The sequence below is a fragment of the Emydura macquarii genome, unplaced genomic scaffold, assembly GCF_026122565.2.
Source record: "Emydura macquarii macquarii isolate MOO-44397 ecotype Brisbane River unplaced genomic scaffold, CSIRO-AGI_Emac_v2 contig_691, whole genome shotgun sequence".
In the NCBI taxonomy this organism is placed as follows: Eukaryota; Metazoa; Chordata; order Testudines; family Chelidae; genus Emydura; species Emydura macquarii.
In genome coordinates, this window is record NW_027130828.1 from 10,954,662 (window position 1) to 11,096,294 (window position 141,633).

The 141,633-nt window shown below is 49.1% G+C and overlaps 3 protein-coding genes and 3 long non-coding RNA genes across 11 annotated transcripts in view; 3 read left to right on the forward strand and 3 right to left on the reverse strand.

Moving 5' to 3' along the window:
- LOC137148699 (uncharacterized) overlaps positions 1-1,487 on the forward strand; it is a 6,284-nt gene extending 4,797 nt beyond the window's left edge. The window contains exon 2 of the long non-coding RNA XR_010918555.1: positions 1-1,487. This exon is cut by the window's left edge and continues 250 nt beyond it. This is a non-coding gene — a long non-coding RNA (uncharacterized lncRNA).
- Positions 1,488-5,419: 3,932 nt separating this feature from the next.
- Positions 5,420-65,722, reverse strand: PRRX2 (paired related homeobox 2). The gene is made up of 4 exons (XM_067541619.1): positions 65,479-65,722; positions 10,683-10,867; positions 10,149-10,327; positions 5,420-6,380 (listed from the first exon to the last, which is right to left on the reverse strand). Exons 1-4 carry the CDS (start codon positions 65,720-65,722, stop codon positions 6,245-6,247), a joined length of 744 nt encoding a protein of 247 aa, XP_067397720.1. The 3' UTR covers positions 5,420-6,244.
- On the forward strand, positions 34,456-37,834 carry LOC137148701 (uncharacterized). Of its 2 annotated transcripts, none has more exons than XR_010918556.1 (3): positions 34,456-34,517; positions 36,837-36,974; positions 37,686-37,834. It is a non-coding gene; the product is annotated as an uncharacterized lncRNA (long non-coding RNA). The 2 variants fall into 2 exon arrangements; XR_010918557.1 differs by lacking the exon at positions 34,456-34,517 and adding an exon at positions 35,986-36,082.
- A 22,149-nt stretch (positions 65,723-87,871) lies between the features above and the next one.
- ASB6 (ankyrin repeat and SOCS box containing 6) lies at positions 87,872-99,942 on the forward strand. The gene is made up of 7 exons (XM_067541999.1): positions 87,872-87,913; positions 91,040-91,224; positions 92,471-92,652; positions 94,200-94,306; positions 94,847-94,955; positions 95,782-95,868; positions 97,215-99,942. Exons 2-7 carry the CDS (start codon positions 91,112-91,114, stop codon positions 97,886-97,888), a joined length of 1,272 nt encoding a protein of 423 aa, XP_067398100.1. The 5' UTR covers positions 87,872-87,913; positions 91,040-91,111; the 3' UTR covers positions 97,889-99,942.
- A 452-nt stretch (positions 99,943-100,394) lies between these two features.
- Positions 100,395-112,293, reverse strand: NTMT1 (N-terminal Xaa-Pro-Lys N-methyltransferase 1). Of its 5 annotated transcripts, none has more exons than XM_067542003.1 (5): positions 112,277-112,293; positions 106,187-106,253; positions 104,259-104,453; positions 103,271-103,523; positions 100,395-102,886 (listed from the first exon to the last, which is right to left on the reverse strand). In XM_067542003.1, the coding sequence occupies exons 3-5, from the start codon at positions 104,418-104,420 to the stop codon at positions 102,630-102,632; spliced, it is 672 nt and encodes a 223-aa protein (XP_067398104.1). In that variant the 5' UTR covers positions 104,421-104,453; positions 106,187-106,253; positions 112,277-112,293; the 3' UTR covers positions 100,395-102,629. The 5 variants fall into 5 exon arrangements, with proteins under 5 accessions (XP_067398104.1, XP_067398103.1, XP_067398102.1 ...); XM_067542002.1 differs by having other exon boundaries at positions 104,259-104,478; positions 112,277-112,291; XM_067542001.1 differs by lacking the exon at positions 112,277-112,293 and adding an exon at positions 112,033-112,200.
- Positions 112,294-133,201: 20,908 nt separating this feature from the next.
- On the reverse strand, positions 133,202-133,935 carry LOC137148703 (uncharacterized). Its single transcript, XR_010918558.1, has 2 exons — positions 133,796-133,935; positions 133,202-133,487 (listed from the first exon to the last, which is right to left on the reverse strand). It is a non-coding gene; the product is annotated as an uncharacterized lncRNA (long non-coding RNA).
- Positions 133,936-141,633: the final 7,698 nt, after the last annotated feature.

Consider the following 141,633-nt stretch of genomic DNA (forward strand, 5'->3'; position numbering starts at 1 on the left):
CGTTGATTTCCCAAGCAGCTACAGCAGAACGACGCATCTCCCCCGACATGCCCCAAGACTGAGCAGGAATTGTCACTGCAAGATGAGACTCCAGGGGCCTCCCCACTGTGATTGCCAGCTAGCGCCGATTGTGGGGGTGGGTGTGTAGAGTGTTGTAACACGGACACTCCTCCACTGAGCCCATTAAGCTTCCACCATCTGTTCATAACCTCTATCCCGATTCCTGGCGGATCTAGGATTTGAACTGGTGATTTAGCAGTAAAGAAAAAAAGCTCTGCAGCCTCTTACTGACTCCCTGAACCATCTGGTTGCCATAGGAACTTTGTGGCCTGGTGTGAAATGCAGGAAGTGTGAGAGAGCTTTTTAAACCTGTTTTCTCTTCATGGAGAGAGATGGTCGCAGTCCCGCCTCCCTGCACCCAGACTGCCCCCGGCGCTGGGATACTCAGGATCTGGCCCTGGGTATCGTGGCTTGAGTCCTCCTCTGCTGTTGGGCGTAGCTCAGAAAAGGGGAAAGGAAGGGAGGTGACATGAAAGCAAGCATCAGGTCTGTGTCTCCTGGGCCTGCCCAACGGAGCAGCGTGAAGCCAGACGTCCATGGGCTCCCTGTGCGCTAGAACCACGTTAGCACGACGCGGCTGTGACCTGCTACACAGGAGCCACCGAGGGCGAGCAAGGGCCGGGGTGAGAGGCTGTTGCCCTGGCAATGGGAGAGGAGCAGTAACCGTACGGGGGGTGGGCAGTTATGGGTGTCCCTCCCTCCCCCCTTCACACAGTATTAAGGTAGCCATGGTCTTGACTGCAGTGAACAATCCTATTAGCTCTGACAATACTCGGGACCTTCAGCCAACAACCAGCACTTACTGCCCCGTGAAATGTGACGAAATCACCAGGCTTTGGCACAGCCTGCAATTAACTGCAATGCCGGGGCCTTCGTTAGAGCTGTTTTCTGTACCCCTGGATGTAAGGTTCCATCCCCTCTGGACCTCAGCTGTGCCGGGCCTCCAAAGCCGCTTGGCTTGAAGAATGCCAATAAACTAATTGCAGGACGGTTGCGGCTCCTTTCACGCCCACTCGACTGTGGCCGAGACCGTGGTGGGTTAATGGAGGCCACGGGCAGCTCCCAGTCTCCGCCATGTGCTTTTGTTCCCTTGAAACGCGCCTCGCAGGGAGCCTCGCCGACTCCTGGCTATTACAAGGTGGCCTAGCAGACATTCAGGGCACATCTACACTGCATCGTGGAGCAAGCCTCCCTGCTGGCAGGTGCAGACCTGCGTTGGCGGGGGTCGTGACTGGCGCTGGTGCACTGAAAACAGCCGTGCAGCCAGCGCTGCCACATGGTGGCATGGGCTGTAATGCCTACACAGCTGCTTTGAGTGCGCTAGTTCAAGGCTGGCCGGCACAAGTCTGTGGATGTCGGCTGGGAGGCTCGGTCCCCGATGAAGTGTAGACACATCCTCAACGCTGCAGCGCAGGCCTCCAAACTGACGCGCAGTAAGGCCCAGGGATTGGAAACTAGGCTGACGGGATAGAAGGGGCCAAGCCCCAACTGGAACCACCACATCCATGAAGTTAACTAAGCACCCCTGGAAAAGACCCAGGGGCCCCTCTAGCATGGAATTAACCAAGCACCAATGGCCGGGGAACCATTCCCCCTCGAAACCCAGGGCATCTAGGGGTTAGGGCAGGATTTGCAAGATCTGCACCCTTGCTGCATCAGCCTTGCTGTTCTGAGCATCTGTTTCTCGAGTTATTGGATGGCGATTGTAATACAACCCCCACCTTTATAAAACACTGAGAGATCCTCCAATGGAAGGAAAGACGGGAGCTTTCGACAGCCATGGTGCGATAGTAAAATAAACCCTTGATGGCGCTTGAACAGACGAGCGCTCACTCAACAGAAAGGGGGTGGACGCAGCCATCATATGCTACTCAACGGCCCTGTTTGTGTTCTTCATCTCATTACTCTTCCCTGCCTGAGAAGTCCAAAGTGCCCAGCCCCACCATGCTCCCGGGCAATGCCGTCTCCAGTTCAGCGGGGGGCTGGGCATCGTTCCAGAATCAGCTGTGACAGGGACGGAACGGTTGGATCCTCATTCATACAGCTAGACGCTGAACTACTCTGTAAAATATTTATTTCTCAATTATTGCATGAGTTGTTTTTACAAAAATTACTCCCACCCCCAAAGAAGAACCAACAAATACCCCCCAAATACCAAACCAAAAACCCCAAACCCTACACAGACATGCAAACACCCCAACAACCCCCCCCCCAACCGTAGATCCTGTTACAAGTAATTGATATGTACAAATAAAAAGGGAGAGGGCACGCTTAGATTAGGATGATCTCTAGTTGCTGATATCACTTCATTGGGGCAATTTGTATCTTGTCTCGATAATGCTTTAACATCAGCTGACAATCTTGGAGGAAGCTGCCAAGGTAGCTGGGCAAGTGAAGCGGCTATAAAATTAAGAGCAAATGTTTTTGAATATGTAGTGTGCAAAGAAATATTTATTCCCTCTTTTTTTTTTTTTTTTAACGTGTAGAGAAACAGCATCTGCAAGCTATTAAACCAGTTTATTTTCGTTAATGCTCTCAGAAAGGGAGTGACATTTATATCTCTGTGGTTTCATCTTATACAACAGGAAAAAGACTGGCATTTTCCATGGGAATAAAAACTTCAGGATTTTCCCTTTTCCCACCCCCAAGCAAAGTTTCTCACGATAGAACTCCCATCTTCAGCGAATCCATTGCTTCATGTCTTGACTTTGAAAGGTTTCCTCCATTGTACGCTGCTTCTTTCATCACCACTTGGGGCTCTTTATTTTGCACCAGTCAAACACTGGTGCTGGAAATGTGGAATTCACTGGTTCACGGCTTTTCTCACTGGGGGAAATAGGAAGGTTCAGTCATCCTTGTTCCTCCTGCGCTATTTGGTGCTGTGTGAGTGCCACCCGGTGTTAACCTGCAACCAGTGCAGCCAGAGCTTTGCTCACACCAATGGTCTCCTTTTCCTGCCTCCTCTCTGCACTCGAGCTCGTTCCGATGCAAATGTTTTCTACACTCGCAGTCTTGGTTCAGGCTAACGGGCCTCAGCCCCGCTTTGATGACGCTTGCCACCCGTTTTGCGGGAAGCGTCACAACTGTTTCCTAGGTGCTTGAAATGATTTTGTTCCGAGTGTTCGAAACTGTGCGCTAGTGAGATAGTCTTCAAGCTGCTGTGTTCAACAGGATGCTGGAGGGTGTTTGCCAGCCTAGAGGCTCCCCTTGAGTTATATAATAAGGCCCCATACAGTCACCGCAATATGTGTGGGGGGGCAATCCTACCTTGGCAGGGGAGTGGGGTACCTGATCTGATAAGCGTATTTGGTCTCATGGAGACAGATTTTTTTCCCTAATAGCTCAGGACCAGACTGTCAAGTGTCCATCACCCATACTGGGGCCATACTTCCAAAGAGTTCAGTGCCCCAAATGGTGGCCAGTTTGGAAAACCTGGAATTATTTTTCAGAAGATGGTAGGTCAGGAGTTGAGCTGCTAGCTTGAAGACTTAGGGACCAAGATTCACTTCCCTGCTGCACCACAGACTTTCTGCGTGAACTTGGCAATTCTCTTAGGGCTTGTCTATGCACAAAAATAGCACTGCTTTAATGATACTATTGGTACACCTGAAGCGGTATTCTCCCTCCCATTTTCCTGTGCCTCGACTCCAAGGGAGCTAAGAACGCTTCCCTAGCTCACAGCAGAGTTGGGAGGATAAATGCATTAAAGATTGGGAGGGGTTCAGGTACCACAGCAATGGGAATTGATTGCTGGAATTTATCAGCTGGAGCGGCCAAGGCAGCAGCAGCAGAGCTCCCCCCCTTGCTGTGATTCACATCCATACTGAGCCGTGGGGTGAACGTCTCGGGCACAGCACCTGGGCAAATGGGGTGGGTGCTATTTGCTGGTCACTGTGACCATGATCTTGGCTTCGGTTGTGCTGGCTTCTTTCAGCCATTTGCGTCCCCTCATCAGGTTAAGCTAAACACACGCAAGGTCTCACCCCCTTGATTTTGGAAACATCTTTCATCTGTTGGAGAAGCGGGTGGGAAGGTAAGTCTGGCAGGATCCTCCCCAGTGGACTCCCAGATCTTGACAACAGCCGCAAAGGGTCAAGTAGGGGCTAGAGAACTGCTCAATAGGATCTGATCCTATCCTGGCTACAACAGGCACAAACCCTGCTACTGTTACCTAGCTCGAGGGGGGTGCTTTTGTCCTGGAGCCCTTTCAGCATTTGTAACTACTGCCTGGGAAGGCTGTTATGTCTTTTAATGCAGCTTTGCAAGATGCATGGCTTTTCAGCCTCCGAAGTACTGGTTACACCAAAACTCCTGTGCGTCCCGTAGAGCGCTGTCTAGAGGACATCTCCGGAGTAGCCATCTTTGTTCTTAAAAAGACCAGTAAGTTCATTATTCGTTTCTAAATTCCTAGCAAGACAAAGGCCTTAAAGAGAGGGGGACTGAATGGCTTGGGGGGATTGGTACTGGGCCATGATGCCTTTTACTTCTAAGTCACGAGTTCAAATCCAGGGCAAGTCAGTAGCCCAAAAGTCATCTTCAGCTGGTGCCTGTTTGGTGACCTACGTGAAACGAACGAGCAGTTTCAGCCCAGTTTCCAGTGGATACTTTGTCCACATCATAAAATCAGCACCATGCCAGCCACTGCTTGCCCCTGTTGTTGACGGGCTCAGCACTGACGCCAGGGCTTGAATGGAGCATGGAAACTGAGCACCCTTCTCCTCTCTGGCTGGGAGCCCCATTAGAGCAGGGTTGAGGCTCAGGGGTGTAGCAGTACCGAGGGAAACCTGTACTGCCCATGATCTACCTATACCGTGGATACATAAGGGAAGCTGTCTCCAGGGCCTGGCTGCATGTCCAGCCCCCTCCTCCAGCACTGTTAATTAAAGCCTCACCCAACATAGTTCAGATCAGGCCCTGGCTGAGCGAGACCCCCGAGGCCTCCAGTTGAGGTTCTGCTTGTTCTCATCTTACACTGTAACTGAAAGCCCTGCTTATGGGTTTCAGCTATTGCGTAGGGAAGAGATTGCTAAGAGGGTGGGTGATGGGGAAAGCCAACCACTTTTCGTTGACGAGCCCAGGCCATCAACCACATCCAGGGGACCGGAGCTCCACAAGTGAGGCATTGTTTCCGAAGGAGGCAGCCTGCCTGGCCATTTGCATAGAGCTTTGACAACCATGCACTCAGCTAAAGCCCACAGACTGTTTTCCCCCAGGACAGTTCAATGACCCAAGCCCCTTCAGACTAGCTTGTGAATTCAATGACTTAACCACAAAGTGCAGAGCAAACATCAACGTTTGGAAAGCTGCAAAGTCCCACCAGCTATCTGAGGAGCTCATTAGCATGGAGCGAGTTCTCCTGGATACTCAAACCACCATCATCGCCTTTGGTTAATGGTTTAAAAAAAAGTTGATAGTGTATATCTTACATCAGCGTGGGCAGCTCGCTACTCCTACATGTACAAAGCACAAGGCAGGGTTAGAGTAATGAATATATACAGCAGGGGGGGCAGTCTGACTTGCAAACGTCTTTCTCTCTCTCAAGCATTGCAGTCTGGTGACATAAAAATATAGGAGCAAATTTGTCAGCCTTGGACGGGCTGTTGTACAATGTGAGTCGGCTACATGCTCAACTGCTGAACAGTCATGTGTGAGTGACCACCAAAGAAAAAGGGACTATATAATTGACATAATGCGATCTAGTGATCCTCCCAGCAAAGACCAGTGTCTCTGCGGTTGGAGGATACTCAGTTGCTCTTTGGCTGTCCAGTCAAGGTACCCAAACTGGGCAAATCCTGTAGTCCAAGATTCTTCTCTGTTTGGAAGCATATTCATGTTAGCTTGGCGAGTCTGTTTATCCTTGAAGTGTGTGTGTGTGTGTGTGTGTGTGTGTGTGTATGTATTTTATTATAGAGTGTGTGGGGAAAGCAACTTTCTTACCAAGTTCACTCCGTATGTGGCTACAATTACACACCATTTTCCAAAGGTGATTGTTACTTGCTCTGCTTTCAAAAGGGACACGAAGAAGAAGGAAATGCTGGTGATGTAATCGGCATTGGTTGAGTGTCACTAGGGTTTTGGTTTAGACTGGGACAGGAGCTGCACGCTGGCATCTTGTGATCGAGAAGATGCTCCCCCACCTAGAGCAGGCACATTGGTATTTTGTCCCGGGTCTGGGGATGTGCAGTCAGTTCACAGTGGGCACCTGGTTCTGATGCAGGCTGAACTCTTTGGCTTTGAGGCGTAGGCTGGCGATGCTGTTTGCCATGTTCACCCCCTGGGCAGGCGGTGCGGTGCCGCTTGAGCTGTAGGATGGCACGGTGCTGCAGGGGTGGGAGGAAGGAAGAGGAGCAAGTGAAAGGAAAATAGTTACGAGACTCAGGCACAGCCCCGGGAAAGCCTTAGCCGCTGCTGTAAGAGCGTAGGTAGAACAGCAGCTCTCTTTTTGAGTAATTTGATTTCTAGTTGTCAGGCAGTTGGTTCCTTTCACCAGCTTCTCAGAACCAATCAGCTGATGCCAATAGTAAACTTCTCCCACAAACAATAACAGGCAGTTTTTATGGCAGGCAGTTTGTGGAAATCAATTTTAAATGAGATTAAAGTCCCTGCCCCTCGCTTGTAAACTGACTACGTTTGAGATGGACCCAGGGTAAAAACCTAGACCTTCTCTAGGTTCCCCTTCTCTACCCACTCTGGACATTATAGGGGAAGTTCGCTCCAGACTGTGTATCTGATCTCTAGGGTCGACAATGACTGAGTCAAAAACCCAGAGAGAAACACGTCCTGAGCCTTGCAGTGCAGGGAAAACCCACTATCTGAGCATCAGCCAAGCACTCACTGACAAGAGGAGAGTGATGCCTGTCACTCAAAGGCTGACGGAGCAAGAATGAAATCAGACAGGGATTATACTGGAGAAAACACTTGTCTCCATACTGATATTTTGCCCTTGTGGCTCTTAGATACTGAAATGACAGGTGCTTTTTGCACAGAACTTCATTCAAGGCCTCACAGCACTTGGGGAAAGGGAAAGGAGTTCCTTGCTGCAACTATCTCGAGCGAAGTTTGTTCAAACTACCCTTGGATCGACTAGAGAACCCCAGACTGAGTTGGCTGCTGTTCCCCCGCACCCATTACAATTTCTCAGCTCCACAATCTGTACAGAAGAGTGAAACTTTTAAGGATGGACACTTCCAGTGGAGTTTTTATGACTCTCTGGTTATAGGGTTCACAGATGTGTGTGAATTTGCAATCCCCTTCTTCCCTGTAATGGCTTTTCCAAAGGAAATTCTCTTTAAAAGTGAAAAGAAGCTTTTCCTGGCTGAAGTGAAGCCTGTGCCGTGTATTATGGGTAGAAGACTCCCTGGGCCTGAAACCAGGTGGTAGGAGAGGCTATCTTGCACCCACACCTATTTATTCATTAGGATTTCTTCCCTCCTCATCTCTTCCTCTCTCCGTGTGGCTCTTTCTTTTGAAGTCTCTCCCAGGCAGAACGCAAGCTTGATAACATTTGAGTTTGCATTTCAAATCCATGATGCTCATGTGGGTTCTGGATTAGATAAAACAGGCCAAATTCATCCCTGGTGCAATTCTACTGACTTTGCTGGAGTTTACCCTGGAAAGGAATTTGACCCCGTTGAGTTTGCCTGGTCCTAGTTTACAGGTTTCCTAAGCCACTGAAAAACCCTCTCTTGTAAAGCTTTCTGGGCTGGGCTTTTTTCCTCTTGGGGGTGTCATCAATAGTCAGGCTGCTAAAAAGCTCTGTTTTGGCTTCACATGCCTCCAACGCTTAGGGCTTGCCTTCACAGATAGAGCTGCCCCACCACAGCGCATCTGGGGAAGACCCTCTATGCTGATGGAAGAGAGCTCTTCCATCGGCATAATAAAACCACCTCCGCAAATGGCAGCAGCTATGTCGGCAGGAGAAGCTCTCCTGCCGACATAGCGCTGTCCACTCTGGCGCTTACGTTGGTGTAACTTATGTCATTCGAGGGTGGTTTATTCACACTCCGAGCATTATAAATTATGCTGACATAAGCTGTCGTGTAGACGTAGCCTTGGAATATTAACTTTCCTAACATCATTTTCACTCTTATAAATATTTAAAACTCAACATTAGAAGACAAGATGGGTGAGGTGATATCTGTTATTGGACCAACTTCTGACGGTGAGAGAGACAAGCTTTCGAGCCACACTGAGCTCTTTTTCAGGTCTGGGAAAGGCATTCACCAGAGACCAATGTCATAGATAAATACAAGTTATGAGTTAAATACACGTTATGAATTTCAGCTCTCAGGCTCGCCTTTTGAAAGACTTGCGCAGAATTCCTTTGAGGATGAGGACTGATCCAAGGTCTTACACATGCCTATCACAACATGTGGTGTACCTCTTCCTGTGCACTAAATGACCTAGTAACAACTATATGTGTGAAACCAGACAATCACTATCAACTCTCCCTGGAAAATGATAAAAGACAAAAATACCATATTTCATAGGTCAGAAGGGACCATCATGATCATCTAGTCTGACCTCCTGTACATTTCAGGCCCAGAACCTCACCCACCCACTCCTGTAATAGACCCTTAGCCTCTGGCTGAGTTACTGATGTCCTCAAATCATGGTTTAAAGACTTCAAGTTACAGAGCCCTGGTCTACACTTACCTGGCGATACGTTGACTGCTGTGCTTCCCTTCTGAGCGCCATCTTCACTGCACTGCGCCGACGGGTACTGTGTTCCCGTCAACGCAGGGCTATGCCACTTGAGGGGGTGGTTTACTAACATCGACTTCCCAATCGATTGAGCAGGTCTACACTGACTGTTCAATCGATCCAGAAAGATCGTTCTGACGGCGGCGACTTTGCTGCCGTCAGTATAGACATACCCAGAGAGTCACTGGTGGGTGAACGCTTTTCACAAAGTGAGCACTCTCTCTCTGATCTAGCAGTCCTCATCCTCAAAGGAAACCTGTAGAACACTTTCAAAAGACGAGCCTGGGAGCTGAAATCCATAATTTTGCAAGATACTAAAAATCACGGTCTCATTAAAGACACTGGATTTGTGGCTTATTTCAGCAATCTGTGACCACTAACTCCCCTTTTTGTCCTAAGACTACAGGGGTGTCAATGAGCCACTTCACTTCGAATGGTCCCTTAGAATATGAGTTAACTACTTAAGCTAAACTAGCTGTTCAACCTTGTGTTTAGCTGTGACACTCTGAGTCCCTTTCCCAGAGCTGAAGAAAAGCTCTGTGTATCTTAGTGTGTTCTGGGAAATACAGCTGAAGGCCCCCCCCAGCTTAAGGGAAGGAGCTACTGAACCCAGGATGCAGCTAATTACAGGGGACAACTAATGAAAAAACAGGAACAGGTGTGGAAGTCAGAGGGTCAAACGCAGGAAACCTGAAGGGGACACGGAGCAGAGAACCCTGGACAGTGCCCACTGCTCCTCAAAGATGTCTAGGGAGCCAGCAGACACGGCCCAGAGGAACTCCGCCCGGATACGTGAACGGAGGGAGGAGCGGAAATAGGCCTCACAGTCCCAGAGCACCCTGTGTAGCTCAAAGCTTGTCTCTCTCACCAACAAAACTTGATCCAGTAACAGATATTACCTCACCCACCTTGTCTCCTAATATCCCGGGGCTACAACAACGCTGCACTCAACTCAACACGTCATTGCCTCCACCCCATATGCTGGCTGTGTTTGTCCTAGTAGCAGGGCGACATCTTGGGACCAAGGGGCCTGCAGTTTGTTCAATTCTAACTCCTCCTTCCTACCTGGGGCCTTAGGGCCTGTTCCAGCTCCCGACAAAGCCAAAGGAAAGATTCCCTGTGACTTCAGTGGGAACTGCATTGTGGCCTTGATCAGTCTGCTTTTCCCCTGCTTGTTTAATTCTCTCTCTTGGAAGGGGAGCCGTTTTCTAGAGGACACAAAGAATTGGCCTCACAGCCACCCGCCCTTCACAGTCTTTCCTACCACTGATGACCGGCACGGCAGGCTGGCCTTGGCTGGCTCCCCAGCACCTTCCTAAAGGCATCCGTGATAACTCCGTTTGGGAATTGATGGGAAGGATAATGGTGAGGCTGCCTGGACTTACCTGTATGGGGAGGTGGTGGTCCAGGAGAGATACTCTGGACTCAAGGCAGTTGGCCTGGGGGCCATGGGCTGTTCAATGGCTGCTTCTTGGCTGTAGGATTTGAGGAGCGATGCGGATCGGTTGGCTAGCATCGCCCTCTCGTTGCGGCGGAACTTGGCCCTTCGGTTCTGGAACCACACCTGGTGGGAGGAGAGGCAGCCCTGCTAAGCTGAGCCCCGTGTAACGCAGCTAAGGCAGGTGGAAGGGATGGGGGAGCTGCCCCGCTCCCTCGACATGCCATAGTGCAGCAGGGTGATTGCACTGAGCAGGGGGCCAAGTGAACTCTGGCAGATCTCAGGCTGGCAGCCCGGCGGTGATGTCTCTGCCTGCCGTGACGCGGTGGGTGAGGGTGAGCTGTGATGCCCCTGGAAGGCGCACTGCCCTGGTCGCTCTGAACTCTATGAAGGCATGAGTTCTAGCTGGCCAAAGGGAAGGGGAAAGCCAGCATCCTTGCTAGGAGGCAGAGGCCTAGGTTCTCCCCACACCTTTGCTCACCTGGACCCTGGCCTCACTGAGGTTCACCCTCCGCGCTAGCTCCTCTCGCACAAAAGCATCAGGGTAATGCGTCCTCTCGAAGACTCTCTCCAGAGCCTGGAGCTGGCTGCTGTTGAATGTGGTGCGGTTCCTCCTCTGCTTCTTCTTCCTCTTGGCGGCACTGCGGCTTGGACTCAGACTCTCACCTGTGGGCAGCACAAAGGAGACAATCCCAGGGCGGCTGGGTACAAATTACACTTCCATGGCACCTGCCCACCTCTCCCCTGCCTGTTAGACAGACACACACACACTGGTCTGGTGCGTGTGGCGTGGCGTGGCGGCTGCCGCAGGGGCAGTGTCCTGCATCTCTATTCAAGGGGTGAATGAGGTCTGTGATTGACCCTTCTTAGAGAGGATGTCATTGCTGTGCTTGGGAGGTGACATTGCTCAGTGCAAATGTCTGTAATTCAGCAGAGGAACATAGACTGCCCTTCGGGGCAAGCCCTACAGCCACGCTTGGCAGAATTCAATTGATTTATCATTTTGATGGATAACATCAATGTTTATTTTAAAGCATTTTTTTTTCTATCAATATCAGTTTAAATGTTCACAGTTATGCGAAATTATGGGGGAGGGGTTAGACAATGATTATTTGATGCTGGGATTCAAAAAGTTAAAGCTTTATAACCACTAAAACACAAATTGTCAGCCTCACGTCTCAAAATATACAAGTAAACAGCTTTAAATCAGACTGCAATAAGTTCTCACGCAGCATTTGTCTTACTTTGCCTGTCGGTAAATTTCGATTATCATTGATGGAAATGTTTTTCTTCAGTTTGTGCGCGTACGGTGAAATCAATGTTTACCCACATTTACCGATAAAAATCTAACCCCTCTAAGCCTACCTAGAGAAGAAGTACCATAGTCCACTGGACTCTTCAGGGGAAGAGGAAGCAGAAGTTCTTGAGTTCCAGTCTTAGCTCTGCCACTGACTGTGTCTCATGGCACGTGGGACGTGTCTCATCCCTTCTCTGTGCCTCAGTTTTTCTCATGGGAGAAACAGGGATAATACTCACCTCACGGGGGATGTAGCGGGTAAGAATTGAACTAGTTAATGTTTGCAAAGTGCTATGTAAGTATGAAGCTTAACATTTCTGAAAGGGGCGACTGATTTCAGATGCTTAAAGTTTTGGGAGCCCCACGTCAGATCCTTGGGGGGCCTGGTTTTCAGAGGTGATGAGTGCTAGCAAGTCCTGTTGAAGTCCATGGCAGCTGTGGGAGCTCAGCACCTTAGAAAATCAGGCCCCAGGCTGTCTCAAGTTGGGCACCCAAAAATGGAAGCGCCCAAAATCAGTGGCCACGTTTGCAAATGTGGGTCTTGGTCTCTAGCTCCAACCAATAGGGGCACTGGAACTAGTGGTGTTGGGGATGCAGTAGTACCCTCCCGGCTTGAAGTGATAATAGCAATGAATATTATACAGTTTTGTTCAGTGGCTTTCAGCACCCTCACTACAAAAATGGTTCCAGCTCCCCTGCCATCAGTTCCTGAAAAATCAGCAGCTACATCTGTGTGTGATGTGGGAGGAAACAGGACTGGAATTAGAATGACATGATCTGTAAAGCCAGCTATCTCGTAGTCAGCCAGTGCTAGAAACAAATGTTACCAAGCCTCTGAGATTTCTATTCACACAAAACATTTATTTCTATCTTCGTGGCTCATGAAATTTGGAACCTTAAGCCTGTCACTGGTCCCTCTATTTGGCAATGCTTTTTTGGCCCAGATCCAGGTCTGAGTATGATGCATCTTGGGCCTTCATCCAGGGTAACTTTCATCCTCTCCTTGTTGCTAGCATCACATGAGATGGGGCAAGCTGATGGTGACTGGCTTTGGAGGACACAGTCAGTTGCCTGCAGAGGCCCAGGGGGGGGAAGCACGTTGTTGTTTTTAATTCTTTCATGAAATATTGTTCGGTTATTCTTTCCATTAGCAAAGCATCTGGATTCAATTTGTACCTAATGGCGGGAAAGTATTTTTGAATTGTTTGAAATGTTAATAGTTTTCTGACATCCCATTGATTTACAGCAGAGTTGTATTGGATTTCTCTGTTCTATATCAAAGTTAGAGGCTGTGATGTGGGGAATTATTGCCTCCCTGGATATGCTGAAGAATTGCTCGCTAAAAGGCAACTTTGCAAAATTGTCATGAGATGGAACCAGCCCGAGCACAAAATCTCCTGGAAGGACTTTAAACCCTCCTGCTTCTGCACTTAAGCCACCCTCTAATATTGAGGGATAGGAGAAAACGTGTGTGCCTTACTCCATGGTTTCTTGCACCTTTCTCTGAAACATCTGGTCCTGGCCATTGTCAGTAACAGGATATTGGAGCAGATGCACTTTGACTCTGATCCAATGTGGCAACGTGATCCAGTGTGATCTGATTCCTACTTGCCCTCCTTTTACCATGATGACGAAAAACAAAAGATAATTTAGATGCCCATCTTAAAAAAAAACCCCAAACCTAAACCCAGGCGAATGGGGCTGTAGAAATGTAGCAGTTATCATAATAGTTCGCAGGGCAACAGCATTTCAAAGCACTTCACAAAGGTAGGCATTGTCCCTGTGTTCCAGACAGGTGAAGTGAAGCACACGAAGGTGACATGAGTTGGTCACCTGGAGAGTTGGGACTGAACCGGAGAGCCTGTCTACACTGCAGAAAAAGACCCGCAGCAGAGTCTCAGAGCCCGGGTCAACTGGCTCAGCGTTTGGACTTGGGCTGGAGCCTTGGCTCTGAGACCCTCCCGCCTTGCCAGGTTTCCAAGCCCAGGCTCCAGCCCCAGCCCAAACATACACACTGCTATTTTTAGCCCCACAGTTGACCCAGGCTCTGGGACTCGCTGCCATGGCCTTGTTTATTTTTTTCCTGCTGTGTAGATGTATCTCAAGACTCCTGACCCCTTGTCCTGATTACTGGGCTGGGCTGTCTGCTTTATCGGTTAAGGGAACGGAGTGCAGGCAGCTGTGGGGCTGATATTTGGGGAGGACTTTTGTGGGACTGTGTATTTGAGAGACTCTCGCTGAAGCCTGGAGCATCACGGATCTTTAAATATGGTTGGACAGAGACTTAGACTGAGTTGAGGCTACTTCAGCGATGCTCGGCCTGTGGCTATCCAGCAGGGGCAGACGTTGCCTCCCAGTTCAATGGGTGCCTCCTCCTCAGCCCGCCGAGGCGGCACCGATCACCTGCAGGAGCACCTCTGCCCCAGCACCACAACCCTAATCCTGGCCTGGTGTGGAGGGAAGGCTCCAGGGGTGGGCGGGAAAGGGGATGGGGAGTGAGCCCTGTCCCACACTCACTCAGCAGTTGGGACTCTTGTCCCGCGGGGCTAGGCCCAGCTCCCCGCTATGGGTGTTGTGACTTGGCGCATAGGGCCGCAACACCGCCCAGGAATGCAGCCAGGCCAAACCTCCAAGGGGGGTCCTGTGCAAGCGCACCCATTACACGCCGATTAATCGGGGCCCAGTTTTGGTGGGTGCACGCCACTGCCGCCGGCACGGCTATTGGGGCGAGGGTTCCCAATTTTGGTTGGCCGTATTCCTGGAGGTTCCATCACAGGACATAATCTTTCATTAAAGATTAATCTTTAATTCCTGCAGGCTTCAGGACGATCCTGGAGGGTTGGCCACCCTCGTTTCGGTCATAATGCCGGAGGCAGCTCTCCCGAGACTGAGTCAGGAAACCTAACAATGGTGCAGGCTGTTACCCTGGGGGAAGTGGCAACTGGAATCAAAGAGAACGAGGAGGTTACGGTTGTGGCTAGTGCTGACAATGGACTAATGTAAGCTGAGGCTTTGGTGCTTTCTTTACAATGCGCATTGATGCCTGGGAGCCCTGGGCGCCTTCCATCAATTAAAAACCAGGCCACACGACGGGCCTGGTCCTCCTGTGATGAGAATGCTCTGCCCCCTGTAGGAATGGCCTCTAACAATCCACAGAACAGGTTCAAAACACAGCGCTCAGCCTATTCCCCATTTTTAGGGCAGCTCTCCCGCAAGCTTGACTCAATAGCTCTTGCTCTGTGACAGGATATACTCATGACTCTGGCTCAGCCCAAACAGGTAGGTGTCCGGGAAATAGCGGAGGGGAGGTGTCCATTGAGACCACCCTTCACACGACTGGCTGGTGAGATGGGAACTCCCTTGATGGGCTGGAGAAAGAAAGGTGAGCTCAGCTACCATGGGCCCGAGCTTTAATTGTCTGAATGGAGGCGGGAGCGCCTGACGTACTGCCACTTTCTGATCATTTAGTTACACCTATCTTTGCATTCCAGGCAAGTTTCATCCTTTGTTTGCCTCTGCAAGCCCGTTTGAGGACAGAGGGACCCTGGGGCTCAGAGCATTTGGGAAGCTGTAGTACGGGGGGAGGGAGAATGTTCTGAAAGGTGACACGTGTTTGGTTTCATCTGAAATAAATACAAAAGCCGAGTCCAAAAGCCGAGAGAGAAAGACGCTCTTTGCCCCGCCCAGGAGACCACAGTCTGGGCTCCACTGAGCTTCGCATCACAAATAAAATTCCGAGAATTCCCTCCAGCCCTTGGTTCTGTTGAGAGCCTTCAAATTTGCTGCCAATCTCTATTTTACAGTGGCCCCTTTTAGTTTAACTCCTTTTTTGGTTTTGTTTTCCTTCAGCAAGTGAATGAGTCTCTGGATTAAAAAAATATGGCAGGTCACTGGTGTCCCAGCTTCCTCCCAGAACCTGGGATCGACACGGACCAGCATGCAGGAACCAGCACAAAAGCCCTACAGAGTTTAATAGAGAGCAATAACCTCCTTATAGGATTTATGAACCACCCTATAGAGTTTTATGGACAAGTTATAGAATAGATTGTATTGAAAGAGGAACTCATTCTCTATTAAATCGTATAGGTTTTTATAGTGATTGCTATAGAACCCAGCTGGGTTCTTCCCTATTCAAATCTGCTTTTAGGACTTTTCCATGAGAGAGAGCTTCCTTCACCCACTCCAGTTTGTTCTGCCAAAAAGAAAAAAAGAGGGAGCAGAACCTATAGATTTAACTCTTAAAATGGCATGAGGAGAATGTGCTCTCAACAGCACCCACGCTGCCTGCCCTCTTTTCATCCTAGCAAAGCAGGGCGCCTGCCTTGCTCCCATTGAAATCAACAGAAAACCTCACATGGAAGTCAATGGAAGTGGCTCTACCACAGCCCCACAGGGTAAAATGCTTTCCATGCAGCATTTGCATCTGAGATGGGCTCAAGCGGCAAGATTCCGATATGGATTATACCCCCCTGCCATGTTTGGAAGGGGACAGATCGTTTTGTGTCTGGGCCTTTTGACAGCTGTGAAGTCCAGGGGTGCACAGGTCCAGTTTTTATGTTCAGGCCCCTTCGCTACTTTAAATAAGTCCCTAACCCATGTACAAGTAAGATCTTCCCCTGAGCCACAAAACCATGCAGGACATTTTAGACAAACTCTTAAAAACTATTGTTAGCTAGTGAAAGCCTTTCCCCACCTAATCAAATGTTCCTTTGAAAGATAGCTGCCTGCATCCCAGTACGGCTCAAAGGGTATCATTGTTCCTGAACTCTACATAGGTCCTTTCGCTTCCAGATGAATTCTCCATTATGTGATATTTTTCCCTCCCTTTAAAAAAAAAAAATCTCATCCGTTGATTGCACACGAGTCTGCTCATGGTCCAAGTGTACCTGATTCCTGCAATTAGCCCAGAGACAGGGTTCTCCTGCTCCGTAATGAATCAACATCTTTTCTCAATTAGCTCATGCTTTGGAGCCCTGCCCATACACCAGAACTGTAGGACCAGATAAATGCCACCCTAATTCCTGATGGCATGCGTCTGACAGGTTTATGGTGTGCGAGGTTGGGAGCGATCACCCATTCTATAAGCTGAAATCAACATTAAAAAATGAATGTCATTAAATGTTCCATATTTGTGCCTTTAGCAGAGTGGGGTACGGGCATAAACCTAATAGACCCCATTCCCAAGTCTATTTCCATCTGCAGGCACAAATAAAATAATGTACATAAAATCTACAGCGAACTTTTGCCATCAAGCCATTCCTTTTTTCAGGCCAAAAGCCGATGTGCCATAAGATAACCCCATTAACTTTTGAGCTTTAGACGCACAGGAAGAAAAGTTACTTAACTGGCTTCTCTGTGATTTTCACCAAGGAATTAGAACGTGTTTTCCCATCCTGACGCTCTTCCAAGAATAAGATTCGGTAATTATGGAAAGGCAGAAATAGCTCGGCACAGTATTTCTTTCCCCTCCTTTGCAGGCCTCATTTTGGGGGGCAAAGCGGGACTGAAATTATGGAGAAAATTTGCAAGTTTGTGTTTGTCATTTTTTGGTTACCGTGCGGCTCGCTTGGAGACACTGGAGACATTGGCCAAACTGGAGGTCAAAGGGGAGTTGTGAATGTTCCCCCTCCCCCCTGCCACCTTTTTTATGACGTATTTATCTTCTGCTGATTACAATTTCCTCCAAGGGGGAAAAAATAAAGAAGGGGGCAAAAGGGATAACATTACTGACTAATGAAAGATGACATTGCAAGGCAAAAAAGGGAAAGAGAGACTGCGCGATAACTATGAGCTGAAAAACATATTCACCAAGGGAAATTGGAGTTAAACGGAACATACGAGACGTGGAGTTCAGCTGTAGTTTGGTAACAAGTTTGTGTGTCAGTCTCAGCCATTGTACAAACCGGAGCCTTGTTTTCTCATTAACACTAAATCTATCCCACTCATCCCTGGGGTATCTTTGTGATAAAGGGTGGCATTTCCAAAAGCGCCCAATGGATATTGGCTTTCAGTGGAACTTGTGCTCCTGAATCACTTAGGGGCTTTTGAAAATCTCAGCCAAATAGTAAATATTCCAAAGGAATTTAGCTGGGGTTTTCAAGCTTGTTAGATAAAATGGGATAAAATGGCCAATGTCACCCATGTGATTTAGGAGCCTAAGTCCCATTTTCACAAAGGGACTTAGAAACCCACGTCTCATTGGAAAGTCAGCGAGACTTAGCTTCCCCAGTGCCTCAACCAGGTTTTGATGTCTCTTAGGGTCTGTCAACATTGCAAGTGAAGGTGTGATTGTAGCACAGGTAGACACGCTTACAAGCTAATGTTAATTTAGCTAGCCCGGGTACCAGTAGCAGTGTAGGACATGGTGAAACAGGCTTCAGTACAGGTTAGCAACCAGGCGATGTCCCCAGGCTCCCTGGCAGGCTTGTACTCTGGTTGCTAGATTGTGCTGAATCCAGTGCCACCATGTCTACACTGCTATTGGTACCCTTCCTAGCTAGATTAAAGCTAGAATGGCTGCGCCTACCCACACTACAATATGCAGTGTAGACATCAGGTGCTTTTGAACATTTTACTCCGGCGCTTAACTCCCTAAGACTTCTTTGAAAATCACAGCCCTTGTGGTCTCCTTCTTAAATCAATGTTGATAGCCTCATCTGATAGCATCACGTTTCTCCTTTGCCCGTTCTTCTGCATTTCTACTTGTCCCTGCCAGTCTTTCCGTAACGTTGCAATTGTATTAGGCAACTCAGTAAAAGCATTTGAGACAATCTGATCCTTGTTCCACTGACATCTATGCAAGTTTTAGTTAGCGTCTGTGAGAGTAGGTTCAAGCCTGTGGCTTTTAGGAAAACTGCTCTGTCAAAATAAAGGCATGATCCTGCATTCCTTACTCAGGTAACATGCCTGTTTGAAGTCACTGAGCCTGCAGGATCAGGCCCTAAGGAGGTGTTGCGGTGTTTGTTCATTTGCTAAGCCAGCCTGCTGAGTTTGTACCTCTCATCCATGCAAAGTTCTAGCAGTTTTCTTTAATAATTATTTGCTGAGTTTAGACTCAAGGAAACCAGGTATTATATCAAATCTGGGTCCTGGCTGTACATATCAAGTGAGGGATTCTAACGGGTCAGCCTTGAACTCCTTCTAGGCTACTAGTAATTGAAAGTTGTACCACACGCCATTAGAAAGGGAATTTTCCCTACATTTCCACCAAGGTTTTAGCACTGATTTATGAGCTCTGTTCATGGGGGATTAATGAACTCAGTGCAGCTATGATACAGGCAATCAGAATTTATTATTTTTATTATTTATTTAGATTTGCATTAGAATTACATCCATTCACATGTTGGAACTACGCAAGTGGAATGTCTCGATTTCTAAATGTGATGTAGCTATATTGAATTTCCCTGTTCCGGGGGAGAGAAGCTCCCGTTTTCAGGGAGAGGTGACAATTCCCTTCATTCAGGCGGGTGCACTCTTCCTGTAGGTGTTACCCTTGTGGGAAGGGGAGTTTTTTGTTGCGGAATTTACAACCTTGGGTGCTTTTCTGCAGCTTCCAAGTGGAAACTCTGCCTCCCCCTCGTTTTTGCTTTGAGATGAATCTAAGCGGGAATGGCATGGTTTCTCAGATGCTGAGCTACCTACAGCCAGAGGGGCATGCACCTCTGAAAACGAGGCCATCAATGCTTGTTTAGGGCCTAATCCTGCCACTCAGCGACTCAGGCAAAGCCCTGAATGCAGGGGTTCAAATCACTGTATTCTGCTAAGCTCAGGTCCATGGCATGGTTCTATGGCTGTGGGATATGGACAGAAATGGGTTAAAATAAAGCAGAGTGGAGGGAGCTCAGCTCACAGCTGGAGTGCACCCCTCTTCCCTGGCTTTGGGGAGCAGTGCGAGAGACATTGGCTAGTGCAAAGAGCTTCCTGAGTTTCTATTTCAGTCTCAGTTCCACTTAGGGTGCAGGTGCTTGGTGGTATTGGTGGCCTGAGATATACAGGAGGTCAGACTTAGATGGTTGGGTGGTCCCGTCTGGCCACATACTCTGACTCCTTCAATCACACGTCCCCTTCCTCACCATGTGCAGCCCATTCACTGTTCAGCAGCTTCGGCCCTTAAGCCATTCTGACTTGGTACTGAATACATCCAACTCCTCGTGCACCTCTGACCTTGTTGGGACGGACAGGGAATTTCAGAGCCACGTCTCTCAAAGCTAAACTTACCTCTCGCCCTGTTGCATGGCAATGTAAAAACCCAGAGCGGAGCACGGTTTTCTGCCGTTAAATTATTTCACACGTTCCATTTCTATGTGGAGAGTTTGCCAAAGGCCTTTTAAGCTTTATTTTTTTTTCACCCAGCCAAATGATCGAATCTTCTTTACAGTCAGTTCTCCTCCCGCTCTTCCTCTCAGTTTGCTCCCTCCCATCCCGGCCATTTTTTTTCCTGATTCAGTATAATTTAAAGTTTTAAATAGCCCAGAGGGAATTAACTGTAAATTCTTCCTAAGACAAATAAATTCAGCTCTCTAATTTTCTGCCTTTTTCAAACTGTTGAGAGACGTTTTTGGTTTGTTTTGTTTGAAATAATGATCACGGCATATATGACCCCATGGCTGCGGCTGGCTCTAACCAAACAAATAGCTTTTATTAATTAACGTTTATCCTTAACAAATAAAACCCCAATTTGATCTCAGCCGGCTGAATTAGCAAAAATAAACAACTGGTTCTCCGGGCACTTGATGTGGATTTAACAAATTAACACTGGGCCTTAATCAGGGAAGCTGCAGGGCGGCAGAGGGCTTTTACAGCCAAGAAATCCTTTGGAAAAACAATGTCTTTCATTTCTCCCATGGTCTTTCTCAGTACACATGTGGACTCCCATTATATGCTCCAGGGAAACCAAAAGAGCTATAGCGATGACGTCCACGTAGATTTCATGTGCAATTGTTTAACTTGTTCCTTAAATCATGAAATCTATTTTAAATGTTTCCCTTTGGATTAATCTGTAGAGTAAATGATCCAGGGACTTGCAGTTATTTTTCCATGTCCTTTTTTCTCCCCTTGAACAATAATAATTTGCTTATTTGCCAGCACCTTTCATCTGAGGAACTCAAAGCACTTTACACATATTAATTCATCATAATTCCTCCCCAGGAAGGAGGCAAATGAGGGATCTGAGCACAGAGAGGTAAGGTGATTTACTGCAAGCCATATTTCAAATCAGCTGGGAACAGAATCTAGAGTTCTGACTGTTAGTCACCTGCTCTAACCACTAGGCAACCCTAATTTTTCTAAATATTATCTTTCCCACTTTAGATTCTGGTTCAGGAAAGTATTCCTAATCAGGACAGCACTTAAGCACTTGATTAGCTTTAAACTTGCTATTCTTAAAATTAAACACATTCTATGGTGCTCTCTTAAATAGGGATGGACTTAACTCATGTGCTTTCTTGATTTGGGTCCTAAAGATGGGGGGGAAATTGAGGCAGAGAGAGATTTGGTGAAGGTCACATCATGAGTCATATGGGAATAGGATCTAGGCATCCTGATGCTCTATTCTCTGGCCTAACCACAGACTGCATTGAATTTCCCATTTGACAGTTATAGAAATGGTAGGAGTCAAATAGTCTACAATAAATATTTAATCTCTAAAAATTATGTCATAAAGGCTGTTATGCTTGAGAGGTAATTAGGAGCCCTGACTTTTGAAAGTGTTTGCTTGCTCCTGCAGTGTTGTTTTCAATTATTCCTTTTATTGAATTTGGCCTGCGTTACACAATACAAATACAGATTACAAAAGTATATGCAGGCTGACACCCGAACGCAGCGTCTGTGGAATATGCCGGCGTCTGTGCTTTGAACTGTCTGCTAGTTTGGAAAGCTGGCTGCAGTTGTATAACTATTTGTTTGGGGACCTGCTTTCCATCTTATAGACTAAAAAATACAATTGAAGAAATATCTGTCCTGGGTGCAGCGTGGGCTTTTTTCCCCCCCACTTTATGCTCAGCAAGCCTGGGACTGCGCAACTGTCTGCCACAGAAAGGTTTGGTGATGGGTGGGAAGCAATTAAGATGCATCACTTTACTGACACCGGGTCTGATCCTGGAAGGTGCTGAGTGCTTTCTGTGCACTCGCCACTCTCACTGATGTCACTGACCACCTTGCAGGATGAGGTCCAAACCTGTTCCATGCAGGTCAAAGACAATAGTGTCGGTGACTTCAGTGGGAACAGAAGCAGGCCCAGTGAGTGAGATGTTTTAACTGAGATCAGGGCCCCGTTGTGCCAGGCACTGTACGTAGGCATAGTGAGCAACAGTCCTTACAAGACAGATAGGTATGCTCAACATCACACAGCTGGTCAGTGGCAGGGCTGGGAATAGAACACACATCTGCTGGGTCCCAGACCAGTGCGTTAGCCACTAGGTCACGCTACCTCCCCTAAGTGAAAGAATAAAATTACCTTTTCTATGGAAACCAGCTGCCACTTTTTGTTTTGGCGTGGGGTTTTAAGGAACGTTGCGATCCCGGAATTGAAGGAGCTTTCTCAGCGTGACATGAACTGACCCCAGCAATGTTCACTGAGGTCTGCTGGGTTTTAGGACACACTGCACTGTATTATACTGGTGAAAGGTTATGCACCAAGTTTTCAAACAAGGGAACAGAGCTTGATCCAAAGCCCACTCAAGTGGATGGGAGTCATTCCACTGACTGCAACGGTTGTGGGTCAGGACTGGAGCAGGTGCATTACGGAGCTTGCATTTTGCCCAAGCAAGCTGCCCTGGGCAACTAGGGCTTGATCTTGGGCTCGCTGGCACCATTGCAAAGCTCCTATTAACGTCAGTGCTGCAGGGTTGCGCCCATAACTGGCAACTCCAAAGATGGATAGACACTTATTTAATAAATTATAGGGCATTTCCTCAGCAATACTAACCTCCTCCAGGTAAGCCTCTACCCTCCCAGAGAAGGAAGGGCATGATTCAATCTGGACCCCTTGGGCAATGAGCCAAAAGCTCTGGTGGCTGAGAAAGAAGGGAGCGGTGGGCCATCCACGAAAGCAAGAACCCCCTCTTCCCCCCCACTGCCACTGTCTTGAGTCCTCGTTAAGGCTCCAAACTAAAGACTACCAACAGGAGCAACTCAGCTGTCACAATGGAGAGAGCCACCTTTAATGTAGCCAGGTCCAGTGTAGGACTTTGTAGGGCGATGCCGACCCCTTGGGCCGTGCCTGGAAGCGGGCACCCATTTGGCCTGCATCAGTAGGGCAAGGTTCGCTTTTGTGACTGTGCCAGGGGTGCAGGTGGAGTTTTATAGGCGACCCACTGACGCTGCCTCTAACAATTACGCTCCTGGGGACATTTATGAAGTAAGATGTGGCTCTCCCACGCCTATTACAACGAACCCTGTTTTAATGAAGTGAATGAAATGCTCCACGTTCCCCAGGAACCATCTGCCGCTGGAAGGATGTTCTCTGCTTCTATGTATCAGATCACACGGAAAATATGCTGGAGCTGGAGGTGTGATTTGCAGCTTGGGCAGACATACCCTTGCTAGCTTCGATTGAGCTAATGCGCTAAAAATAGCAATGTAGCCACAGCTGCATGGGTGGGAACGTAAGCTCACTGCCCCAGTACGTTCCTCGGTTTTCAGATGGGATTGTACTTGGGGCAGCTAGCCCGTCCCACTGCCCATGCAGCTGTGGCTACACCAGCTTGACTGCAGCTGGCCCAGGTAGGTCTACCTGAGCCGGGAATCACAACTCCAGCTCCAGCATAGACCTACCCTATGTAGGAAGTTCTCTTCTGTGCATGTAGAAGAAGCAGCGAGAAAACTAAACCCTCAGCCGATGGTGTCGTCATGCAAGCGCAGGAATTGCACCCTCCACCTTTCTGCTGCAGAGACTTGGCTTTAGACCTCGCCCGAGGCGGAGGGCAGGGGGAAAAAAAAGTTGAGCTATCGCATGAATGCTTATCCTTGCTGCTTCTCCACCCTGCCTGCCAAATCCCCAATCAGCCCGGTCCCTCATGGGCTCCTTTGTCTTCAGAAATGCATTGGAGGATTAAGAGAAGAGCTTTCGTAGCAGTGATTACTGGGCTGTTTGCATAAATCATACGTGGAATACTTTGGCTGATTGCATCCTGCAAGGATCAAGTGTGCACAGTGCTCCTCAGCATTGCCAAGCCACAAATACCGGCTCTGGAGCTCCGTGCCTGGATGCAATGGGTCACTTGCCCTTGCTATCACATGGGATGGGGGGGAAGTGATCATTCCAATACGGGGTACACTTGGCACTGACAGTCAACACCTAGTAGGGAGACGCTTTGGCCATCAACTGTGGCATCCAGTTGAAGGCATGTGATGCTGTCAGACATGGAGCAAATTCACCCGACAGGAGGAAATATGCACGAAGCCCTGAGACTTGGCTCCCATATCAATAACCAGCCCACTTGCCGCTAGGCCTTTTTCCACTCTGTGGTGAGGTTTCGAACAAAGAGCAATGCACAAGCTCATTGTGGAAGGAACCAGGCTCAGGTTGGAACCAAGTGCGTGTGGAAGTGGGAGAGTCTGAAGAATTGCTGAATCCTATGGAAACTTCTCCGGTGCACATGCAGTACATGAAAAATTTAAGAGGGGGACAGGTCTCGGCTACTGTAGCAACGTTACAGCCGAATATTTCCAAGGATGTTTCACCTCATTAATTGTGAAAAAACTGAAACGCTGACACGTTTTTCCAGGCTGCCAGTTTTGCTGGGGGAAAGTGTCTGTTTAAAAAGAGCAGCAAAAACCTGGACCAAAAAGGAGGCCAAAGCTATCCCTGGAGGGTCTTTCCCTTCTAGTCACTGACAGGCATCAGCAAAGTAGTTTCTGGTTATGGAGCTGCAGTCTGCACCAGTCAGAAACCACCCAGCTCAGACCTTCACTGCCACAGACCTTGCTGTGGGGTTTGGGAAATTTCCAAGCACCCCATTTTGGAGCCAGGGTCTCTACCCAGAGCTGCTACTCCAGTGGGGATGCCCATAACCCTAGGCAGCTATTTGGATGTTATGTGTAACCACTCTGCAAATCAATGGGCTTCAAAGAACCCCCACAATTGTGACCCCCAAACGTGCACATGCAGGTCCCTATGTTTGCACATGGTGCCCAATTGCCCATGTTGCGTGTGTAAAATATTCCCATTGAGGGGTCTGGTTCAGGGCCACCTCTGGCAGGGCATCTCAGATGTCCATACAGGTGCCAGGGGCCAGAACGACTCCGGAAGGGAAGGACCATATGTCTTGTGATTCATGCCACCATCCTGTGAATCCTGGCCGCAGAGAAGTCTGCGCTAGACAGCTCTAGCAGACCAAAGTGGGAAAGCAACAGCATTTTTACCTCTGTAGCTGGGATCCTCACATTGATTTAACGATTGGTTCAATCAGTTGTTAAATTCAGTGCCCTGCAACCAACCTGTTCTTTTTCCTAAACGAAACATTAAATGTGAAGTGACCGTGATGTTAACTAGTTAACTGGAAAGACCTTTGGGAAAGACTTAGACCTTGTCCACCTGGGACCGTGCCTCATCCAGCCAAAGACACTGGTGTAGCTACACCAGCACAAATCCCTTGTGGGCCCAAAGCTGTGGATTGTACCAGCAGAGTGGGAGTAAATGCTACTGGTGCAAATTGCAGCTTAAAGCAGTTTAACTGGAATTAGAGCAAATCTTCATTGTAAACAAGGCCTTCGTTAGTGCCGTGAGCTGTGACAATGACTGTTTCATAAGGGCTTCTAGCTTTCAGACTGTCGGTCTGTCCATGGTTAAAGTCTGCTCTCTTAGGCCAGTGATCTTTTAACTAAAAACTCCCTCCTGAGGCCAGCTCCATGCACCATGTGGGTCACTACACCCGCAAGAACAGCTTTCAAAAGCTGCCAGGGGAATCACGTGCACTCTAAAAGTCTGTAATTACACACTTGCACAATAGACTGTGATGGCTATCTCGGCAGCCTCTCGGGTCTATTGTGTTGAATCTCCTACAGGTTTAAGACAGATGGAGCTACAGCGGAAATTAAACCACAAAAGAAACAAAGGTAAAGTTGCACTGAGGCTCTGGCTTTAACCCACACAAGACGGGAGAGGTAAAATTCAAGCTGTCCTTAGCTCACCCGGGGGCAATTTCTTTTTTCTTGAAAACTTCGGGAATGAATTGAGTGACATAGGAGGATTCGTGTGTGTGTGTGTGACTGACCTTCATTCTAGCTCTCCTGGTTGGAATGTGCTTAATTCAGTGCTTAATATCACTGTAATGCTGGGTAGTTATTTGTGTGCTTTCATGATGCTCTTCGTAGGGGAGGAGTGATGGTCTTGCAGATCAGGCAATGGCCTAGGATGTGGGAGATCTGCCTTCAAATCTTGGCTTTGCTATGCACTGTGTGTGTGCCTTTGGCAAGTCACTTAAGCTTGCTGTGCCTCAACTCCACATCTGTAAAATAGGAGTGTGAGTGCAAGTGTGTGTGGGGGGGAGGAATGCTCGTTTGTTTAGACTACACGCTCCTCAAGGCAGGAACACAAGGTGGGGTGGTGCTCTAGACACTCCGGTAGTAGAAATAGATAATAAATAATTATTTATACCAGGGCATTATGCCAGCAGCACTTGAAGTGCTGAACTAATAGTGTCGCCCCACTTTACAAAGGGGAAACCAGTGAGGCTTACAGAGGTAAATGTGCGACAGGACTTTTCCACTCTAGGGCGCCCGTTCAAATCTGGTGCAGGCTGGGAGCAATCTGTAGCTCAGCCATGAATGGCCTGGGGATCTCAGTCTAGGACCTCGCTCACTCCCGACTGCAGGGAGCATTTATTGGCCCCCTTGTTGGCAGCCTCAAGAGAGAAGCCAAGGGCTGAATGGGCCATGGAGATCAAATAGGGTGACCAGATGTCCCGATTTTATAGGGACAGGCCGGATATTTGGGGCTTTTTCTTACATAGGTGCCTATTATCCCCACCCAGTCCCGATTGTTCACACTTGCTATCTGGTCAAATGCCTCCGACACGAAGAGGGAATCCCTCCAGGCCAGTGCTGCGGCAGACTGGTGTGAGCAAGCCATGCCCTGCTGCTATTTGGTCTGAATAAACAGAGGGCATCAGACGGCTGGCTAATTCCCCCAGAGACTCCTTTGCAGAGCAGCAGGCTTTGTCTGGGGTTCTCTGCTCTGTGGTCACTTCAGAGACCTTCATTTTGAATCTATGCCCTTCGCGCCTGGCCTTGTATTTTCATGTGTTGTCCTCCGTTTTTAGTTCATTCCTGGTCCTGAGGCCCCTCCCTCATTGGAGGGAGGCAGCTGGGCCTTTCCTTCTAGTGAGCTCATGCCCATCCTGCCCAGCATTCAGATAGTAGGGCCAACTTCACCAGCTCAAAAGTCACTTTAACAGAAAGCAGTGGGTGAGATTTCCCAAGCCACCTGGCCGACTGAGCCATGCAGTGCCCTTTAAACCTAATGAGGGAATCCCTGCAAAGGCTTTGAAAAGATCAACTGGTGTAGCTACGTGTGAACCTGTTCAAGAGACGTTGCTGCGCTGAGGCCCAGGAGGGACAAGCCAGCTTGCGCTAGAGCAGAGTCTAACCCAGAGCAGGGCAAAAGGTTCTAGGTGGAGATGGGCTTGACCCAAAAGTCCACCTCCAACCCTCACCTCTGGTGAAGGTCTGACCCACACGTGGACTGCCTAGCCAAGGGCCGTCTAGTTTATGTAACCATCTGTGTATCGTTATTCTTATTGCTGCTCCTGCCTTTTCCCTTCTTTTCAATGGAGCCAGCCCTGAAGTCCTTTCTCTGGCAAAACTTAGGCCATATTAAAAAAAAAAAGAGCGGTGCTTATAACGTGACAGAGGAACGTGTTATATCCTTGCATACTCTGGGTAGTACAGCAGAAGTTGTGTATCCTGTAAATCAATGAGCTATTTTCTTTGGGCAGTAACTGAGAAGAGCTCTTTCAGAAGTGATTGTCATGCTCCATTCCCATATTTATTGTATATGTCTATTGCATAGGCCAGGGGTTTTCAGCCTTTTTTTCATTTGCAGACCCCTAAAAAATGCTGAATGAAGGTGCAGACCCCTTTGGAAATTGTAGACATAGTCTGTAGACCCTCATGGGTCCACAGACCACAGGTTGAAAACCACTGGTCTAGGCAATCAATCAAAAAAACTGACTTGTCTATGGAAGATGGGGAAGGCATTTGAAGGTGTTCCTGTGATCGGCATTTGTGCTGCAGCTATGGAATTTAAGCACTTTAATATTTGCTGCACTTACACACTGCCTTTCAGCTGGGGGATCTCACAACGGTAGGTATAATCCCCATTTTACAGACGGGGAAAGGGAGGCACGGGGAAGGTAAGTGACTTGCCCAAGGCACAGAAGAAGTCAGTGGTAGAGCTTGAAAGAGAATCCAGCTCTCCTGACCCTGCCTGTGCTCCCTTTGTGCCCCTTTTAGTTCTTTTTGCTGGAGATGAAGATGAATTAAAAAAACCCGGTTACTGCCTGTTGCTGACCAAACTGGAACAAGTCCTCCCAAAAGAGCATCCGTTTCTGTAGGGCTGTGCTGGCTGACAAAGGCATTGAGGGACAGCGTGACAGGATGAATCAGCCCAAGTACACAAAGGTAGGTGGATGTGGTCAGGAACTTCAATTTAGTCGTCCAGAGTAATTGCGAGCCCCTGCCACGAAGCATGCTGGACCAAGCAAAGGGCATTCACACACCCCTTCTAAACTGAACCCTCACAGGGTGAAGAATGACTTGCTGATGGGTTTCCCCTTAGTCTCCAGGCCAGGAGACAATCTCATGATGGAGGGGAACTGACTCTGGGTCTCTCCTGCACCCTGCCAGCTCCGCTCGTTACTTACGGGGATGCCTTGCAGCTACAACGGGGTCTCTGGAAATAGGCCCACATTGGTCCACCTGGGACTGATTTAGTCGCCTTGTCTTGCTAACACTTTTTATGCAGTGCGTTATGTCTTGCTTCTTACGTTTTAAAATTAGTAAGGGGAAAAAATAGCTGAGAGAGAGGATGACAACTCCAGTGATAGTTAACAGATGTGCAAAAGGCTTCTGCTGTGGGTAAGTATGATCGATTCGGACTCTTAATAAGGAGACGGGGTTGCAGCTCTATCTCACAGCCTACACTATTCACTGCCGCCCTGTGCCTGCGTGCCCATAATCATGGCACATTCTGCAGCTACTGTTCAAGGATCTTAAGACACTTTACAGTTCGACCTCATAACCTCTGTATTGTATTAGCTCCACACCTCCGCGAGGTGGGTGGTGCTGTCCCCACTTTACAGGTGCGTCAGTGAGAGCAGTGGGGGTAGAACCCATTTTCCCTGACTCCCAGTCCTCTGTTCCCATGACTGTCCCTCCTGCCAGGCCCAACGGGGCCGTGGCACTTGTCATACCTACTGCTTACATAGTGCTTTTCATCTGTAGATCTCAAAGCACTTTACAAAGGAGGTAAGCATCCTTGTGGCCATTCTGCAGGTGTGGAAAACTGAGGTACAGGGAAGTGAAGATCCATAATTCAGTGGCAGAGCTGGGAATAGAACCCAGCTTTCCTGAGTCCCAATCCACTGCTCTATCCACTAGGCAACATTGTGGTAGCCATCAGCTAAAGTATTTTTTAATGTCGCTTTTTGTATAGTTCCAGAGGGGTAGCCGTGTTAATCTGTTTTTAGCAAAACAGCGGGAGTTCTGTGGCACCTTAAAGACTAACAAATTTATTTGGGCATAAGCTTTCGTGGGCAGACACCCACTTCATCAGATGCAGCAACAAAGTGACTTTCTGCCCACAAAAGCTTATGCCCAAATAAATTTGTTAGTCTTTAAGGTGCCACGGGACTCTCACTTTTTGTATATAATTTCTTCTTCTTTCAGATTTGAATAGACAAGCAGTAAAGTTAAATGCCCCAGAACATGGTATTGAGATCGGTGGGTCCCTCTCCCCATTAGGGTGTCAATAGTTGGCTGAGATTTTTCATGCTAAAAATAAACCCCGTGTGCATCGCATAGTAAGACCTCTGTGCTCCTTGGCTTCCATCCAGGGGCCCCTGGCACAGCGCTCCCCCCCAAAAAATGTGGTCTCTTGAAATTTAATAGACATTATAGGGAGAAGCCCACAGCAAACCAGTCCAGAATGGCATCTGGCACTGAAATCTAACACTGTCCCTCCAGGTGAAAGCAGAGACCTAATTGCATTAGGGAGACTGCCAAGACTGAAGTAGCAGGAGACGCTGAACTCTGGGTAGCTATACAAACTGCTATCCGGGCACTAACGCACATACCCCTCTTTTAGGGTAGTTCCCCACAACCTTACAGCCACTGCAGGCTGTGTACATGGTGCCGTGACTGTGCTTTTCCAGGGGAGGGCCAAGATTTTCAGGAATTTTTTTGGCATTCATCCTGAGATGCTTTAAAGGCCCCTGATTTTCAGAAAGTTCTGAGCGCCCACCTTCCACAATCCAGGCCCCTTCCTGGTGTCTCAACTCAAGCATCCCGAAATGGAGGCAGCTGAAATTGCTTTTGAAAATCTTGGCCCATGACTTAGAGAAGATCACAGGGGAAGGCCCAGCGTATTGCCATGCATGAGAGTCGTCCTGCCCGCACAGTCTATGAGCTGGGTGCGTGTGCAAACTCACATTCTGGAAACCCTAGCTCTGTGCACAGAGTTGCTGTCCTTCAATCTGGTTTTAATCTGAGGTCGGTGGGCTCTTGCCAAATTTATTGTAAAACATTCATTTTAATAAGTGGCTCGTATCTCTTCAAAAACCAGCCCCGTTAACTGTTTCTAGGTTAAACCAAAGCCTTGTTTAGCTTACGATAAGGAATCCACAAAAGGAAGATAGTGGTTACAGGGGAAAACAAAGCTTTAATGGGCAGGTGGTTGGAAAGCAGACATCCAGCCCACAGTTGCTTGCTGCAAACTGAGAAAGCATCAGATTATATCAACAGGGGCGGAGAAAGGAAACATTCACCATATTATTTTTCAGACCAACCCTAAACTGCAGGAGTTCATTGGGGTTTATATCTCTGTTTCCCCTGAAGCCACATGCCCCCTCAACACAGAGGGGAAATCCTGACCCTATTAAAGTCAATGGGAGTTTTGCTGGTAACTTCAATAGGACCAGAATTTCTCCCAGATATTTGTAAATCCATGATGTAGAGAGACTGGATTAATAGATTCTCAAGCCAGATGGGACCCCTGTGATCATTCTAGTCTGACCTCCTGAAAAATGCAGTCAGTCCATAGGACTTCCCCAAAATAAGTCCTGTTTGAACTAGAGCAGTTCTTTTAGAAAAAACATCCCATCTTCATTTAAAAATTGCCCATGATGGAGAATCCACCAGCAGAGGTGTTGCCTAGAGGTCTGAGCAGAGGACTGGGAGCCAGGAATTGACACGGCCGCCCTCTGCAACCATAGGCCGCTCCCTCAGGCTGATGTGCTGGTGAGAATGGCTGATCTACATCAACTGCACTGGTGCCAGCACAGTGGTGAGAGATTTCCCAGAAAGTGCCAGCGGAGACACAGCCATGGGGCAAAGTCAGGGATGGACACCAGCTGCTGGTGGCGGCGGCGGGGACAAGAGCGAATGTGCCGCTTGTCAGATGGCTCTCCCTGTCTAAATTCAGAGCATACACATTAGCCTCACACGGCCCCTGCTTTACCTGTGGGAAGGTGAGACAAAGAAAGAATGACCTGTGAGAACAGCAGGAAGGGATTGAACCATCTCTTGTGTCTGATCCCTATGATCGAAGGACGGCTTTAGTGCTCCGCCTGGGGGGGCTGTACACCATGAGAATCCCTTTCACTCCAAGGCTTCAGCTGTTCCAGCCAACGTTCCTGGGACTCCTAAGAGGAGTGACTGTAATGCCCACGTGGCTGCCAGAGGGTGCTGTCTGGTGTCTGTGCTTAGTTATGGCCTGTCCACTCCTTGCCGAGATATTTAGGATTCACTTGTGATTCCCCCAGACAAGAGAGAGCAAATCTGGTTCTCCATGAAAGAGAAGGGCTGGGAATGCTGGTTAAAGCCACAAGCGCAGTGTAGGCAAATTTCCATTATGCACACCTCTATCAAAGCCCCTCAAACCTGACCTGAACATCCTCTGCTATTCCAGACCCACTCCTCCTCCCAGCTGTGCCGATTCACCTTGACTTCACAGATTTTTTAAGGCCAGAAGGGACCATTAGATCATCTCATCTGAGCACCAGATTCAACAAAAGGTGGGATTCAAAGCCAGATGTCTTGAGCACACTGGATTATCAGGCCAACGCCATTCAGCCACCTCATCTCATTATTCACTACTTTTCTACCTGCAGCACCTTCTGCTCTGCTTGGGCTGGGTGACTGCCATGTGTGCAGATGAGCCTCAACTTCCACCAGAGACTCCCAACTATATTTTATTTGTGTTTGGGTGACCCTAGTTCACCTTTGAAGCTGGCTCTCCAGAGTGAAAGGCATTAAGGCATGTGCTAATTCTCTCTCCCACTGTACTACCCAGGCGCCAAAGCCTTGGATGTTTCATTCCCAGAATCAGTGTTAAACATATATTTTGTGAATTAAAATAAAGAGCTTTTTTGCCATACATGCTTACCAGAAACATTTCTTCTTTATGTACACCTGGCTATAACAGAAACCCCTGGTTCCCAAGAAAAAGCCATGCAGGGAGAACGTGCAGACAGTATTCCATATCAGTGTATATATCCTACACAAATGGAACAGGGCTTTTTAATATCAAACTGGGATAATTGTTGCAATTTCTCTTTTTCTTTTTCCCCTCCAAGGAAAAATGTAGGAGGCCAAAGTACCAAATGTTGCAAGAGAAAAACCACTGAGAAAGTAAACACAAGGTGACCCGCTTCCTCTGATGTGCCCCATATGAAAACATTTATCGAAGTATCAATTTTCGTTCGTGTCCATTCAGACTGTCAGAGTGCAACTGGGAGGGAGCCAAAGCTCTTTGCATGTAGCCCCACAGGAAAGGGGTTGGAGGATGGGAATTGGACCTTACCTAAAATAGGCAAAACATTTTAAAAACATTTTTCACCCTTGGGACAAGTTGTTTAATGAGGGTTGAATTTAATCAACAACCTGTTTTTGATTCCCTAGGCTAGCTTTGGTAACTGTGGCAGATAACTGTAGTTACATTTGTGTTCCCTCCCTTGCCATCTCCTCCCTGCGCTGATGCTGCAATTGGCATGAGCACATTTTGCAGCCCACACACTGTGGCTGCTAGCAGAGAGCTTGATCCTGTGAGGTGCTGAGCACTCTCAACACTTACTGAAGTTTACAGGAGCAGAGGGCTCTTGGGGCCAGATTTTCAAAGGTATTTAGGAGCCTAAAGATGCAGATAGGTGCCCATCTGCGTCTTGCAGGACGTGCTTCAGCATTGTACAGAATTGGCCCCCCCCCCCCCGGGTTGTAACATCGTAAACTTGTATAACACAGGATTATGGGCCTGAGTCTGGAGAAGCCTTGTTGACTTGAACTGGATTATTTGTTTTTATCAGGGCTACTTGTGTGAGTAAGGATTTGTAGGAGTAGGCCCCAGATCTGTAAATGAGCTGCTTTTTTTAAAAAAGAAATTACAATTGCAAAAAGCTTGTCAACAAAATGTTCGCTAAATGGACCACATTTAAACAAACTTCATTGGTTACTTGGTTCATTAAAAGGACATTGTCCAGTAGTTTACTTTCAACATTTGTTTTAAATTTTATAAGCCCCCAAAAACTCATATAAATGGTTGTGTCTTTTAATTTAAATGGAAACAGTTATTTTTTAATTTAAAAATTTCCCTGCAGTGTTTACAATCCCAAAATTTCGACATGAGCTAATCCATAAAGAACCAGAAATGAAATAACTAAAAACCAGTGTGAAAGTGACTGTGAAGGAAGTGCAAGAAATGCAAACAAAGAACATAAATGACAACAAATATATTGTTAGCTGTGTTGTTCCCAAGATCTGAGAGAGAAAATATATTATGTAATTCCTGTATTTTTAATAATCTGAGGTGTTGTTAATAAGGGTTGTAAGGAAAGTTGGTGTATTTAATATGATCTTAAGTGCCTTTTTAAAATCAATACCCAAGTCATTTTAAATGAATTTATAACACATGATGCCTAATTGTTTATTATTGACATTTAATGGACTAAAATCCATTAGACTTCTTTGAAAACCCCAGCCATAAATACACAACCTTACAGTTATGACCCCAAGGATAGGTGTATTTTTTTATTGTGAACTGTAGGTGTATTTTGGAGCTTTTCTGGAGAGTATTGTATATTTTTGAACAGAAGGAACTATAAAAAGATCATTTTAAGATACATTCCTCCAGCTTTTGCAGATTTAATACTAATTAAGGCTTTTAGACACCATAAAAGCTTACAGTTGATTTGTTGAGTACTCTGGTTGCTAAATAAACAGGAAAATAAAAGCAAAATGAAGGCAACCTGATGCAGTTCCTTTCCTCTACCTAGATGGAGAGGCAAGCATGCACTCCAAGACCCCCTTCCCAAGATTTTTTTAAAAAAAGAACTGTGCAAAGAACTAAGTAATAAAACAGTTAGGGATCAGAGTGATGCCTATTTGCAGGTGTGTTATAAACTATCTATCTTTACTCTCCTGGTTCCTCTGTCTTTTTATTATTATTATTATTGCAAGTAATTAAAACAGTCCCTCTGAATCTCTCTCTCCGGAGCATTTCCTTAAATGTTAAGCCAAGTCATCACTTGCAACTAAAGCTCTGGTGGTTGGGTTTCCCCCCCTTTTTTACTTTTCTTTCTTTGGGAGGGGGGGGGGGAAAGGTATGAAGGGGACTGAGAACCATGCAGAGGGTTTATTGAACGTAATCTGCTGAGTTCTGTAAACAAGCTTAGCTGATCACAGCTGCTGTAGGTACCAAAAATAAAAGGGTGGGGTAGGGAAGCGACTCTTCCATAACAGGTCTCCAGGGCCAGGTGTTACATCTCTGGGAAGGAAAACAGAGGGTGCCTGGCGGTTCTGCTTCTCAAGGTGGGTGAGAGTTTGGGCAGGCCGGGGGTGAGGGACTAAATTGGACTGGTTTATTTCTGCGTTACTCGTAGCGAGCCGTTTCTCTAGTGCACCATCGAGGACAGGTTGGTTGCTCCCCTCGAGGGAACTGAGTGACGCACCAGGGGAGTTGGTCTCCACTCAGCAGGGGGTGTCTCCCCTTTATTTTGCGGGGTGGGGGGGGGTGGGAGGCGAAGGAGCAGGGTGCAAATGGAAAACGAGCGCGCGCGCGCCGGTCTGTGTGTGCACGCGGTGGCTGTGCAGGCAGCCTGCGCCGCGCGCCTCGTCCCGGCTTCCAAGTGCAACTAACTGAGGCGCCCGCTGAGCTGAGCAGAGCAGAGCAGCACCTTCCGGCCGGCTCTCCACGGGTCACGTTCGCGGCGGGGGCTAAAGGCGGCGGGGATGACAAGGGGGTGCCCGCAGCGCTCCAAGAAACCAGCCGGGCAGAGTCGTGCCCCAGGCTGGACCGAAGCAGTGGAGAACTGCTGAGGGCAGCAACCAGCGGAGCCAATGCCTGGGGAGGCTTCGCTCAGGGGAGCCGGCGCAGGCCCTGCCTGCAGCATCGGGACCCCTAGAGCAATGCCGTGTGCACGGCGCGGCAGGCAGGACAGGGGGCCCCGTGGAGTGCTCTGAGAGCCCCTATAGTCAGGCAGGCTCGGTGCAGCCGGGGACCGCAGCCGGCCCGCTGGGGCAATGCCTGGCGCGCGCCTGCCCAGGGCCCCCGGCAGCCGGTTTGCCAGGAGCCGGGGCCGGGCGCCCTCTCGCTGCAGCCCCGCGCCACGTGCGCGCCGGAGCTGCCCGGGCCATGTGCGCGCCAGTTTCCTTTGCGTGTGAGCGCGAGGGCGGCCGCAGCCTCTCGGATTCAGTGGCGGGGAGAGATGGCGCCTCTCCACATCTGGTTCAATGTGCGAGCCTGGCGCCTGGCTTAGCCACAGACTTCACTCGGAGACACACAGGCTTTAATAGACCCCTACAATTCTTCCTGAGCTGTCACTCCAGCCGCAGCTGAAAAGCGGCTTTTATGCGCTGCACGCCGGCGGGAGGAGGAGGAGGAGGAGGGCCGGCATTGCTGCAGGGCCGACACGCTGCTCCCCGGCGCTGGCAGGCCGCGTTATCCCCCCGGGCCCGCCCGCCGGCTCCAGGGAAATCCGAGCCACCCACCCCGCGCGAGGAGGGAGGACCAATCTCCAGGGTCCCGGGCTCCAAAAGCCTCCACAACACGAAGGCCTTGGCAGCCTGGTTTTGGCTACAGGGCGGTGCAGACACGCCTGCGCACACGGGACACTTCCCCGGAGCGGGGCGCCGCCAAGAATTAATTAATTTCCTGCTGAATTAACACCTGAACCCCAGGCGCTGCTGAGAGCCAGCGAGCGAGCTGCTTTTTGCTCGCGCACACCGACTCCTCCAGGAATCACGGCCCCACATTCAGCTCTGGTCTGAAACCCCCTCTCTGCAGCACAGTGCTCGCACAACTCAGCCTATCTCATGGCAAACTGTCACAGTCTCTGCTTGGTTACTTCTGTTTTCAACGCCGGCCAGGCACTCAGGTACGGGGGCATAAGGCCCTACAGAGTGATACGCCCAGTATAAATACCTAGGTAAAGTGATTTGTGGCTGGCCCATCTCCTGCCTTTACTGCAGCTGCTGGTTTCCCCATTTAATAACTGGGTTATTCCAAAGTCTGGTTTTTATGTTTGTGGATGGTCACTTGTATCTCACGAGGTCTCTCACTTTAAGCTTCCCAGAAACAGGATAGTTCTTGGAAAAAACAGTTCAGAACCTGAATTTGCAACTCTTTCTCCTCTGGAGTGAGCCTCTAGATTCAGGATGTGAAAAGAGGTCTTTCTTGCCCAGGCCCTTCTGTTAGGATTGGGCATGATAACCTGTGAACTTCAGCTAGCTTAAAGTTTGGGAGCCTGTGGTTTGGGCTCCGCTTATTGCAAAGCTAAAAGGGCCAGCTGCAAAATCTAGATTTGAACTCCAAAAAAGTTTGGAGAAAAGAGTCTGGGAGAGCTGAATCCAGGGCTTTGGTTTGGGTGCTTCTTTAATGTATATAAAGTTCAGCCACCAGGTGACCCCAAGGCCCAGTGTCCCAGCTTCTTTAGGAGCACGGGAGTCTGATCACTCTCTACCTGTAGTAATTTACTAAAATTTGAAGATTGAAATCTGCAAACCTGTTCTTTAAATGAATTTGAAGTCTCAGACTATTAACAATAATATAAACATAAAGTCAGGCTTCAGAGGGGCAAGTATGCTTGTAAAAGAGCAGTATATTTGAAAATCTGTTCATTTTCTTTGCAGAATTGCCCAGTACGGAGTTCAACATTTGGTTTTTGATGCTACCTATATGATATATCAGGGATGTATCAGGGAGTGTTTCACATGACTGCCTCTGCTACTACAAGGGAAACAAGAAATCCGGAGTTAATATCTTAGCAAGTAAGTGGAAGCAGAACTGATTTTTTTCCCCTCCTCCAAAGTCTTAAAGCACATTTATTTTCAAGTCTACAAATGTATTTTTTTGTGAAGGCAATGTGTAGGGAGAGGGAGTACCAATAACAACATCATGAACATTATATCTAGGGTACTAATAGTTAGGGATGGAAAAGACGTAGTGGATTTTAGAGTCCACTGCTACAAAGACTAGAGATGAAGAAAGGGACATGCCAGCTGTCTTATACTTGTAATAAGTAAGGAAGAAGGGGCTTTTGGGAAAGGACATTTCCCCTAGTTGTTCACTTACAAGACTAACATAAAATCCAAAGAGCTGCTGAAGCTGTTTGAGTGCCCCTGAAAGATACCAGTTATCACTTTGCTGCACCAAAGCAAGTGTGTAGTGTACCTCGGATTATATAAACAATTAGACGTACACCATCACAAAGCTCCACAGAACTTATTTCTGTTTATTGCCTCCTTTTCTTATATCTGAGTATCTTCCACTGCTCTAGGAATATTTTTTTCACCCTAGCTTTTTCCTCTAAACAAAGAAATCAAGCTTGCAGCTCATCAAAGTTACAACACACTCCCCTTGTAGGCAAGGATTTAAAACTCCACTATCTGGGTGTGAAGGCTGGATATAAACCCAGATCTCTACTTAAGATGGTACCCATGCAAGTTCTTATGAGCTAAGTGACTTTACACTTCTTCTAGTGGTTTAGCATTGCTGCTGGAGAAAACCTGCAAAATACTAGTCATGACACCCATGAGAGGAGAAGAGGGATGAAAAACAAAGGAATTGGACATCTCATTGCTCCTCCTTTCTGATGTCTGCCCTGTAATTGTTGCTCTTTGTATGATGGAGGGTTAGATGATTATACTGTGTAAAGTTTGAAAAGACAATCTTTTACCTCCTTTATGGAGTCAAAGAACTGAAGTTTTAATATGAAAATGTACTGTGGTAGGAGAACATGAAAAGCCACTGTATAATCTGACTTTCTGTCTAGGAAGGTCTTATCTGAAATGATAAATTACAGTCAAGCACCACAAGTCCCCTGCCAGACAACATCAGATGCACTGACCTAAGGATTCTGTTACTAATCTGGTTCTTCAAAAGTTTCAGACCAAGATTTTCAGAAGTGACTAGTGATTTTTGGGAGCCCAATTTAAGATACCTTCACATGGCCATTTTAAAGAATGGGTGCTCAGCACTTTTTGGTGATCTGGACCCAATTTGGGCCCCCAAATTCACTAGTCAGTTTTCGAAATCTAGGCCTACACTTCTAAGCCAAAGCTTTTGATTTCTTCTCCTAATAATGCTATAAATTGTCCTACTTAGACCAACTGATTTTCATACAAAGTAAGTCTCTTGTATAAACATCTTCCTGTCAATTTTTTTCGGAGTCTCTTCCATTGTACTTTGTATTTTAAAAAAAAAAAACCCCAAACTCTAGTAGTTATAACAAAGGCTAGTGATAAATTACAAAGCTAAATCGAGGGAATAATTTATCTCCATTCCCCCCACACCTCCTTTCCATGTTGCAGCCAGGAACAGTATCCATCTCCAAAACAGAAACTTGGGCCTAAAGAACAGCAAAGCCACAATCTCTAGGTTGCAGAATGGCCCAGGTTTAGTAGGAGGGAAACCTGAAAGGAAGCAAACATTAGTTCATTGATGTTCAGGGCTAAGATCTCTATATATGGGGGCAGAGAAGAAAGTGCATTTTCTCCCCCTGCATCAACAGAACTGGTCACTTCTTTGTAGAATGCATGGCTTATCATATTGCCCATCCCAAAGACAGACCATTTGCTCCTCTTCCACCACAAGCTTTGTGTTTGGGATGCCTTTAGCCTCCATTTCTGTCTTGCACTAACTGATGTAGTCCCATGCCTTCTTTCTCCTTCATGATTAACTTGTTCCATCTGTCGGTTGCATTATTGGAGTTTATGCTGCAGGCTGTTAAACTCCACAGGGGAGGGGAGTGCCGGCCCTTGTAAGTCCAAACATTGCCTGTGTAAACCAGTCTGGGGGCTTAACCACAGGAAGTTAACTAAACCCAGTTCCACTTCAAACCCAGCCCTTTCAACTCAATTATTTACAGCTTTCAAGGCTGGTGAAGGGCTACTACAGTACACTAAGTTTAAGGATGCAGTGTAGTGTGTAGATGGCATAAAGGCATAAAATATTGGCTGGAGTTCAGAACTATAATGGGAAAACATTGCCTAGGGAGGATTTTAATCGCTGCCCCTAGGAAATCATTATGTCAATGCAGTGGGCACCAGTATTTCATACTTCAACACATGGGGCAGATTCTGATTGTGGCCCAGGAATAAAGCCACTGAAGTTGGTGGTGTTACTTCGGATTTGCACTGGTGTAACCAGGCCTTCTGTAAGCTGCCCTTGCTCTGCTAATGTATCTCAGTCCTGACACCCAGCTATTCTATTCTTTAGAGATTGTCGACCATGTAAAATTAGGGGGCTGATCTGGGGATGTCAAATCCTAGCCAGTGAGTACTAGATTCAGATCATCAGATTCCATTCACGTGTGACCTCAACTCCAAGTCAAGTCAAGTCAGTCTCCAGCAGTTAAATGACAGTAGGATTTAATCCTCTGTCCCACTTAAATCCTCTAATATTCGTTGTTAAAACTTTGGAGGACCTGGCTTCAGTTTTGTTTGTCAGACGTTAGTCTTAGCAGGCAAAGCCAGATCTTCATAGCGAATAGCAAGTTATGTAAAGCCATTGAGTAAAGCTTGTTTATATAGAACCATAATTATTTATGGAGTGCTTATCTATCAAAGTCTTCTAAGTACTTGACAAAAAGAAATACAGATTAAAGGATTACAAAATAAATAAAAACAGAATCAATATACCTAGTGTATAATCGCAATTAATATAGGATGTACAAGTCATATTTGTGTGTATATTTATGTACACATATGGAATATGCACACTCCTCAATAGATACATGCAGGTGTGTGACACTCCCCAAAATCAAATTATATGTATATGGTCTACACAGAAATGTGTGTGAATAGGCCTCATGCCAAATCGACACATGTAGGTCTGTGATACCCCAGTACAGAAGCTATAAAGGAGTCTTTCTAATAAGCACGTTGTGAAAAGGCAAAGGTATTGAATACAATTTTTACATGGGCCAAACTTTCCTTCTGAAGTTTCTAGCTAGGATTAGGCGGTGAAATCCATTGGACCCTATTTTTAGGGAATTTCTTTACTAAACTAAAGGAGGGCTCGAAGACCTGTCCCTTACACACAGTCCCCTTCACGCTCCAGCCCTCTTGGAGTTTATGAAATAACACAATTCATGTCAATATCTGGCCGGGCAGGGAAGATTTTGCACTGGGCAGACATGAAAATATTAAATCATTTCAACAACTAATGGCCTACAGCCCAGGCCCCTCTCCCTTAAAATGCTGATTAGTTGCAATTCGCCTGTCTTGGATGCCTATAGCTTCACTGGGATGTTTTTTCCTGTGAACCAGACCCGCTCTGCACACTAACAGCGCAAGGAAAAAGCGACATGATCCTCCACCGAGCTGTTTGCATGTCCTGGTGGGTCCCTTTTCGGAGGGGTGCCTAATCCAACCCTTCCCTCCTCCCCCGTGATTTAAAAATAAAATTTAAGTTGGGAATCGGGATGTAGAAATCACATCCGCCTGGGTGGATCGGTCGGTCTGTCTGTCCGTCCTTTCCTCAAGTCTCACCGGTTCTACTCATGGGGGGGGAGAGAACTCATCCGTGCGGCCCTTGGAAACGTGCTGCTAATGAGGGCGGGCTGCCGTCCGCCTGGCTGTAAGGAGGGGCTGGCTAGGAGACGGCTCTGGCTAGGGCGGCGGCGGCGGGGGCTGCCCCTCGCAAGGCCGGGGGGAGCCGGGCCGGGTGGGCGCATCGCGCGCAGGGGGACCCCGAGAGCCCGGCTCCGAGCCGCAGCCGGGGAATGTTTCTAGCCCATCCCACGTGCGGGCGGCGGCTGAGATTTAGCGTCGCTCCACTCCACACGAAGCTAGTCCCGGGGGAGGGACCGAGCCCGGGCCCTGCAGGGCGAGGGAGCAGCGGGAGAGGGCCGGGGACGGTGCCCTGTGCCTGCACTGCCGCCCCTCCGCACGCCGAGAGACGGCGCCTTGGCCTTGCCTCGCTGCAGCGTTAGCGGATGAGACGGGCCGGGGACTTCCCTCCCCCAGGGCCCTCTGCTCCTCCCGGCGATAGACGTGCAGCCCTTCCGGATCGGGGCGGGCGGACCTTCCCCGGCCACCTGTTCCCCGCTCGCAGCTGGGTGCTTTGCAAAACAAGTCAGTGGAGGGCGGCTCAGTCCCGGGTTCTGCAGGGCAGGAGGGTGCGACACAGACGGGAACTTAGGGTGACGATGATGTTGAAAGAGGAAAACTCATTTTCTCTCCAGTGACAAACGCCACCACAGCGGCCAGTCAATGGACAAGTCTGAACTCACTGAGGTCTGTCAGAGCAGGAGTGATGTAATCGCTGGCCTGAAAGGTGTCACTCCAAGACATAACCTGGTGACAGAGCCAGATCTTTACTAAGAGAACTTGTTTCTTTTTTTTTTGCTGCAGCAAGAATGAATTTGTCTTCAGGAAGAGTGGGGAGGGGAGGGGCGGACAGGAGACAGAAATCAGTCCCCCCCAGAAATGTCCAGTTAAAATGGCTGTGTTTCCTGGCTGAAGGGGTGTGGGGGGAACCAACCTTTTTTATCCTGTTTTCTTTCTTTTTGACAATAACTCCGCTACAAACTGCACAGAGCTTATCTGATAAAACAGCCCCCCTTCCACAAGCTTGGATTTTTCCAGCAAATTTTCTTTTGGCTCAATTAAGCAAACAAACAAACCCCTTGGATCCGTTTTCACATAAAACAAACAGAATCGATGCCCGTAGAAAAATGATCTTTTAACATTCCCCACCACCCTGCCCTTCTCGATTTAAGGATGTTTAAAATAGCCCTCCCTCAACACATGAATTGGGAAGTTATTTCAAAAGCAATTCAAGGATGCTGATTCTAGCACAGATTCCTATCCTTGGGCCCCTTCCCTGATAAACCACGCCGTATACTGCAAAACACCTGCCCTCATTTCTCTTTCCCCCATGATTACATTAAGGGGCATAAAAAGAACAGAGTAGCATGTGTGTCTGTTCCTTTCCAGCCATTTGTGTGTGTTTGTGCTTATAATCAAGCTCTCCAAATACCACTTTTGCAGCATATCCGATACACGGGTCCAGCTAGATTTTAGTTACAACCAGCATCTGCACTAATAAGGCGGAACAGTAGGTTAGATTGTATTTTATTTGTTTATTATTGGAGCCAGATCTGTTTAGGTTGAAAACATTGGAGTTCTATAGAGAGGGAATTTATTAAGACTCAGGTGAAAAGATCTGACTTTGCTACAAAAATGACTCCCTTCATCTGGTATGATTTGTGGGGGGGAGTTTGTTTGTTTGTTTTTGTTAATGAATCTTCCCTCCCAATTATTGTCACAGGGAAAATTTAAAATAATCGATCCCTTCCCTCCCCCCCCCCGGGTTTTTGTGTGTTTATAGATACACAAACCCACATACTGTCCCACCCCTGCCACATACTGGTGAGGGTGAAAGCCAAGACATCAACAACAAAAATATACAGCTGAAGTTGTGAGTTTTTAATTTAAGTTTATATTTAGCCGGTCTGCAAAATATGTCAACAACAAATTTGGATCCCAAAGCAGCGGCATAGATGTGAGACTTTGAATGATGCAAATAAAATAAAATGTGGCAGGGGATAAGCAGGAATTTCTATTTTCCGTGCAATATCGAAGAAAACATGTAAACTTTGTTTCTAGTTTATTTTTCCCAGAACAAAACTTGCTCTCTTCCCTCTAGGACCTTGGGAACTAGAAAGACAATGAGCCAGAGAAATTAATATTTCTTGCTTCCTTCTCCTCTGCCATCTGTCTGTTTATAAAGCACTTTCTCTTTTCTCCATGTCTGTGTAATTGACAACTAAAATACGATCAATGCGTGATCATAGCTTTAATCCACTGGAAATCTGTTTCCTATCATCCCCCTCTGTGTGTTTTCCAGTCACATTACACCAAGAGCACAAGAGAGAAAGAGACAAGTCTGGTCCCAGACTGACCCCAGCTTCAGACCTTCTTTGCATTAGGCCATATTCACAGTATTGACCTCAATGGGAATCTTTTCATTGACTTCAGCAGGCTTTGGAGCAAGCCCCTGTTGAGGAAAGTTTGCAGCACACTGTCTCACCAAGAACCCCCCTAAAAGTGCCTCATGGTTTTGTTCTTATAGACTGGGCCCTGTTTTCCCGGGCTCCTGGGTTCAATGCCATCTCCCCGCTCCTCAGTTTGCAGGGGGTTTGCAGAGACTTGATGATCTGGTTTTCAGGCAGGGTAGGATCATATTTATCTGCACAGCCAGAGGAGGGAAATGGGATGTGTGTGTCGTGTCGTCCTCCTCTTCCCCCCCCCCCCCAGTGTTCAAAATGAAATATGTCCAGGAGAGAGGAAGGAAGGTAGAACTGCCCCACTTAGCACTGGGCTTTCAAAAACAATTTTGTGACTTTATTCACCTCCTCTAGTAACGTCCCAAATCCAGCTTGTGGCCATGGGCCATTTAATATAAGTTTGTGCTATTATTGTACCATCATCCCGGGGTCTCAGTGTGCTGTGCAAAGGTGGGATAGTAGGGGCTGAGATTGAGAGCCCAATCCAAAGGCCATTGAAGCCAATGGGAGTTTTGCCCTTGACCTCAGTAAAGTTTTAGATCAGGTCCCAACAGGCCTGGCCTACACACAAAGTTGCAGCAGCTTAACTAAAGTTGTGATTTAACACTCAGTTAAACCGGTGCAACTCTGCCGATGGACACTCTTAAATGGATTTAAACCTGGCTTATAATGGTTTCCAGGCATAAGGTAAACCAATGCAACCGGTTTTAAACTGATCTGTGTGTCCACACGGGTTTGCACCAGTTTAATTAAATAATTTTAAAACCAGTTTAAGTTAAAGGGATGCAACTTTCTTGCATAGAGAAATCATAAGCGGATTGCCCAAGTCAGTCAGTGAGAAAAGAACCTTCCCTCTCCAGGCTCCCAGCCTTCTGTTCTAACCAGTAGACCACACTGTCTCATCCAGTGGCTTTTGTCACTGCTATTTTAGAACATCCTGGACTCCGTGGAACTGTGAACTGGGTCCCTACAGCACTGGCTTAGCTAAATTAAATATGCAGCTAACTGCACAAGGGTCTTTCGGATGAGCTATAGAACGTGTAGGACTTGTCTGCCCTGCTTGCCTTAATATTTGCTCAAGGAGAGCTCCATCTCTCCACAGAGGTGTTGTGTGCGATGGGGACCCGTGCAATCCAGCTCCCACTCCCTTGGAGTTTAAAATGGCTGGCATTTAATGATTCACTGCTTTTCATTGTTGCATAATGTGGATTGGGCCCATTCGGTATATAAAGAAAGAACGCTATGAATTCAGTGGAGTTGCATAGGTCTGTAAGGAAGGGCAGAAATGGCCCACTCTGGTTTGGAGAACATATGCTGGAAAGGTTGTTGCGGATCTTCATGCTGCTTTTTACAATACTAGTTTTAGGCTCTTGCTCCCTCTGAGGTGTGGCAAGGATGGGAAGACAACGCAGAGTATGCTAGGGATGTGACTGTAGTATGCTGGTAGTGGGGAAGTTACACTTCCTGGAGTGATGTCCACCCAAGTCTCAGAAACAATTCTGTGCAGAGCAATCTTGGGTTGAGAATGATGCAGTGTGGAAGGCTCGGGGGGAGAGGTTGGGGGGACTTGGTGGGGAGGGGCTTTCCCTGTAGTCCTTTGACTCACATGCAGTTGGATCTTTACCCGCTGCTGAAAATTAGCTCAGAGACACCAGCACATGTCAGTTTCACTGATCCATTCTCAGATGTCGCCAGCCTCCACTAAGTACAAACAAATAGGGAAAGGTTTGGGGAGGGAGGAGGTGCCAGGAGGCAAAAGACAAGCTTGATTAATTGGTAGAGGTTAGTAAATACTGATTGATGTTTGCCCAGTGCCTTGAAAACATTATAGAAGTGCTGCTGCTGTTAAAGGAAGTGACACTGCATGCCATCTGGATAAAAGAGTGTGAATTAATGGGTAAAAAGGATTGAGAGATACCAGAAGTAACTTGCAATCAGATGGCAATGCATCTCAATTTCTAAAGGAAAATGCATGTCCAGAGGCACCTGTAGCCAGTGAGCATAGCATTGACTTACAACAGCCGACCCCTGTGCTAGCAAGAGGCAAGTGAGATGGAACACAATCCTAAACCTGTTTTCCAACACGGATTTTGGCTCTGCACTTGTTTTTCCCACTCCACCACGATGTTTGCATCCAACTGCTTTGCACATGGCTTCAGTGCCATGTTCTCCGTGCTTATTATGCACATATTTTTTGCCAGAAGATTTTGGCTTCTTTGAGGCTCATTCCTATGAAGGGGTATCGTATGGCCCTCAGTATTGTTATGCGTCCTCAATGCATGTTTTAACCACCAGTGCTGGCTGCGGCAGCCTTACAAGGACTGAAACAAACTAGACTGAAACAACACATGCTCCTGGTTCGCATTTCTCAACGGACATCGGAGAAGACTCCCTTCTAATGCCTCATACCATTTCTGATGTTTTTCTTTTTCCTTTGTGTGAAACAAAAGGGGTGAGACCTAAAAATATTAGAATGATCCTTGAAAGGTTTGTCTAAAGCTTGACTGTTATTATGGCTCCAGGAGGAATCTATTCCCACGCCAAGGTGTCTCCAACGGATGCCATGGTGGGAGAGAAAAGGGGAAATAGATAGCATAAACTCCAACCTCTGTGATTTGAAACATCTTGTTATATGACACTGGATTATAGATTCAATCACAAAAAACCAATGATGGCATTGAAAATGCCCTCAATTTTCTGAAACCTCAGTTATCCACATGTTCCAGTTATTCCCTCAAGACATTTGGGAAACAGATTGCATTATGTATATAATATATGTGGTTCAAGCCAATGCATTTTTCTGGAGGCTGATGCATCATTAATTCACCCTTTACTGTCCCTGAGTATTGGGCAGAATATGTAGGAGCATCACACCTTGTTTTTAGGGTCCTGCAAGTGTTGCAACAGGGTGATGTTAACTTTGCCTACGCTGGGGTTTTGGTTTTTATTGCACTAATCTAGTTACATGGAATTTTGGCGTTTGACCCTAAGTCCCAGAATTCTACTGGTTTTCACCTGGCTGTCACTATGCAGCCCACCATATGCAACGAGAAAAATCTCAGAATGTGCACAGCTCACTAGCGAAGCAAAGGGCCGTGGCATATCCACCCAGAATGTTAGTGTGTACCAAGGCACTGTTGTGTGTCCGCAGTAATACGGACCAAAAGAAGACACAGCTGTTCGTGTGTACATTATTACTGTGGCTTATGTACTGCACACTGGTTAATGCCCTTCAACCCAGTACAGAATAAACACCCTTTGTAGACAATCTCTGACATAGATGCACGGCTGTCCATGCCAGCTGTGTATTTACTACAATGGTGGGATGCTGTCACTGGCACCAGCATGACTTTTCCCAGCTTAAGGTGTAAACCCCACTGGTGCAGCACGTCTACACTAAGGATTTTGCATCAGTGTAGTTACAGGGGTGCAACAAAATCAAGAGTAGGCAAAGCCTTAGTATAAGATTTAACCTATTCTATTCTGTCTAGGATCTTATACCATACCCATCACCAGGGCTGATTCTGAGTGTCTGAATGCCCTTCAAACTCAGTTGCCTTGACTGTGTTCTGTGTACTTGAGAGCATAGATGGGGCTGAGGTGATGTTTATATGCACAAATAAAAGGCGCCGGTAACGTGAGGGAAAGGCCATTCAGGCTCTGTTGTTTTTATCCCCACACCTGGGAGATCATGTATGATGTTTATTCTGGAGAATGACATGAAATGTGCTGCAGAGCTCCTGATGTTAGGAGGGCCGTCGCTAACTTGTACAAATAAACCAGTTTTGTTGAGGTTAGATATGAAATCCCCAGCAAGTGCTTTCTATACAGATGGCCCCTGCACGGTAAGTGGCCCCTGCTTATTTTTCTAAGCTAATTTCTCAAGAGTGTATTTTTATGGTGTTTAAAAAAGCCTTGTAGAACCTTTGAAGCGTGCTTCTTCCACGAGGCCCATAACCTCTGCTTCCCCAACAAAATCTGTGCTACAAAAAGAGAAAATCACGGAACTAACCAATCACAAACCGTACATGACGGCTCACTTGCTGTGTTTCACTGCATCTCATTCCCCATCAACGCCCATCTGTTTAAACTGGAAGGCCCAGATCCTCAGAAGTATTTAGGTGATTATGTCACTGATTTCAATGGAAGTTAGGTGCTGAAACACCTTTGAGGATCTGGACAATGACCTTGTTTCCTTTTGGGTCCTGGTCCTGCATTGAGCTCCCCCTGAGTACACAGACCTGTTACTTCCACCCACTGTTGAGTTTCTTACACTTTTCCTCTTAGCATCTAGTGCTGGCTGCTGTTGGAGACTGGCTAGTTGACTAGGTGGATCCTGGGTCCGGTGCTATTCCTAATGGGCATCCACCCGCTCAGAGCTTGTTGCAGGACGGTGGCATTCGGCTGCAAGTCTAAAGAAGCCTGGCTCCTTGAGAGCACTAGATCGATTACAGTACATCAGGCTGCCCATTTTCACAAGACTATTTCTCTTATTCGCTTGGGTAGCTGATAAATATAATGCATGTAGCTGATCTAGTCTCTCCGTGGGGGGAAACTACAGCCTGTGCTTGTAGGAAGATTAACTTGATCTCTTCCATCTCCATCCTTCGGGGGTAAGTCAAGCGTACGGACTGATACTAGCACCTCTCAAATACGGGCCTCTCCCCACAAAAATCTTCCTCCTCCCCCAACACACATGCACTCTGTTGGCAGCATTTGCTGCTGATGCCATTCAAGTTGGAGTGGCCCCGGGTGTGTCTCTTCCTCTTTGGGGCCTGTGTCAGCAGCAATCATGTGTGCATTGCCCCTCATTGCTCATGGTCCCACTGCTGGAATGGGCTCTCCGCAACTGAGGATTCCCTGGGATCCTGCCTTTAATCTTTCCCTGCCCGCTACAGCGATCCATCTGCATGCTACATACACAGCCTCTGTGCAATGGGGCTGGAAGATTTAAGGTGCCTGATGAATCGAATTCTTTTCCCAGTGTCAGCACAAAAGGCTGTAATAACTGGCTAATGAAGTGCAAGTGTTGCAGTCAGATGGGGATTTTAACTCTCTCCAGGATCTATATTGGCAAACCCGATTGGCCTGATGGGGAATGGACTCCTAACCTTGCTCAAACTGCTTTTTGTGGTTGGAAAAACTCACACTGTGGCAGGACAGTAAAGGCAGCTTTTCCAGCTGCGGCGCACTCTCCCCAGACTCTCACCATTGGGATTAAGCTTTCGCAGATCAGCAGGGCTATAATTTTGCATTTCCTCGCAAATTGCAAGCACTACATCAAAACTAAACCTTAATTCATATCTATTTTTTCCATTTTTTTTAAATGTCTGCAGTGCTGTTGAAAATACCTGGACCAACAGCCTGAGACTACAGATAACTGTTACGAATGATTTGTATTGCCGTCGTACTGAAGCTCAGGGCCCCATTGTGCTAGGTGGTGTGTAAGCACATGGTAGGAGACAATCCGTTCCTGGGAGAGTTTACAATTGAAATAGACAAGACTGAGGATGGGAAAACGGAAGCATTATTTTCCCCATGTGACAATTGGGGAGCTGAGGCAGAAAGGATGGTGTAGGCCCTAGTAGATAGGGTCCACAGCTAGCCGTCAAGAGACCTGAGTTAAATTCCTGCCTCAACTGCAGACTTCCTATGTGACCTTGGGGAAGTCACTTAGGCCCTGATTTCAAGCCTCGATACCTTTGAGGATCGGCGCCTTGGTTTCTCTGTCTCAGTTCCCCATCTGTACAAAGGGGGGCAGCACTTCCTTAGCTCACTGGGGAGTTGTGAGGTGCTGAGGGCCGTATAAATACAAACACAGGTAGGCCGAGGCACGCTCTAGTGACTGGGGTCACTTGCCAAGAGTCACACGTGGCATCGATGGCAAAGCCAGGAGCTGAACCCAGGTCTCCTGAGCCCCAGTGCAGACACTTAAATCATGGGGCCCTCCTTCCTCTCTCTAGAGCATTGGTTGCCTGAGGACAGATTTCCCCACCCCATCTTCCTGTCTGAAACCTGACCTAGAGGAATCCCCGCCGTGTTTGTTCTTGGGCCTCTCTGCAGAGATCACCCACCAGGGGAATAATAGCGCTTAAACCTCTATTGACCTATGCGCATGTGTCCAGTGCACTCACACTGTCGCATCTAGGTGCCCTGTTTGTGATTAAGGCCCGCACCATTTCTGTCTGGAATACGCAGACTCTACCCTCTGAGTTCATTTTGCTCCACTTTCCTAACTGTAACATAACCCCTTTATTTCACCTTTTGGGCCAAAAACTGCCCTTGTCTGCAGAAGGGATGCCCGAGTGTAACTGAGAGCAAGAGCTGTCCTAATATTTGCAGGGATCAAATCGAAAACATGGGAGCATTTGAAAGGTTAGTTTTGCGCTTAGCTTTGTATCACTTTCGTTTATGGAGCAACCAACAGCTACGCGCCGGGTCAGTATTGCAACTTCTGAGCAGGCTATCCCAAGGAACCTATCATCATTTTGTTCCTCTAAACACAAAACCTTCTCTCCCGGGATCTAACTAATGCAAGTGGCACAACAATGAATCGGGGAACTGAATTCCTTGTTAACATCCAATATGGTAAACCCCCCAAAGCAATACAGACACTCAGCCACTGAGGATTTAGCCTGCATTGGTCATGTGATTACATAGCAGCTATATGGATGCAGCATGTGCCATGGAAAATAAAGGGACAGCTGAGCAGATAGACTTGAACTTAAGTGTGGTAGTGAAGGATTATACTATGTGCATTATACTTATCAGCTACCTGAACGAATAAAAGTAATAGTCTTGTGAAAGTGATAGAGCGTCCAATGCCAGACTGCCAAAATGACACAGATTCTGAATTACAGACCATTGGTGTCTTTTCATTGAGTTAAGTGGATCAGGCCCATAGCGAATAGGCAAGTGTTGAGCTGGGAATACAGCCCAGGAATCCTGTCTCCTGCTTCCCCTGCTCTAACCATAAGACAAAACTTCCTCCCCCCTGCATCTTAGTATATTTTTATCCCATTGTGGAAGGGAAAGACCTCCACTTCTCCTGTCATTGGAAGGGCTTGCTTGTTAAATCATGAGAAATAAATTAGATTTAATTCTGAACGTTGTGAAACCGATGATCAAAAGGCAATTGGAAACTGTGGGGAAGGGGGTTTCCCAGTTGCCTGCTAGCCCAGCCAGGTCACTAGGACTAGGAAATTCATTTTATTAGGACCTCAGCTCACTAGTGAGCTAAGGTCCCATTGCCTGGCTGGAGAGTCATCAAGAGCCTGTTGAGGCTGGACATGGAGAGTGAGATTTTTCAATGCTGCCTATGGGATTTAGACAGTGCAATCCTGGCCTCACTGAAGTCAGTGGTGGTTTTGCCATTCATTTCAATGGAGCCAGGATTTCACCTCCTATTCCCTCAGTAGCTTTGTGAATCTGCCCCAAAGGACCATTGTCTGGCTTTGCCCACTGTTCCCCTCGCCGCTTCTCTGCATTTCAGGCCAGTAGATGCATGCTATGTACAGACCCAACTCCACTACACACCAGGCCCACCCTCAATCCCCATCTCTGCGCTGCCACAGAGAGGCGTGCAAAGGGGATTGGGACTGGCACACAGAACCAAACCGTGGTTGGTGGGAGAGCAGCAGGCTCCATCCTTTCCTCCACCCTGTAGCTTGCAGGAGTGGCAGCAGTGTTACCCCACGCCAGCTATTGAGCTTGGAGCTCAGGATTCCACCCTTAGCCCTCCCCGTGCATCCCTAGGTGCATATCGCTTTTGTTTGGGCTGTGTGCTCGGTGCAAGGATTTGGCTCTAGACGGGAGCTCACATCATATATTGCTTTCGGAGTGATTGTGCTTCCTTTGGCTGTGTCGTCCTGGTGTGAGATTAGGGATTGTGCCACCAGACAGGTTTTGGACTTGCCTGTTCACAGGAGACCTATGATCCCACAGCAGGAGACTAATTTAGTGGCAGGGGGAACTTGTGGTTCTTTGCCTGTGGTTGACACTAGCGTGTTTGCACCTGATTGGGATAGAGAGCTGGACTCTGGAAATCAGGTTGGGAGCAAGGACTCATGACACCTTCCCGCTTTGCCTTGTCCTTTGCAAGAGGTGAACTGAGAGGAGAAGGGGTCAAGAGGAGAGAGAGAAACTGAATTAACGGAGTTGAGACAGGAACTAGAAATGACCCTGGAAAGATAAATACAAAACTTGCCCCAGTCCAACATCCTTTTCATCAGAACTCCCAAGGCAGGTTCTGAAGGGACAGAACTTGACGGAGGGAGGGATCTAATCCCTCTTACGTCCACCAAAATAGCATCCCAGTACCTGACAAAGATTACAAAACTAGCCACAGACAGAGACAGTCCTCTCTGCCTCTGTGGAAAATTGGGACAGGAAACTTAAAATGTAACCCTCTGTGGTTAGTCAATAGTAATACTAATAATGATTTTAAAAACTCATGTAGCAGGCTATGGAGAGCTGTAGGAAACTGCAGCCCTAGAAGGGTATGATTAAAAAATAATTGAATCCCCAAATCCAGAATGCAACTCATCAGTGGCACTGTAAGCCCCTCATTAAGGGGAACTGTCAAGGTGAAAACCAATCTTATTTATATACTGTAGAACTGGTTGAAATTTTTGAATGATTTTTTTTCCCATTGAAAAGGGACTTTTTCCCCCCAATACCAAAAAGTTTAATGACATTTTTTTCAGTGAACCCCCCCATGTTGTTTTTATCCCCACCCCACCTTTTTTTTAGTGGCAAAATGGGAAAAGAAAAGAAAAAGGGGGCAAGGAAAAGAGGGGGGGGGGGGCTGGAACCCAAAAACTAGGAAATTATCTAAACCACATTTTTTTGTGACAAATTTCAAATAAATAAAAAAACTTCTTTTAAAAAATCATTTTAAAATTTTCTCTTTAACATTTTGGATCCATTCTAACTTGTTTCCTCTTGTCTGTGCTCTTTGCAGCACCTCTCGCTTGCTGGATCTGAAAGAGTTTTAAAAACCCACTCTATATGGCTAATCAAAAACTTTCCACTGTAAACCTTTTATGATGAAAAACTGAGTTTTTGACTAAAATAATTGTTTCATAAAAAACATCTACTTTCTGTGGGGGAAAAAATTCAACCTTTTGTCAATAAACCAAAATGTTTGTGTTTTGGATTTTCACTTTTTTTTAATGAAAAATATAATTTTTCCATGGGATCCTCCTCCCCTGCCAACTTTCTGACCAGCTCTCCCATTATACTCTGCCCATTTTTTTGCAGTTAACTATTTGTACTTTGCTTGGGACTGGTTGGTTTCACTTCCTCTTTGTCATCAGTTTCACTTCCTGGTTCTCCTGTTGGGACAGGGGAAAGGCGGGCCTGAAATGCCCTTGACCCAGAGAAGTCCAAGGAGTGAAGTGTTTTATTTCTCCTCCTTTCTTTTTAATTTCATGCAGAGGACATGCTTTCTGCCCTGCCATTTATCTCCTTAATCTTCCCTCTATCTGTGCTTTCTTTCCCTGCCCCATATCTTATTGCTTTGATTTAAGCTTGTTTACTTCCCTGCACCAGAGATGGGCTTGTCTGAAAAAAAAGCATTCAAAATGGAGGACGTGGTGCATTTGAAACCTATGTTGGAATTGTAGGTTGTCACTTTTATTTGTAAGGGGTTTGCTGTTCTTACTTGCAGGCTAGGGGCTCTGTAGGAAAACATGCGATCACAGTTAGTCTAGAAACAGCCAGTCTACAGTAAAGTGGGGTGAATTGTGTCACTTTGTTTTAGGGAGCAGCCTGCTTTGTCTCTCTGTTTTGGGTTCTTGTGTGTTAACACACTGAATTCTAAGAAATAAAGTTGTTACGTTACAATCTGCAGCAAGAGTGTTTCTGTTCTATCTAACTTTGTGTGTGTGTGTGTGTGTGTCTTGAACATAATAGAGGATGTTTTCCTTCATGGGCTAAGTCCCACCCAGAAGCAGGGCTGTGTCAATGAGGGGGGCTATTAATTAGTCAGTTCTGGAAGAGGGAAGAATAATAGGGGCCTATGATTCTTTGGACTGCTTAACGACCCCATATACGATATATGTGTCTATATAGATACGTGAAATATTACTGCTCTTACTGTCCTGGTTGTTGGTTTTATTCCCCCTAATCTACATAATAAAAACATCACTCTAGCATCACTGGTCCCAGCTGCCATCTCGTATGTGTCTCTGTTCCTTCCTTCTTTTTCAGCTGCTTTACATACAACAAAGGGCAGACCTTCCCATCCTGATGGCTAACTCTCATCATTTGGGGTAGGGGTCAGCACCTATCACAATGGGACCCTGCTCCAGGACTACTGCTCCAAGGCACTGTGGTAATATAAATACTAATAATGACAAATTTAATAACCGAAGAAGGACCTGGCTTGAAATCAATCCATTCTGGTGTCCAGGACTATGAAAGCAATGAAAGATACTCAGTATACCACGGGGCTCTCCCATGGGCTGTGTGTTGCACATGGACTGCTCCTATCCGAGAAGGCTTTCTCCAGCCATGCTGTATGAATCTTCTCTTTTTTTCTGGGAGCTGGCATCTTCAGGTGCCTTTGAAAATTCTGCACAGGGCAAGTGTGTCTTCTGGGTGACCATGGTTAACATAGGTGCAGAGAGCCCTTGCTATGGAGCATCTCAACTTACAGAAATTTCTCTAGGAAGCCTGGCAAAACGAACAGTTCTCAGAGGTTCGTAGCTTCAGTCAGCTAGAAACAAAGCAACCAAACCAACTCTGAGGTTCACAATTTCCCCCCATCCCCAAGAAACACCAAAAGTAACTGTATTGTTTGAAAAGGCATCAGTCAAGGGCTGCTGGCTAAAATTATCCTTCTGCTTTATCATCTTGAGAACATTAAGGGCTGTTGTTAACAGATGTTTTGCGTTAGACGTTATTTGTTAGTCTAATGAAAGGAGGTGAACAAGCTTTCAAGACCTCAAAAGTTCTGCGTAAGATTTTATAGGAGAGATTATTGCATTGCTCTGGTAGAGAAAGAGATCCTTGCCAATTGCACTTGGCATATCTTCCTTTGATTTTGTTGTTTGCAATCATTTTGCATTGTAATTTTTGATCTAGTTAAATGTCACATTTAATAAGTACTGCACAATGTGTATTCAAGTGCACAGCTGAACGTCAACAAATAGATGGATACTCTTGGTAGCAGTTGGAGACAGAACTGGCTAACTTTACCTGTGTTCTAGCAAGGAAGAAAGCAAATTACCCATAAAGTAAATGCTACATGTGAAGAGGGGCGTGGTGATGGCCAGGCAGATGAGAAGGAAGAGATGGAGATGTTTGCCAAGAGCCATCTTGATGAGAAGACAATGTTACTGGATGGATGTCTCTGGTGATGGCTTTGGGATGCCATTACTGGAGAATGAAGGGGGTGTGTGGCCAAGGATGACAATGAATTTGCTGACTAGGATAAGGACCACTCTTGCGTGTTGCAGAGGCAGATTTGTCTGTGGGAGATGCAGTCCTGATATTCCAAGAACAAGGAAGGAGGGGCAATGCCTGCATAAGGCTTTCTTCTGGCCAAGGGAATAATCCTTTATGTCTTGCTGCAAGGATCTCAACGTGTTGTACAAGTATTAAGCGTTAATGCTCACAACAGCCAATGAGATAGGGAATATCTCTTTATGGATGGGAGGAAAGGGGGGCCCAGAGAGGGGAAGTAACTTGCCCAAGGTCACGGAGGGGATAGGTGGCAGAGTCAGGAATAGAACCCAGGGTACTGGAAGTCACCATAGCCTTTTTGTATGTTGGGTTGCCCTGATTCCTCACAGCAATGGCCTTTTGGTATGTTTTGGGGTTTGGGGGGAAGGCTTGGCATGGAGACATGATGCGGTTCTTTCAATGTATTGATGTTCAGGACACATGGCGAGAACGGCATTCCCACTATTGGGACCCACTGAATGATACTATACCAGAGACTTCACCTCCTGGAGGGGCAACAAGAGTGTTGGATTCTGGGACTCAGATCCTTCATAGAAATGCTCAGGGAGCTGATTTCATTTTACTTTTAATGTTAATAAACTTGTTGCCACAGTCTCTGAAGCTCAGACGTCAAAACTGCACCTAGGAGAAGGAGCGATGGCCATAAAAAGAAACAAGACGTAATGTCGTGTACCTATTTTAGTTTAGGAGGACAATAAAAGATAAAATTATCATGCAAACCCTCTCCTGTAATCACATTGTCTCCTTTCCAAAAGGGAAAGCTTCCTGGAGGTGCAATGAGGGTGACACTGGTTGCAAAGGGAGGACATGCTAGTAGGTTCACCTGGTCTATATTTGGATTCTGTCCCTCTAGAGTTCAGACATGACCCAGGAAGCCAGTCCTGCAGAGTATTGGATCAATGGGAGGGCCTTGACTCTTACATGGTTGGACAATTTCCCCCCCTTCTTATACAGCTTCTGATTCGTACGGTTTAGCTCCCAATTTTTCCACCATCAGGTTACCTAGATATTTGGGTGTGGCTGGTGGGAATCAGAAACACTTGCACTTCCATGGTGCCTGTCCTCAGAGGAGCTCACACACCTGCCCGAAGTGAGTAAATATAATTTATCCCCATTTTACAGATAGGGAAACTGAGGAATGGAGAGGTGAAGTAATTTGCCAACAGTCACACCGTGAATCAGTGGGAGAACCAGGAATAGAAACTAAGAGTCCTGATCCCAGAACAGTGGTCTAGACATCAGAAAATGCTAAGGCCCAACCCTGCAGATGCATAATGCTTATTCCTGCATGGAGACTCGTTGACTCCAATAGGACTCTGAGGTCAAATTCTGCCATCTCTGAGTTCCATATGGCTGCTGTTCTACACAGCACGGGAGAGGGCTGGGGCAAGAGGAATCCTTGCTTTGCAGATCTCAGCAAGCATGTACTTCTTTCCAAACACAGAGACCCATGCTGGTTGATGAGGTTTTTGAGTGGATTGAGGAAGTTGGCATTTCCCCTACATGTGGTCTGTGGCCCATACATCATTAGCCCCAGATGTGGAGTTAGCTGCTTCTCTTCATGGCCCTGAGTCAACAAGACACTTAAGCATGTACTTAAGTTTAAGCATGTGAGTAGTATAATTGAATTCAGTAAGTCTATTCATATGCTTAAAGCTAGGCAGCTGCCTAAGTGCCTTGCTGAATCAGGGCCTACATTAACAGGTTTTGGCTAATTGGGCGGGGTGGGATTTGACACATTAATTTTTTAATTACTATTTGCTTAGCACCATCAGGGAACTATTATTAGTTCTCATTTATTTGCTCAGTGGTAGCACCCAAGACCCGGCTGTGCTAGGCACTGTACAAACACAACAAAAAGCTGGTCTCTGCCCCAAGACACTTTGTTCTTAATGGGTAAGGTTTCATGTCTGGTATTTGGGAAAGAATTTTAATTTAGCAAATGCTACAAATACCATCTATCAAATGTTAGAAAGCAAAAATTTACAACCCTTCCTACCCCGCCTGCCTTTTGTTTTTTAAAAAGACAATATTCCTTTCGAAGTTCTGCTTTGGTTTGGAAGAGATGCTGAAATTCTGCTTATGCATAGATGCTTCCTATCATTCCCAATGCTAACATGGAAATGACATGCAAGTAAATAGGAAGGTCGATGTTACAAGTAACTTACGTGTTAACATGGAAACGTTAAGGCCTGGATCCTAATCTTGTTGAAATCAATAGCAACAGACGCCATAACTACAATGGTGACAGGCCAGTTCCCTAAAATAGCAGTTGTGTATGTGTAAAATTGTGAACCCACTGAATCCAATGCACATACAAAGGATGCAGAACTGGACCCTGTGATCCTCTATCCCCTCTGCCAACACTGGGTGACATCCTGGCCCTGTTGAAGTCAATGGAAGTTTTGCCATTGATTTCAATAAGGCCAGGACGTCACCCATTGACTTTGATTAGACAATGTAAGTCAGGACTACAGCCTGGAGCCATTCAGCGAGAAGATCTGCGTGCCATTGTGTGCAAATCTCTGCTCCGTGCACAACAGCAATCAACATAGCAAATAAAACGTTAGCTTGAATAGGGAATGGGATAGAAAATATTCCAATGCCATTGCAGAAATCACTGGCGCGGCTTCATCTGGAATAGTGTGTTCAGTTCTGGCCTCCCCATCTGATAAAGGACATAGCAGAAACAGAAGGGTGATGAAAAGGATTAGAGCCCTGGAGGGGTTTCCATATGATGAGAGATTGAAAAGAGTGAGACTGTTTAGGGAGGAGGGAGTGAAGAAGAGGAGACCTGAGGGAAGTGTGCAGAATAACCACAGGTACAGGGAAGGTAAGTGGGTGCCCCTATTCACCCTCTTGTGATTGACATGAGCAAGGGACAGGCAATGAAGCTGAAAGGCAACACATTTAAAACCGATACCATGTAGTGTTTTTTTTACCCAATTAACTGGTGGAATTTATTGCCACAAGATATCATTGGGGTCGAGACCTCAGAAGGATTAAAAGAAGGATTAGCCTTTTGCATGGATAATGAGAACAGTCCCAGTTACACTAGGCAGGGCATGAACCAGTCAGTAACTGATGGGGATAAGAGTTAGGAAGAAACTTCCCACAGGGGCAGATTATCCCATAATTGCCCTCATCAGGGTTTATTGCCCCTTCCTGTGAAGTATCTTGTACTGGCCACTGTGGGGAACTGGATACCAAGTAGATGAGCCACTGGTCTGGTCTGATCTGGCCATTTCTATGCTCCCTGCGTTTATACTCCTCCCTTTATTTATCCTATGCTCCTTGTATTTCCACATCTCCATTGAAAGGACCGATGGGGTGCCGGTTACTCTTGAGAGGGATCTATTGCAGCTTGATTTCCCCCAGTACTTTATGGGGACAAGAGTTTTGGTCTCTTTGCTTTCCCCTTAATTCATCCCCTTCTCTGCAACACCCCATTTTGGGTGGCCCACAAATGTTAACAGGGAGAGGCTGCAGAACAAGAGGTCCGTATTGATTCTGGCAAGCAGACAGTGCTACTACATCTTGCAGAGCCTGAGCACGCAGCCACCATCAGGCTGCCACCAACGGGGTGCAGCACTGCTCTCACAGCAGCTGCTGGCCTCAAGTAAGGGAACAGGGATGTATGATCTAGTGCTAACAGCAAAGGTTTGGAAGCCTGGGTTGGAAACCGGGCTGGGCCACTGCCCTGCTTGTTCTATCAGCCCAGCTGTAAAATTGGGTAGGAGAGCAGGACTTCGGTGAAAACCAGACCCCCCCTGTGAACTGTAAGCTATTAAAAACAACAGCAGCCACCAGCCCGCTGATTCATACGTGCTACGTAGAGGCTATTGCGATGCTCTTAGTCCCAGCCCATCAGAAAGCCAGATGCACGGTTAAACCAGGCCTGCGTTAACCAGCCAGGCCTCGCCAAGATTAAGAGAGCGTGCCTGACGTTTTCAAAGAAGCCGGTCGCTCTTCATCTTCCCTTCTCCCCTGTTGAACCGTTTTCTTCCCCTTCCTGTGTGGTCAGTAAACCCTTCTGCTTTCCTCCTGTACACTGGAGCATACAGTGGATTGTTGGGAGTATGCTCTATCCTGTATTGGCTTTTCAAGCTTTCTCTTTGCAAATCGCTTCTACTACCCACAGGTTTGTTATGTTGCTCTAGGTCCCCTGTAGATAAGATGGGACAGGCTGGTGGGGTAAAATCAATGGTTAATCGTTTACGTTCCTGCTCTGGCACGTGTCTTAGGCGTGTAGAATCGCACTGATTGAACGTGCTATCGCGTACGGTAACGGGGAACTTCTGAGCATATCGGTGGAGAGCATTTTCCCTGGCATAAGCTTTACTTGGGATGTGAGTGAGTCCTTAAACGGTGTAGGGTTCCTTTAGGTTGAATGGTGAGGTCAGAAGAAACAAAGGCACTTCTCTGACAGCTGGAAAAGTCACTTTTGTTTCTGTCCCAAACTGGCCGGTTGATTAAAAAAAGGCTTCTCTGTCTCTCTTACCCTCTTTAGTTTTCTGACATGAGCACGTAGGAAATGTAACATTATGTGGGTTTGCTAGCAGCAGCGTTTCCAAGCAAGTAACAAAAAAAGAGGGGCCAAATTAAACCTGGAAATCTAGCTCCCTCCCCCATGACACTAATTGATTACAGATGCCCCTCGGCGCAGGGGGGAGCTAGTCCTTCTTACCCTTATCCCGCCGAGCTGTCGCCCCCCGTCGAAGCCCCCCGAGATATCCTGATTGATTTCTGTATATCTTTTTGCGATTTCCCATTATCTCCCGCACACACACATTGTACACGAGGCAAGCAGGATGGTGGGGTGGGGGCTGGGTTGGGAACTAATCACTGGCTTCTTGCAGGATCCGAATAAAACCTTCTGTGGTGCACTCAGTCTGTGACTGATTTATAGCTGCTGAAATCAAATCCTCCCTGTCCGTTTCTTGTAATCATATCGGGAGAAGAATTACATGTTTTACATTCAAGGGGGAAATTTATTTTTAAAAAATTTGTCTTATGCTCGTTAAGAAGCAAAAACTCAGGATTTGGATTTTTTTTTTTTTTTTTTGTGAACATGCAAAGGTGTGGGGGGGAAATCCTGGAAAGGATAAAATAATTCTACATGGCAGGGAAGTTTAACCCTTCCCTTTGCTATGTAGGTTTATTTCAGTTGTAATGGTTATCTGTTAGTAGCTCCTTCTCTATCCAGTGGGGAGAAAATTTCAGCATTGATATCATTTCTTTGCTGTAATTTACTGTGGATTAAAAATCAAGTGTCCAAACCCTTAGCTGGTGTCCATCTGCATAGCTCCACTAAGGCCAAATTACCCCATCTGAAGATGTGGCCCAAACTTTTAATTTCTGCATGTGCTTGTTTTATTTTAATGCCCCTAACTCAGACCTCAGCGTTTGACTTAGAGGGAACAATGCTTTGACAAAGACACAGCTTTCTTTGTGGCAGCCTCTTTGCAATGTTGTCTTCTGTTTGTAAATAATTTTTTGAAGGGTCATCTCCTAAGATCTTTCCTCTGTTCTCATTCCGGCAAACTCTCACGCTCAGAAGATTTCAGTTTACCTGAGTAAGGAGGAAGTAAAACTGGAGTAAGGACTCCAGGATAAGGTTTTTGACAATAAGGAACAATCTGGGCCAAATAACAAACTGGTGTAACTCAGCATAGCTCTATGTTATGCTAGCATACTTTGATTTATGCGAGCTGCGGAGGTATTTATCTGCAGTTTCATGAAAACGACAGAAAGATCGTTAAGTGTTGTACTAGCTCCTCGCCTAATTTTTTTTATTTGTTGCTATTATTTTATATTTATTTGGCGCTCTGGAGGCACATGTTTTATCTCTTTCTCCTGCAAAGCCCCGGAGCCTCACAAAAGACTGGATGTGTTTCTAAAGGATCTGTTCTAGGAATTATTCTGGGAAAGTTCTATGGCCTGTGTTATGCAGCAGCCAGGTTAGTTGATCATGCGGGTGTCTTCTGGCCCTGGAAGCTATGGATCTAGTAACTTTACAAAGGTGTCTGGATGTTTGAGGAGCGGGCTCACCATTTAAGTCTGTGGACCCAGGGAGTATTAGAAAGAAGTCTGCTAGGAATCGGGCCTCTGACTGTTGCAGCTATCTAACAAGGCTATATCTCTCGGCTTTCCAAGGCTTCCAGTGTGTGATCCAGACCCAGAATGAACTCCATGGCAGGACGAAAGGCAGCGGGAAGTGAGGAGGTATTCATTTCTTTAACAGGGATATAATTTTTCCCGACCATCTAAAGGCTTAATCCTGCAACCCTTTTGCACACGAGTGAATAGAGCTGTCCCGTGGATTTCAGTGGGACAACTCGCACGTGTGAGGTTGCTGCATCCCAAGTAAGGGCTGCAGGATTGGGCCCTTGTTTTCACAAAGCAGCCGTTCCTGCTTTCAGTGTTGGACAATGAGGCACTGATGGGGTCAGAAATAAAATGAGCGGCTTTGCAATTAGTCCCAGTTAAGAGGCATGCTGGGGAGTGGCCTTGTATTGCAGCCTGCCTCTTACCTTTCAGGTATGTTATAGTATGGTGGGGACACTGGCTAACCCAGCAGGACTTTGAGGGACAGAAGCGCAGGCTGGAGTTAAGGTGGAGGTGCTCGGGATCTCTGCATCTGCTGCATGGGATGGCTCACTACTGCAACAGTTTAAACTGTGCAACTACCCTGGTGCTGATCTGGGACCAACACTTTCCAGTAATTCCCTTCCCTATGTGCAGCGACTTTGAAAAGAGTTTTAAGGGCCCTCTGTTTTCTCCAGCAATCAGTTACATCAGCCTTGAGACCTGATGCTTGCCTATGCCGTACTTCCTACAGGGACCTGCAGAGCCATGTGCTGACAGCAATATAGTTGCTGTGAACATGTTTATAAATCAAAAAAGCCTATCAGAAAAAAAAAAAGGAGGAAGTAATAATAGTTTTAAAATATAACCCTGTGTGCTCTGCTCGAATCAGGCTAAGATCAATGTGCCAGTGTGGAAAGGTTTAATTAATGAGCTCTAGATAACACGGTTATGGGGCCTAAACACAACTAATGAAACCGCCCGAATTCTCCCGGTCTTGAAATGTGGAATGAGGAATCTCCGTTTTTCTGAGTAAAAATTGCAAAGGTGCCTAAATAATTTAGGAGTCTTTTGAAAGTCGCTGTGATACCAAAGTCTCAGTAAAAATCAGTGGGACTTAAGACTCCTAAGTCAGTTAGGTGCTTTTGAAAATGTTGCCCTCTGTCCTCATCGGTAGAAATCACTAGTGTCATTTAAAATAGCCTGTCTGATTGGTGGTCCTGAACAGCTAGCTATTAATCCTTATAAAACGGGCATTTTCTAGACTTCCAGTCAAACACCTATTTAGGGATGTGTGTTACAATACATAAATGTATAGACCATGTGCAGGCTGGCAATATCCTCAGAAACTCACTTTTATAGGGAGCTAAAACTGCTCAACTCACAAAAGTCACCTTTGAATCTGTGGCAAAGTTTGTCTGGACATATTTTCCCCAACATCCCTTTTCCTTTGCTCTGTAGTCCATTGAGGGCACTATACTTTATCATCAAATGATTAATGTTTAAGATTACAATCATGAAAGGATCACTGTGGCAAGCCCTCACTCACAGTAGTTCCACTGAAGTCCACTCCCATAAGGACTATTTACATAAGGGTTTTTCAGGATTTAGCCCCAATTCTCAGTCCCTGTCTCTTGCACATTGCTAAGAGTGGGAAAATACTGGCATAGAGGGCTGTAATGTTCTACCCATTTAGGATATAAACAACATATGTACAGGTTCCACTTGTGATTTAGCAATTTCCCTCTTTTTAAATTGTGTTAATTTTCCCTAGATCCTTTTTTTTTCCTGGTGTATTGAACATTTTATTGGTGAAACCCAGTGCTACTGGGGCAAGGGAGGAAACTGAATTATTATTTGATCATTATTTTTTTCCTGCAAAGTAATCTTGGAGGAGGTAATTTGATAGTATTTCCCCACCTCATTCTTCAGAGGTTCACTATAACCAGAATTGCATTTTGTATATTGCATCGCATAGAAACTTTGCGATTGTCACTTTGTTTTGCCCAAAAGCAGATGATGTTTCATTGTGTAAGGAGCATCCCATGGTATTTTAATCTCTACTCACCCAAAAAAATGTGCTTTGAAAAATGCAATGTGTGTTCCAAATTAAAGTTACTTAGTTTGCTTTTCCTTAATCATTTTTTTTTCTTTCTGTCCATCTATCCAGCGTATTTGCTTTCCTTTGGCATCTGTCTATCTATTGATCAATTGATCGTCCTTCTAAGGCACCTCTTGTGTTGGTATCTTAAGCACAATACGAAATTAAGAAGTATCAGAGTCTGTAATCAAATGTGATGCACCCGTTCCCCGTGATTTATGAATTTAAGTGCTGGAGGTTTTCCGTTGTGGACTGTGTGTGCATATATGCTCCTTTCAGAGGAGAAGAGGCTGAGAGAGTGTCTTTCTTTTTCTCTGATTCATTACAATAACAGATAAGACCATCCACAAAAATAAAAGAGGGAGACAGAGAGAAACTTGAGTGGTTTTGCCTTTCCTTTTTCTGAGAGATCAGAGCAGAACCGTAACCGATTTGCTTTCCAGCTTCTCTCTCAATACTTTCTAGAAATCAGTAGGAAGAACTTAGAAAAAAATTACTTCTAAAAATTTTTTTTTTATGGAGGCAAATATCCCAAATCCTGCAAACTCCCCAAGAATCTTTCCAGACTGAAAGAGCGAAGAGGCAGCCGTATTTCTGCGTTGACTGGCAAATGTATTAATCATTTTACAGATGCAATAGCTACCCTAACTTCCTGGCAAGAATGATGCTGTGAAAAAGAGACCGTACATGGAGACACTAATGATAAGGAATGGGATTAAGTGGTTTCTACACTGCATTCAGACAGATTCTAGTCCCTTGGCAAGATGCCCCTGCCAGACTGAAAACAAGAAAAATACCCGTTCTGCCTTAGTTTTAGTGCATTGGCTCCTTGGAGCGTGCTCCTTACGGGTGTTTACAAGTGCTCTGCTCCACTTCTTCAAGGGGTCTCTTTTCATTTTCTTTATGAGTTTAGAAGGAGCTGGGATGCCTACGTCTCAGTTTGCCATCAGCAGAGAGGAAAAAGTGGCTCAGAATAAAAACCTACACCAAATTATTTTCCTCGCTTTAAAAAAAAATGGGAGGGAGTAATTTTTTACCTATACATTTAGGATAGGTAGAGACCTACTGTGAATTTTCCAAAGAGGGATCAAAGAAATGATCTTTTTTGGTTACCCTTTTCTAAGTTATTGGACATCTAGAAACCAAACTTGAGTGTTTATGACATTTAAAAATACTTCTGGCTCTTTGAAGTTTGCTTTGTTCGGTTCAGGCCTATGATATAATTGTAGCAGACCCAGGAAAGTGTCAAAATAATATTTTACCTTGGTGACTTTAGAAGCCTGCTTGCAAAACTCACACAGCACTCAGTTAGTTTTAAACCAAAGGCCGGATTCTGCCGTTGATTTCCTAATACCTTGCCTGCGAGTGGTCTAATAGGTCTCATTGCTATGAGTGTAGAGTAAAGTACTGCTTAATCTGAGTGAAGAGGGGCAAAATCTAATCCTTTAAAATCAAATACATGCTTGTTTAATTTTATTTTTAAATAAATATGAGCACTCACTCTAGACAGAATTGTTCGGCATTATGTATTTTGGAAAATAAAATAACGGTCAAGATTTTCAACAGTGACTAGTGGTTTTTGGATATCCAGTTGAAGATGCCTAAAAGCGGCCTGATTGTCAGAAAGGGTGAGCCTTCAGCCTCTGAAAATTGGGCAACTTTCAGATGCCTTGAATTAGGTACCCCCAAAATTGGAGCACCCCAAATTGCTAGTTACGTTTGAATATCTTAGTCAGGGGAGTATTTGGCCCGGAGCATTTCCTGTCTGGGTGGAATTATTTTATTTCAATTGGATAGTCCCTTGGCGGCGTTTGAAGTCAGCATTCAGCACACCAGATCTGCCCAGGGGCCTGTGAATCCAGCTCCCAAAGAGACCCAGCAACTCTGGCTGCCCCAAGCCTATGCATCAACGCAGCTCGCCTTGAATGTGGGTGATGCTCTGCCTCTCTCTCCATCTCCCTCACTTCCCGGCCTTTTCCTGTCTCCCATCCTCTTCTCCCAGCCCCAACCAGACGCCGCCCCAGCCTCTCCCGGCTGTGCCCGCTGTCGACAGGCTGGATCTGGCCTTTTCTCGGGTGCTGCTGCTGCTGCTGGTGGCCCAGGGACACAGTTTGTAATGGGGCAACCAGTGGCCCAGTCCTAGCCGCAGTGGGGGGTGGAGATGCTAGGTGCCCAGTGAGGTGTGTGTGAATAGGTGTGTGTGTGTGTGTGAATGGGGGGTGTGTGAATTGGGGTGTGTGTGTGTGAATGGGGGGGTCCCGGCCTCACACACAAATGTCTAGGCTGAATCCAACCACCTGGTGCCAAACTCAGCGCGGCCGCTTCTGGCCGGGGACACGAGCTGACCCGGGGCGGGCGGGCGGCCTTTGTCCCAGCCCAGCTGACGCTCGGAAACTCGCCCCCCGCCGGCGGCTGGGACCCCGCTTCTGTGCCCGCGACCCCCCCCCCCCCACAGCACCGGCCAGGAGCGGCTCGCCTCCATCTGCGCAGGGATGCTCCGTTTCTCGCCCCCCCCATCATTAACCCCCCCCCCCTTTTTGGTACCATGCCCCCCTCCCCCGCCCATCCAGCCCCCCCCAAACCGGCGGCCACGGCTACTCACTGTCCTGGGGGGCCGCTTCGCTGCCGCTGCTGCCTCCGGAGGGCTCCTGCAGCCCCTTGGCCCCGTCCCTCGCCTCCGGGCCGGGCTCTTTGCCCCCGTTCATGCCGGCCGCCACTTCCTCCAGGTCCAGGAGGTGGCTGACACTGAAGTTTTTCCTGCCCTGCGGGTTGTCGGGCGGCTCCAGGATCCGCCCGGGGTTGGGGCCGAACTGCTTCTCCATGCCGAAGGCGGCCGCGCTCTCCATGCCTCCCTCCGGCGCCGGCGAGCCGCCCCCCCCGAGCCCGCCCCACGCCCCCGAACCCCGAGCGGCGAGCCAGCCACCCTGCCCCGGCCGGCCAGCCCCTCGGTCTGCCGCTCCCGTCCCGTCCCCGTCCCAGTCCCGAGCGGCTGTTCCGCCTTGTGCTGACGTCTGGGGAAACAAACCCAAAACTTTCTCTCCCCGGCCGGGCTCCTGGCGCTCAGTGGTTCGAGCAGACTCCCTCCACAACGCCCCTTCTTCGCAGCTGACGAGAGCAGCCTCCACTCCCCCCGCTTTGCTGCCCCCCTCGTTTCTGCTGCGAAGATTTAAAAAGGGGGGGGGGTTGTGTGTGCGGAACCACTTTTCTTTCCCTTTTACCCCTCGCGCATTCCCCCACCCCCTGTTCCCGAGACAGTTAAGTGCTTCTATCAACAAGTGTAAGTGACTGTGTGCAGCAGAGTCTGCAGGGAAGGCAGGGCTTCTTCACATTGCCAGATTCCACTGGAGGAAGATCTGACCCCTGGTTCAGTATAAGGGACCTCATAAAACCAAGCTCACACAGACATCAGTGTAATCCCCCCCCCCATAATCTCTGTATAGCCCCCCACTGCCTCCCTCAGCCTCAGATCGAGGTCACCTCTCCTGGGAAAAACCCAGCTCTCCTTCCTTAACGAGATAATTATGCTGTGCACCACAGTTAAAAACTCATAGGCTGCTTCCCTGGGGATTGGTAAGGAGCCTCCCTAATGAAAGGCAGCCACTGAGAGAGGAAAAATGAGTTTTTCCTCTTTAAAAATAATAATAATAATAATAATGAAAAGGAGGAGCAAGCTTTGAAAAGTGTGGCGAGGGCTTGTCATTCCTGTCTGGTGAGGGGCTGTAGTCAGGACCATAAGAAGCAATGGAGAAGAGATTAATTATTTTTTCTTCCTTTTGATGTATGTCTCTCCTGCCATTCTCCCTCAGTGCAGTGTGTGTGCTTGTTTTTGAAGGCACATGTGTGTGAGTTTGTGTATGTACAGCTATGGGACCCGTCTTGGCGATTCAAACGCCTAGCTCATAAAAATCTACTCTTGAACTCTAACTTGTCCTAAACTATCCCAGCTACGGCGCCCACTGAGTGAGACAAGTTAAAATGTGTAACAAGTTTTACTTGCACATTCTGTTTTCGGTAACAGACGTGTGTATTTTAAAATAAGAGCAAGGGTGGCTGGAGTCAGAGGCTGTTTTTTAGGCTTCCAAAACAGGCCTCCCGCTTTGTTCATTAGAATGAAATGTTGCAGATTCTGATCTTCTTAACACTGGTATGAACTGGGAGTAACTTCACTGAAGTCAGCAGAGAGAATCCAGATTAGATGGTGTACCTGAAATCAAAATGTGGATCCCTTGGAATGTGAGTGAGGTGATTTGGGCTAATAAACAAGCCAATCCAAGCTGTTTTCTTTTTCAAAATATTATCTTGCATGAATTTAGAGCTTTAGCATTTGTCAGCCCTGGAGTCTCTACCAAAGGACAGATAACTCACAGGCAGAAGCATGACAGGTTTCCCATCACACTGTGTCACCAGTGAGCTCCATTGAGCTGGAGAGTCCCTGTCTATGGATGAGAGTTGAGGGTGGTCTCCTGGGCCAGTATAATCTGACTCCCCCAAACAATTTAGCTCATTCAATATCCCCTGTGACTTAATCCTCATCTCCACGGTGCTAGCATCACAAAGAGTAAATTATGTCCTCAAGTGGGTAATGAGCAGGCATGGACAGAGTCTGAAGGAGTAAAGATCCTGCTGTCATATAAACGTCTGTAAAGTACTAAAGAATGAATGGAGAGCAAGACAGGATGCTGAAACGAGAAACAGGCCCAGGCTAAGCCCTTGAACCAGACCGCCTTTGATTGTGAGATGGTTTGTAATCTAATCTCTTGGTCTGAGTCCTCTGGTTCCGGTTTTTATCCCAAACCCAGGAGGGACCTATTTTGCTGTTCTGATGCAGGTGAAATCTCATGAGAAGCAGGAGCTGGTGAGATAGCATCACCACCAAATCTGAACTCAAAAGCCTCATGCTGACTTGATCTCATCCCTGAATCAGAGCCTAAATTGAATCTAAATTTGGACATGGCTGGCCCCTCCCTGTTATAAACAGAATGATTGTTCTGATCACAACATTTTTTAGAGTTTTCCTAGAGGAATCAGCAGCTGGAGCCAGGAATTCTGTCCTTCTGAAGAATCACCTGGGTCAAATTTGGATTTAAACTTCCTCAGGGTTTGGGGATATTGGAGCTGAACTTTGGTTTGGACCCCGAACCATCTTTGTCCTTAGCTTTTTGCTGGTGTGTGTTCTGTGGGGAAGGATCGTATTTCTGTTAGCCCCAGAGAAGCTGTGGTGGGTGACTTCTGGATGGAATGGACTGCATCCCTTCAGTTTCAGGTTTGAATTAACTCCAAATCTCAATGTGAAACCATCATGTCTGGCCTGGTTTCCATCTGGATCCATAAAGAAGGCCCAGACTTGCCTGAAACTGGGCCCAGACTGGCTCATCAGCAAACTCTCCAGTAACACTTACCTTTTATGCAGCAGTTCGCATTTGTGAAGCACTTTAGCAACATTTACCAATGAATGCTACCCAACAGAGCAGGTTGGATAAGAAAACAAATATGGTGACTTTTTTTTTTCAAAATTTTCTGCTGCTGCTTCTTTTTCTTTTAGTTATAGAAGTTTGAAATTCAGTATATTTTGACCAGTTCTATAGCTGGATAAAAAGGAGGGGAGAGGGGAATTTAATCAAAATGTTTCCCTGCCTATTTTTTATTGATTGAATTTTCAAAATGTCCAAATTTCAAGCAGCTCTACACACAAAACCTCCCCTCTTGGGAGGCAGGTGAGGCTCAACGTCCCCATTTTAAAGATGGGAAACTGAGGCTCAGAATAAAAGGCCTGCTGCTGTACTCATTGTCCTTAGTGCATGAAGGGTTGAGTCCCAAGGATTGCCAAAAGTTACCCTGAGAGTCATTGGCATAGTCAGGGTAGGAGCTATGCACAGTTCACTACGTCATGCTGCCATTTGGCAGATTTGAGCTGAGTTTTGCTTGGTTTCAGGATTTGCTACCAGAGGTTTGCCCAGCTGTGTTTGTTCTCTCTTGTCAGTTTCTGACTTGGGTGAACTCTGCCCATGGAACCATCAAGAGAGAGATTAGTGGGATTAATCCTGAAGCACACCGGACTCTATTTTTCTCATGATAGTAGATCAAGCAACTGCCTGGCAGATATTTTGGCAGCTGTGGCTAGAAATGTATCTTTAAAAGAAGATTGGGTTTGCCCAAGAATCTGCTCTCTGCATCCATTATTATACACCAGGGAGGTTATAAACCCAGTCAGACAGATATGACTCCGTTATGTCTTGCAGTTACTGTAATTTACAATGAATTTCTAAAAGTATCAGACCAAATTGTGAACACTGAAGGATCAGCTCTGCCTCTCTCTGCTTGGGGGATGGAGTTCTACCTCCCACAGCTGGACAAGGGGCAGCGATGCTGGGCACCTTTCACAACAAACAACTTTAGGGCAGCAGAGGCAGCGCAGATGGGGCTGGAAGTTGGAAGGCTAGGAGCTTACTACTGATGACTAGGGTTCAAGTGCTAACAGCCATCTGTTGGTTAGGGATTGAGGGTTTGTGGCTAGGGGATAGGTCCTGAAGGCTAGAGACTGGCCTTTGACCTTCCCCCAAGCCTTCTAATTGCTCAAACCCAGAGGCCTTCTTTTAGCTGGGTAACATCTTGCTGTGATTATGTTGTGGAGAGCTGGAGATCTGCAAGGGCAATTCATTTTCAGGCCATGGGGGAGGGGGTGGCTGAATGGTTTAGCCTTGTCTCTCTCCTACCCTGTTTAATCGGGGTTATAATTATCATCATCATCATCATCATCATCGTTATTATTTAGAACCTGTTCTTGAACCCAGGCCAGCCTGTTTTTTTCAGAGGAGAGTTTTGCTCAGTTCAAGGTGTTAAATAATTAAATGGAGGGAATAATCGGCAGCGAAACCCCCTTGGGCTCGCACTTCCTCAGCCCCTGTGATTGCTGATATTTTTTTTGGTGAAATATGACCTTTTTTATGATCAAAGGGGATCAGAGTTCCAAAGGAAAGAAAAAAAGGCAGAGAGTTTTCTTTTTCCCAATCCTAGCGGTCTGGTAAAGTTTCTTTAGACATGCAAAGATTTACACACCTTTCTGCAGGGTGCCTTAAATTACCCTCCAACTCTTTGCACATTTCCAGGAGCAGAGCAAGAACAGTAAGTCATTGAGAAATTAACTGGCCTTTCAATAATATCCCCTGTCGGCCTTTCAGAAGGGGAATGTCTAATGACTTTTTTGAAGTAGAGGTCAGGGTTTGCTTTTTTTAAATAAAACAATCTGTATTAATGCAATTTCCTTTTCAGCTGTAGTATTTGATTTTTTTAAAAAAGCATCATTTTTCCCCCTCCAGCCATACGATGCATCTAGAATTAGAGACATTTATTTAAAAACACCTATCTCCTCACTTTGCTCGCTTCTCCGGATGGGCTCCTAATGATTTGTAAATTTTCATTTGTTTTAAATTATTGAGCCCAGATCTCAGCTGGGCCCCAATTCAGCAATCCATCCCTCATTCTTATTCAGCAATGCATTTAAGCACATGCTCAGTGGGACTTTAGCGCAAGCTTAAAGTTACGCATGTGTGTTTTGCTGCATAGCTTAAAACATGTGATTAAATGCTTTACTGAATTGTGCTGTAAATGTGACATAGTTCCATTGAAGTCAATGGAGCAATGCTAATTTTCCCCAGCTACAGATCTGGCCCATTGTGTGATCAATATTTGCTAAGTTAGCAGTTTGACACCCTTTGGGTAGGCTTTTCATTGCCATGTCCCAGTTCGTGTCATTTTTTTAAAACACTTCTTTTTTTTATAATCTCATTAGCGTCCTTAGGTTTTCTTTCGGAACAGTCCCTACATTTATATAGTGCCTTCCAACACAAAGGAGCCCAATATGCTTTACAAACACAATCCTCTGCCTCATCACTGAAATACAGCTGCCTCTGGGGTGGAACGCTGCAGCTGTTGAACAGCAACGCTACACAACACTTTAGGTTTGGAAGATAACTTATGCTTATTGGGTTGGGGCTTCGCTAACACACTCACATGCTCCAGTGATGAGAATGGTATAAGAATCTCGATAAACATAACACCAGCTCAGATGTGGTCCATATTTTCTGTCTGAAACAGCAGAGGAAGCTTGCAGTGCATAGGCAGAATGCAATTACCTGTGTTCACAGAGGTGTCCAGTGGGAGTGGCAGTTTTTTACTAGTGTAGCACTTACTGTTGCATCAGTATTGGACTACATCCATAATACCCCATTAGAATTTCTTCACCTTTTGCATCTGTATCTTCCTTGAAATCTTCCTGCATTCTGTAGCAGCTCTCATGCAAATCCTGGCTCCTCTTCTCCCTGAGCGGCTGAACCTGGTTTTGCAGTGGATCTTTATGCAGTGATAATTCCTAACCACGTACACTTTTGACCTTTCTGTTTCATTTGCTGGGCTCCCTCCCTTTACACTCATAGAGGAGATGATCCGAGAGGTCAAACCAATAAATTTTCCTTATTTACACTACAAGTTAGGAAGCCATTTACAACACGTCTCCTGTCTCGCAACTTCTTTCAAACCATCAGGCACTGAAACTGTAACTTCTGAGAGGGAATCTCAGCTAAAATTTTATCTAGTTTCACCTCTTTCAGCAAAAGCAGAATATTGATATTCTCCATGTGTGTGTCATTAAGGACTTGATCCAGCAAAATACTTAGACACTTGCTTAACTTTAAGCATGGGAGTGGTCCAGTTGCAGCCAAGGGACCTCATGTGTTTAAATGCTTTTCTGGATTGGAGCCAAGGTTTTACCTTACCCTTGGTTTTATTCAGGCACAACTCCCATTGGTTTCAAGCAATGATTACTTTACTGAAGAAGGATTAAGGTCTTCAGACTTTAGAATATCTATCTAGGCATTTGGACTCCTACCCACGATGCCTGAGCACCTACTAAAATTGCCATATCCGCGGTACGGGTGCCCTACATATGGTCAAGCTGAGCGTGGAAGGCACATGATATCACAACAGAGAAGCTGCTGGTGGGGAATGTATCTCCGCATGTTGCGGGTTCACTGCGGTGAAGGGTCCAGAACGTTACAAAGCCTTTGGGTGTCGCTGTTGTGGTTTGGGTGTTGGTGGTGTTTCCACCACTATTTTCAGCTCATGGGAACTGTGAGGAAATGAGAAGGAAATGGAGTGGGAGGAAACTGACAGAAACCTGCATTTGCTAACCTCTGTCTCTGCCCCCTCCCTGGCGATGCCAAGGAGCATAGTACTGAGGTGAATTGTGCAAAGTAAACAAGCTCCCTGCTTGGTAGGAAATCCAGGAGACCTGCCAGATTTGACATCTACAGATCACAAGCTTTTGCCTGGCACCCTGCACATCCAGACTGATCCAGCAGGAAAGGGGTTTTCCCCCACTGGCCAGCTAGATGGATACGGATGTGATCACGGGGCCGTCTACGTGGTTTGCAGGTTCAAACGCACACACTGAACACCAAACCCTTGCAGCTCCTGGGAGTGACATAAATGAATGGCCAGATTCAAGCAGCCGCAGAAGCTCGAGGGCAAAGCTGGGCTGCTGGCTGCTTAAAAGCTTTTATTTATTTATTTTTGGAGGGAGTGAGCACCGGGCTTCGGGGGCTTAGGAGGGCGGCAGGAGGGGGAGGAGGCAGAAGGAAGCAGGAGCTGTAGTGGCCTTGGAACAAACCTCACCAATCGGAGGTTCTAGCAGCTGCACAAACCTGGTGAGCTTTGCCCCCAGGGCTTAGACAATGCCGCTAGAACCCCAGTGTGGACTAATGCAGCCCTGTCTCTGCATACACCTGCAGTGTGTGTATGTACATGCTGGTGGGAGCATGATTACACCTTATTCCTAACTCCTGGCAGGGGTAAGCACCCTTCCAAATGTACTGCCCGAGGGGTCTGGCGCGTCATTGGCGAGTGTCTGGAACAGCCTCTGGCACAGGGAGTGAAGACGTTAACGATAGTGTTAGGAGACCCCCAACTCCCCTAGGATGTTAGATACAGTAAACACAAGAGGAGAAATCCTGGCCCCATTAACGTCAATGGGAGTTTGCCGGGCCAGGATTTCAATCAAGTTCTTGACGGCTGGCCAGGAGGTCTTATTTCACTCGTCTGTGTGCCAGCTTCAAAGCCCCCTTCTTTGGAGTCCCTGCCCCTGTGCTCCAAGGCTCCTGGGGATCACTTCCCTTGGTGCTCTCCCCTTACCCCCAGGACAGTTCCTCCTTCCAGATTGACTCCCAGCCCCTGCTGTGCGCTGGGTGGCACTATCACAGATTAGGAGAGCCGGGGGCCCTAGCCCTTACGGCCATCATGTGTCTGCAGAACCTCGTTTTGGGGCCTGGTTGGAAACCTGGGAAGCCCAGATGGTTGCCCTCAACTTCCAGCTTTGGGTGGAGGGCTCAGAGCAGGAGCCTAAGGAAATGTCTCTAAGCCGGAGATCCTCAGCTCTATGGATGTTTGGGCTGGAGTCTGAGGTTAAACAGTAACAATGGCATCTCCTGCCTGTTCAACAGGTGGTCAACAAGGGAATATTCTCAGCTTCCAGTGGCCATGCTTTGCCCTGCAGAGATAATAATTTCCTCCCTTCAACACAAATGCCTATTTTCATGTGCCTGACCCCTTTGGCAGCCAGATTTTACTGACTAAGCACATTCAAGCATCGTGAGCGCTCGATCGCTGGATGTCAAACGGGAATGCTAGGTTCTTGGGCTTTCCCCCAACCCCGTTTCTGAAGTGTCTGACCTGATCCTCCTCTCACTGAGATTGGTGTAGATCAGGAGGAATGCCATGGAAGTCAACAAAATGAGGCTGGTATCAGGCTGTCTGTGGGCTAGTGGGGTTGTTTTCCCCATTAGCAGTTTAGCTCGGGGCACAAATTATAGGAGAGAGAATGCCGGAGGGTTGCAGCAAGCTTAGAAGAAATCTAAACTGTATGTGTGGGGGGGTTACCACTATATGAGAGAGAGAGAGAGAGAGAGGCTTAGCTGTGGGGATGGGTGGAGTGCAGTGGGAATCTATCTGAGAAGGAAATCTGTTGTGGAGGAGGAAGGACAAAGAGGATTGGCAAAGCGGGTGTCTCTATCTATCGCTATCTATCTGCATAGTTATGAATGACATTTCTTTATTCACTGCTCCATTCCTGTTTCTCCCTCCAGATCCTTAATTTCCAGAAGGTGCAGTTCATTGTGTATTTAGATCCTGTCCTTATATCTTTTAGGTTATCCAACACACCCACAGCTTGATTTAGCTACTTGTCCTAATAGACAGCATTGTTACAAAGTGCCTGGTTCCATGCTCTTGTTAAAGCTTTTCTCCCAGATTTCTTATTCCCTCTATTTCTGTCTCTCTCTCTCTCTCTTTCTTTCTCTGCCAGGAATTCTGGTCCCAGATGAACCAATGCTCCATGGCTCTGCTATTTCCCGTTTTTCCCCCCCTTCAGCAGCGAGATGGGAAAAGACTGAACTAAAAAAAAAAAAAAGAAAAGAAAAAAGAAAGAAAAAATCAAAGCTGCACATATTGGATCCAGATGTGTTCCCTTGTATACAGCCCTCTCCAGCAATTTAATTAAATTCCCCCAGACAGCCAGGAGGGTTTCTTAATGATCAAATTTCCCTGGCTCTCCTCCTAAAATGCCCTCTCTCTCTCCCTTGCTCTGTCTCCCTGATGGATAGCCAACTGCATTCTTCCTGCAATCAGCCCAGCCAAAGAGATCTGGAAAAGGGGCAGCTCCCACCTCTGTTATTCTAGCAGGGCACAGAATGCTTGTGGTTGGCTGTGGCCAGCAAAGCTTTTATTCACAAGGCAATCACGGCTTGTTTCCCATAAAAATGCACTTCTTCCAGCTCTGGAATCTGGAGTCACTTCCCCACCAGGAGGGCTTGGCTTGCGGGATTTGTAGCTGGATACCTAAAGTGGGAGAGATTTGAAGAGGGATGTTATCCACGTGGTAACTTTTGCCCCCTCCTGCCTCACCTGGATGAGGGACAATAAAGAGGCTCTCACCTACTCTTTGGGAGTCATAAATATTAATTAATAAGGTGGGGCTTGAACCTTTGGGTCCCCCTGGGCATGACACCTCCTGAGGCTGTTTTTGATCTGGCTTGGGCACCGAACATGGACTCCTAAACTAATTTCTGATCTGCAGGGGCTAGTCAGAGGTGGGGGCCTACCTGACCGCCAGATCCACAGACGGCTATTGCAGTGCACCGTGCCAACGGCATTTCACGTCTCAGGGATATCAATGGCCATCCTGGGGCAAAAGCCTGAGCCCTTAAAAACTTTACTAGGCTGACAGAGCCATTTATGCAGCTGGCTCTGCTGGTCTTATGTCCAGCAGTGGACCTTTGATGGGAAAAAAATATTTAGATAAGTTCATGGGGGATAAGTCCATCAATGGCTATAAGCCAAGATGGTCAGAGATGCAGCCCGATGTTCTGGGTGTCCCTAGCCTCTGGTTGCCAGAAGTTGGGAATGGATGACAGGGGATGGATGACTTGATGATTGCGTGTTCTGTTCATTCCTTCTGAAGCACCTGGCATTGGCCACTGTTGGGAGACAGGCTACTGGGCTAGATGGACCCTTGGTCTGACCCAGCATGGCCATTCTTATGGTTTTAGGAGAAAGGGCTGATAACCCAGTTCATTGGGTAGCCCCCAAGAAAGGAGGTGAAACTTGTGATCGCTAGGCCTGGATGATGATGATAATGCCTCATGCTTATATAGCACCTCCTTGCAGCTAATTAAGTACCCTCGATTTACTGATGGGGAAACAGTGACCTAAGAGGGGTTCAGTGACTTGCACGTGATGGCACAGCAAATCAGGGGCAGACCTGGGAACGGGGCCCTGGAGTCCTGAAGCCCAGCCCCACTGCTCTAACCAGTAGACCACACTGCACTGATGGGCAGCAAGATCCTGCTCCTGCTTCCATTAAAGTCATGGCAAAATTTCCATTGATGTCAGTGGGTTGGATCAAACCCCAAGGGATGGACTCTCCTCCTGGTGGCATGGGGATATAACCAGTGTCTATGATCAGAGAAGCAGGAAATCAGTAGGCGGAATTATCCTCAGTTTCACAACACATCTCATTAACACACAGAGTCGTTGATCAGTTTCTAAGCCCCTTAATATGGACAGAGGGAAAATGTGGTAAAGAGGAAAAATTCTTATGACAATGTAATGTGCTTGGTAGAGAGAAGGATTTTTCTGTTTTTCTTGCACGGGGCTATGAGACATGTTCATTTCCCCCCTTTCAGAGCAGAGCTGGTAGGAAATCTCAGCCCCCAGCAATGACACACAACGTCCTCCGCCTCCCCTTCTGAATGCACTAATGTGTGCAACGTGCTTGCAGCTCCTTGCATGGAAAGGGAAGAACGGCTGAGGGGCGAAATATTATTAATGTGTCAATGTGCAGCAGCGAACCCACCAGCCTCCCCCGGTGCTGCCTGCCAAGCCATTTCCGCCCAGCAGAAATGGAAGCCCCTCATTGGCCATAGCCACTCCTGAGAGAACTAAATACTTGCACGCAGGGACATGGCCCCTGGAGCTACGCTCAGGCAGGGGATATCCTATGAAAGGCCTGAGCCACCGCCCATTGAAGCCAAAGCTTGCATCAAGCCCTTTGTTGGCAATGCAAGTTCGGTGCCAGAATCAGGCCCCAGAAGCCAGAGTTCTTCTTTGAGTAGTGTCCCTGTGGGTGCTCCACTGTGGGTTCGTCTGCGTCTCTGTGCTGCCGATCGGTCAACTTTGGTAGCCGCGTCCATGCCGCCCGCGCATGCGCCGCTCCCCGCCTGCCATGAGGCCAGCCAGCGTGCGTGGGCGGTCCCTCCTCAGTTCCTTCCCACCTGCTCCTGGCTAGGGGCGGAGCTCAGAGCTGGCCGTTCACGTACCATTAACTCCTTTTACTTTCGTTAATTTTAGTTTCCCTTGAAGATTTTTTCCTTTGTTACAAGGACTCTATCCCTGTGACTGAAGGACACCGCAGTGCCTTCGCGGCCTGGGAAAAAAGCACAATCCACAAAGGTGTGGTTGGTGCCAGCAACTAAAACCCAGGTCCAGGAAAGACAGAGAGTTAAGGCTCAAACTGCTGCTCATGGAGTTGACCCTTCAACCTGCAGAGCCCCGGCTAGAACTCTCACCGCAACCGACTTTGAAGGCAGGTGATCCCAAAGAGACGTGCTGCTCGCTTAAGGCTGCTAAGGAAAGGTCTGTGAGTCCCCACAGCAAGCCCTGATCGAGCCAGAAACGACCTCATCAATGTCATCATTAGTGACGGCACCAAAGCCACCTAATGCTAGTACACAGGGCACGTGAGCAAGTCAGTCTGCCCAAAGACCCAATGGGCATGGGCAAAGAAGTACCAGTACTGCGGGAGGGAGAGTGGGGGGTGAAAGGCATAGAAGATCTGCCCTAGGGAAGGCTACGTCAGCACGGACACCGGCACCGACCCCGGTATGCGTGACACCGACGGACCATACGGCCAGGTCTGCAACTCTGGCTCCATCGGCGCAAACCTCTCGAAACCAACATTTACCCTAGTACTGAAGTTATCCACATCACTGGATTTCTGGGGCTTGACGGATCTCCCAGTGTCCGACGCACCGGATTCACCCCTGCTCAGTGCCGGGGCCCTGGCACCGAGTTCTCCCAGAGCATTGGACTCGCTGACATCTCCCTGATGCACACCCTCTTTCTCACTGTTGGAGTCGGAAATTGAGTGAGAGGACTTGGGTTCCCATCACTCTTCTTACCCACCATGTGGGCCCCAATCTCACTATGGGCACCAGGCGTATCGTCCACCCAACTCTCAACTACCAGCCACCAGCCCTCTACCCTCAACGGCCATACTGGGACCTGTGGCAGGCTAAAGGTAGCAAGGCTCCCAGACCCCAACATGACATACCAACAGGCAAAGAAGCCGCCTCCTTCAGCTGCGGCTTTGAAGGCTTCAGAACCCCCTGAATAGCTGGGGGAGGAAGCTGGCGTGGAGGCAGAGAAGGAAGACACTCCTCAAGCTCATTTCTCATCGTCCTCGCCAGACAAGTCGGTGATGCCACCTCTGCTGTCCATGGCTGATGATTTGAAATCATTCCAGGACCTAGCTCAGAGGGTGCCAGAAGCCCATTAAATACAGTTGCAGGAAGTGACTGAGTCTCAGCACCAATTGGTGGATATTTTACAGTCTTCCACCTCTGCCAGAGTGGCCCTCCCAGTTAATGATGCACTCCTGGGCCCTGCCAAAGTCACAGGGCAGACCCCTGCACCCGTCCGACCAACATGCAAGCGGGTGGACAAAAAGTACTACAGTAAAAGACATGGAATTTCTATTTTCCCACCCGCCTCCTGATTCCATCATTGTGGATGTGGTTAATTCAAGGGGCCACCAGCACCTATCTAACTCCACCCCGTATGACCGAGAGGGGAAATGTCTGGACCTGTTTGGCAGGAAGGCATATTCATTAGCCACCCTCCAGTTCCATAGGCAAAATAGGATTACCAAAATTATATGGAACTCGGTCCCTCTATTGAACAGCTCCCGGACCCCCAAAAAGACCAATTCAAGGCCATAATCATCGAAGGCCAGTTGGTGGCTAAAATATCTCTTCAGTCTGCATTATGTGCAGCCGACATGGCAGCATATTCAATTTACATGGCCATTTCTATGAGATGGGTTTGGTATCTGCATTCATCTGGCTTCCCTAAAGAGGTTTCAAACCATGGTGGAAGACGTTCCTTTTGAAGTGACAAAGTTATTCACTGAGAACACTGGCGCATCTCTTCACACATTGAAGGATTTGCAGGCGATTCTTTGATCCCTAGGGATATACACACCAGCTTACAAGAGAAAATACAGCCCTCTGCCACCATTTAAGCCCCAGTCATCACAGTACACGTCTCAGAACTCATCACAGAGAGGTTACAAACTGCAGAGGAAGAAATTGAGGTTCCTTATGTGAAAGCAATCGGGACCCCAACCAACTGCATCTCAACCTTGAAGCATCAGTTTTGACGGGGTGGTTGAGGCGCCTGTAGAATACTCTCCTTGTAACCTCACATTGGAAGACCTTGTCCGTCCTTCTGGAGACCGCCTTGCCCAGTTCCACAGCACCTGGAAACGGATAACCTCCAATAAGTGGGTACTGGCGATTATCCAGAAAGAATATGCCATCCATTTCTTCTCTCTCCTCCCTCCCAAACACTCTTCCCCATCCCTCTTCAGGGACCCTTCTTATGAGAGTCTACTATGTCAAGAGATAAATCATCTCTTCAACGTAGGAGCTATAGAGCCTGTGTCCATGCATCTCAGAGGCAAAGCCTTTTACTCTTGCTACTTCCTGATACCAAAGAAAAAGGGAGGTTGGAGACCCACATTGGACTTCAGAGTGCGCAACAGATACATCAAAGTGCAGAAATTCAAAATGGTCAGCTTATCAACAGTCATTCCAGCATTAGAGGAAGGAGATTGGTTCTTGGCCCTTGACCTTCAAGATGCATACTTCCACATTTCCATCATATCGAGTCACAGGTGTTACCTTAGGTTCACGCTGGGCCAGGACCACTACCAGCACAGGGTACTCCCTTTTGGCCTCTCACTGGCATCCCAGATGTTCTCCAAGGTCCTTTTGGTAGTGGCAGCCCACTTACGCTCTCAAGGCATCATGATTTATCCTTACCTGGGCAATCGTCTACTAAGGGCACAGTCCTTCGCAGAGGGCCAATGAGCCACTCAGTCCACACAGGGCTGGTTTCTGAATCTGGACCTACATGAACAAAATTCGACCTTAACACTGCTACAGAGGCTAGAATTCATAGGAGACGACCTCGACTCCATTCTGGCAAACACGCTCCTACCACCTCACAGATTTCCCAGTCTCTCCTCGTTGATAGAGACAGTACAGTCCAGCTCACAAATTTCGGCCAGACATTGACTCCAGCTTCTGGGGCACATGGCAGCAGGCACATCAGTTATTGCTCATGCCTGATTGTGCATGAAGTGCCTCCAAGCATGGTTCAGTTTGGGTTACAGGCCGAACCAAGACGATATAAACAAACTTCTATCGATGCCCACCAGGGTCTGGTGGAAGGATCTGGCAAATGTCTGTACAGGAATCCCGTTTGCTCAATCTTCCCCATCCTTATTCCTGACCACTGATGCATCCCTCATAGGATGGGGCGTGCATCTCAATGGTCATATCAACCTGCCCGAGCTCAGGGCAGTCAGAAACGCATGTCCTCACTTCCTCCCACCGATGACAAGGCTCAGGATAGACATGGCCTGCATGTTGTACATAAACCCACAGGAAGGTGCCAGGTCTCATTCCCTATGCGTAGAGGCACTGAAACAATGGAACTGGTGCATCTCCCACAACGTCCTAATATCAGCGGCCTATCTACCAGGAATACACAACACAATGGCCAACAGTCTCATCCGCAAGTACCCACCCGACCACGAATGGGAGATGGAGTCGGTAATACCACAGCAACACGACATAGTCCAACAGTGGGGGACACCAGTAATAGACCTTTTCGCTACTCACAGAACAAGAAATGTCCATAGTGCTGCTCCAGAGGGGGGATGGGATGACACTCCATGGGAGACACTTTCCTTCTTCCTCGGGACAGAGGCCTTCTGTATGCCTTTCCCCTATTCCCTCTATTACTGAAGTTCCTGTTGAAAATAAGAGAGAAAGCAAACATCAAACTGATTGCGCTCACCTGTCCCAGACGGATGTGATACCATTATCTGTCACAGCTGGCATTATGTTCACCGATGACTCTCCTGATCACTCTTACTCCTGTCGCAGAACGAGAGACGCACGCACCATCCCATCTTGCAGATTCTGCAACTCAGAGCACGGCTCCTTCATGGCTCTAGCACACAGAGACATCTCGTCCTGAGGAGGTACGGGAGGGGCTGTTACACAGTAGAAAGGGAGATACTTCGTCATAACTACTTTCAGAAACGGAAGGGGTTCCAGATCTGGCGCCAACCCAAGCATGTCACCCCTAGAGCAGCCACCCTACTGGTTGTCTTAGACTATCTGTTGGCTTTAAAGAAATCTGGACTCTCTATTAGGTTGCTGACTGTATCCATCTGTTGTCTCTCGTCTTATACGTAACTCATAAGCACTTTGGGGCAGGTGCTGTGTTTGTACAGCACCTAGCACAATGGGGGTGCCTAGGCACCACCATAATATAACTAATTATGATGGGCTGCATGAAATGAATTCAGAACATCCGTTTAGGCGCCCCTGGAGAGCTGGCTGCTTCCAGTAACTCTCAGCAAGGTTGGCACCAACTCTTCCCCTCCCTCACTCTTTCTTGGTGGGCTCAGCAGGGAAGCCAAGAATTGACAGTGGAGAGTGAGCTCCCTTCTCACCACTAGGGGGCAGGCAACTCCAGGTCCATGCTGAGATGTGCTGGCGCGGGGCAGCGTCAGGGAAATAGTCATAACCCATCCTAGGCGAACTGGAGGCTGAGCCACATAAAATAAAGAGTCCACTACTGCTGCTAGCTAATGGACCGACTCCATTACCTGAAAAGGATAGCGGTGCATGCTTTTAGCACTGGCGGTCACGAGGTCAAACCCCACTGGTAGCTCAAGCAAGTGGCTGTTATACTTATTCTGTGGGCTGGCGGGGAGGAGGGAAGAGGAGATCAGGCCCCCAGGGCATTTCTCACCTCAGAAAGCAAGAAGGCGAGTGCTATAACCCCACCCTTTTGCTCTGCCTCCTACAGGAGAAGGAAAGCGGAAGAGAGGGAGGGAGCATTTTGTGACTACATGTCAGAAAAATGCCAAATGATTTGGAATGCACGCCTTCTCTGCCCCCCTCCCGCCCCCCAGCACAATTGTGTGTTGCAATTTGGATTCATTCCATTAAAACAAAAAAACAAAAAAAAAACCCTCACCCCAGCCCTGCTTCGTTGAGTGTTAACTTTCCAAAGAGCCAAGTGTCTGGAAATTCCAACAGAATAGTTAAAAAAAAAAATGGTTAAATCCTGCGATAACTCCCCTCCCTCCCCCCAGCCCACCCAGCAATGTTCACTCCGCATCAGCCGGGGGAAAGGGGCGGGAGACGTTGGCTGTAGAAATCACTGGATTTCTTTGGCTGGAGAGCTTGGGCTCAGTAAGTCATCTCCAGGGGCTGCAGTGCAAGAGGGGGGCAGGCCAGGGGCTGCTGCAGATGGAGGAGAGAGCTAACATCAGGTGTGCGCACATACACGCACAGCTGAGCTCTTTGCTGCACAATGTACTGTGAACCTGGGCCGGGCACAAAAGCCGAGTGACAGACCTGGTGCTGGGGCCTGCAGGTGTGAGTGAGCACTGGGGAAAGGCGGGGTTTTTTGGGAGCAAGTAGGTAACATTTCAATGAGGCAACTGTCCCAACACACTGGGATTTCAGTGCCCTGGGATGAGGCTATTTTTGGATTTCTGTAGTATCTTGACCCTCCTTTGGGATGAAAGTGCTTTGCAGGATGTGCAACTGATTCTCTGATGCCCTGCGCTTTTTTTAGCCATTTACACCAGTGCAAAATGGATGGATGCAAAGAGCCTCGGCTACTAGTTAGGCCAACTGGGCCATGGACTCTTTAGTGGTCCCTGGTGGGCTGCATGTCCCAGTGTCTCCAGAACGTATTTATCTTCCTCAGTTCTGATCCTGCCGGACACTCGGCTATAAGGCAGTGGGGAAAAGTCCCGTGGATGTGGTGGTGGGGGGCACTCTGAACAAATCCTTCTGCCAGCATCTCAATACATGGGGAAATTAAAGTGGCAAAAGAAAGAAAGCAAGTCAGAGCAGATGATCACAGTGGACCTTGGCATCTGTGGACAAAAGAAAGCACAGAGGCAAACCAATATGAAAGCACCCAGAGAAGTCAGCCCTAGCTGGAAGCTGTGTCTGAAGAGCTCCTTTGGAAATAGAGCTGTAACCGCGCAGCTCTACCAACACATTTCCCCTTGTTTGCATCTCCAGCTTCCAGGTGCTAGTCCTCAGGTCTGACAGGTCTGGCTGTCGGAGAGCCTGCCCTGGAGAGCTTTCCGAGGAAAACCCTGATGAAAGATTGAGTAATTTTCACACCCATTCCAGGGCAGGAATAGTGGCAAGGGATGGCGCCCCTTCCCCAAATGACAAACTGCTGATTAATTGGTGACAGAGAGGGAGCCAGCCTGTGGATTACTGGCTTGGCCTCATAGCCTTCTGAATGCAGGGTTCTGACCTGCCCATCAAGGTGGGGCACTTGTCAGGGTTGATTTTCTCCCGCGGGGGCTAGCAAACACCTCGCTGAGACGCCCTCAGCACTTTCCAACCAAGGCTTGAGTACATTTTTCAAATTGCTGTCATGCTCTTGAGGCACCAGTGGAAAGGCAGACACTAGGAAAGCGCTGACTGTATGTGAGTGGCACCTCGCCGGAGTTTCCTTAGGTTTTGCGTGTGTGTTGGAGTCCTCTTCAGTTCCCCCCACAAAAAACGGCCTCCGAGGAGACCGTGGCAAACATCTAACAGGCAGTCAGAGCACGCGTGTAGAAAGAGCTCGGAAAAGCTCAGCTTCACGTCTGACTGGGGCGAGGTTTTGCTAAAACATAAAGGCCCGAGTCTCCTCTCACTTGGTGTAACTTCCCGGATTCTTGCAGCATTGCTCCTGCGCGGTGTGAGAGGACGTCCAGGTTCTTACAGCTAGCAAGAGCCTCGCCCCCTCTGAGCAATGCTGCTGGCTGGGGTCCTACAGTGTTTGCACAACACAGGGAAGGTCACTGTAGAAAACCCTGAGCTGTGGAAGGTAGAGAATTGGTTCTTGCCATACAAGGTAGGAACTGCTGCTTCTGACCCCAAGATCATCTTCCCCGACTCTCCACGCAACGCTGCTCGTCTCCAACTCGCGGACTCCCTCCTCCCCATCCCCTCAGAGATGGTTTCAGCACTTCTTGCACCGTCTCCTCAGGGCTGCTCTGCTTGATGATGCAATCTCGCGGCTCATCCCCCACTCAGACACACTCCTGATCACACCCGCCACAGAGTGCGTGGGCCACTCAGAGAGCTGGGGACCAGTCAGGGCTGTTTCCAGCTGCTGGTCAGATTCACAGCCGTGAGGAGTCACAGGGTCCTTGGTGCCTCCATCCCATCTCGCCATCACTGCTATGGCCATAGCTTGACAACAGGAAGGCCCCCATCACTACCACCCCTCCCCCATTGTACTCCTGGCCCTAAGAAACACAGTAATACAGCCCTGGGAAAGCCAGCCTGCAAACCACACAGTAACGTGCAGCCAGAGCCCAGCATGCGGAGCCAACGTCCAGGGGGAAAGCAAGTGGGGTGGGTGCGGGGGTGGGTGAGGGCGGAGAGTAATACCCATAGAGCAAGCCAAATCTATGAGAGATTGTGTGTTCATTGAAGACTGATGGCGCTAGGTAGTAAATGAGGCCTTTTTTATTAACAGACAGGTCAAAAGGCAGATTACGTTCTAAAGACAGCAGCCTGGCATTTTAACCTGAGCAGGTGTCAAAGTTATTTGAGTGGTAGTTATCAAAGGAACGGGCCCTGCTTCCTCAGTCAGATTCAAAACTGGGACAGCACCAGTGCAGAGAGGACAAGTCTCCGGTTGTGGTGAATTGTCATTGTACTTTCCACTGTTGCAAAATATTTTGCTTCATCAGCATATGCTATAAATTGCTCAGGCCTTGTAGTGATGCGGGTGCTGGCAGGACTTCGTTAATCCGTCTGAATAAAGCGGTGTGAATAACGGCTGTTTTGAAACACAAAGTAATTTTGAATTGAAAACATCTAAAGGTTTTGGTAATTGGACTGTTGGGGGGAGTGTTAGAGTTTTGTTTGTTTTTTGTTTTGTTTTGGGGGGGGGGGGTTTGAGCAAAACAATTCAGTGGAATTGACAGAAATTTGCAAAATTCTTCAGTGTCACTGATCTGCCCCTTTCAGGAAAAAAATTGCCCAGCTCTACCTCTGACTCTTTGCTCTGTTTCTCCCTTAGTACTGCATGTGACACATCACTTGTCCTGTACTTAAGGATCTGATACAAGGCAGAGGGTGACAGACTAACATGGGCCAAGGGCTAGACCAGGGCCCATGTGAAAAGGCAGATCTGTAACTGTGGAACTTTGGTTTCAGTTTTAATATTTTTTTCTGTTTTAAATCTAGTGAAATATTCAGCGTTGCATGAAATTCTGAGGGTGGGGAGCAGACAATGAGAGTCAGCCCCCTAATTGTTTAATGACAGGTGATGCTGAGATTCAAAAAGTTAAAACTTTATAACTATAAAAACACCAATTGGGAATATCACATGGCAAAATTTACAAAGTGAAACAAGTCCTTAAACTCTAAGAAGTGCTCAGACTGTATTTTTCTTACTTTGCCTAGCTGTAAATTTTGATTATCAATGGAAATAGTTTTTGGTTGGTTTGTGTGTGGCTAGTGAAATCCAAGGTTACTGATAAAAAAACTAATCCTTCCAAGCCTACCCTAAGCCCATATCACAAGAGCCTGTATTGCCATTCTCCAGTCTTTGAGGGCTAAATGGGATGCTTCAGATTCTGTGAGGGCCACTTGTTGGGAGCTATAAGGGACACAAGCTAATTCCAAGCGCTTTTCCCTACCTTACAGAGCTCTATTATTCCCATGGTAAAATGTCCATTGACATCAATGGGGGCAGAATTTCACCCTCTGAGATTAGTTCTGTGACACAAATGGAGCCAGTGTCAAAAATGGGGTTAAAATGCGGGGATGCTGGGCTCCCCCTTTTTTACTTAGACCAGATCGATCTCCATGTAAAATAAAAGGGGTTTTTGCGAAACCTTATAGCAGCAGAAATGTTTACACATGAAAAAGAATCACGGAAAACAATTTTTAAAATGTTGCTAATCGTCTGGCTGTCTTTGGGTTTTGTAAATCCAAGCGGCGATATGGTCCTAGCATAGGACGACACCCGAAAGTGCTATTGACCGAAAATGAAACTGACCAGCCACTTTTCACTGTCTGACAAAGTGAGATATAAGAAGTAAACAAGCAGAATAAGCTGTAGTTTCGTTTCTTTTATGGTTATTGCAGTTGCAATAACTTAAACAGTTTGTCAGCTTATTTATCTAGGTATTGTGAGTATTTCTAAAGCAACTATCACCAAAGTTTCCAAGTGCCACATATCAGCTCTGATGTATGTATTTATTTAAAATATTTTCTGGGCCGGAGCACCTCGCTAAATACAAATCTTGTTTCATGATAGGTCCAAGGAGACAAGCAGGAAATCATACCTCTTTGTATTTCAAAGGCACCTGACTCCAAATCCTTCCTGCCTCATCAGACATTGCGTAGGGCAGTGGTTTTCAGCTAGGGGTAGGCGTACCCCTGGGGGTACAGAGCAGTCTTGCAGGGGATACATCAACTCATCTAGATGTTTGCCTAGTTTTACAACAGGCTACATTAAAAAGCATTAGCGAAGTCAGTACAGACTAAAATTTCATACAGACAATGACTTGTTTATATTGCTGTATATACTATACACTGAAAAGTAAGTAGAATATTTATAATTCCAATTGAGTTATTTTATAATTGTATGGAAAAATGAGAAAGCCATTTTTCAGTAACAATGTGCTGTGATGCTTTTCTGTTTTCATGTCTGATTTTGTAAGCAGTTTTTCAGTGAGGTGAAACTTGGAGGAGCAGCAGATAAATCAGACTCCTGCCAGGGCTACAGCGTTCTGGAAAGGTTGCGAGCCACTGGCTTAGGGCACAAAAATGGGCCGCCATCCCTGTCTGTCCTGGCCACTGTTTGCATGTCCTCTATATTGTTAAGTCCCGTAAGTTACAGCTCATGGGATCCTTGGAACACACAAGCCTTCCCACCGTGTCAAGGTGCAGACCTCAGGAAAGGGCTCAGAAACACAGACGAACAATATGATACAGGACACGTTGGGTGGGATTTTTCAAAGGCCAACACTGAGCACAAACGACAGCAACCAGTCGCCATTTCAGTTCTTTTTACGTCAGCAAGGGCTCCCTTAGATAAATGGCGAAAATAATCTTAACATGAATCACGCTCTCTGTGTACCTGTAGTTCAAGAAAACAAAGGTCCAGGGCATGAACTATGCAGGACGACGCTTATTTCTAAGGTGTAGCACCTCAGCATGGTTTATTGGTGGTGCCAAGCCATAGATGGGACAAAAAGAATCAAACACACGTAGCACAGTGTCTGAAATATAGGATAAATTGCATCCTATATGGACATAGTCTAGTACATGGGACAGTAAGCAGAAAAGTCAGAGCCATCACTTACAACAAGGGTAATCACTTTAGTCTGGGACAGGGCGCTTGTTCCATTTGTTTGGAGCAGTGAGTCCAAAAGGTAAAAATGTACTTTATAAATACGGTGCATGGCCCAGGCACAGCAACGCAGCTCACGTTTCGACGGCATGGCTTTTTGTGCATTAGACCTTCGCAGGCCAAGCTGGCGCCATTGGGCTTCTTTAAAGGCTGGTTAACAGCAGGTGGAAGAATCATACAGCTGGGTGCGCAGCGCACAGACTCGAGGTGCGCGCACACATGCCAGGCTTTTGGCCCAGCGGGTTGGCGATACGTTTGCAAACCGTCTGCGTGACCCCTGACCAACTTGGGGTGGGCATCGCGTCTGCGTGAGCGCGCCGGGCGCAATCCTGGACTGCACGAGGTGGAACCTTTTCCATCGCTGATGCTTTGAGGGTAAGGGGCTGCGGGGGGCGAGCTGCCCAGCTACAGTCGCTGGGCGGGGAGAAGGGAGGATTAAATTGTGCTTCGGTCAGCTGCATCCAGCTTGAGACCGAGCCTTGGCAAAGCACAGGCCCGGCTCCCCTTTTCCTGGAGGCTGCTGCCCTCTGCTGAACCGGGCTCCCTGCAGCAGCCGCCGTCTGCCTCTAGAGGGACCATGGGGCGCCCCACGCTTCGCTGCCTGCAGCCTGTGTGAGTGTGTGTGTTGTGTGGGTGTGAGTGTGGTTTCCGTTTCCTGTGTGCTGTGCTGTGCTGTGCTGTGCTGCTGGCAGCAGGGGTGGGCCCCGAGTCCGAGCTGGTCCCCGAGCAGGCAGGTAGGAGTGGGGCGGGCCGGGAACCCCTCCAAGGGCCGCAGGCCGGCGGGGGGTGGAGGAGAGGCGATCCCCGGAGCCTGCGGGAGGTGGGAGGCTGGCTCCGGGTAAGGGCGGGGGAGGGGGGCACTGATCCCGGCCGGCCCCCGGCTGAGCTGCGTCGGGGGCGGGTCGCAGGCTGGGTTGTGCAGTGCCGGACCCGCCGTGCTCCCGCGGGGGGTGTGTGCGCGGCGCTGCGGTACCGGGCACCGCGTCGGGCTCAGGAACCTTGGCCCTCGCTGGTGCAGCAGTGTGCACTGGCATACGTGTGCGTGTGTGTGTGTATGCACGCGTGTAGCCGTGTGCAATGGCATATGCGTGTGCGCGCATGTGCAGCCGTGTGCACTGGCATACGTGTGTATATGCATGCATGCAGTGTGCAATGGCGTGTGCGTAGGCGCGTGCAGCAGTGTGCACTGACGTGTGTGCACGCACGTAGCCGTGTGCACTGGTATACGTGTGTGTGCCGTGGCTGGCTGCAGTGTATGGCACTGGGCAGGGCAGGGCAGGGCAGTGACTGGCTCTGTGGATCACCTGTTGCAATGCCTGGGAGCTGCGCTATGGCAGGCGCTGCTGGTGGCCCTGAGCGCTGAAGACAGGCCAGGCCGGTGTTGCTTTCAGTGAGCGGATGCCACAGCGAGAGAGGCCCTGCCTCCAGAAGGCAGCGCATGTCCCAGCAGCTGGCAAGTGGCTGTTGAGCCACCTAGTCTGTACCCTGGGACTAGGGTGACCCGTTTTCTCTTTGGGAAATAGGAACACCCGGATGGGCTAGCGTGAGCCCTCCTCACCCAAGCCCTGCCCCCTCTCCGCATGCGGGGCTGGTGTCCTGGCTCACTCGAGCCCTGCCTCTCTTCCCTGGCTGGCAGCTCGCCTCCATGCATGGTCCTTTGCAAGTTGGTCCAAGTTGGCTCGAACAAACGGGACAAATGCTCACTTTTGCCCAAAGAAGTCGGGATGGCCAGGACAGGGCTTAAAAAGGGAACTGTCCCGGCCAAGCTGGGCCTATGGCCACCCTACCCGGGACCCAGGGCGTGAAGACTGCTGTTGTGCATGACTGGTAGAGCTGGCTGGGACATGTACACCTGGGTAAACTCTGTTGCTTGTTTATAGTATTTGTGAAATTTCCCAGCCAGCTGGGTGCCCTTGTGCTTTGCCTGGTCCTGGTTTAAGGGGAGGAGGGGTTTGTTTAAACTGCTTGATTCCACTCTTACTTTGCATCAGGTGAATTAAGCAATGTGTGACTGCTGGGGTAACTGTTATGCTATCTCGATGTTGTTGTTATTCTCGAATTCGGTGGTATTCATTTATTATTTTTATTGTGGTAGCAACCAGAGGCTCCAGTCAGGATCAGGGCCCCATGGTGCCAGGCGCTGCACAAACACACACAAAAAAGACAATCCCTGCCCGAAAAAACTTACAGTATATACCCCAGTCCTTCGAAGATTTATGCCTGTGCTTAACTTTCTGCACAGTGAATAGTCACTTGCAATGCTTAAAGTTAAGCACATGCCTAGGTCTTAGTAGGATCATGGCCATAGCAGTCGAAGAGTCAGTAATGAAATCTTTGTTGAAAGCAAAACATCCTCAGGCTAAAACCATATTTGGAAAAAGAGTGAGGAGTTCCTTCCTCTGGTTACTAATGAAACTTAACATGATTGAAAGTGGAAAAATTCTAGTTTACTTCTAGTTATGGTTTTGGTTATTTTTACACTTTGTATTTGGACAGTGAAAATGGACTAGTCGGTTTAATGTTCTGGTTCTTCTGCAGTAGCCCAGGAAACAAGGCAGGGTCTGTTTTTTAATTAAAACAATGTGTTTGAATTTAAAGAGTTGCTCTTGACTTATATAGGGGCCACATTTTTAACATTTGTAAGGAGGAAAAAAAGCCCTCAAAACTTTTCTAAAAACCTAAGACCAATAGAATGGCTTCTACACATTAAAAGAGAAAAAAAAATCCAGTGAAAACAGTTGTTATGCCAACTCTATGCCACAGAGAACCTGAAAGTGACATTGACTGAAAAACAGAAGAGGTGATTTTGTTGATTCCCATTGTCTACACTGGAAGAAATGCAAAAAATAAACAAAGAAACTAAATAGTGATGACTTAAATAAGATCTTTACAGTCCTTTAATTTTTTATCTTATTCTATTTTGGTTCTTATATCATGCTCATCACAATACAGTCAGAGCACCTAATGTCTTACTGGTCACATAGCAAAAAGTGTTTTGTTTGCAACATTATGATCTTTTAGGTTCAGCGTCGTTAATAGTTTTTAAAATACCTGTGGAGTGTTTCTGTTTCTGTCGGGTGTTGAGAACACATTTTAAAAACGAGCACCAAGATGCCCTCATCATTGTTTCTAACTATACTATTGATTAAAATTAGGCCACATCTAAAACTAGGAGAAATCGTTGGGTTTTAAACCATGTATATTAGCCGATGTGTTTTAACTAATATCGATTTTTAAAGGGCTTTGGTCCTAATGTAGACAGGGCAACTTGTGTTTAAAAACATGTTAGCTGGTCCTGGCTAGCCCTAGACTCCCCTTATTTATCCTAGTCTAGACAAACCCTTAGTGAGACCGTCTCGCTAGTGCCATGTGAATAAAATATTTTCAGGTCACTGGCAGTTCAGAAAAATGTTAAAAACATGTTTTGGGTCAAAACTGCAAAAACTTTTTCAGCAAAACGAAAAGTAAAATCATTTTGTTTTGGGTCAAACAAATCATTTTGTTTGGACAAAGCAGACATTTTGTTTTGCTTTTGACTATTTTTAAACATTCTTGAATGTTTTTAATAAAATCAAAGAACATTTTGAAACAAAAAGTTGGTTTGAGCTGAAACATAGAAACATTTGAAAATATTGAAACAAAAAAGTTTTGATTTTTTTAATCAGAAATGTTTAATGTTTTTTTTCTAACAGGAAACAATTTGATGAAACCAACACGAATTCGCTAAATGTTTTGGTGTCACCAAATCTTCATTTTTGGCTGAAAAAAGCTTTGTAGAAATTTTTTTGTCCAGCTCTATATCTGATGTTCCCTTTCCAGAAACCTATAACTGATCCCTGTTTGAATGTCTGTGATTTCAGGGAGAAAAGAAGAATCTACCTCTTGGGCTTGAGACGAGGATATTCTGGATGATCTTTGACTAGAAGAGCACAATGCCTTTCTTGCATGGCTTCCGCAGGATAATTTTTGAGTATCAACCATTGGTAGATGAGATCTTGGGATCTTTGGGGATACAGGATCCTGAAAAGCAGGAAACTCTTGAGAGGTAACAAATTTCAAGACTCTTGTACCTTTAGTCTGTGACTTAGTTTATGTTTTTAAGTAATTGAAGGAAGGATTAAATAAGTGATTGTAGGTTACTCTAAGCTTGTCTCCATAAAAGTGCCTCTGAATAGCAGTGTGGTATCTAATTAACACGCTAAATTATTATTATTAATTGCTATTTGTATTACAGTAGCATGTGGAGGTCATAACTGAAATCAGGGCCCCACTGTTGAATGGGCATATTATAAGAGGCGGTCCCTGCCCCAATGAGTTTACAGTCTAAGTAGACAAGACATACAAGAAGGGGACAAGGAAACAGAGAGGTGAAATGAGTTGCAGGTCCAGTAGCAGAGCTGGGACTAGAACCCAGGTGTCCTGAGTCTCAGTCCAGTGGGCTCTCTGGGTGCTCTCCTGGAATTGCCGACTGTACCATCCCAGGCCTTTGCCGTACGAAAGCTTGATGCTAACGTTTGATGGATGTGGGTGCCAAGAAGATTTGGGGAGCCCTTTAATAGACAGGAGCCAATGGTTTACATGGGGATGAAAAGGCAGATTACGTGTTCCCCAGAACCTGCAGGGATGGGCAGTTTCACCCTTTTAATTCGGAGCAAGTATAAAAACCCGGGTGGGCCATACCATGAAACGAGCGGCAGTGAGAGCAGGCTGCGATCCACCGAGGGGGGGCAGCTGGCTCCCACAACATGGTGCTGGAGTGACGGCACTTAACGGGGCAGCACACCTGCAGAGGACGCTGCCAACTTCATTGAAGGCTTGAGCTGGGATTTGCGCAGGAGTGCAACAGAGTCGGGTGCCCAAATCCCACCGGAAGTCAAAATGCCTTGGGCTCCTCCATGGCAGCTTTGGTCCTTGCAGCCCGGGTGAGAGGAAAGAGACGTCTCGTGGCTGCAGCGCAGGTCTGAGAGGCTGGCGAGCGGGGCCCTTGTTCCTAGCACTGCCTCAGACGTGGCTCGTGGTCGCAGGCAAGTCGCTCGTCCTCTCTGTGCCTCGACTCGTCTCATCTGCAAAGCGGAGCTGATACTTTCCCAGCGTAGCAAAGTGCCCTGAGATCCTCTGATGAAAGGCCTGGTCCAAATGCCGCTGACGTTAGTTGGCATCTTTCCAGTCGCTTCAGTAGCACTGGATCAGGCCCTACGTGTGGGTATCACCTCCCTCATGCCCCTTTCCCATGCACGTGCCAGGAGAAATGCGTGTAGGTCTAACCGCGGGTGACTTCTCTGTGTCTCAAGCCCCAGCTGCCTAGCTGAAGACAGCAGCAAATTCTTGGTCCTCAACGAGCTGTTGGAGAGAGAGACCCAGTCCCCATTCTACCAAGAAGCAGTGAGCTACTCCTTGCTGAAGGTAGCTGAGCTCGGGCTGGTGCATGCAGCTGAAATCCTCCTGCAGTATGGGGCCAATCTTATCTTTGAAGGTAAATCTGGGGGAGATGCTATGCCGGGACTACCCGCCCCCTGGTTCCTGACACGGACAGGCTTCACAGGCGGCAGAGGGGGAGGGAAGGTCCAGTTGGGGCCAGTGGATTGAAGCCGCGATGCAGCATCTGGGATGTGAATTTAGGTCCCAAGCCCTGCCCCTTCCTCCCTGGGCTGGTCGCTCCTGAGTTAACCTGGCTGATGCTTGGAGCAGTCTGAGCTGTGTTACGGGTTTTGGAAGATGCCAACGCTCAACCCCCTTCATCAGAGGGAAGATCAGTAAGCTGGGGTGAGGTTGGTAGGATCATAGGATATTCCACTTTCCCCTCCACAGCCCCTTCAGGGGGTAATAAAATAGGTCCCTTGCTGTCTGTCTCCCTTGCTGTCTGTCATGCCCCTATCCCTCACAATGGACTGACTTGTTTTCCCTTAACTCTTAAGCCAGGGAGAAGATGCTGCGTTTTCTATCAACGTTAATGAAAACGCAATGGCTGGCACTGGGCCTGGGGTCCCCCAGCGTTCCTTGGTGCTTGTCTCTGAGCCATCTTAGAAATGCTTTGTGCTAATGTCCTGGGCATCGCAGGAGGCCGGTTCTGCCTTTAGGTTTAAATCCTGGGTGTGCAATGAGCGAGATGGGGTTCAGTCCAGTGCCAGGGCCACACGAGACACCTGTGTTAACACTCCCAGCAGGGATTACACTACGCCCGGAGCTCAGGATTGGCTGGTCTAGGCCCGCCAGCTAGCTCTAACCTTGGCCGTGCGGTACCTAGGCTGTGGATGGCTAAACAACTCCAGGCCTGTCTGGCCAGCACCTCTCAGCAGCGCGCCTCGGAAAGGCACCTTGCCTTAGCCCTGTGCATCAGCTCCCGGCCCTCTTTAGTTGGGTGAAAGGTTTAAAAAGCTGCAGAAACCAACAACAGACTCTTCTGTTCAGCCCCTGCCCAGGGAAACCCTCCCTCCTGGGCAGTGGGGGGGTTTGTGACATCACACCAGGAATGCTGGCCGTGCTCCAGCTGCTGGGAAGGGCAGGGGTGGGGGGAGAGAGGAATGGGACCATGAATTGCTTCCCTTGCAGGCCCAGCCGCGGCAGGGTGGCAGTGACAGGCAGTGAGTCTCTCGTCCATCCGTTCACGCCCCCAGCCTTGCTGCCAGGGAGGTGGATGGGGCCAGCCTGTGGGGCGCAGAGCTGGAAGGGGTTGCGGGCTCCCTCCTGCCCCACGGCCACAAAAGCAGGGCTGCGGCCTGCCGGAAAGGGGCTGGGCGGGAGCTGGCTCTCCTGATTCTGCTGCTGGAGGCTTAGGGCCGGTCTGTTCATGGTGGAGCTTCCTAAAGAGACAAGCCCGCCCCCCACCCACACAAGCAGGACCAGCCCTCCCTGTAATTGCTCCAAGCCAAGCAGCATCCCAGGCTCTTCGCCCCCTCTGGGAGCTGGCCGCTCGGAACCCAGCAGCTCCGGGTTATTCTGCTTTATCTGGGGCTGTTTGATATTTTCAGAGGGCGCCTTTAGTTCTGAAACCCCCTGACCTGCCGTTTGGTCTGGCCCTAGATCCCGTCACCTATTACACGGCTCTGCATATGGCTGTTCTCCGAAACCAGCCGGACATGGTGGAGCTGCTAGTGCGGCGCGGGGCGGACATTAACCGGAGAGATCGGGTATGGAAAGCACGGACCGTACACGCAGAGCTAAACCCCAGCCCAGGCTGGGTTAAGGGATCTCACTGCTCCTAGGTTTGTGGTACTGATCATTGCTCCTGGGAGAGTCTGGGCCTTTGAATACCTTCACAGCAAACACTCCTTACCAGAAGAGGGATCCAGCATGGTGCTTGCTTAGCCCATCTCCCTTTATCTTTAAGGTCTTGGGTCAAGGTGGAGTATTGCATGTCGGGACTCGTAGTTTGCAAAGGCTGCACGTCAGTAATAAGGACTGGCTGCAGTCAGTCCTCTCATGCAAATTACATGTGGCCCTTGCAGCCTATTGGTTGAGCAAAGTTTGTATGCCCTGTCCCCTAGCAATATTGCTGATGGGAGGAGCTTACACTATTCCCTTCCGCTATATACTAGCACGGGTTTTCACCGGACTGTCTGACTGTGAAACCCTTGCGTGTTGCAGTGATCATTCAGTGTGATCTGCTGTCACCATTGGCGGTGGAGGCCAAAGATCACTTGCTTTTTTTGTTGCCTTCCTCCCCGCAGATTCACGAGAGCAGCCCCCTGGATCTTGCCAGTGAGGAGCCTGAACGGCTGCCATGTTTGCAGCGTCTCCTGGAACTCGGTGCCAATGTCAATGCGGCTGACAAAAATGGTCCGTGCCTCTTTCCATCACATATCAGGGGTTAATCTCCCTCCTGGCCCTCTGCCCAACCCTAACTTCTGGTGTACATGATTCCCACATAGAAAGCAAGCATGGGTATGTGGAGAAAACAGCATGAGCAGAGAGCGTGGTCTAGTTAGAGCAGGGGACTGGGGGGCTGGGTTCTTTTGCCAACGCTGCTAAATTTGGTTCTGCATTTCTGAAGCGCCCAGCATTCAGCCCATGTTAGAAGTAGGAACCAACTGTGGAAATTCAGATCCAGCTTAAGACCTTCAAATCCTACCCAGTTTCAGGAGTATTTGCAACCGGGCTATTAGTATCTCTAGGGCAGACAAGAGAGGCAGGATTTAACCGTATTGGAAGATGGTGGATCTCAAGCATGGTTCAGCACTGCAGTGTAGCTGTGCTCAGACTACCTCACATCGTTAGTCTGTGACTCGCGCCGTTAACTCAACTCCTGCCCACGCCAGTTGGAGGGATCATGCTCAGTCGGTGCTATCCCGGTGCGCTCTGGCGCTCATGGGAGAACCTCCATCGGTGACTCTGACATGCTCTCTCCCCAAGGCCGGGCACGCTCCCACTGCGACACCTTCGTGCACTTTGGCTATTCACTAAGGGGGGTGCATTTTTCTCTTTCAAGGTCGAGCTATGTGAGGAGTGCTCCCCTCCATACTGTACTGTGTGGGGACTGCTCCCCTCCATACTGTACTGTGTGGGGACTGCTCCCCTCCACACAGGGGCAGGCACAAAATGGAGCCTCTCTGGCAGTCACGCTGGTGTAACTGTCACCCACTCTGTTCTATGCTTTTCTTCCCAGGAAAGACAGCCTTGCTGCATGCCCTGGCCAGCAGCGATGGCGTTCAGATCCACAACACTGAAAACATCCGGCTCCTGTTGGAAGGAGGTGAGGGCAGCTGAGCAGTTGGAGGCTCATTTCCTTCTAGAGACTGAGCGCTCTTTTGGGCAGGGTCTATCTGTTCTGTGTTTGTACAGCACCTAGCATCCTGGTCTATGCCAGGGCTTCCTAGGTGCTACCACAGTACAAATAAAAACATAACATTTGCCACTGGCCTTTCCTCCCTGCAATAGTCCAGGCAGGAGCTTGGTCTCTCCTGATCCACCTGCCCCCAAGTGAAATAACCCACAGCTTCACCCTTCTGGTTCATGTCTGCTGGTCCCATGTGTTCATGCTTCAGGGCTTCCACCAGTCACCTGCAGGGGTCAGGAAGAGATTCCCCCCTCCCAGCGTATTCTGGGGTTGGTTTGGTCTCCGTCCTCTGAAGCATGAGGGATGACCATGGCTGGAGATAGGACTTTGGATAAGGGGGGCCAGGTCTCTGCGGTGGTACCCGGAAGTCTCTCTCTGAGTTGCTTGGCTTGCTGGTTCTTGCTCCCATGCTCTGGGTCTAACTGATTGCCATATGGGATCAGTGGGAGGGAATTTTCCCCGAGGTCAGACTGGCAGTGCCTTTGCCTTCCTGTGGGTTGCTTCCCAAGATTATCTGGGTATATCTTGCCTAATCAGTTCTGCCGGGGCCTCAGGCATTGGTGCATGTCCAGCCCCTAATACTTAGTCTAAATTCAGTTGTTGGGTCTAGAGTACGGGTGCTGGGGGCCCGTGATATTCAGGAGATCCGACTAGATGATCTGGTGTCCCATCTGGCCTTACGACAGCTTCCCTCTTCTTAAGCCTGTTTGTCACTCTCTGGATGAAAACCTGGCCTGGGTGGGCCACGATGTTAACCTTCTGCGGAGATAATTTTAACTGGCCATAGGGGCTGGTTCAGTGAGATGCTGTCCTGCCAGGTGAAACAGCCCCAGTTGCTACTGTGCCCTCCAAGGCCCCGTCTGCCCCCTTAATGGCAGGCAGGTCAGTGGAGACGTCTGCTCAGTGCGCAGCTGTGGTCACGAAAGCCAGCACTGCAGAAGGGTGCAGGACAGGGGTAGAAAAAAGCTAAAATGTGTCCAGTATCATTCTGCAGGTGAGTGGCACGGCCTCACCTGGGATCCGGCCTCACCTGGGATCCTGCCTCACCTTCGGATCCCCCTGCTGAAGGAGGATCTAGCAGAAACAGAGGGTTGGAGATGGTGTCAGTGGGGCTGTAGTGCTGAGAAGTAGCACATGCGCTGGGGTGTGACAGAGATACATGCCCCTGCTCTTCGGTGTCAGCCCCGTTCCAGGGAGTCTGTAGCCATTGTGTCTTCCCAGCTGTGTCTGACAACGGCTCCCACTTCTATCCCTTGCTTCAGGAGCAGACGTGAAGGCTGCCACGAAAGATGGCGACACCGTCTTTACCTGCATCATCTTCCTGCTCGGCGAGACGGTGGGCGGGGACAAAGAGGAGGCACGAATGATCAACCGCTTCTGCTTCCGGGTCACCCAGCTGCTGCTGGCCCACGGGGCTGACCCCAGTGAGTGTCCTGCCCACGAGTCCCTCACGCACATCTGCCTCAAGAGCTTCAAACTCCACTTCCCGCTCCTGCGCTTCCTGCTGGAGTCGGGGGCCTCCTACAACTGCTCCCTCCACGGCCCCTCCTGCTGGTCGGGCTTCCATATCATCTTCGAGAGGCTCTGCTCCCACCTCGGCAGCAGTGAAGACGACAGCTTCTCCACTGACCTGCTGCAGAAAGCAGAGACGGCGCTGGAGCTCATGGTGGCCAGCTCGCAGATCATGAAACTGCCCAGCAACTTTGAGATCAACTCCACGAGCTGCAGGTTCCATGGGGAGAAAATCAAGGCCCTTTTCTCTTCCCTGAAGCAGCTGGAACACTCCCCGCAGGCCCTGAAACATCTCTGCAGAGTGTATATCCGGCAGCGCCTCAAACCGTGGCCTGTGGATGTGAAAGTCAAAGCCCTTCCTCTTCCTGACAGGCTAAAGTGGTATCTCCTCATAGACCACAGCACCGCCAGTGAGGGCATCTGAGCCAGGCAGGGCGCAGGCCTGGAACCCTCACTCCACTCCCTCCCCGAACACCTGTGACTTGGTTTCCCCACCCAGCAGAGCAAGAGGTTCCTTATGGTCCAGACCCGCTTCCCTCCACGGCAAGCCAGTGCTTTGTTTGATCACGCCATGCGGCCCACAAACACCACTGTGGCGTTCGGGTGCCGTGTTGGCCTCTCGACCGCACGTTATCTGAATACCAGTAAGCATGATTTGAGGCGGGAGGGCAGAGGGATAAGTGGATTTGGCTGGTGATCTGGACTTTGTGCCTTTCTGAGTGATGGGCCAAGCCGTGCTGTTTCTTCACGTTGACTTACAGGAAAGACCTCTCTGGATTTTGGATCAGGAGCCCAGGCTGAAGAGCGAACACTGCAGCAAAGATTCAGGCAATACTCAGGTGCACCCCATAGGTTGTCCGACCGCGGGTGCTGTATTGTTCAAATAAGGCAGAGTAACAAACATTCCCCCTCTCCCCTTCCTCACCCGCCCACCCGTCTCCTGCTGAGCCACTGAATTTGGGATTGGCTGAAGTGATGTCTTAGATGAAAGGCTGCTTCCAAATCTGCCACCTGGGGAGCACGGCCTGGGGGGGGAAAGAAGCCATGAGCCACTAAGAGAAAATGCTGAGAGAGCACCTCCCCCTCCCGTGTCCTCCAGAAGCTACGCGGGGAGGGCTTGTCTCAGGCCAGGCTCAAGAGCGGTCGGTGCTGCCAGAGGGATTGATGGCCTTCCGCCAGCCCCGTCTGCACAGAGCGCTCAGCAGGTCTGGCTCCCCCAACGCCGGGAAAGCAGGAGGCTTTGCTCTTAGCTGCTCCTTGGGTGTGGAGCACGTGCTGCAAACCTCACCCGGATTTCCAAGGAACGTGGTCAGCTTAGACAATCGCACCCCGAATGGCTTATCCGCTTCCTGTAACACCTGCCCGGCCTAGACAAAGCGTGGAGCCAGCTGAGCTTGCTTCCTCTTTTCCCCAGGCATCTGCCAGCACGTGGGGCGGAGGCTGGTGCTCTGTTATCTGTCTGGGCTCAGAGAAACATTGAAAAACGATAGAGGAGTGGCAGGGCTCTGGCAGCACCCAAAACTTGAACTCAGGGCTTTGCCGTCTGCTGCTATTACAAGTAGAGGGTGGCCTTTTCTGGCGAGAGGCGAAGGCCCTAGGGGAGGAGACAGTAGGCCACGGTGCTAACATGGAGCCTGAGCATGGATTGCCAAGCCAGGCAGCCCTTTCGGGTGAGTCTAGTAGCATGTTTGTCCTTGCTTCTGTAGTTGGGGGGCGTCTAGCGCAGCTCTCCGCGCTGTTGCCTGTGCTGCTCAGTGCCTTGGACATGGTGGACAAGCCTACCGTAGCAGAGGAGCCACTAATCTTGTTTCCCTCCCCCCGCAGGATCCACGGATCCTCCCCGTGCCCCAAAGGCTGGAGCTGGAGGTGCGTCCTGCTGGAGGCAGCACACCTTGGCCAGAGGAGCACTTTGCAGCACACTTCCTACAGCGCTCAACGCCCTGGTGGCAAAGGGTGGGGCACTGGTTTTCTTTGGTTTGTGCTCCTGCCAGTCTGCCCGGCACCTTCAGCCTCGGGCTGCAGAGATCAAAGGCCGAGTCACAGCACCATCCACTCAGGGCAAGGCTCCCTCCCGCGTGTTAATTACACTAAGTGCCAAAGCAAGGCTGCTGCTGAGCCATTCTCATCCCTGGGAGAAAAAGCCAGGGCGCCGGTGAGGAAATCCACTCCGACTTGCATCCGATTACAGCCAGGTATGAAAAGCCTTCAGGTATCTGTGGCTCACGTTTCAGCTCGGTACGAAATGAGGCTCTCCCTCCTGGCCCATCACTCACAGCAGGGCAAGGGCATGAAATTCACCGTCTTGCTAAAATCCAGCCTCGCAATGTCTCCTCTCCCTCCCCCCCCCCCAAAAAAAAAAAACAAAAAACCAGGGCCCAGGAGCAGCTCACGATCATATTGACAAACGGGTGTAAAATGAAACACTGCCAGTGTCGTGCTGAGACCAAGCCATTAAACATGACCGATTGTAACCGCAAATGGATGCTTGTTTTCTCTGGGGCGGGGGGGGGTTCCCCAGGGGCTCAGCAGCTGGGACCTTGCCTGTCCCTTAGGGAGGTGAAGATGGTAACTACAGCATTCTTCAACACGTGGGCAGCTACAGTCACCCAGCTGTCAGTCAGTAAATGGGTAACACTCGTGGGCCAGGCCCCTGGGGATTGTTCCTTATTTATTTCCATTGAGAGTTGAAACAAGGCACACAGCTTCGGATGTGGGGCTTGGTGTAGGCCTGGGTTTTGATCTTGATTCAACTAATATAAAACGCCCGATCACGTTAACTCAGGATTTACACTGCTAATGGCAGGCGCGGTACGCTGGATTTGCGCTAGGCTGTGCTCAGAATCTAAAAGAAAGAAATGGGGCTCGGCTGTTTGTTTACACGGTGGCCGGAATAAACACATCTTGTTATCCAGTGATCGGAAAAAAAAGAGCCTTCGAATCGTCAGAGCAGGGCCCTGCAGGCAGGACGCCAAGATTTTATTCCCAGTTCTGTACTGGGCACTTGATCAAAGCAAGTAACTGTGTGCTGCTCGCACGAGAGGGATAGTTCCCTCTGCCTGGCTGGTGGGAGACTCGCTGTTTGCAGCTCAGGCAGGGCCTTGGCTAGAAAGGTACAACACCGTACTTTGTAGAACGCTCAGCGAAGTCAGGGGCCACGGGCTGTTACTCTACTGGTACGTGGCCGTACACAAAGAGGGCACCCACTGGGCCGGCCCACTCCCTCTTTGGCTATCAGCCCCCCCCTCGTTGTTAGCCTAAGGGGGCACTGAACTAAGGGCTGTTGCTCCTTTGTAGCTCACTCCCTTGCTCTCTACAACCCAGGCCAGTTCAGCACCAGGTAAAGGGCTGAAGCAGCAGACTCGTTCCCTGGTACATGGTGAGGGCTGGTTAACGTACACCAGCTGAGCGTCAGCCAATCTTTTGCCCTGGGCTGTTTCAGTTTGTCTGCACCGTGCAGGGCAAGCCAGATGCGCCTCTAAAGCCTCCAGGCCAGCGAGCTGCAGACTCACAGCCTGTAGCCAAGCCCTTAAACTCAACCCACTGAGCCACTTTGCCACCCGTCAGCATATCCGCTGGGGCTGCCGCTCAGCACGCACGTGGTTAGTGGTAGCAGATGGGAAGTTGCTATGGCGGGGAGGGGGGCGGTTTGTCAGGCCGGGCGCAGGCTCCCCCTCTGAAATGCTGCCAGGGCCGTGTGAGATGCTGGCCAAGCTGCCTTGACTGGGACACAGCAGTTGGGAGCCAGGCTGTCACCCTAGCCTGGCCCCAGCTCTTTATTATGCAGCGTGTGGCCACTGCCAGCGCTTGCTTGGAACAAGCTCATTCAGGAAGTGGCAAATGCTTCCTAGTCTGTAATTCTCTAACGGCACCTGAGCTGCCACCCACGCCAGTGGCAAGGGGCCGTTCTCACCCTCACAACCCCCACTAGGCTCTGCGACGGGGCAGGGCTGTATTTGGATTCTTTGTTAATGGGGAGTTAGCTACAGCCCCATTATTTTTAAAATCCTGTAGGGGGGGAGATTTCATTTCTCGGGGAGAGGGAGGGACCATGCGAGCACATCGCCAGCGTGACGGCCCCTTCCGACTCTGCAACTCCTGGCTGTTGAACAGGTACAGCAGGCAAGCCAGCTCCAGCAGACGTTGTGCATTAACCCAACTCTGACGTTGCACCGCTGTGCCCCTGGGGGGGGAACACTGGCCCCCCTCCCAGGGATAAATATCTAATAAAAAGGTTTTGCTCTGAAGAAAGATCTCCTTGAAGACGCTAGCGCTTTTGCGTGGAAGGCGCTCATGCAATGGTGATGGGCAGCAACATAAAACCCCAGGATAGCCCCGGCGCCGCTGTGTCCCCCTCCCCTCAGGAAGATCTGTTCCATCATGAGGAAAGGGCAAAGATCTTGGAGAGAAGCCAAACCAAGTCACCCCTTTTCCATCACTGTACAGGAGCCTGCACATCTACCCCCCATCTGCCTTCACGACAGATTTCCCAGCGCATGGAACCCTGCAACCTCCTGCCTCAGAGCAGTTTCGGGAAGGCAACAAGAAGCTGTCGTAGCTGAGCCGCCCCCAGTTCCGGCACTCAGAGGGCAGGAGGGTAAGTAACAGCTGGCACAGGAGCCAGGCAGTTCTAACCCCCCCTCATCAGCTCCAGGTTACGTCTCCTCCTGACTCCCCTGCCGCAGGGAGAACTAGTACCGCACGCACGGAACAGAGTGGCATTCACGTGTCACACACACACCACTGTCTGGTGGCAGGCAAACACCCTGAGGAAGGACAGGGGCAGAGTTCTTACTCAGCCTCTCGTACACCCTCCTACAGAGCTGTCAAGTACAGCGTCAAGGCTTTTCCTGTAGAAATAAAACCTCCAGCTGCATGGCTGGCGTGTGTGTTTAAGCAGAGTCCGCGTACAGAGAGTTGCAACAGCAGGAGAGTGTATTTGGCAGATGTCTCTTCTCACAAACAGCAGCAACGTCGAAGACCCGCCCTGATCTTTTCAGCCAGCCCCAGCAGGGTTGTGCAAGACACCCCACACATTTTAAACATGAAGTGCCTGGACCCCCTTACAGGTGTCATCCTGATCCCCCCCAGAAGGGACCTCCTGTGCTGGTCCTGTGCTCTGAGCCAGCACAGCTGCACCTCTTGTAAACAGCCTCTTCCAGCCAGGTTCATCTCATGGCAAACGTATAGACATGGTAGATTTCGTCGGGGAAGTTCTCTTGCCTTTCTTCAGCCAGGAGGGTGAGCCCTGCGCGCCGGACGATCTTCCGGACCACGTCCAGGTCCCGGCACACGCTGCTGTCCACATCGTCCATGATGACTCCCTCCTGTGCCATGTTGTCCTTGATGACGATGATGCCACTGGGGCGCAGGCCAACCTGGCATCTCTTCAGGAAGTCAGAGAGGTGGTCGTCAGTCAGGTGCCCTGGCAGGCGGAGCAGCAAACAAGCGTTAGGAAGGACCGTGCGGAACACAGAGCAGCAAAGAACAGCGGGTCAGCAGGATTCCCCAACCTACTCTAAGTGGGGGGGAGCGAAGGCACTGTGCAGGAAGTGCAGAGCATTGTATCCGCGGGGGGAGAGAGGAATCCTAAGCTACTCCCAGCTGCTGTTCTGCTGATCCACCCCTAGACAGGTGCTTGGGTCAGCTCTGCAGATAATCCATTAGGTGATGCCCTGTGGCTATTCCACCTGCCCGCCTCAGGTAAACGTCACACCCGTCATCCTCGGTACTGGGGAAGATAAGCACGCGGGGGACAGCAGAACTGAACTGGCCCTTTTCCGCATGGCAGAGGCAGGGGTTCTCTCACCTATCACCCACTGGATCCAGATGACGTCATAGGAGCTGGGCTCGGGGCTGAAATCCTGCAGGCCACAGCAGAAATAGTTCCTCACTCGCCTGCCCTCCTCTCCCAGGTAGGTCCTCGCCTGGGTCAGGAAGTCCTCAGTCACGTCCACCATGTCCACTGCTTTGAAGAGAGGCAACAGCAGCCTCTTGGTGATCCTGCCAATGCCCGCGCCGCAGTCCAGGGCGCAGGTGGTCCCTGTCCTGTTAGGACCATCCTGACATGAAAGGGAAAATGAGGGACAGGAGAGACTTACCTCTGCAAAGAGGAACCTCAAAGCCCATAGGCTACAACAGAGGGATGTGGCAACTGGCCCTGGGAACAGGGCCTTGGCAATGCCGGCTGGTGCCTGCCAGCTTCTTTGTCCACAGAGCAGCACTGTCAACAGCTCTACAAGCTTCCCTCGTGTTGCCTACAGGGAGGAGATCTGCTCTAACAGCGAGTGGGTGGCCCAGGCTCCATGGGTTATTCTACTGTCGGCCTCTCAGCTGAGATGCCAGTGAGGGAGTTCCCTGCTCCCTTCCCCCATTCACGGTGGGACTCGTTTTGGCTATATGGGCCCTTGGCTGATCTAGGTATTGAACTGAGATCATTTCCCAGTGGGCAGAGGGATGGGGGTGGCTTCGGGTGGCGTGATTAGCCGGACATCAGTACCACTCACAAATTAACCTTTATCAGTGGGTGGGGATGACCAGCTAGGCTTCGGCAGGAGATCATTCCTAGACTGTCATCCTCGGGGCACTGGGCAGCCAACACCCACAAGGGACCAAAGAAAAGAGACAACAGCCCATCTTCCCCCCACGTAGAACAGTCACGTCTCTAGACAGAGCACTATGGAGAGCTCGGGGGTGGGAAAGCGCCACTCAGCAGGCGTTTGGAGCATGGTCAACATCCACTCGGTTAAGAACAAGCGGTAGGACATGCCCTCCCCGGACAGCCCCACACTACCTACCCGGAGGAACTTAAGCAGGAATTTTTTGGAACTGCTGATGTCAATGCTGGAGATGTGGCCGTACCCACCCAGCATGCCATCCACCGTGGGCGGCACATCCTTCCAGTATTTCTCAGCCTTGGAGTAAAATGCGATCTCATCCTCCACCACCTCGCTTGTCATGCTGTTGAGCGGGGCTGCCCTCTAGGTGAGGAACTGGATCAGAGACGTAAACCCGCTCCTCAAAAGAGGGGGAAAAAGAAAAGAGAGAGAGATCAGCCTGCCAGAAAGCAGAGAGTAGCTTCGCACCAAGAGCAACACAAATCACGGAGACCAAGCAGGTCAACATATTGTCCGGCCCAGTCTACAACCAGACTTCTGGGGACTCTTACCACGACAGTTCAACCGGGGAGGGCGAGAGCGAACGCACCATTGTAAACCAGCCGCCAGCGTTCACACCCAGCTGGGCCCATTCAGAACAGGGTTAGATGATAACAGTTTAACCCCCATGCTGTCCACAGGGGTCTGAACTGCAGCAGCAGAAGAGCCTGGTTCACTTCACTTTGCTGTTGCTTGGGAAAGTTTTGGGCAGTGGCAAAAACACTGGAGCAGAACCTGCCGGCTCAACAAGTAAGCGCTGTGCTGGTTTGCAAGCTGCACTTTTTCCCTTTGCAGCTATAAGGCCAAGATTTACTTTCTTTTTTTTTTAAATGAAAGTTGATGCTTTGGATACCACCACCCTCATTTAGGAAGGTTTCTACCAACCCCCAACAAATAGCTTCTCCCATCCCAGAAGCCCTGTCAACTCCTCTCGCTTCTTGGCACCTGCTCTCTTCAAATATATACATGGCTTTGTCCTCTGTTCTTGGAGTTTACATCCTTCAAGTGTCTGCAAATCGATTACAGCCTCCTTTTAAGAGATCTCAGCCAGATGGACACATACCGAGCTCTGGTAACCTTTCCTCCAAGTCAGCCCTTCCAGCCCGTATCATTTGGTTGATCTCAAAGCCCTGTCATTTACAGGGTGAGATTCTGTGCTGAAACTGGAGGCTTTACACCAATTTTGCATCCTTCCAATGGTGGGCTCTTCACACAGCTGCACAGAATCTCTGCAATCCTGCCCCTTTCGTCCCTAGCACATGCCCTGCCGCAGGGCTTGTGAGGGAGTCCTTGGAAGGCAGTCTTAAAGCTGACTTCTGCTGTGCCTGCACTGACGGACGTCTTCCCTCTGCCAGATACAGGCTTTTAGGACCTTTTAATGCCAATCTGACCCCTTTTATTAAGGCGGCGACCTTACCAGAATATCTATCTGGAAGTGAAGTGGACACAACGTCCCAGGTACAGTCGTGCCACAGCCAGACAGTCAGAACCTTAGTCCACAATGTGCATTTTCAGAGGCTGAACTCTCATTTTCACCTCATACCCTTCCTACCCCGGCCTGAAAGCCCTTATGGGAGTTACCGGTGTATAGATGACATGTTTATCTATGTTGACACCCCATCAATCACCCCCAATTACATCCAGGATAGCTAAAAGTTATTCTAAACACCTATCTGAAGACTGTAAATTTCAGTCATGACTGTAAGTTGGACACTTTGCAATATAATAAAGTCCAGGTATAATAAGGAAGACGAGCAGTAAATTCCTAAAGACATCTCATAATTCAAACTACTGAGGACATGATTCATTGCGCTGAGGATTAGAAACTAGATTTAAGGTGGCCAAAGGGTAAATTCAAGGACTTCAAACACGTTTACAACTAAAGAAATGGATGATTTTGTGGGCTGAATTTCCTGAGAAATATTCCATTAAATATAATTTTTTTTTCAAGTGTAGCCTAAAGAGCATCAATACCCTTGGCATGATTTTAAACAGCAACACAGAGTGAACAAAATAAGTACCCACACGAACAGCTCAGGGAGATGGTACCAGGTTATTGAAAGTCTCACCTTTAGATCACCTGCTCGAATCCAGCTTAGGTTGCTAGTGAACAAAAGCAGATCCCTGTTCTGTGGCCTGTGTGGAAAGAAATGGCTAGGTGTCAGTCCACGACCATGCAAGTTCAACCTGCAAGTGTAACCGATTAGCTAACTTCTCAGCAGAGAAACCACAAACCGAATGGACCAGAGAGACAGTGTCCCTCGCTCTATCCTGGAGGGGGCTCCTGCCTGTCAACACAGACACCTTGCGGTTTGTGATCTTGATGCCTGCACTACTCCTGTGTGGGGATCTCAAAGGGCAGTCGCATGTAACAGATGTTCGCTATGTCCCTCAATGTGCAACTGGAAGGTGCTCACACACTGTGGGGATGAGGACATCAGAACCTACGGAATAGGGCCGTCAACCTCTGCTCCTATCTCAGCAGTAAATTTCCTTTAAAGAAACTGTAGCCGGGAGGGGTGGTCCCCCTCTGAGGAGGACCCAGAGAGGGAGCCAGACCCACCCTGGCTGACAGAGGCCTGCCCCAAGGAAACCCCTGACCGGAAGCAAGGGGGCGGGTCTAGGCCTTTAAAGGCCCCAGCGGCCCCACCTGACCGGAAGCAAGGGGGCGGAGCTAGGCCTTTAAGAGCCAGGCCGGTGAGCTCAGTTGGGAGAAGACAGCTGAAGGGGAAGGATGCGTCTCCTCCGGAGCTCCTGGCTAAGGCCGGGCCGGGGAGCCGGGCTGAGAGGGAGTGGCCGGCCTTAAACCCAGCCTGGGGTTTGACCGAGGCCTCCCCCAGGTACCCTACGGCCTGGGAGTTGGAGGGCCCACCAGAGACCCCCACGGCCTGGGAGCCGGAAGAAGGCCCGTCGGGGCTCCCCGCGGACTACGAGCCTGAAGAGAACCCCCCGGAGACACCCAGGGCTTGGGAGCCGGGAGCGGACCAACCAGAGCAGTGTCGAGCCTGGGACCCTGAGGACCTAGCGGCCCTGCCCGAGGCCTGGGGACCGCAGGACCTGGAGGAGCTACCCTCCGAAGATGAGCCCATGGAGCTACCCGAGCTGCCGCCCGTGGACGAGGAGGGCCTAGCAGGTCTACCCCACCTCAGCAACCCAGAGGAGGCAGGTACCGGGGGTTTCGGGGAGGAAGAAGCCCAGGGATCGCCACACGTTAGTGGCTGAGTCAGGGGCAACCCGGGCGGCATGTTGTGGCCGGAGCCCCGCCGACCCAGTGGCAAACACTGTTGCCACTGACAGGGCCCTGGGCTGGGACGCAGTGGAGACGGGCGGGCCTGCGTCCCCCTCCCCCCTTCCCTATCCTCCGTGAGGAAGCCTTCCCCGCCGTGCCGTTCCAGAGAGCGGCTTGCTCACCTGCCAGCCCTGCCTGAGGGCCGGGCTCTAGACTGCTTGCCTTGCCAGCCCTGCCTGAGGGCCGGGCTCTAGACTGCTTGCCTTGCCAGCCCTGCCTGAGGGCCTAGCTTTGAACTGGGTGCCTTGCCAGCCCTGCCTGAGGGTCTGGCTGTAGACTGCTTGCCCTAAAAAGGGCACAAGACTGCTCCCGGTGGGAGGTAGCTGGGAGGGGTGGTCCCCCTCTGAGGAGGACCCAGAGAGGGGAAACCCCGGACGCTGCTCCCCGGTTCCAGAGGTACGTTCACAGAAACTTATGATGCAATGCAACAAAATGCTCACATTTGCTCCCTGATCACGGGGGGGGGGGGGAGAGGGAAATGAGTATGGTTCTATGCCTCAACTTAAACTCTCCTTCAGAGACTTGAGTTGTGGCAGATTTCACTGCCTTGGACAGGACACAATCCCATGCTTTAGGTGTTCCTAAGCCTCTGACAGTCAGATGCTAGGACTGGACAACGGGGGACGACGGATCGCTCGATAATTGCCGTGTTCTGTTCATTCCCTCTGAAGCACCTGGCATTGGCCACTGTCGGCAGACAGGACACTGGTCTAGATGGACCATCGCTCTGACCCATTACGGCCATTCTTGTGTTCTTATGGACAGGAAAAGAATCAGTTGTGTCAACCCTTGAGGAAGTGGCATTATCCCAGTGGGACAGCAGCACTTTAATGGCTTGTCTACACGACAAATGCCTTGCTGGCAATGCCAGCAAATCCAGCGTGGACTGATGGTGACTCAAAGCAAATGCCAGCAAAGCCCTCCAGCAGCAACGCAGCTTATACGTACATCGCTGGCACAGTTAAACCACCTCCCCAGGCAACGTCAGCTACGCAGGCAGAGGGCCTCTTTTGCTGGTGTAATTGCATGTACTCACGGGTTTGCCAGCATAGCTATACTAGAGAGGGCGTGCGATTGTTTTCCCTGCACTCCTGGCCGACACAGCTATGCCGGCAAAACTTTGTAACGTGGACCAGGCCTAAGCGAATGTACCAGGTCCACAGAGGAGCACCGGGAGTTCATTTTGCCCTTGGAATGTTAGAGCCTTACCCTGATCCGGGTGAAGTTAATGAGAGCAGGCATGTAGGGCAACAAAGACACTTAAGCACAACTCAGAGATGCTGGTATTAAACTGTAAGAACAGGAGAATTTAGTTGTTTAGGCTCTACTGCTCAGATCTGCCCCGAATCACTGCAGGAATCGGGACCCCTGTCTGTGGGCCTCCTTGCTCATGCTGATGGGAAGAGGGAGGATCAGTGTCTGGAGGCCTGTGTCTGCCTGCCAAAAGAAGTGAAGAAAGATACCCAAGTCACTGCTGCCCAATCCCCAGTGACCTCACGCAACAAACCCTCCTCCTAAGAACATTCCCTCCTCTTGGCATCGAGCCAGGCTTTTCAAAAGCATGTGGGACACCTGTCAGAGTCATGAGCAAACAGTGACACTGAACAACAGTGGTAGCCAACAGTTCCCCCAGGAATGCTGCTCTGAAACTGGGTGTCCAAAGCCAAAGGGCAGACGCTGCAGCCCGGCCCCTGTCTCCAGCTGTCAGGCCAAAGAATGTGGGGAATGGGCTCCACACGGGACCCAAGCAGCTAGCACCCGTGTCACATGAGCATGCCGGAGCATGAAAGAGGCAGCTAAATATACATCTGCTGCCTCTTTGCATTCTGGGGTTGTTCCATGTTTCCAACCAGACAAGAGGAGGAACAGACAGGAGAGCACTGAGCATGCTCTTTGCCCAGAAGATGCCAGTGATCCCAGGGCCGAGAACATAGAACCACATCTTCCCCGCTGTTGGTCAAAATCCTTAAGTCAGAGCAGGGTCTGGCCAACTGGACCCTGGTCTACCCTAGGGGCTTGCACATCTGCAGCAACCTGGTGGCTAAAATCCCAACCCCGGCAAAGCCCAGGAGATCAACGTTTCAGTCTCAGAAAGGCCGGCCACACGGGGCTTCACTTGAAGAAGCTCCTGACTTGGCATGCCAGAGGCATTTCCATGATGCTGTTTTGTTACGCGCCGGTCAGAGGATGATGCACCTTCGCAAGACAGATCTGAGTTGTTTTGCCTTCCTGCCGCAGTAAGAGACGTCATGCATGACAAGCTCTGTCACAGGCAGATTGAAACTGGATCAATCTCTTCTGGAGGATAACTTGCTTGGCCCTGGGCACTCATACACTTGCAGTCAGAGGCCTTGGCTATATTACAAGAACACGAGGATACGTAATTCTCCACGAGAGCAGCTGGACCAGCAGAGAGAGCTATAGAGTAGACAGCAGGCAGGGCATTTACCACCGCACATCTAACATGGTGCTAAGAGACACCCCCATCCAAGCCCAGGCTCCATCACAGCTTCCCTGGGCTACCTGGGCGGAGAATTAAAGACCCACATTTTGCCAGACTCCACCTCCTTCTCCTGGGAAAGGCAGCCCCAGAACACTTCATGGCACCGGAGACACACAAGCCCTGAATTGATCTACAGAACTAAGGCCAGGAAAGGTTTTTGTGCCTTGCAACAACAAACAACGTTCAGAGCACTGCTGGAGTGATGCAGACACTTGTGCTTTTCCAATGACACTCCCCCCACCATCTCCTCAGTTCGGGCCCAAATTTTCAAACCTGGGTCCACATTTAGATCCCTAGATACACGGCCTGATGATCAGTGGTGCTGAGCACCTGCAGCCCCTTCTGAAGCAGTGTGAATCCAGCAGCTTTTATTTAGGGCGCAGAAGAGGACGGCAATTTCCAACCCATGTACCTGGAAGGATATTTTGGGGAGGGACATTCATTGAAAAAGCACAATTGTCTGCATCGCTCCAGCAGTTCCTAACACCCCCTCCCTCTTGCCAATTAAAGACCCCAGAAGCATAAGAGTAACAGCCAGAAAATGCACAACTCAGCTCTGAGCAAATGCCAGAGGCCTAGATTGGGGGCACAGCACATAGGGAGATGACGACCGCTCCAGAGACGGGAGGGAATGCTCCTCGAGCTCTGGGCACAGGGGGGATCCCAACTGCCTTCGCAGCAGCTCTCCAACATCCTCCCCCCGCACGCGCATGGTAACCGCCCCACGTAAGGTAACGCTGACCCTATTGGCAAGGCCCTCCACGCAGCGATGCCCCCTTCCCCCAAGAGGGTTCACGGGCAGCCATCAGCAGGGAGCTCAGCAGAGCCAGGCTGCCACAGGGGATGGGGAGAAAGGAAGCTGTGTGGAGGCCTGGCGGGGGGGGGGCAATTTTCCTGCAGATCCTGGAGTGTCAGTGGATTAAGAAGGCTGAACCCAATGCCAGCTCTGGGGAAGGGAAAACCAGGCCTCCCCCCCTCCCACCCGCACCTTCCCGACAAGATGGTTCAGGGGAAGCAAATCCCCAGTGGGATTCGTCTACGCCACCTGTTTCTCAGCAGCAGGGGACAACATGGACCTTATGTGTTCAGCTCAGCAATTTATTAGTGAGATTTCTAGGGGCAGGGGAGCAAGATGCTGGTCCCCGAGCCACAGAGCCAGGTAAAGAAGACACAGCAGCATGTCTGAGAAGGAATAGGGTGCACCTACAGAGCACCCACCTCTCCTCGGAGGAGCTCACAGCACTGAGAGTTCACGCAGGGTAATAATGCAAGCCATGGGCAGAGATCTGCGTGTGGATGCATGAGCACACACCCTGACTCGGGCACACACAGGTGCAAACACACTCCCTGACCATAGGGTGCGTGCACACACACACAGGCACACACACACACACACACACACACACACCCCTGTGATTATTGACCCTTTCCAGAGCCAGGAGGAAAGCGATTTTTTCAGGGTTTTTTTTGGGGGGGGGGGTGGGAGGTTGGAGGGGGAAGCAGCTGAAGCCAGGTCTCTTGACACACACACCCCCCGCCTTGAAGTTACCCCCCCACCCCTGAAGATTCACGGGGGAGGGGGGTAGTGTATTTAACTCGCTCTCCCTGGATTTTAACCTGCTCCCGCTGGCGGCCTGCGCCAGGTTACTCAGTGCGCGGCGGGGAGCGCGGTGCGGCCAGACCCGGGCAGCCAGGCCCTGGGCCCGGAGACCAGCCCGGCCCCGGGACCCCAGCCTCGCCCACCCGCCAGGCTCTCTCTCGCTGGAGGAGGCCGCTGGGGCACGGGGTGTCGGGGGGAACCAGGGCCCCTGGTGCAGGGGCCGCCTGCTCTTGGGGGTTCCCGGTCGATGGGGAGACCCTGCAGCAGCGGACGGGGCTTCTCTCCCCAGGCCCTGCCGGAGGAGCGGCCCCCGGCTCACTCCGCCCCGGAGCGCTGCTCAGCCTCGGGCTCCGAGCCTGCCGGCCCGCCGCTCCGCTGCCACGTGGAGCCGCACCAGGGACCCGGGAACGCAGCCAGCCCGGGCCCCGGGGGTCACTGACCAGGGCCGGGCCCGCTCGCTGCCCCCACCCCCGGGCCGGGCCGCCTGCTGCAGCTTTCCTCCCCGCCCGCCGTGCAAACTCACCCCGGGTCTGCAGCGCCGGGGGCTACGCTGGCGGGGGTGTGGGGCCAGGGGGTCGCCTCCTGTCCCAGCAGCAGAACTGCACCCCTGGATTTCCCCCCCTGCAGCTGCCGCGGCTGCACGCCGGCTCGGGCCTGCCCGCTGCTCCTCCCCCTCGCCTCAGCGTAATTTCCTTAAATAGTTCAGAGTGAAAATCCCTCCCATCGGGGCCGCGATTTATTCCAGGTTACAGCAGGGAGCCACCTACCAGGGGGAGGGCAGGGCAGAGAGGCAGGGAGCTCGTTCGCTCTCTCCTGTGGCTGCTCATTCTGGCTCCCCTGCTGGGCTCTCCGCATCCTCCTCCCTCTTCACCTCAGGGGACTGACAGTTTGTAGACACAGCAGCGCCATGGGAGCCAGGCAGCTGAAGGCAGGACGGCTGGATAGTTCGGGTTTGCTTTCGGAGCATGCACAGCCGGTGCCAGCTGCGGCCTGTGGAAATGCGGCCCTTCATGCCCCTGTGTGGCAGTTTCTGCCTCACTTCTCAGGCATAAGGGCCCCAGCCCAGAGGGTGTTTGCAGACCGTGCACCGGGCTTTACTAGGGCCGCCCAAGTGTAAATGGGACAGAAGCTCACTGGACCCCTTGGTCTCTCTCTGTACGGCACCTTTGAAATGCAGCCACCTCTGGGGTGGAGAGTGGAGGCCAGTTAATGCACGTCAATGAACAAGTAGGGTGAGGAAGGAAAAATGTTGGTGAAGGGCACAGGGGCAAACTTCCTGTTCTGATGACGGGAGGGATCCTGGGGCAGAGGGTAGGGAACTGGACGGCTTCCACTCTTAGCTCTCCTACTGACAATGTGACCTCAGGCAAGTCCCATCGGGTCACATCTATGTGCCATTTCCCCACTTGCAAATTTGAATACTGACTGCGATTATGCGGCTCGGAGCCCCTCACACTCAGGCGAATCCCCAGAGCCTGGAAGCAGACTTCTCAAACCAGGCAGGGGAACACCTGTCTCACAAGCTGCTCTCGATCCCACGGGCATGCTCAGAGCACGCTACACACATGGTATGTGCCAGCCCTTGTGCCAGGAGGGGTGGAGGCTGGTTACTGATAGATAGAGGGGGCAGCAGAGCACTTGCCTGCTCCAGACAGCTTCATTCCCAGAGGTGGCTGCATTTCAGACAGACAGACAGACAGACAGGCAGATGATACCCTGTACAGCTTGACATTTCTAATGGAGCCACACATCTGGTCATTTTCACATACGGCAATTCTATAAAACTGCTCAAGGTCTTTTTTTTGTTTTTAAATATTGACTAGTAGAGGCGGTTTTTAATGCTTACTGATCAGCTGGGTGAGCGATGGCCCAGAATAAGCCGTCACTCTACGGCAGGTACCTACATGGACCCTGTTACCACAGTATCTGAGCAGCTCACACCATTCCTGTGAGGTAGGGAAGAGTTGTTTTACAGATGGGGAACTGAGGCACGGCGAGACCCAGGCCTGGACCCACAAAGGGATTCAGATGTTGCAAGGCTGAGCAGTGCAGTGCCTAATATTAGATGCCCAGAAAATCCCAGGAACTGCGGTCCACAAAGCCTGAATTCAGCCCCTAAGCGCCCTACACAATGAACGGGAGAGACAGGCGCCTTAGAGTATGATCCCCCAAAGCCAGCCTGCTAGGTGGGGAGCCAGCTAGACTAGGCAAGAGGAGATGCTGACAAAAGGGATGTGTGCTGAGCCCCGCCCATCTCCTGGAGAAAAGTTCCCACCTGTAGGTTGCAGAGAGGTGCCTCTCTCTGCTTGGCGAGCCAAGAATGGGAACCCATCTCCGGAAGTCAGGCAGCTTAGGCATCTAAGTAGTTTCTTGTGGGAATGAGTTAGGCCCCTGCCTTGCTCAGCACAGGAGGTGCCCCACCTTATAACTTTTAGCCCTGTGGTTAAAGCTCCCCCGTTGCCCCCTTCCCCCCTTCCAAATGAGCACTCTAACCACTGAGCTAGAAGTTCGAATGTGGACACCACCTCTAGCCAGATTTTGAATGGGACCCGATCTGGTAGGTGTGGAGACTGAATCGCATAGTGGTGTCTGCAGCACCACATGCACTGCCCCCCCACGTGGATAAAGAGGCAGCCTAGGGAGGGTTGACTCAGCAGCATGAGCCGCATGTACCTGTCTCCTTATAAGAAAATGAAGTGACCCCACCTGCTGGTGCGTGGTCAGCAACTGCCCAGGATAATTGTAATCACCTGGTTGGCTGGTCCATACCTGCCCAGGAAATCAGGAGCACCTGGTTGGCTAAACGCCGAGGTCATGCAGCAAATAGCAACCAATGGGGCTTAGCCTCTGCTGACCAGGGGAAACTATAAAAGTTCAAACCCAGGTGGCAGAAGGCAGAGAGGAATTGAATCTACCCAGCACCTCGTGTATCTCTTGGTCGTGTTGGCTCGGTGGGCTGATGCATCTTCCCCAGCTCTCTTTGCTGTGAACTGATCACTCACAGTGGCTCTCTCCCGTCTGCAGTATCTAAAGCAAGGCCAGCATGGTATACCTGTATATAATGTTTGTGAGTATGGATTAACTGTTTTCTGTTGTGTTTGTCTTGTAACTTCTTTGGGGAACTCCAAAACCGGGCACCCTAGTGTCACATGCTGGCAGCCACGCGTTGATCCAGGAGAGATCACAAAACGCTAAAGTCTTGGGTGGCACATTTTGTCCTTTCGTGCATGGAGTTCTCCTGCCCTTTGCTATCACTGTTTGCTGTGCAATTGCTTGCTGTGAAACTGTTTATTATAAGAATAGAATTGTTTATTATAAAGTAAAGGGTTTATTGGTTAAGCAAACCCCCAGAATCATCACTGTCTCGCTTAACCCCCGTATCCCAAACCGAACCTATCAGAGAGTTTTTCTCTCCATTTCCACAGTAGGCAACCTCTGAGCACACCTCCCATCCTGCCTCCCTTCCCCTGGGCTGGGCCGAAGACCGGTGTCCAGACACCGTTAGGCCTGGTCTACACTAGAGAGTGTTGTCGATAAAAGCCAGCTTTTGTCGACAAAATGAAAGAAGGCGGCAGCAGCGCACCTGCAGGCACCTAAGTGACTATATCCAAGGTCCCACACACAGGGGCAGGGAATTCAGCTCAGGTCTTCCAGGTCGTGCCAGGCTAATGCCCAGACCATCCTTCCTCCCTGCCAGTCGTTCAGTGGCTGAGCCATGGGTCACTCCATGAAAACATATCAAACGAGGGAAAAAAAATCAAAGAAATTACCTTCTGCTGGAAAGTTTCAGTCACATGTTACCGTGGATACAGAGTTCTGTTAACAGTATTTGTTTCTCCCTAGGAATCATTGACAGGTCCAGTAACCAATAGGAAAGCAGCACTTTAGCCTTCAATGTTCCACTGGGTGTGTCTTTTTTTAAAAAAAAACGTAAATCTTTTTTTTTAATCAGCAAAGATAAACTCCAAAAATGCTCATTTTACACCAAAACCAGAAAAACCAAAACCTCATGGCCACGTACAAACCAGCGTGTGGAATGGGGAACATGAGAGCTACGGGCCATCCAGCAGACCCAGGACTGTTCCCTGCAGGCTCCACAGCTGGTAAAAGAAGCACAACTTGTGATCCTAAAAAATAAGGACAACAACCTACCAAGGTGGAGTCAGTGACCTCAGACACTTGGGTTCAGGAAACTCTGGAAAAGCTACATCCACAAAGTTCTGGTCCTGGATCCCAAAGTTCAGGGGTGCTGGGATCCAGAGTTCTGAGCCAAGTCATAAAATCTGGATTCAGAGCCAGACTTGGGGGGGGAAACGTTGGGATCTGAGGTTTTTGGCCCATCTCTAAAGAATGAGAAAACATACATTAAATTGTTCATATGTTCAACATGTATGACCGTACTCACATGCTTGGGAGGAGCCCCCATCAACATCCACAAAGCCACCTCTCTGTCCCGCAAATCCCTCCTTACAACTCCCCTTTGCCACAATGTCTACAAAAAACTTGACAACAGAAAGGCAGGTGGTGTGCTGAGATCACCGCCCATCCTGCCAAACAACATTGTTTCCCTATGCTCCCTGTCTGTCTGTCTCCATCTATTGTCTCTTGCAACATTGTAAAATTTTAAGTAGGCTTGGAAGAATTCGATTTTTAATTTTCTTAATAATTTTTGACAGATATCAACATTTATTTAAGCATTTTTAATGGCTTTACATTTTTCACAGTTGCACAAAATTATGGGTGTTAAGCATTTTTTCCAATTTTCTTGCTTTAAATTTTCACAGCTGCAGGAAATGATGGGGGTCAGACAAAGGGAGCGTCGGACAATAATTATGTAATGACAGTAGACACTGAGCTATAAAAAGCTAAAGCTATATATAACTGTTAAAACACAGACTGTCAATGTCACTGTCAAAATATACAAAGTAAATATTCTTAAATCAAACTCAAACGTAAATCAAACTTCTTAAAGTTCCCAAGCAGCATTTTTCTTAGGTTGTCAAGCTGTAAATTTCGATTATCATCGATGGATATATTTTTTCCTCGGTTTGTGTGTGTACGGTGAAATCAACGTTTACTGACATTCACTGATAAAAATCGTAACTTTCCAAGCCTAATCATAAGCTCACTGGGACAGGGATTGTCTTTTCATCCGGCCCAAGGGTCCAGACTGGGGCTCTTAGGTGCTACTGCAATACAACCAATAAATAAAAATCATAGTAATTTGCAGTGTGATGCAGCAGCACAATCAGAGCTGCCATCATTCTGGGCTGCTGATGCCAAGGTATCTTGCAGTGGCTTTTTTACTGGGTTGTAGGAAAGCTGCCCCGGCATGCTGTACTCAGCTCTGGGCCCCTTAAAGCCAGCTGCATTGGAAGGGACTTTGGAGAACAGCACCACGGACTGGTGAAGAAAAGATCAAAAGCGTTAAACATGCAGAACTTGGCTACAGGTTGGCCTCCCTGGGGCCTGCTAAGTGCCTGCAAAGGTCTGAGGGGTGAAAACCTACATGCGGGGCAGGGGGCTGCTGTAAGGCGGTGTAAGAACAAGAGGATGAAACGGAGGACACGGGAGCACGAAAATCTTCCTGGCCGTGGGTCTGTCAGACCAGATTGGGTGGGAGCCCTGGGAGTGCAGCAGGGCACGAAACTGATGGAGACCAGGGACAGCCGCTAATGGGCCTTTTCCCGCTTTGCCTCATTCTGATCTCACCTTGGTTTAAAGGGGGAGTTATTCCTTGGTTTACATTAACAGGTGTGTGAGCAGCAGCAGGCCCTGCAATCTTAGCCACAGCCCTTTCAGAGCCTCTTGTGGGGGTGGGACAGAGGCAGAGCAGTCTGGGCTAAAATCACTGCAGTCAATGGCACGACACCTCCAGACTTTGTTGGGAGCAGGCCCTGTATTGCCAAGGTCCAGTGGGAAGCACAGCCCTGCATCTGTCAGAGCCAGAAGTGGCTTGCTGAAAGGCTGGGGCGTTGGCTGAGCCCCAAGGGGTGTGGGCCCTGGTACCGTTCAACTTCCCTTCTCTGCAGACACAGGCAGGAATCAAACCCCACTGGGCTCCAGAACACACCCCGCACAGCTGCTCCAGCACAACCGTGCCTGAGCCTCCAACACCACCGCTAGCAAGGCAGCCTCCAGTTACCAGGCAACGTGAGCAGCAGGCGGCTGTGTGGGCAAGGGGCATAGGGTGGGATGAAGGGCAGAGTCAAGGAAAGTTCTTCAGAGCCCTGCTGTGTACAAGACAGGACTCCACAGCCGTCCGCTACCAACCACCTTCCTAGCAACAGAAACATCGCAACACTCATTCCTGGGAAGAAAGGGCCGGGCTGGAGAAAGCCCACTGGAGGGCTGGCACTCACACTCACACTCCAGAGCAGGCCCCACTGGAGGGATGGCACGGACGCTGTGAGCGGCTTAGCGAGTGGCCAATAAAACACACCCAAAGGGAGTAACACAGCACAGAGAGATTTCATTACTGAGCTTTACCTCTGTCTGCTTAAGAGTGGGAAGCAGTGTGTGTGTGTGTCCATGCAGGTATGCATCTGGATGAAGAGTGGGTGCACACGCACATATGGCTGGATGGAGGGAGAGAGCGACTGGGTGTGTATACATGTGTCCCTAATCTTCGCCCTTGCCTTCACCCTTACTCTAATCTTCACCCTCGCCTCCGCCCTAACCCTCGCCCTCCCCCTCGCTCTCACCCTATCCGGTGCCCTTGCCCCAACCCCCGCCCTAACCCTATCCCTCGCCCTCGACCTCACTCTTGCCCTCACCAAAACTCTTGTCCTTGCCCTCGACCTAACCCTAAACCTCGCCCTAACCCTCGCCCTCACCCTAATCCTAGCCGTCGCCCTCACCCTAAACCCTCACGCTCACCCTAAACCCTCACCCTATTCTACTGCTTCAGAGTTCAAAAGGAGCATATGAACATTTTGATGGAACTTTGAATGTAAGAATACTTTTGTTTGTAGTGCTCTTTGAAATTTAAGTAGTAAATACGTGTGAATGGTTGTAAATGGCCAATTATCTTGTGATCATATAACTAGTTATTGATGTGCTTAGGACGTAGGAGATGATACTTCAGAGTTACAAGTAATCATCTAGTCGTTGTCCCTAAACCCTAATCCTAGCCCTAAACCCTCACCCTAACTCCTCACCCTCGCCATCACCCTAATCCTCGCCCTCGCCTTCACCCTCACCTTAAACCTCGCCCTCACCTTCGCCCTCACTCTAATCATCGCCCTTGCCGTCGCCCCCACCCTACTCTTCGCCCTCGCCTTCACCCTTACTCTAATCTTCGGCCTCGCCTTTGCCCTCATCCTAATCTTCGCCCTCGCCCTCAACTGAATCCTCGCCCTCGCCTTTGCCCTCAATTGAATCCGCGCCCCAACCCTCGCCCCCGCCCTAACCCTATCCCTCGCTCTCACCCTATCACTCACCCTTGCCCTCACCCTAACTATTGTCCTCGCCCTTGACCTAACCCTAAACATTGCCCTAACCCTCGCCCTAATCCTAGCCCTCACCCTCACCCTAAACCCTCACGCGCACCCTAAACCCTAACCCAAACCCTAACCCTAAACCCGCAACCTATTCTATTGATTAAGAGTTCAAAAGGAGGGTGAGGGTGAAGGCGAGGACAAAGATTAGAGTGAGGGCGAAGGCAAGGGCAAAAATTAGAGTGAGGGCGAAGGCGAGGGCGAAGATCAGGGTGAGGGCGAAGGCGAGGGCGAAGACCAGGGAGAGGGCAAAGGCGAGGGCGAAAATTAGAGTAAGGGCGAAGGCGAGGGCGAGGTTTAAGGTGAGGGCGAAGATTAGGGTGAGGGCGAGGACAAGAGTTAGGTTGAGGGCAACGGAGAGGGATAGGTTAGGAAAGGGGCGAGGGTTGGGGCTAGGGCGAGGGCAAGGGTTGGGGCGAGGATTTGGTTGCGGGCTAAGGCAAAGGGGAAGATTAGGGTGAGTGCGAGGGTTAGGGCGAGGGGTTAGGGCTAGGATTAGGGACAATGAATAGATGATTACTTGTAACTCTGAAGTATCATCACCTACGTCCTAAGCACATCCGTAACGAATTATATTAGCAGAAGATAACTAGCCATTTACAACCATTCACATGTATTTACTACTTAAACTTCAAAGAGCACTACAAACAAAAGTATTCTTACATTCAAAGTTCCATCCAAATGTTCATATGCTCCTTTTGAACTCTGAAGCAATAGAATAGGGTGAGGGGTTAGGGTTTGGGTTTAGGGTGAGCTTGAGGGTTTAGGGTGAGGGCAAGGGCTAGGACTATGGTGAGGGCGAGGGTTAGGCGAGGTTTAGGTTAGGTTGAGGCGAGGACAAGAGTTAAGGTGAGGGCGAGGGATAGGGTTGGGGCGGGGGCGATGGTTGGGGCGAGGGCATGGGATAGGGTGAGAGCGAGGGTGAGGGCGAGGGTAGGGTTAGGGTGGGGGCAAGAGATGGTGCGAGGGCAAGGGTTTGGACGAGGATTCGGTTGAGGGAGTAGGCGAGGGCGAAGATTAGGGTGAGGGCGAAGCTGAGGGTGAGATTTCAAATGAGGGCGAAGCTGAGGGCGAGATTTCAGGTGAGGGCGAAGCTGAGGGTGAGATTTCAGGTGAGGGCGAAACCGAGGGCAAAGATTAGAGTGAGGGCGAAGGCGAGGGCGACGATGAAGGCGAGAAAATTGAGTCGAGAGTTAGAGCGAGGGGTTAGGGCTAGGATTAGGGTTTAGGGACAATGAATAGATGATTACTTGTAACTCTGAAGTATCATCTCCTACGTCCTAAGCACATCGATAACTAGTTATATTAGCAGAAGATAATTGGCCATTTACAACCATTCACAGGTATTTACTATTTAAACTTCAAAGAGCACTACAAACAAAAGTATTCTTACATTCAAAGTTCCATCAAAATGTTCATATGCTCCTTTTGAACTCTGAAGCAATAGAATAGGGTGAGGGGGTTAGGGTTTGGGTTTAGGGTGAGCTTGAGGGTTTAGGGTCAGGGCAAGGGCTAGGACTAGTGTGAGGGTGAGGGTTAGGCGAGGTTTAGGTTAGGTTGAGAAGGACAAGAGTTAGGGTGAGGGCGAGGGATTTCGTGGGATAGGGTGAGAGCGAGGGTGAGGGCGAGGGTAGGATTAGGGTGGGGGGGGGGGAGTGTGAGGGCAAGGGTTTCAGGATTCGGTTGTAGGCGAGGGCGAAGATTAGGGTGAGGGTGAAGTCGAGGGCGAGATTTCAAGTGAGGGCGAAGCCGAGGGCGAGATTTCAGGTGAGGGCGAAGCCGAGGGCGAGATTTCAAGTGAGGGCGAAGCCGAGGGCAAAGATTTCAGGTGAGGGCGAAGCTGAGGGCGAGATTTCAAGTGAGGGCGAAGGCGAGGGCAAAGATTAGAGTAAGGGCGAAGGCGAGGGCGAAGATGAAGGCGAAGGTGAAGATTAGGGTGAATGCGAGGGCAAGGGTTAGGGCGAGGGGTTAGGGCAAGGGTTTAGGGACAATGAATAGATAATTACTTGTAACTCTGAAGTATCATCTCCTACATCCTAAGCACATTGGTAACTATTTATATTAGCAGAAGATAATTGGCCATTTACAACCATTCACAGGTATTTACTACTTAAACTTCAAAGAGCACTACAAACAAAAGTATTCTTACATTCAAAGTTCCATCCAAATGTTCATATGCTCCTTTTGAACTCTGAATCAATAGCATAGGGTGAGGGGTTAGGGTTTGGGTTTAGGGTGAGCTTGAGGGTTTAGGGTGAGGGCAAGGGCTAGGACTAGTGTGAGGACGAGGGTTAGGCGAGGTTTAGGTTAGGTCGAGGGCGAGGACAAGAGTTAGGGTAAGGGCGAGGGATAGGGTTGGGGCGGGGGCGATGGTTGGGGCGAGGGCATGGGATAGGGTGAGAGCGAGGGTGAGGGCGAGGGTAGGATTAGGGTGGGGGGGGGGGAGAGTTGGTGTGAGGGCAAGGGTTTGGGCGAGGATTCGGTTGAGGGAGTAGGCAAGGGCGAAGATTAGGGTGAGGGTGAAGTCGAGGGCGAGATTTCAAGTGAGGGCGAAGCCGAGGGCGAGATTTCAGGTGAGGGCGAAGCCGAGGGCGAGATTTCAAGTGAGGGCGAAGCCGAGGGCGAGATTTCAGGTGAGGGCGAAGGCGAGGGCGAGATTTCAGGTGAGGGCGAAGCCAAGGGCGAAATTTCAAGTGAGGGCGAAGGCGAGGGCGAGATTTCAGGTCAGATTTCAGGTGAGGGCGAAGCCGAGGGCGAGATTTCAGGTGAGGGCGAAGGCGAGGGCCGAGAGGGCGAAGCCGAGGGCGAGATTTCAGGTGAGGGCGAAACCGAGGGCAAAGATTAGAGTAAGGGCGAAGGTGAGGGTGAAGATGAAGGCGAGGGTGACAATTAGGGTGAGTGCGAGGGCGAGGGTTAGAGCGAGGGGTTAGGAGTAGGGTTTAGGGACAATGAATAGATGATTACTTGTAACTCTGAAATATCATCTCCTACGTCCTAAGCACATCGGTAACTAGGAGAAGATAATTGGCCATTTACAACCATTCACAGGTATTTACTACTTAAACTTCAAAGAGCACTACAAACAAAAGTATTCTTACATTCAAAGTTCCATCAAAATTTTCATATGCTCCTTTTGAACTCTGAATCAATAGAATAGGGTGAGGGGTTAGGGTTTGGGTTTAGGGTGAGCTTGAGGGTTTAGGGTGAGGGCAAGGGCTACGACTAGTGTGAGGACGAGGGTTAGGCGAGGTTTAGGTTAGGTCGAGGGCGAGGACAAGAGTTAGGGTGAGGGCGAGGGATAGGGTTGGGGCGGGGGTGATGGTTGGAGCGAGGGCATGGGATAGGGTGAGAGCGAGGGTGAGGGCGAGGGTAGGGTTAGGGTGGGGGGGAGAGTTGGTGCGAGGGCAAGGGTTTGGGCGAGGATTCGGTTGAGGGAGTAGGCGAGGGCGAAGATTAGGGTGAGGGCGAAGTCGAGGGCGAGATTTCAAGTGAGGGCGAAGCCGAGGGCGAGCTTTCAGGTGAGGGCGAAGCTGAGGGCGAGATTTCAAGTGAGGGCGAAGCCGAGGGCGAGATTTCAAGTGAGGGCGAAGCCGAGGGCGAGATTTCAGGTGAGGGCGAAACCGAGGGCAAAGATTAGAGTAAGGGCGAAGGCGAGGGTGAAGATGAAGGCGAGGGTGACAATTAGGGTGAGTGCGAGGGCGAGGGTTAGAGCGAGGGGTTAGGGCTAGGATTAGGGACAATGAATAGATGATTACTTGTAACTCTGAAGTATCGTCTCCTACGTCCTAAGCACATCGGTAACTGTTTATATTAGCAGAAGATAATTGGCCATTTACAACCATTCACAGGTATTTACTACTTAAACTTCAAAGAGCACTACAAACAAAAGTATTCTTACATTCAAAGTTCCATCAAAATGTTCATATGCTCCTTTTGAACTCTGAAGCAATAGAATAGGGTGAGTGTTTAGGGTTAGGGTTTGGGTAAGGGTGAGTGTTACCAAAGACCGAATCTGGCCACGAGGGTGAAGGGGAGCCTGGTTGCTAAAGGCATCGCAGCCAGCCTGTGTGGTAAGTTACTGAAATATTAATCTTAGTTTAGGATGCAAATTATCTTTTAGTTAATTGTGAGCTACTCTTTGACTCATTATTAATCTCTTGAGTTATATTAATCTGATTTATATTCACTTAAAATCTAGCTGTACTCAGTAAACTTGTTTATCTAAAACAGTGCATGTGGACTGAGACCTCACTTAGAGTGACAGAGCTGGTGCATATCAATTTCTTTGATAAATTGATGGACAAATGTACATGAGCTTTTAGGGTGCAGTGTGCAGTATTGAACCCTGCAAGATGGCAGTTCCCAGGTTTGCATCTGGGACTGGGGGTGTTTGCTTTGAGTCTATCCCATGAGTGGTTGGTCAGAAGTGCTCCTTCACTAGGTCAGGGACTGATTACTTGCAGGAGGCTGGGTATGGGCTGGATACCGAGCAACAGGTAAGTCGGGGCCCAGGCGTGAAGAATTGAGGTGACACAGCTAGACACCAGTCCAGACTGCAGTGGGGGGAATGTCACCCCCCACCACACACATGTGCAGGCATAGTTGGAGGAATCACAAGCCCAGCCTCTTTGACACCCCACGCCCAGCGGGGGAAGTTCTGGAGCCCACCTGCAGAGAATGTCCGGCTCCGTGACCCTGAATTCAGGATGGAGCTGGTGGGGGTGAGGCTACTGCATGGGGGTTAGTGGTAGGAAGCTAGAGAAGCCTGTAAACGATGACACCAGGTGTGCTTGGTGCTGTTCAGTCCATGCCAATCCCCTCATCAGCATGCCAAAGGCAGTGGCCACATCCCCTCTCCCTGTATATCAAGTGCTGCAACAGCTAATTGTATGGGTTTATTTGTAAGGGTCAGCCTTTGTAAGCATGGTTGATGCACAGTCCCCTTAGGGGTGAAGGTGAGGGCAAATATCAGAGTAAGGGAGAAGGCGAGGGCGAAAATTAGCGTGAGGGCGAAAATTAGAGTGAGGGCAAAGGCGAGGGCGAAGATTAGGGTGAGGGCGAAGGCGAGGGCAAAGATTAGAGTAAGGGCGAAGGCGAGGGCGAAGATGAAGGCAAGGGTGAAGATAAGGGCGAGGGTTAGGGCGAGGGGTTAGGGCTAGGATTAGGGTTTAGGGACAATGAATAGATGATTACTTGTAACTCTGAAGTATCATCTCCTATGTCCTAAGTACATCGGTAACTAATTATATTAGCAGAAGATAATTGGCCATTTACAACCATTCACAGGTATTTACTACTTAAACTTCAAAGAGCACTACAAACAAAAGTATTCTTACATTCAAAGTTCCATCAAAAATGTTCACATGAGTCCAAGGGAGAGCGCCGAGACAGAGACGCCTCTTTCTTTTAACAAGTTTCCTCGACACCCCTGGAGTCAGGTGATCGGCCATGTCCAGCAATGGGCATGATTTCTTCCACTTGAGCCAAAATGCTCAAAGGTCTCAGGCCAGTCCATTGTTCCCATATGCATGTCTCTGTGGGGCGTGTACTTTCAGCTTTGTGTTTGTCTGCATCTATTCAAGCCATGTGAGACACACAGTTGGGGATACGACATTGCAGAGTTTTGTATCTGTACAGACGCACGACGTTGCAGGAAAGATGCTACCACAAGGATAATGTTCAGTACGTCATGCGCATTCCAAAAGCACCTGACAGGACATATTGGTATTGGACCGTACACAGTTACATTGCAAGGGTGAAGATGACTGATACACAGCTCACACCACAAGGGTGTACATGGGGTACAGCGTGTCACAGTTGAGTGAGGGGAGGGGGGGGGGCGAGAGCACCAGGGCAGTAAAGTGCCCAGAGCTGCAGCTCTTACCAGCCGAGCAGTAAGTGCCTACAACGAGCCAGTTTCCCCACTCACATGGAAAGGGGAATCTCCCCTGAAGTGGGTGCAGTTGCCCCCATTTACACCTGCAGCACATGGAGCCAATGGCCCCTTTCTGGCCAGGCATCGCAGGGACCCTTCAGTCCTTAGACGTGGTTAGCTGGGGTTGGGTACCAGGAATAACTGGCGTGTTCGTGAACGGGAAGGACTAACGCACCCACCCTGCAGCGCTGCCAATCCACCCCCCGCTTGCTCTGCAGCCTTGCTGTGCCGTTCCTGTCCTGCGCTCCCACACGCGCCGTTCCTCTACGGGCCAATCCCAGCAGCAGCGGTCACATCGCCGCGTTCTCTGAGCTTTGCCAAAGCACCTCAGCCATGACCTGCGGCGTTCCCTGCTGCTCCCGGCCCTGGACTCCCTTGAGCATCCAGGGAACTGTTTGGTGCTTGAGTGACACAGGCACATGGGGCCTGGGACGAGGCCCTCAAACGAACGTGACCAGAGGCAGAATTTGAAGGCGGGGCTCCCAAGAGGTGACAGGCTAATGCCCTATGCAGCACCCCCGCAGAGCCCCCGTAGCCTGTCTGCAGGACAGCAGCTGTGCAGCCGGGCCCACAGATGGACCCTCTGACACAGCCACCTTCTCCTCCCTGCTCCTTGGACCGACCAGAGCACAGCCCCTCTGCACGGTAGCCACTGCTTGCTCCTGCAGTACCCCTGCACTGGCACATGGGGGCAGTGTTGGATTTCCTTTGATGAGCCGTGGGTTTTTTTCCCCTACCTTGAACTGGGCTAAACTTCGCTCCTTCTTGCTAATGGCTTGGGACCTGCCCCCCCGTCCCTCCCTGCCTGCCTCTGCCGCAGGTGATGGGACCAGGCTGGGGTGGGCTGCAGACTCCGCCACCGTGCCTCTCCTGTCCCCTCCACCTCCATGGAGGGGAGGGGTTTTAAAAGTTAAATCAATAAAGGGGGGAAAGGGGATCCTGCCAGGTTTGCAACAGAGCTGGAAACTGAGTCACGCGTGAACCTTGGGACGCAGGGCGGCAGGGGGAATGGGTCCAATTCCTGCCCCCCTGATTTCTCCTTCTTCTCGTGTCCGCTTCTCCCTCCCTGTCTCTTTTTCATTCTTTCTTTTGCAGATCACTCAGCAGATCCCCTTGGCCCATGTCCAGAACCCTTAGTCAGAGGAGCTCGAAGCACTCTGCAAACAGGAGCTACTCTAGCGAGCTGGGTGCTGCTGGGTGCCCACCCTCTCCACTGGCTCTCAGGGCCTCCACCCCTCCTTGGCAGCTCTCATGATTACCCCATGCATGTTTCGCTCACCCTGGCCTGGGTGCTGAAGGGGCAGGGCTGGGGATCTAATTCCCCCCACCTCCTTTATATTTCCCAGGTCAGTCAGGGTGCAGCCAATCCCACTGGCTCCTGGAGGCAACCTTCCTGGTGATCTCACAGCCGGTCTCCCTCCCGCGAGAGGTGAGTCAGCCTGGCTGCGAGCGCTGGCAGGGAGCCATGCCAGGCTTCTGCCGCGTTAGAGCTGAGGACCGGCAGGCTCATAGCAATTAGTTCTGCAGGCTGCATTCGCCCAGCAGCACGAGAGGTCAAAGGCGGTGGCCAGCCCTGCCTGAAATCCACAGAGGACCGCAGGAATCCTGCTTGAGGGAGCCTGATTACTGGAGAGCTGCTGAGCTTTGGATCCCTGGGGGGTGAGGGAGAGGATTCTCCCTGCCCTCCCCAGTGTGTTAGCCAGAGACTGTGCTTTGCACCCCTCTCTGGTGCATTGAGCAAGGGGGGGCACTGTGCAAATGCTGCAGCCCCCTGCACCTTGAACCTCTGCCAGCAGATCCCTCCCAAAGGAAGCTGGGGGAGCTGGCGTGTCACTGACAACCTCTCCTTGTCGAGCTGCATGGGCAAGGACTGTGCCCAGCACCCAAGCAGGACAGCAGGGTCTGTCCCCCAGGAGCCGGTCCTTGCTCTGCTGTGGGGGTGCAGAGTTAAGCAGAGTATCCAAGTTTGGATGGGTGCCACCTGCAAAAGCCACCTGCTCTCTGGAGGTAGGAACGCCCCAGCACCCCTACAGTCCCTCGCTACGTTCAGGGAGAGGGGGGATTTGTTCTGCCCAGTTTGAAAGCTACTCCTACGTGGTGGCTCTATCGCCAACTCCAGTGCTGGCGAGTTCACCTTCCGCTCCAGGGAGAGGGGGCCTGAGGGAGCGGAGAAGGGGACAGAGATGTGGCGCCAATGTAAAGAATAACAGGGTGAGAAATGGCAGATCATGAGCCACGAGGGGAAAAAGAGACACAGAGATTTGGGGAGCCAGGAGAAGAGCAGAGATTAACTCCAGCGGAAGTATGCCTTCCTCCTACATCGCTCACAGAGACAGCCCCTAGCCTCACTCCGACTCGAGGGGGACTGGTGCGGTCATTCTGCCTGGGATCACGGCTGCCTTTGACCTAAAAAAACAGTATTAAAAACTGAAATTAAACCCTTGAAAAGCAATGAGTTTCCATTAGAGACATGGTCAAACCCGGAGCACTAGAAGGAACCCACGCTGAGATCTGGGGGAGCTGGGATCCTCATCCAAATGCCAGGCCTCTCGCTAAACTGGCCTGAACTGGAATGTAGACGGAGCACTCCTAGCCTCGGGGAAGTTTAGATCCTAATCCAAATCTCACCCTGCCGCTCAGCTCCGTCGGGAGCTTAAATTGCAAGGAGGGGGAGGCTCAAGAGCTCAGAACGGCTTGGTTATGATTATTAATTATTTGTAAGGTGGTAGCACCTAGGATCCCCTGTCAGGGCTCAGGACACAGAACAAATACTCCCTCCCCTGAGAAGAAGATCCTCTAAACAGGTTGAGGTTCACCAAGCCTCAACGTTCTCCCATCCCAGGTCACTTTGCACCTTTCTTCGTCAGGGTGGGAGGGGACAGGTGAAAAGCAGGAATCCTCAGTGGAATAAAATCACCCCACACCCACATTTTCTCACCCTACCACCCCAAGCTTCCCACACCTGGACTGGTTCCAGCCTTTCTCCTCACGCCTCTGGACAGCGAAACAATCTGCACATGAAGCAAGGCAGAGCTTGGTCACCAGTCGAGCGGCTTTGGGGGCGCCCCATTGCTAGGCAGGGTGACCCAGGAGGCTGCCGGCTGAGCAACAGCCCCGGGATTGTGGCTACATCCAAGCCAGTCCGTCACTGGGGGAGACAAGTGGCGACTCCAGACCTCCTGAGTGGGATGGGTCCAGGAGTGGCCATTTGAACAGCTGGGCTAGAGGAGCCCACGGGGCTGGGTTTCTGCCTCATTGGAAGGCCGGCTGTCAAACGCTGGAGCGAGTCCCCTTAAGGCCAGGGGGTGAGGGTGGGAGGGGAGGCAGGGCCATAAAAGCCCAGCCGGTCAGTCGGCTCTTTCCGGGAGATGGTGCATTTCCATTTCTAATGGCTGGACGGGAGCCAAGCTCCTTTCAGAGGGCTTCCTGGGAAAACGCAATGTGAACAGGCTGGGCTACAGACAGCTCCTGGGCAGCGCTGCAGAGAGCCAGAGCTCCAGGGCAACTGGAGACCCATCGGGCTCCCCCTGCCTGCCCCAGACAGTGCCTTGTTGGGCAGAGGGGGAAGGGCAGGGAGGTCAGGGCAGGCCTCTGAGCACCGCTATGCCTCACCCGTCTGATCTCCAGCACTTCATTGTTCCTTACTGAAAGGGGCCGGGGTGGAACCTCTGGTCTCTCATTCATGTTCTACCGCTGGCCTCAGCTCCGGGAGAATCTGGGCTGGGAGTGGGGTGGATTCCCAGCCCCCAGTCAGCAGAATTCCCAGTACAAAGTCTTTCTTCCATGGCTCAGTTGATTTGCTCACCGGTCCTGCTCCTGCCACCCCCAACAACGCTGGGAACCATTGCCAGGCACCATGGTAACTGGAGGGTGTGGCGTAGAGCACTAAGCATCTGGTCGGAAACCCCCACATTCACCGGAAACCCAAATGCCAATCACAAGGTCCCTTCATCATCCTCAGGCATGAGATCCATGGACTCTCTTCTGTGTGGGGGAGGCGTTTGGGGTGACCCTTACAAGCTGAAACACCTGGGCTTTGTATGCAAGAGAAAGGGTTTGGTCATAGTCAACAATAGCTCCTTCCACCACCTTCGTGCAATGTGCTGTGCACCGGCTGGCTGCTGTCCTCCTCCACAGAGGCGGCTGCATTTTAATGGCGCCGCACGCAGATAACATCCTGGCTTCTGCAGGGTATTTCCTGCCCCGGGGGCTGAATTCCACTGATGGTCCCTTTCTACTGGGAATTTTAACGGGCCAGCACTGCTGCTGGGTAAGCACATTGGGATGAGAGGCACTGTAAGGCGGAATCATTATTATGGACTTGATATAACATGAGAGCCAGGGAAAGACTCCTACAAGTGGTAACTGAGCAGGGAATCCGGGGTGGGTCGGAGACTCCAGAGGACTTGTCACAGATTCTTTCAGAAGCACCTTTACCAGCTGGCTGCTCTGACCGCAAGGCAATAGGGTAGGAACAAAGGTGCCCTCCAGTGGGACCGCAGATTAGAGAGTGGACCAGTGGCCATAAGTGCCGTATCATTTGGCGCAGGAGCTCTGGCTGTTGCCACCTCTGGGGGCAGGCTACGAAGTGAGCATAGTGTCTGCCCCCAGCTGGGATCCTGGCCCGCGCCCAGCCCCTCAGTTAGCTAGATTGCAATGACAATGCCAGCACCTGTGGTGGAACCCTCAACCTACATCCTCCGCACAGCACATAGGAAAGAGTGCCAGTTAATCACCCAGGGGGCAGAGGCACTGGGCTTTCACGCCTGGCCCGGAGGGATTTGTGCTGAGCACTGCCAGGGACCAGTCAGGCATTTCAGGAAAGATGGAGATTCTTTCCCTTCACATATTTTTCTGTACAAGCGGGTTTTTCCATTCAAAATACGAAGTGCAAAATACAAGAGACATGGTGCCGGGGCTCTGAATTTAAAATCCTGGGACACAAAACGCCAGGGCCCTGAATTCAAATATGCAGGACACCTGGCGCCGTGAGCCTGAATTTAAAACCCTGGGACACCATCCAGACTATAGGACATATGTCACTGTGGTCCTGAATTCAAATCTATGGATACACAGGATCAACTCAGAGTAGCAAATAGGAAACATTAAGCAGGCTTGAACTCTAAATTAGCTGCCACACTGAAAATAACACTCTCTGCCCAATTCACATTCTGAATTTAAAAACAAGAAGGCCTCTCCAATAGGCTTGAAAGTGAGCCAGAGACTCCAAAGCAAGGCCCAGCAGCAGAAAACCAGCATGCTGCTGGTGAGGGGCCTATGAAAGAATGTGTTGCCTTTGCAAGCCTGAATAGGACACGTTAGAGTTGGCTGCCCTGCGTTCTGTGCTTCAGAGCTGCTTAATATTGCCATTGGATCTCCTTTCAGCTGTGTCTACGTTTAACATTGTAGGCAATGATCCCTCCATTGGTCTAACACTGGTACAGCTCCATGGGCACTTGTGTGACAACCCCACAACCATGTGTCATCAATAGGGTTTGAACCCTGGACCTTAAACACTACGGTGGAGAGTTTCAAAGCAACCCAAGGGATTTGGACACTTAATTCCTATTAAAACTAATTAAAATTAGGTGTTTAAATCCCTGAAGTGGCTCTGTAAATCTCAGCCTAAAAGCACAGGGCTCTAGCACTTGAGCTACAGAAGTAAGTCCATTAGCTGGTAGCAGTAGTAGGCTCTTATCCTCTTATGTGGACCAGCCACTGGAGTAGAATACATACTGCCCCCTGAACCAGTAGATTAGCAATGGTGGGAGTGCTGGTGTAGGATGGTTGATGATTTAAAGGTTTATAAATAATCTGCCTCTATTGCCTTTGGCTGCAATTTTGCATTCAGGTTCTAAGACTGCGAATGACTTCTATGTTTTTAATTTTAAAAATTCCCTTTCCATGCATTTAATCGGCTGCCAGTCCGGATGCAGAAAAGCCTTTCAGAAAAGAAACCTCATTTCTCCCGATTTCAGATCTTTAGTTTTCTTTTTTTTAAATCAGGGTTTAGTGGGAAAATAAAATGTTCTTAATCCCCATCCCCTGAAAACCCTGCTGATCTCGGTGCATGAAATGGTGAGATTTTACAGCTCTCAGCCACAGATTGCCCCTGCTGCTGTGCAGGGGCACAAGAGATGGGGGAGAGAAAGCCTAAGGATCTCCTGTCCCCTCCAACACCTGCTCATGTCGCATTGCAGGGTCATTTGCTCACTGAGCACACCCATAGGAAGGTAGGACTAGAAGGGACCTCAAGAGGTCATCTAGTCCAGCCCCCTACTTAAGGCAGGATTAAGTTTGTCAGGGGTGTTTTAGGTATATCCTCAGGGGAGGAGAAGCATCAGCGCCCATCAAGTTACTGGAGACCCCAGTTTCCAGAGTGGTGAAGGATGGGGCCCTGCTTAGCAGTGCACCCAAGCTGTGTTCATAACGACAGGGGGGACTTGTAAAGACACAAAGGGCAGTGGGAGCCGGGCCCTGCTTCCAGGTGGGCCTTTGAAAATCTCCCACTCAGGGAAAATCTTCCCTGGTTTCAAAGTCAATTGAAAAAGATCACAAACTAATCACATGGAGGCAAAGGGACCAGACCCAGAGCACCTTGTAATGAAGCACGTGCAACCTGGCCCCCCTCCGGTCCAGAGCCAACTCAAGACCCTGGCCCAGCGTTGTTAATTATTAACGTCACCGACCACATTGGACATGCAGTCAAAGAAAACGATTTATGGGGTGTGATCCCAAAGCCCACAAACAGGCAGGACTCCCACTGTTATAATGAGAACACATTGCATTTATACAGTGCCTTTTGGTCTAACCGTCGGCTGCAGGGTGAGTCTGCACTGCAATAAAAGACCCACGGCAGGGCTGTGGCTGGCCAGCTCAGCTGACTCTAAAATTGCAGCGTAGACTATTGGAGTCGGGCTGGAGCCTGGGCTCTGAGATCCTACAGGGGGAGGAGAGACGGGACCAGATATCATTGCCCAGACTCCAGCCTGAGCCCACGTCTACACTACTATTTCCAGCCACACAGCCTGCGCCCCATGAGTCAAGTCAGTTGACCCAGCCTCAGACTTGGAGCGGCAGGATTTTTACTGCAGTGTAGACACACCCTAAGAGCTTCTGCTGGAGGACACCCCATTCTACCTGCCCAGCAGCCGGACAAGATCCATCCCAATCACGCTCAAAAGCATTTTCCTATTCTTGGTTTTTAAAATCTAACCAACAGGAAATTTTATGCAAAGAGCATTAAGAGGGCTGCTGCTCCATCCCAACTGTCATGGCTGGCTCAGTGGGAACCCCGCTGCCTGGAGAGTCCTCCGCTCCCTAGGAAAAGTGGGGGTGTTACAGATGGAGTGTCCTTCTTAACTCTCAATTTACGTTGGCTCTGTGGTTCTAAGTTAGACCATTAATGCTGCTTTACTACAGATTTCGAGGGTTTAATTGAATTGAGAGTAAATCTATCTTGCAGATTTTCCCCCTTGATCTTTTTTTTGATTATATTAGCTTAACAGAACATGCTTTAAAAAAATAAAAACGAATCCTGTTTCCACATTTCCCTCGGTCTCCACTCCTGTACTGGGACCAAGGGACCCCTTTCTCATTATCTGTCACTTTGAATGACATAAATATTCCCACCCAGGCACATGCTATCCTGACATTTGCCATCCAGCTAGGTCTTCCGGAATACACACAAACATGGCAAAGTTGGCAGCCATCATATCTTTAGGTGAATTGACAGCGCTGGAAACAAGTTCCATAACGAGTGTCATGTAAGCAAAGAGAGTGCTTGCTTCCTCTCTTACCTCCCACCCCAATATCATACCTTACCAGAGGGCTGTATACTCTGGCTACAAAATTAACTGCAGAATCCACCCCATGGCTCCAGAATCTCATCTTTCATTTAAAAGAAATGCTTCTAGTCTTCCTAGTGGCGAAGAAAACTTTTCCAATTTGAACTAAGCATGAACCAATGCAATGTCTGCCTGAATATGAAGACAGTCTGAAGCAATAGTTCTGAGACAGGTATGACCTGCTCCACTGATCAAATTGGGTTGTGGCTCCTGAAACCTAATGACGACACTTTCAATGTCAGCCCTATTAACTATTTCACAGCTAGTACTTTTAGTAGAAACATCCAGTTAGCATGAGTGACCCTTACTCCCCAACTGTCCAAACCTGAGCCCACACTCGAGCTTCTGGGGTGCAGTTTTGTGCGGTCAATATTTTGCAGCACGTGGCAAAGTGAAAATGTAGGAGCAGAATAAAATAAAGAGGTTTTAATCTCAATATAAATCGCACAAGGGCTGCCCTATTCACTTCCTTATTTAATCCAGCAACCCGCCGCCACCTGAAAATCGGCCTGAAGCTCTCGCTGCATTCCCATCCTGTCACAGAAACAGACACACCCGAGGTTGAGCTTGTGTTCTGAAGGGTCTTCTATGGATGAGTGGGCAGATTGACTGTCAGCAATGGGCTAATCGGGCTCAACTGTAGAGATCGGTCTGCGAAGAACTGGAGCTGAGGTCACTAGATTCTTCTCATGGGCAACTGAAGAGACAGCAAGGGATACAGAATCGTTTGGCCACAGCCAACCTGGACTGGATTTTAACAGCTGGAAGACTCTGCATCTCCATACCAATCCATGTCCAGAAACCTTAATTTTGATACATCGAGGTAAATGTGATGCATGGGGAGTCGAGGGAGCGTCCCCCTGGCTAGAGACAAACTCAGAGCCTGGGCTCCTCCATACCACTCTGTTAATCCTTCCCAAGCCTGACCTTTCCCAACGGGCCCCGTGGCATTACCGACTAGGCACCTCTCCCTTCATCATGCAGTGCCTGGTGTGACGCCTGTACCTGGCAGTAGGGATCAGCATCCTAGCTTCTGTCTCAGGAACATCTGTGCGCGTGGGGAATGTGCTCTGGCTCAGTGCTCTGGCTTGAATGGAGCCACTGTGAAATCCCACTGCAGCAGGGTTCATGGTGGGACTCTTCCAGCACGCCCGAGCCGTAGTCACTGGTTACGGACAGTGCTGCTGGCAGCGGGCAGTCCAGATGGGGCTGAGTCGTGTAGTAAGGCTGTGGAGCTGAACTTCCCCCAAGCATAGGGCTGCCCGGATACCGACCCATTATAGAGGCCAAGTCCGGATCTGGATCCAGATCTGAGCACCCCAAAGTCAAGGGCTGTTGAGATGCTGGAGTCTGATCAGGCCCACCTCTCTCTCTGGGAGGGGCGAGGGGCCAGTAGTGAGAGCTAGCACTGGGCCAGACAGAAAATACCTGCACAACAGCACAGCTTCAGTAGCCCCATCTCTGCTTTTCCGGACACCCTCAGAGTCGCTAGCAGGCAATGCCAGACCATGTACCAAAGGGCTATGACCGCTAAGCTTAGTAGCCAATATGCTTGAACTTGCCAGGACCTCCAGAGGTATTTGACACGTCAAAGCATTGCAGGATGAAAGGGAATCCGCTGAAACTTGTCTCCCCTCACAGATCACATCACCTCCCTCTTCCAGCAACCGGATCTCACTCAAGGCAACCAGCCCTTTGATGTTAAAGGAGAAAAAGGCTGTTCTTCCCCACTCCAGAGGATCTGAGGAGACAATGAGGCACACATCAAAGGAGAACCACCCGCGCCCCCCGCTCACCAGCTGAACCCAGAGAACTACTGGGACAAGGCCAAATGTCTTATTTTGCTGGGTACATCAGCTGGAGATGAGCTTTGGAGCCACTTCTCTGGTCTCTGGTTCCCAGCTGTGCTTTCCTCATCCCACTAGCACGCCCGCCTCCTTCCAGTGTCCAGTGCAGAGGGGCACGGGAGAGGGACAAGGTTGCAGGCCAGATGCAGAGAAGAGGGTGTTGATAGGGCTTTGGAAAGAAATAAACTTCTTTAGGAAAAAGAACGAAGCAAGCAGTGAAGGGGATGGGAAGGGAAGTTTTGGGGGGTCTAAATGGAGGACATCTCCACCAATCTGCTTGAAATCAAAGTGGTATGAGGGGGACAAGGAAGAAGTTGCTGCTTCATCTAGTGTTGTAGCAATATGGAGAGCCACCCATCTCTCTAATTTCCCTGAAAACCCCCCACATGGGAGACTGGAGGCCACCCCCAAGGCATCAGCAGCTGTATGTCCAGATGTGCTGCAAACAACAGACGTTGTTCTATCAATCACAGACACAAGAGGAGACAGCATGAGAATCCTGCTCCTTCAGCTCCCAAGAGGGTCTTTATTTAGCACTAGGTTTCCTAGTCCCCTCTACAGGTCTGGCACTAGAGAGCAAAATCCCACACTCGGCCATATGCACAAAGCCAGCAGGTTACACAGTGGTAGAAGAGGCAGACAGAGCCCCGGAGGACGCAAGGCACTGAAGGAGAGGCAGACAGGAGCAAAGCATGACCTCAGGGGTTAAGCTCCCTGTTTCAGAGGAAGGAAGGATTCTGGGAATCTGACAATGAGACATTCCAAGTAACAGGAGCCTGAGAGAGGCCAAGATTCCATGTAATTAAAATGTAACAAGATGTTTGGCCCTAGAGGAATGGTCCACGTGGCTGGAATTTTCACACGGTCTCAGCACCCACATCTGGGGGCCACATTTTCCAAAGAGCTCAGCACGTTGTGTGTACGTTGGGGGCTGAGCAGTTTTGAAAGTTTGGCCCTCCAAAATGTTGGTGGCCTGCAGATGATTATTTAACATATCTAAACTGCAGTAATAGCCAGTGGCTACAGTCATCCTTGGAACCCCACCGTGCTGGGTTCTGTACAGACAGGTAGGAAGACAGTCCGTGCTCTGAAATAGAATAATCTACATGTCACTACGCCAGGGAAAATAGTTCCCAAGAATGAAAAAGAAAAGAATGATTTACCTAGTTTGGGTTGCTCATAAATTCTGCTCTCAGTGGCTCCAGTATATTTCTGGTGTGTACAGCACCTAGCACAATAGGTTCCTGGTCCTACAGTAATATAAATGCACAATAATAATCATAATTGGAGTTACTCCAGATGTTACACTGGGAAATGGGAACAGAATGTGTCTCTCAGAACTTATTCAGGCCAGACTCTGAAGTCAATGGGAGTTTGACCTGAGGAAACACTAAGTGAGGATCTCAGGATTAGGCCTCTGAACTATCTGCAAGGTTTGATATTTGCCAGTCATCCTTACTAGGAACACAGGATTTGCCCTAATGGATCAGATTATCAAGTATCATCATGGCCCATAGCTGATAAGCATTGCCAGCAGATCGACAGAAGGGATTATTCCCCTCTATTCGGCACTGGTGGGGCCATATATGCAGCATTGTATCCAGTTTAGGGCCCCCCACTACAGGAAGGATGTGGGCAAATAGGAGAGTGTCCAGCAGAGGGCAACAAAAATGAGGAAAGGGCTGGAGCACATGACTTATGAGGAGCAGCTGAGGGAACTGGGCTTGTTCAATCTGCAGAAGAGAAGAATGAGGGGGGATTTGATAGCAGCCTTTAACTACCTGAAGGGGGGTTCCAAAGATGATGGAGCTAGGCTGTTCTCAGTGGTAGCAGATGACAGAACAAGGAGCAATGGTCTCAAGTTGCAGTGGGGGAGGTCTAGGTTGGGTATTAGGAAAAACTTTTTCACTAGGAGGGTGGTGAAGCACTGGAATGGGTTACCTAGGTGGAATCTAGGTGGTGGAATCTCCATTCTTAGAGGTTTTTAAGGACAGGCTTGACAAAGCTCTGGGCTGGGAGATTTAGTTGGGGTTGGTCCTGCTTTGAGCAGGGGTTGGACTAGATGGCCTCCTGAGTTCCCTTCCAACCCTAATCATCTATGATTCTGTGATGTTGCAAAAGAAGGCAATCACTCTTCCCTTGTAATGTTCTTAATTCTCTAATGCTGCATGTGCTGGGGGGGGACAGAATCACCACTGACCCCTCAGCCACCAGCTTGTGCCCTGAACTGGGAGAGCTGATTGCTCCTATTACCTTAGCTTGTTTAGCTAGAATATAGCCAAACGGTCATAATGTCACTCAGCTCTTTTTTAAAGCCAGCAACAGTATCTGGCTCAAGTCCCTTATGGCTTATCCAGCCCTCTAAATAAATGGCTCACTCTGAAGGCTGGATACATCATGCTAGCAACACAACAGCCATTAAAAATGTCAGATGGATCGGGGAAAAGCTAGAGCAAGTTAACCTACGTAAATGGCAATTCCCTGATTTTATAATTTGGTCTCTGTTGTTATTTATATTACAGTAACACCTAGAGACTCCATTGTGATTGGTGCTGTACAAACATAAAGCAAGAGAAAGTCCCTGCCCCAAAGAGCTTACAGCCAAAACAGACAACTCAGAATTATTGTGCAGATGGGGAAGGAGGCACAAAGAGATGAATGCTGGGATTTTCAGAGACTAAGGTAGTTATGTGCCCACCTCCTATTGAAACCCTTTCACACTTTTTGGAAAATCCCAGCCTAAATTGTTTGCCCCCACATCACCTAGGAAGCCTGTAGTACAGCCAAGAATTGAACCCAACTCTTGAGTCCCCTACCAGTCCCTTAACCACATGACCATCCTTCCCGTCAACAAAAGATAACTGAAAAGATCTGTTTTATTTTAATGACTGAGCACACAGACCCCTCCTCTTGAAAGACTAACTTGTTGAGACTCATGCAGACGTTACTTAAACTTTCTCTTACATAATCATAGGCAGAAGGGCAAAAAGTGTGGACATTTTGGCTGAAAAAGGACCTTCATCAAGAGAAATAAAACCACTGGCTTTTTGTTACATTTCTATTTCCTAGCCATGCCCTTACTCATGCTCGGCCACTTGCAATGTAATAAAAGCCTGCAGCAAATTTGTAAAAAAGAAATCTGGTATTTCCTTTCTGAGCCATATCATCTTTATGTAGGATCAAAACCCTCACAAACAGGGGAACATACACGGATTGCCAGACAGGATCAGATCCCAAGTCCAGGTATGGGATAACCTGCCCCATGTTAGGTCTCATCCTGGTCTCTAACAGTCAGAGAAACTGGCTTAAATTCTGAAACATAAGGTTTAATATCCCGTCCACAAAATTCATTATCTTTAATTATGTCCAAACACTTTTTAAATCTTGTTAAGTCCTTGGTCTCAGAAACCTCCTGAGGCAGGGAGTTCCACGGTTTAATTATGTGTTGTGTGAGAAAGTATTTCCTTTTATTGATTTTGAATTTGCCATCTTTAATTTCAAAACTGACTGTGAAGAGTTACAAAGGGATCTCACAAAACTGGTCAACTGGGCAACAAAATGGAAGATGAAATTCAATGTTGATAAGTGCAAAGGAATCCGCATTGGAAAACATAATCACAACTATTCATACAAAATGATGGGGTTTAAATTAGCTGTTATCACTCAAGAAAGAGATCTTAAGAATCATCGTGGATAGTTCTCTGAACACAACTGCTCAGTGTGCATCAGCAGTCAAAAAAGCTAACAGTGTTAGGCACCATAAGAAAAGGGTAGATAATAAGACTGGAAATATCATAATGTTACTATAGAAATACATGGTGCACTCACTTGAATACCGCATGCAGTTGTGGTTGCCACATCTCAGAAAAGATATATTAGAATTGGGAAAGGTATAGAGAAGGGCAACAAAAGTGATTGGGGTAAGGAACAGCTTCCATATGAGGAGAGATTAAAAAGTCAAGGACTGTTCAGCTCAGAAAAGAGATGACTAAGAGGGGACATGATAGAGGTCTATAAAATCATGAATGGTGTGGAGAAGGTTAATAGGGAAGTGTTATTTACCTCTTCACATAACAAAAGAACCAGGGGTCACCCAATGAAACTAATAGACAGCAAGTTTAAAACAAACAAAAGGAAGCACTTCTTCACACAACTCACAGTCAGCCTGTGGAACATGTTGCCAGGGGATGATGTGAAGGCCAAAAGTATAACTGGATTCAAAAGAGAATTAGATAAATAAATGGAGGGTAGATCCATCAATGGCTATTAGCCAATATGGTCAGAGATGCAACCCCGTACTCTGGGTGTCCCTAAACCTCTGACTGACAGAAGCTGGGACTGGATGACAGAGCATGATGGTTCAGTCGATAATTGCCCTGTTCTGTTTGTTCCTTCTGAAGCACTGAGCACCAGCCACCATCAGAAGACAGGATATTGGACTAGATGAACAATTGGTCTGACCCAATATGGCCTCTCTTATGTTCTTATTGAACGTCCCTTTGTTCTTGCGTTGTGGAACAGGGAGCACAGACGCTCCTGCCCTACCTTGTTTAGACCATTCATTCCTTGATCGTGTCCCCTCTGATTTGTCTCCTTTGTAGGGTAAAAATCTCAATCTTTTCATACGAGAGCTTTTCCAGTCCTCTAGTCATTCTCCTAGCCCTTCCCTGAGCCCCCATCCATTCTGCAATATCCTTTCCGTGGGAGGACGAGCAGTTCTGCACGCAGTATCCCGGAGGAGGCTGCACCACTGATTTATAGAGAGGCGTTGTAATAGTCCATGTGTTATTCACCATTCAATTCCTTATGCATCCCAACATCGTTAGCTTTCTTGAACACAGCTGCTCACTGAGGAGAGGCCTCCATTGAGCTGTGTACAGTGATACCCAGTTACCTTTCTTGGGTTGATACAGTTAATTTAGAACTCTCAAAGGTGTACATTTTCTCTCCAATGTGCATTACTTTGCATTTATTAACTTTGAATTTCCTTTGCCGCTGCATGGCCCATTCACTTAGCTTCTTTAAATCTCTCCGAAGCTCCTCACACTCCTCTCTGATCCTGACCAACTTAAATAACTTTCTCTCATCTACAAATTTTGCACTCTCTGCTTACCTTACTTTGCAGGTCATTAATAAATATATTAAACAACATGGGGTCTAACACGGATTTTTGAGGCACCCCATTGAGGCATTTCTATTATGAAAATTGACCATTTAATCCCACTCTTTGATTGCAATCTCCTAGCCAATTTTTGCTCCATGACAATACATTGACTCTCACCCCACAACCTATGTGACTTTTTTAGTACCCTCTTGTGTAGGACTTTGTTGAAGGTCTTTTAGAAATCTAAATAAATTAGGCCAACTGGTTCTCCTTTATCTACTACGTTATGGGCATGTCCAAAGAATTCTAAGAGATGAGAGAGACACAGTTTTCCTTCGCAGAAACTGTGCTGGTTAAACACTATCATATGGTCATCTAGGTGTTTAGTTTTTTAATTGTTGCTTCAACCAATTTGCCAGGTACAAGTGAATGGCTTACTGGTCCAGATCACCCCAGATCACCCTTGAGCCTTTATAAATATAGGTACAGCATGTGTACCTTCCGATCCAAACCCTTATTTTAATGAGAGATTGCATATTTTGTTAGCTCCTCAGCCACTTCATACCTAAGCTCCTTCAGAACTTTTGGGATGGACCATCTGAGCCTGGCAATTTATTGCATTTTAAATGATCAATTTGCTCCAGCAGACTCTTCTTCTGACACCTCAGTCTCTCATTATACCTCATCGTTATCACCAGGAAAGAGCAGAGCCAGGGTAGGTTCCTCCACAGCATCCTTAGCAGTGAAGGTTTATACAGAGAAATCATTTAGCATTTCAGCAATGTCCTTAATTGCTCCCTATACTCCTGATGATCCAGCAGATCCACTGATTCTTTCACAAGCTTCCTGCTCCTAATACACGTAAAGAGCCAAAGGTTTGGTGTATTAACAAACCAGGTCAGTAACTCGGCTAGTTTAAACCCGGCATAGCTCTGCTGATTGCAACAGAGGTACATCAATTCACATTAGCTGAGCATCTGGCCCCATGTTTTGTTAGGAATTCTGGAAAAGGCAACCAGCAACCATACATACTCCAACCTGGGTACATGTCTGGAGCAGGGAGGAGAAGAACCTACCAGAATATGGTTAATATCCAAAGAGGTGTGCAAGTGTCGCTCCTCTTCTTGGATGGCTGTTAGAGATGCACTGACATTGCCATAATTAGTTAGAACTCCAATTAAAAGGGCATCTGATTTACAAAATATTGGCTAATCAGTCATGACCAGGCTGATCAGGGGCTCCTCAAAATCACAAGGTGGAATCATTCCTCATTCTCTCCACTCCACGAACATTACACAGTTGTGGCAATGGGTGCAATTGATTCTCAGCTAATGCAAGTTGGCATAGCTCCATTGGCAGCAATGGATTGACACAGAGTTATACTGGTTGTCTGTTAAGATAATAGTAAAACCCTATGCATCTTAGTGAGATTTAATGGCAAGCACAGCCAAGGACAATCCCTGCTCAGTGCTGATTTAGCAGCCGAGCTCTGTATTCAGCATGGATTCTGCTTACATTTGCGGCTAGCCTTGGATAGTTTTGCTGGTGGAGGCTTAAAAATCATGAGATCTTTTTTAAAAACGTTGAGTTCTTTTTATTTGCCTTCTGCTTTGAGGACTTGATGGTTTGTGTTTTTAGCTTTTCCCCCCACAATCATGAGGGCTAGAAACTTACTGTCTTTTTTTTTTAATTGAAAACTGAGATTCTGCTATATTCACATGACTCCAGGATCTGGGGCTTTAACAAACATACTAAACACCATGAGACTCATGATAAAATTATGAATGACATGGTAAAAAGAAATTTTAATTTTTGTATCTCCCCTGACTTTTAATAATCTAAGGGGTCATGTGTGTATGTGTGTGTATAGATATATAGGGCCCAATCCTGCT

What these genes read in the sequence shown, in the direction of transcription:
- PRRX2 (XM_067541619.1), bottom strand. Translation starts at nt 65,722, where the DNA reads ATGGAGAGCGCGGCCGCCTTCGGCATGGAGAAGCAGTTCGGCCCCAAC. An exon ending in CGAAGCGGCCCCCCAGGACA is followed by an intron (nt 10,868 to 65,478) that starts GTGAGTAGCCGT and finishes TGCTGCCCACAG; the next exon opens with GTGAGAGTCTGAGTCCAAGC. An exon ending in TCAGTGAGGCCAGGGTCCAG is followed by an intron (nt 10,328 to 10,682) that starts GTGAGCAAAGGT and finishes TCCTCCCACCAG; the next exon opens with GTGTGGTTCCAGAACCGAAG.
- ASB6 (XM_067541999.1), top strand. Translation starts at nt 91,112, where the DNA reads ATGCCTTTCTTGCATGGCTTCCGCAGGATAATTTTTGAGTATCAACCA. An exon ending in AAGCAGGAAACTCTTGAGAG is followed by an intron (nt 91,225 to 92,470) that starts GTAACAAATTTC and finishes CTGTGTCTCAAG; the next exon opens with CCCCAGCTGCCTAGCTGAAG. An exon ending in ACATTAACCGGAGAGATCGG is followed by an intron (nt 94,307 to 94,846) that starts GTATGGAAAGCA and finishes TCCTCCCCGCAG; the next exon opens with ATTCACGAGAGCAGCCCCCT.
- NTMT1 (XM_067542003.1), bottom strand. Translation starts at nt 104,420, where the DNA reads ATGACAAGCGAGGTGGTGGAGGATGAGATCGCATTTTACTCCAAGGCT. An exon ending in TCCTGCTTAAGTTCCTCCGG is followed by an intron (nt 103,524 to 104,258) that starts GTAGGTAGTGTG and finishes CTTTCATGTCAG; the next exon opens with GATGGTCCTAACAGGACAGG. An exon ending in CTGGATCCAGTGGGTGATAG is followed by an intron (nt 102,887 to 103,270) that starts GTGAGAGAACCC and finishes TCCGCCTGCCAG; the next exon opens with GGCACCTGACTGACGACCAC.